General features: G+C 42.1%; 4 protein-coding genes and 1 long non-coding RNA gene across 12 annotated transcripts; 1 reads left to right on the forward strand and 4 right to left on the reverse strand.

Moving 5' to 3' along the window:
- Window positions 1-4,666: 4,666 nt before the first annotated feature.
- On the reverse strand, window positions 4,667-8,420 carry ccn1 (cellular communication network factor 1). Its single transcript, XM_020098255.2, has 5 exons — window positions 7,136-8,420; window positions 6,788-7,013; window positions 6,110-6,460; window positions 5,786-5,988; window positions 4,667-5,678 (listed from the first exon to the last, which is right to left on the reverse strand). Exons 1-5 carry the CDS (start codon window positions 7,181-7,183, stop codon window positions 5,376-5,378), a joined length of 1,131 nt encoding a protein of 376 aa, XP_019953814.1. The 5' UTR covers window positions 7,184-8,420; the 3' UTR covers window positions 4,667-5,375.
- On the forward strand, window positions 8,412-78,810 carry ddah1 (dimethylarginine dimethylaminohydrolase 1). 4 transcript variants are annotated; one of them, XM_020098521.2, is made up of 6 exons: window positions 8,412-8,552; window positions 60,572-60,671; window positions 61,719-61,792; window positions 66,522-66,641; window positions 72,499-72,642; window positions 76,028-78,810. In XM_020098521.2, the coding sequence occupies exons 2-6, from the start codon at window positions 60,581-60,583 to the stop codon at window positions 76,142-76,144; spliced, it is 546 nt and encodes a 181-aa protein (XP_019954080.1). In that variant the 5' UTR covers window positions 8,412-8,552; window positions 60,572-60,580; the 3' UTR covers window positions 76,145-78,810. The 4 variants fall into 4 exon arrangements, with proteins under 4 accessions (XP_019954080.1, XP_019954079.2, XP_019954081.1 ...); XM_020098520.2 differs by lacking the exon at window positions 8,412-8,552 and adding an exon at window positions 14,440-14,967; XM_020098522.2 differs by lacking the exon at window positions 8,412-8,552 and adding an exon at window positions 53,365-53,471.
- Window positions 46,778-55,514, reverse strand: LOC138407163 (uncharacterized). 2 transcript variants are annotated; one of them, XR_011240577.1, is made up of 3 exons: window positions 55,377-55,483; window positions 52,261-53,060; window positions 46,778-48,620 (listed from the first exon to the last, which is right to left on the reverse strand). It is a non-coding gene; the product is annotated as an uncharacterized lncRNA (long non-coding RNA). The 2 variants fall into 2 exon arrangements; XR_011240576.1 differs by lacking the exon at window positions 46,778-48,620 and adding an exon at window positions 50,911-51,047 and having other exon boundaries at window positions 52,261-52,364; window positions 55,377-55,514.
- A 314-nt stretch (window positions 78,811-79,124) lies between the features above and the next one.
- Window positions 79,125-84,541, reverse strand: mpl (MPL proto-oncogene, thrombopoietin receptor). The gene is made up of 12 exons (XM_020098519.2): window positions 84,237-84,541; window positions 83,845-83,965; window positions 83,538-83,704; window positions 83,249-83,397; window positions 82,712-82,868; window positions 82,475-82,589; window positions 82,074-82,225; window positions 81,751-81,893; window positions 81,089-81,248; window positions 80,598-80,676; window positions 80,319-80,406; window positions 79,125-80,105 (listed from the first exon to the last, which is right to left on the reverse strand). Exons 1-12 carry the CDS (start codon window positions 84,349-84,351, stop codon window positions 79,647-79,649), a joined length of 1,905 nt encoding a protein of 634 aa, XP_019954078.2. The 5' UTR covers window positions 84,352-84,541; the 3' UTR covers window positions 79,125-79,646.
- A 1,011-nt stretch (window positions 84,542-85,552) lies between these two features.
- Window positions 85,553-105,684, reverse strand: tie1 (tyrosine kinase with immunoglobulin-like and EGF-like domains 1). Of its 4 annotated transcripts, none has more exons than XM_020098267.2 (24): window positions 105,329-105,684; window positions 103,969-104,259; window positions 103,754-103,864; window positions 103,501-103,656; window positions 102,332-102,463; window positions 100,727-100,867; window positions 100,460-100,588; window positions 99,566-99,711; window positions 98,107-98,251; window positions 97,827-97,985; window positions 97,208-97,348; window positions 96,297-96,599; window positions 95,053-95,343; window positions 93,971-94,164; window positions 93,741-93,887; window positions 93,597-93,660; window positions 93,348-93,458; window positions 90,586-90,776; window positions 89,314-89,427; window positions 88,778-88,848; window positions 87,778-87,818; window positions 87,495-87,591; window positions 87,311-87,410; window positions 85,553-87,023 (listed from the first exon to the last, which is right to left on the reverse strand). In XM_020098267.2, the coding sequence occupies exons 1-24, from the start codon at window positions 105,372-105,374 to the stop codon at window positions 86,952-86,954; spliced, it is 3,393 nt and encodes a 1,130-aa protein (XP_019953826.2). In that variant the 5' UTR covers window positions 105,375-105,684; the 3' UTR covers window positions 85,553-86,951. The 4 variants fall into 4 exon arrangements, with proteins under 4 accessions (XP_019953826.2, XP_019953825.2, XP_019953827.1 ...); XM_020098266.2 differs by having other exon boundaries at window positions 88,778-88,881; XM_020098268.2 differs by lacking the exon at window positions 96,297-96,599.
- Between the last annotated feature and the right edge of the window lie 8,975 nt (window positions 105,685-114,659).

Consider the following 114,659-nt stretch of genomic DNA (forward strand, 5'->3'; position numbering starts at 1 on the left):
AAAGAACCAAAAGGTCCCAGTGACAAGTGACCATCAATCTAAACCCCCACGTCCCAGCTGCACATCTTGAATTGCAACTGGTTTAGACTGTATTCAGGCACATGCTGAATGACTTTAAGTAATGCTATTTCATCATGATGGAGAACCTTGTGTCTCCCACACTAAACTGGTCAGAGATGATGGGGCACGCTATATGTAACTCAGTGATCTATATCTTTTTTGGAAGGGACTAACTGTGCCGAATCAGCCTTGGCCTGTACCATGTCAGTGTAGGGGTCTGGTGTGATGCCAGTTGAACGGCAGGAGAAAGACGTACTTGGAGGGTTTTCATGACTTTATTATGTTGGGGGGTTTAGACGGAGAGAAAATGAAAGGGAAAAGATATTTAGCTATGGTTCCTAGTTGGATTCAAATGCAGAAACTTTGTGATTCATGGTCAATGCCTTACAACAAAGTCCTTGATCTTTGCAGTTTCCTTTGCTGGGGATAATCATTCACCCGTGGCTGTGAACTACAGCATCTGTCTGTCAAAGAAGAGAAGGTGCCGTATACTGCCTTCTTTTTACAGTGGTAGTCCTGAAAAGGGCCCTGTGCAGTTCTGCAGATGGAAGTTGTTGAACTGTCCACGACAAGCATATTTTATGTTTGGCTGCTGTTGAAGTACACCAGGACATCTGCTCAGGTCCTTGGGTGGTTTGCAGCAGAGTATGACACCTGCCGATGTCCGATTGTTAGATACCTATCCATGTTTGTTCTCAAATTTATTGTCATGACCTCTGGTTAGCAGTTGAAACAATTCGATTGCAGATACAAGTAGTAAAATTTTATTCTGTGAAGGGGTTTCTGGGCTCACTGTTTGAGATGGACGTCCAAGTGAAGCTTAGAGTGAAATAAAACTGTTTGCTGACATATGACACTTGCTGAAACAACACGTACAGCAGTGAGAGAAGCATTAAAATTGTCCTGGCATTTTTCATTCTCATTGAACATCCTTAATGTCATCAGTTTGGGCCTAACCATCGTTTTTGTCTGTCGCTTTTTATATTGGCTGCTAAATATAAGGCATGTTTAAGTACTTCTTTCCTTACAGTTATGTCTGTTTCTTTGAGTGTTTACTTAATTGCAGTTCGTGACATGGGAGACCAGCAGGCACATTTATAGCGCACAAACCCAGGAGTCACAGTTGCCACTCATTAGCCACATTTTCATGTCACAACCATAGTCAGCTCCAGGGATCAAAAGATGCAGGAGACATCAGAAGTTGTGTTACAGGGGAAAGTGGTGGCAGTATAATGACTAAGGCCTTACGCGCCCTTATCCCTTCTCCAACGTGGAAACCAGGCTGCAATTACCCAGCACGATGGAGACAAGAGTCGGAAAAATACATCATTCTTCTCACTTAATGATCCATATCAGCACATGTCTGGTCCTGAGGTCCACTGCTGCTTATATGGTCAAAGCACATTTATAAATTCCAAACAAGAAAAGTTATATTTAACTTGTCTGGTAAAGATTTAAATTATCTGGAAAAAAAATCAAATCTGTCTCTCCTGCAATCATGCATCTCACAGGTTTTATGGTCAGTTGTGAGTTTTAAGAGTCGAGGCCTGTAGCACAATTGCTTTAGGAAACTGGTGTGTGCTAGAGTTAACCCTTTTTTAGATTCTGCTGCAGTATTTTGTTTGTATTAAGTTTTTTTTCAGTTAACCTGCAGATTTTCCGTATTGGACTTATTCTCTGTATGTATCCCTTGATATATTTAATCTACTGTTTATATAAATATATAACATATATATTTTAGCGTCTTAGGAGGCCATCAGAGAGGAGCTGTAGTGTTCAATCAGTTTAGCATTTTAAAGGGAAGCGAGGGCAACAATACAGCTTCTGATTACGTGACCTCCTTGGCCCTGCCTATGTGAACCAACAACAATAGCCTCAAATGCCAACATTAGCTCAGCTGTTGATGGTATGTGCCCCCTTGGAAATTATTCAGTTCAACATTGTCTCCATTGGGCCGAGATTCAAGACACCCAAAGTGCTGCCTCTCCCATCAATGCTCAGCTTGTTTGCGCAAATAATCACAGCGGTAGCCAGTGGCCCTCTGGAGACACAGTGAACAATCCCTACAGCCTGGGTGGGAATCTACTCTGATTTCCCCCTAAGCCTGCTCATCAGTTATTCTTATGTAATTGCAGATGGGGATGTGATGGATGGGTGTGTCAGAAGACTTGAATCACTGTTTGTGTGTCTGTGTGTGTGTGTGTGTGTGTCATGTTTATTGCAGCATGAGGGTCCCACACCCTTTCAGTATTTGGCAAATGTATGTCCTTTACATCACTGGGCTGCAGTGAGAAACTTAACTTGGTTAAAACACTATTTGAAAGACTTCCATTTGTTGACTGTTGTACATGTGATTGCATACAGTCTTTAAAATGTTTAGGTTTTAACAGGTGAGTCTGTGTTGATTCAAATCATACACAATGCTTTTTCTTCTTGTGTCCAGCAGATGGTGCTTTTTAAAACAAATGGGAGCCTCTGTATTTTCACTTGGTGGCCATTCTCAAACCCTCCCTGCTACTTGCCCCGTGGCTCCTTACAACAGTGAATATTAACCTGAGGTTATGGACGGTGGGGGGGGGGGGGGTTATTAAATAGCTGACATCAGTGCTCAGCAGCTTCCAGTATGTCGTAATGGCCACTCTCGATCCCGTTAGCTTCTGGTTGCAAAGCATTACGTAGTGCTTGATGAAGCTTTAATGCTAATGTCTTTGTCATATAAACATATTTCGGGTTCAGGGAATGAGGTAGTCGCCGAGTGATTAAATTGCAGGGGCGCCTGTGTGTGAGAGTCTTGTTTGCCCGAGTGTCTGAGAGCAGTATATTTTACAGGTTGGCGCTGTGTTGGCAGGGGCACCACGGTTTATTTCTCACAATAAACATAATCTTTGGGTTCTCGGAGAGCGTCAAGGCTGAGGGATTGTGAACCTCGCTACTGTGCTTGTCTGTGCATTATGAAGGAATGCCACGGATGACCGAAAGGACTGCTCACATAACATAGAAACGCCATTACATAATCAGCCACACTGTGTTAACAAGACAAATGACGATTGCATGGCACTTTCCAAACTACAAAGGACAGATGGAAGTTTTCTGCTTTCAGAAGCAGCAGAAAGGAAAGAGCAAAAACAGAACTCCCTCAAAGTGTTTTGACTGTATATCCAGGCTCCAAGGGGCAGCCACACATCTTTGTGATTAGGTAAACCTCAGGAGCCTTTCATGTGAGCAATCTGAAAAACCTCAGTGGGCACATCCTGTGTGGTATGCCGTTCAGTCAAAGGCAACATGCTCAACCTCTTATTAAATGCACTTGATTAAGACTTATTTTCAGCAACTATGCATGAAAGTTGTGCAGTAGTGGCATGTGGATCGAGACACAAAGCTTTTATAGTTGTTTGAGTGGAGATAAAAAAGCCTTTTGTGGATAAAGTGAAGTACGTAGGAGTGTTTGTGTATATTTGGAATCTCTTCTTTGCTAAAGTGAACATGTTGCTCTGAAATATTTTCCAACATCTGCCGCCCATCAGGATGTCTGCTTTCTGAGCCACTGCTACATTCCTGAGCCGCTCCCTCTACCTGGATCAAAAAAGAAACCCTTCCCTGTCGTTGCCCCTGAGCTCTGCTCTCCCTGCCCCTGTTCAAACTGTACTGTAGGTATTTATTCCAGGTGCAAGCATTTGACTTCAGACCCTGGGTCTTCAAAAATTAAAATAACTTTTTTTTTTCTGACTGGGACTGATTGTGTTGTTGTTCATTTCATACTGCTTGGGTTGGTGTCCCGACACATGCAGGCGTACGTAAACATAAATAATAAGAACACCAGAGGAGGAGGGAGGTGGTGTTTATGTGACAGTAGTGACACACTTTTCAGGAGCTGGAAAACTGAATTTGAAGTTTCTATGACCAGAAAAGCAACTATGTCACCACTGTTTCCTGTCCTTCCCCCTTTCTCCCTCATAATAATATTCCTCAGTGCCTGTTAAAGTGAAAACTGGAAGTGAAACGTAAGCCCTCCTCTCTCCACAGGCTTGTTTACAACTCTTTAGCTGACCCCCACAGTTTAAGAGCCAGCAGAGGCCAATGCAGCTAACGCACATTTAAAGGCCGCTGCTAATGAATCAGGTCAATTTGGTTGTGCTATTCCACCGTGTGAAAAAAGCTTAGCCAGGAATGTATGCTTTGTATACACCCTATTATATACAATAATAATCATTGTCCTTGTTGCATGGTGTCTAATCCAAGCCCATTCAGGGCAGCACTTAAGATTCTTGGCATACTCCCATACTCATTGCTACTCGTGGACTTAATCCCCCCCCCCCCTCTCAGAATCAGTCAAGTGTATGTCTTAGCCAGATCAAATGAAAGTAAGCTAGCCTGCTGCAGAATGGCATTCCTCAGCACAGAAAGTCAGGAGAGAGAGAGAGCCTCTGAGGTTATATAAGAACAGACTGACCCTGCTCAGAGTCGGTCTGAGAATCTGTTGAGTCTACACAATGATATAACAGGAGGATTGTCTCTGGAAGCAGTGACTTTAAACGTCCTCCCCCGCCTCTGTGCATGGGAGGATCATTTGTTTGTAGTTTGAACAGACTGAACTCAGGCTCCGATATATTTCATAAATAAATCAGTTTTATTTATAGCATATAAAATTAAATCACTTTACAATTTATTCCAGTATGACACATAATATCCAAATAAAGTAGCTACATTTTTGATAAATAATATTAATAACAATAATAAAAACATTCATTCATCCTTTGACATGTTTTGCTTTGTCTTTTTCATGAAGGGAGTTCAATAGCTGCCACAAAACATGAACAATAATGCCCACGTTAGGAAGGAATGAAACCGCACACTTGTCAAACAAGTCGAGAGGTGACATTTCGGTGTCTTGCTCTTAAGATACAGGATGGTATGCTAATTGAAGTTGTGCATGTGCATATCCATAAATACACACACAAGTCTACAGTCTGGGTCATGTCTGATGTAAAGGATCAAAATATACACAGTGAATTGATATCAGCAACTAACTTAAATGTACAAATATTAATTACATCTTGCTCCATAACGAAGCTACTTCAGATGCTCCATTAATATGAAGCAGTTCTTATTAAGAATGCTGATGGACAGCAAACAGTGCACTTCATTAAGTCCTCATGATGTAAGCCCACAATTCCTTGGGAATCTAGTTACAACAAGAAGCTGGTAGTTGATTGGTGGTCTATTTACACCCCTGCATTCATCTGGACCGCCATCGGCCGCCAGTGATGCTGATGATCTCTTTCTCTTGTTGAGGAGTTTTTCGCCTTCTTCACCAATCAGTCTCTGAACTTGTGGATGTCATTGGAGAGGCGGTAGAATGGGTATGAGGCCTCGTTGGCATGGGGACAGTTGTAGGTGCACTTGCAAGACTCAATCATCATGATGTTCTTGTTGAAGGTCTCGCCGTCCTCGCAGCGGAACTTGACCCGGATGGTATCGGTCTTGTGAGGGCTGCAGCAGCGCCCATCCACACAGGCTCCGCAGTACTTGGGCCTGTACTTCTTCAGGCTGGAGCAGCCAGCGTAGGTAAACTTCACCGGCTGACTGGACTTCTTGGTTCTGCTACACTTCTTTCCTTTCTGCAGAGGAATAAACAATAGGGAGATTAGTTTTGAGCTCAGAGCAAGTGGTGATGTGTTTATCATGCATGCTTCCAGCTCATTCAGTCACGGTGGCTCAAGCTTACCTTAAGACTGGAGTAAGGTGACTGGGTGCATGGCCGCACTTCACAGATTCTTGTCTCTTTGACCAGCTTGCATTCATTGTTGTTGTTGGTGACTCTGGTGGAGATGCCAGTTCCACAGCTCTTGGAGCACTGGGACCAGGGTGTGGTTTGGACGATGCACTTCTGGTTGTCGAACATGTGGACTTCAGGCGGAGATCTGAATGCTGTGATTAGAAGAAATTTAAAAAAAAAGAGTCTCATTAGCAACATAAAAATCTTACATATTTCAAGATCTTTCATTAATGTTTCCAGAGAGAAATTCCAGAACAAAAGTCTGCTTCTTACCAGGTTCATTCTTCAAAATGGGTCTTCCCTTGACATTTGCGATGAGCTCATTCCTGTTGGTGAGGTCTCTTTCCAATTCATCAGTCATTGTGTCTTTTCCAAAGATCTTCTCCAGGATGTCTGTGTCCTTGCCATCATCGCACACCCACTCCTCGCAGCATTGGCCTGGAACCTTGACCAGTCTGGGGTTGGCACAGCCCAGGTTGGGCAGGGAGAGCTCCTGAGGGCACAGCGGGACACATCCCACCGCCCCATCGATGCATGTGCACTGGTGTTTACAGTTGGGCTGGAAACTCTCTCCGTTCTGGTAGATCCTGCTATTGTACTCGCAAGGTCTGCCCTCTGACTTGGCTGCAGCGGGGAGAAAAAACAGGAGGAAAGGAATGTTATTCTTTCCTGCTCTGCTTAGAGACGTCTGCTGAAGACATCACATGGCTGCCAGATAAAGATCAGTTAAACTGTGAAATTCTTCAGGCTGCCTGAGGAGTCTCTTTTCCTCCACAGTTGGCTGTCTGTGCTTTGAGGTTTAGACTGTTTCCTCCTAGCTACATTCCACAGTGTTGAAATCACACAGGTTACTATACCCCTACAATAAGCACCCTTCTTTTATTCCTTTTAAGACTAACTTAAGACTAACCAGAGGCATGCACATCTGGAGCTGAATGAACTTATACACACCTCGGCAGATGCCACGGGTGGTAGCAGCAGCGAAGCTGGCCCCAAAGTTACACTCCAGCCCTTTAGTGTGGTCACAAGGCTCGGTCAGGCTGCAGTCCTCGTTCAGCTGCCTTGCGCAAACTTTGCAGCAGCCGCAGCCGTCCAGGACGACGCTCACGCCGGGTGCGCACTTGGGCATCTCCAGCGGACACTCGCACACGGAGGGGCAAGAGGAGGAGGAGAGGACCTGCACAACAAAAACGCCTCATTAAAGACTGAAACTCCTGAAAACTATTGATATTCAAACATTTGCTTCTTCTCGTGCCCATATGAAAAACCACACCAGCTTGAAATAGAGAAATCACTCACCAGGTTCAGGCTTCCAAAAAAGGCAACGACAACACTGAGCATCAGCATCTTGGATAAATGTTCTTTTTTGCGCGTTCCAGATGAATCCCAAAGAAAGTGGATAAAGTCTGTCTTCGGAGGAGTCCTTAGGTATTCCCTCACTCGGTCGTCTGTCTCTGGGTAGTCTCTGGTGTTAGAGGCTCCTTTAGGAGTAGGATGAAGCTCTTGGTAAAGCGGTTGCAGTCTGCTGAGGTCCGGCCACCTCCTGACTTTTATACCGTAGTGGGAGCTGACGTCGTCTCTGGGCTGCCTGCTGAACTGTTCCCAAACTATGCGTGGAATGTTTCTCGGCGCATTTTCCGTCCAAGACCTAAGCTCCACCCTGTCTAAACCTTTCTCCTTCTCTCTTTTTTCCTTCCTCCTCTCTCCCTCTTTCTCGGATGGATTTTTTCCCCCCTGGATCCAATCTGAACACACTTTTCCGTCTCACATTTTTCCCTTTCTTGTTTATACCCCCCTCTCATTTTCCTCCTCTGCGCGCTTCTCACATTTATCAACTCGGGTTCAGTGGTTCTCTGTGGAGTCTGTGCGCTTTTTTTTAAATGAAGAAAGTGATAGATAGATGAATATAGATGTGGATGATATTCATTTCCGTTTTAAAACATATATATACACATATATATATCTCATATTCTCATTATCCAGACTGGTGCTGGTTGCTGTGCCACTTCTCCTTTTGCTGATTAAAAGCAATTTGTTAAAAACACTTTCACTGGCTTGCTGTAAAGTGGCCACGTTTTAAATAGCTGGAGCCCTTTTTTCTCTGTGAGTCTTTAAGGTGTGGGCAGAAATACGTTTTACAGTCTATTCCTGGCTCTCCGGTGCCTTTATCCAGAGGAGCTAAGCGCTTCCAGATGCGCACCAGACGTAACAATATTGCCATATTTGGTCTGGTAGTAGCCCACATTATTAACATATTTCCCTGCCTTTTGGCCAGGCAGAGAACCACAAAGCATTCCTGACAGCTTAAAGCCTTGTTAAATATGCTCTTCATGCAGGGGGAAAATTCCTTTGCATCCATTCCTTCGGGCAATTTGACTTTTCACGCCATCTGTCCCATCACCTTTCTGGGGGAGGGTTGGGGTCCAAGTTTCCACCGGAGATGTTGAGACAAATACCTGGTGTCTGCTCACAATAAGTCCCCCTTTTCACCGAAGGTTTCAAATTGATGAAAACACTCACCATGAAGGAAATTGTGGCACCATGAACCCGCAGCTCTCGCCCCGGTCTCGCCTGACGCATCTCCTAAAACAGGACGTTTTAGTATTTGTGTTTATAAGGATCGGACATTTCTCTCCCTCTCTCTCCCCCCTTGTAGCCTCGTGTGTAGACCCAACATCACGGTACAGTGAGACAGCAGCACCCATCAGCCTCTCCGGTGAGTTTTTTACACTTCTCCTCTCTCTTGACTTTGTGAATCCGTTTTTCTTTTTGACTTGCAAAACATCCTGACGCACCACTCGATGGAAGCGATGGATGAGAATCACAGCAGCTCACAGCGACTTTTCTCTGCAGAAGTAAATAACTGTGCATTGTGTGCTTTTGTTTTTTTGTTTTTTTTTATTCTCCGGGTCGCTTCACACCCGAAGTGAAACTTTTCTCTGTCCATGATAAACTTCAGTTTCTGTTGGTTTCTGTGATGCTCTGTCTGGGGTTGTGTTTATACACATATTTTAAATGCTTCCACTTCAAGACACTAGATGGTGATGTGTGAAGATACCTCTGTGCATTGTGTTTTTATTTAAAGAATAACCAATAATCAGATTCCAATAGTCCAGCCAAGAATATCTCATTTACAATATGATGTTGATCCGTACTGCCTGTGGCTTGTGTGTGTGCATGTGTGACCAGGAGGTGTGTGTGTGTGTGTGTGTGTGGATATGTGTGTGTGTGTAGGGGGTGTGTCTGTGTGAGCACGTGTTGTGTGTTTCTTGGCTGTACCATGCAAATGTGTGTGTCAATATTTATACGCCTGCATTTGAAATTTTAAGATCTTATAATAGCACCACATTGATTTTATCGCCAAATATTGAAGTCGGCCTGTGAAAACAGTTGGAAAAAATCTTCCGAGGCCCAGAAGGCAACTTAAGAAATCAATCCTGATAAAGTCATCATTTTTCAGAGAAAGGGTATGTTTGAAAAATGTTTCACAGAGTTTTCAACCCTGGTGCTGCAAGAAATGTTGGGCCCCAAAGAGTGGAACGTTAATTATATAATGTAATATTGTAATTATATTACACTGACGATGACCTTTGAAAAGAACAGTGTCCTCTGACTCTGGGCCCTCAAATTGTTTCCCCTGATGAGCATTATTCGAGTGTGATGTGTGAAAGCCGTTTCTGATATTTCCAAGATGCCTCAGTGCTGTTTACATTGCTGTTTTTGTGGATCTCAGATTGTGTAATAACGCAAAACCAAATTCGCCTTTTGCTGGTGAATGCTAACGTTAGCTAGCTAGACTTAACTGGGTGGAAATAAAGTTGATTGAATGGGTCACGTGGGCCCTTTTTGCTCAAATTGATGCCTCACTCAAAAAGACCTGATGGTTCAGGTTCAGCATTTGTGACCTGAAGGTTATGAACTCAATGAGATGGTTTAACAACAACATGCTATTGGTTTCATTACAGGGAGTGTAGGATCTAGTATTTTTGAAATATTTCTAAGGAGCTAACATCGAGGACGTCTCGACCATTTATAACGTTTCTCATCAGATATAAAAAGTGCTGATTTAAATTGCTGCAGGAACCCTTTAATGTGTCTGGACTGCTTTTTTACTCTTATGTCATGTTTTGTTTGACTGTCCGCTGCTGTGTGTTGACTTTAAGTCTCACAAGTATGTGTGTGCATATTGTATGTGAGTCCATGTGGACACGGCTGTCATGGCGAGAGGAAACAGTGTTGTTATTGTGCGTCAATGGAGAGTAACATTCATTCCATGATTACCCACTCCGTTCAGGAAATGTTCCAAAAGCTGGACATGCAGCTCCGTGTTGTAATTGTCCTGGCATAATAGTTTCCATCAATTCTGTCTGGGCAACCCCCCACCCCACCCCACCACACACACACACACACACACACACACACACACACACACACACACATACACACACATATAGAATTCACACTTCTTTACCTCCCAAAATGAAGGATGGGTTGTCTTTCCTTTACACAAAGTATAATTTGGATTATCCTCACTTCTCTATATCATGGCTATCTGAACAAATTTATATCCTCCGGCTTATGTGATTTCACTGTTGATTTAATTATGAGATAGCGTATGTCATCTTGTGGCTCTGTAATGGAAACCAATTGTCAGATCCCGGCAGGAGCTCTCACAGCCAATGAGACAGCGGCCGTCAGATGTGGTCTGCAGGAAGTCTATTGCGAGCAGCCCTCCACCTCCACATTTATGTCTAAGTGACAGATGGAACAGAACAGCGCAGCCCGGCGTGTTTAGACAACAGATTCCATTGTAGTATATTCAAGATAAATGTCATAACCGGTATGCGGTGTGTATGAGCAGCACTTCCTTTGTTCCGTCAGCTCATGGAGCAGCAGGAAGTCTGCTGCATTATGGAGCGGCGGTGAAGAAATGGGTCTGAAACGGCACAAAGAGGCAGAACTCTGGATCGTTGTGGTCGGTTTTGTTTACTCTGAAAGCAATACAAGCAGAGTCTTTGACCCCACGGGTTAGAGCATTCTGTGTTATATTGATATAACTAAATGACAAGTCACCCAATACTCTGTACATTGACTTCCCATTCAACTCTCTTTCTTACATACAGAGTTCTCCATGGTGTGGCGCCTTTGTACATCGCTGATATACTTGTACCTTATGTCATCGGCAGGTCATCTAGGTTTTCTGATTGGGGCTAGCTGTCCCTCGCACTCAACTGAAAATGAAAGGCGATCGTACGCTTGAACTCGTGGTTGCGGTGCTATATGAAATGCTCCTTCTGTGGTCGTTGTAGACGCCTTTAAAAAAGCAGCTGGGAAGTCATTTATTCAAACTGGCCTTTGTCTAGACTTGCACTGTTGTGTTTTCCAAATGTGCTTTTAACTATTGTACTTTTATAAAGCACTTTGCCTTTGGTCTGTGAATTGTGCTATAGGAAATACTTACTTGCTCCAGTAACGTTTCATGTTGTCCTTTACTGTGAGATCTCTTAGCGTTTCCTCCGTACCTCAGGAAACTCAGAGACCTGGAACATAATTCTCACGAGAGCATATCGGTAAAAGGTTTGAAGGTGATGCTTTGATCTGCTGCAAGATCACGAATCAGGAAGGTGCACCAATTGCATTAATGAGGACATTTAGAGACTAGACGCAGGTCACCATCTTCTTTGCAAAACACTGTCTGTTGTGATGAGGAATTTAATGTCAAAGTCACACATTTGTTAAAAGACCATCTCCAGCAACAATATGACTTTTAATTCTTCCTTGTGGACTGGTTTTTAAGATGCTGGTCTGATTGAGGACGACGAAAAGCACAAATACACTTTGCCGACTGATCAAAACCTGAAAATCGAGGCTGTGAAAGTCACAATGAAAACCGGCTGAAGTTCTGTGTGAAAAATCAACTGGTACAGGACGACTGTAAAATAATTCTGTTGGCTGGTTGAGGACAGATTGTGTAACACTTTAATGTCTCTGTCCAGAAACATTTGAAACATGCGACAAAGTCACATCAGTGAAATAAGGTTAGTAACGTTCACATATACAGGACCATCCTCCAATAACGTGAGGGATCAACCGGCCCTGTCAAAAAAAGACAGAAGAGGAGCCTCTGCTCTGTCAAATGTTGAAATGAGCAGGAAGACGTGTCTGTGGAAACATGTCATGTGGAAAGTTGTCTGCCATGATCTCGTCTAAATCAATTAGAGGAAAGACGAGTTCAGGGAAAGAGATTCTCTCTTTAATACTCTATCATCAAACTCTGAGCTTCACTGCATTCCAAGAGTGACTGCGTGATGAAGTGTTGAACTTCTTTTGTATCCGATTTCCCTCAACCTGCCTCGTCTAGTTTTACATCACCTCAGGGATGAGGCCAGCAGTAATCTCTATTTTACGCATTGTCAACAAAGCCACCAACATGTCACAGTCTGTCTCTTAATACCTCATGATTTCCCAGCCTGGAAACAGACTTCATTTACCTGTTCACGTCTTGAAGGCAACATATTTTGCCGTTTCTTTTCCTTTAGTGTGTTGGAACAGTTTTGTGTGTATGTAGGAAAGTTCTGCAAAGTTAAAAAGCCCAGAGGCAGCGGTGAAGGGAGCTCCTCCCTGAAGCCATGTCTGTAGCCAGGTCGTTACTTCCACACCATCTTGACGTCATGATACCTTTGCATCATGCACGCCCAGCTGCTAGTATGACGCTCTCCCATAATGAGCCGAGTAGAGTGAGAGCAGAGGCTGAATGTTGCTACAAGCACTGGAAGAGGTTGACCAATCAGCAGACTTAGCTTTATCTGGAACGAAGGCTTATTTCATTTTTGAGATTTCCCAAAAAACGGTGAGACTGTATTTTTATCAATCACAACTGAAACAAGTGTAAACTAGATTTTTCACATTTACATTACTGTGTGTTTCCGGCAGCAGGACGTTATATGTTGGATTTGATTGCGCAGAGGTCCTTCAGGACGGCGTTGAGTTCACTTGAACAGCTGAACCACTTGATTTTCACAATGGTCCGTGATGACTGCATCATTTCTTCTGAAGGAAACTCGTCCTGACGATGGCTGTTAAATACTGAGACTCTTGAAAACGTTTTGTGTCTGAACTAATTATGGCTTCTATCAAAATGCCATCTAGAGTTTTTTTTATCATTTCATCTCGTGCCATTTCACCTTCTGTGAAAATCAGATTCATACGTTGGCCAGACTGCCAAGAGTTAAATCTGCTCCGTGCACCTGTGTAATCATAAATGGCTGTGTCACTTTAGACATCTACACTCCCATCATGAGTCCAGTCATACCAGGCAAATTAAGCGGTGGTGCTTTCGGTGCAGCAGCTGGAGCGTCGTGTCTGCTTTCACTCATTTTCTTTTATAGCTGCACAGTGTACCAGCCAGGTGTGCCTAAAGTATGAGGGCTTTTCTTCATCCAAAGTAACCCAAATTCCTCAGCATGCAGAGAAAAGAGAGGGTCTTTTCTTGGGCCGTGTCCATCCGTGATGAGGAATGATGGAAAAAAAAAAAAAGAAGACGAGATCTGGGTGGGGGCAGGTGTTAGTGTCGAGAGGAGGGTGGTGGTTGTTGATCCTGGCTGGAGTGGAAAAAGGAATGTGGGGCTCCTGGAATGTTTAGAGCAGTCGGGGATAATTGAGTGAATCTGGAACAAGAAAAGACAAACCGAGGTCCTGCGGTGGAAGAATGTGCTTCTGGGACGTCTGAAGAAACATTCCATCCATTCAGACGGCTTCACCGGGCCCAGAACCTTCCTTAGATGGCACCACAGGGAATATAACCCCACCACCTCACCACTCCCTTACTCACATACACTTACACTGCTCGTCCTCTCACACTCCTCTTGCTTTACATTTCACACACTGCAGGACATAGAGACCCTCCTCTGCACTGTTCATATGTTGTGGACATTATTTGAAGTCGGCCAAGAGTCTTCAAATTGTTTATTAAGGAGGATGTCGCACCTCGTACAGCTCTGTGATCCAAACTGATTTGTGAATACGGGCCACACAACTTTGATTGATTGATTTGTTTTCGTAGTCTTATAGAGTTAATTACTTCATGCCACAAAGTTTCCAGTAAAACACACGAGCCTTTCTGCAGAAACAGAAATCACCAAAGTAGAAATCAGGCTGCAACCCAGAATTTATTTTTGATTAATCTAAGAAAGATGAGAGAAAATTTTGGATCACAAGTTTAAAAAAATTCTTCAAATCTTTAGTTTTCAACCCAAAAACCTAAATGTATTCAGTTAATCTCAGGTAAGACAAAGAAAAACAAGAAAATCCTCAAAATAAAGACGCAAGATCTCGAGAAAAGACTTTGAAACCATAAATCTGTAATTACAACATAGAATAAATCATTGACTAAACATGTTGCAGTCTGCAGAATATTGAATATTGAATATTGTGTTGGCGTTTTTAAAAGCATTTGACTCGAGGGGGGATTGATCGACACACACACACACACACACACACACACACACACACACACACACACACACACACACACACACACACACACACACACACAAGCAAGGCTACACGTGATGATCGGTGCGCGTCACCGGAGCACTGTCGCTCGCCTGGAGACTGGAGCAGCTCTGACTGACACTGTGAGCAGCTGCTGGTGTAAATAAAGATTAACCAGAAAAAAACTAATAATCAAACCAGGCAGCATCGGGTTAAACTGGTTCTAGTTTCTTTAATTCATTCGCTGACTTCTCTGTGAGGCTGCTTCTTTTTTTTCTTCTCTTTTTTACGCACATTTTCCAAGTAACGGGAAACCAAAAAAACCAAAAAAAACAGAAAGGAACATGGCTGGTTTAATGGCAGGTTTCGGTCATTACACCCACGCCATCGTCCGGGGGATCCCCGCGTCCCTGGCCGGAGAGGCGCTCCGGAGCAGCCAGTCGGAGGTGGACATCGCCGGGGCGCGGAGGGAGCATGACGCGTACGTGGAGGTGCTGAGGACCAGGCTGCAGCTGGAGGTGGTCGAGCTGCCCGCCGACGAGTCGCTCCCGGACTGCGTGTTCGTGGAGGACGCGGCGGTGGTGTGCGGTGACACGGCGCTCGTCACCCGACCCGGGGCCGAGAGCAGGAGGAGAGAGGTAGGGGAGCGTGTTCCACAGCATGACTCATCACCACCATGATTAATAAAAAGATTTAAAAAAACTAAAGTTTGATGTGAGAGGGGAAAGTGCAGAGGATTCATCTCCAGGGATGGATGCTGTGGTAACGAATACTCTGCACAAGATGGATTACACACACACACACACACACACACCATGCACCCCCCTCTTATGTCTCTTCGTGGTTTTCTTTAATTAACACTGACTGCAGTTTTGTTTGAGCCTCTCGTCAGACTCACTCCTCTGCAGAGCACGTGTCAAACTTGAGTTTCAGGAGGGTCAACATCTGTGGAAGCTGCACGAGCGGAGACATATCACATCACATTTTCAACCATATGGTGTTGAGCAGGGACGTGACCAGACAGTTTGGGGGGCAAAAAAAATGTTAACCAAAAGTTAAATATAGCACCACATCTCTGACTCACTTAATTGATTTTAATCATCTTACACTCACTCAGTTGTTAAATACTCAACAGTAGTAGAAAAGTTATAAGATGAGGAGCCTACAATCACAGTTATGCAGGTTACAGAACAATGCTCTTTCGTGTACTGCTCAATTTTGAGATATTATTCTATTTTGCTTCCACGTCGTCGTCTTTTAGTCTAATGGAAAGAAAACATTTAAAAAAATCACATTTAGATGATGTTTGTTTTGCCCTCTGTCTGCTTGGTAGCCAGAAACAAGTTAAACATATCACATTTTGCCTTTAGGCTAATTAGCTGTAAACTCGAGGTACTGGTAGGTTACGCAAACAAAGAAAAACTGCTGGAGCAGAAGTTGGGAGGTGCTGCCGGTCTGACGTGTGACGACTGTGTGCTCACTAGAGATGTGCACCATCACTAGCCTCACGATTCCATTACGATTCAGTAACAGTCAACGATTTGAAAAAACTCAATCCAACACAAAGTAAACAGAATTGGCAGGATGGTCCTCAAAGCATCCCAACAGGTCTCACTTATCAAGTCAAACTGATAAGAACAAGACCTCAGGAGGACGAACAGAGAAAACTATAAATCAGTAGTTTATGAAGTGAGAGGCTTTACGACTACCAAGAAGAAAGAATTAAAGGTACAGTGTGTAGAATTTATCTAGTGTTGAGACTGCATGTTGCAGCTGAACACCCCTCACCTCACCCTCCCCTTCCAAACATGAAAGATAACCTGTGGTATTCAGTTATTCACCCAGATCTTACACACTGGACCTTTAAAACAGTCCAAAGTGCACTCGGTTGGCGGTGTGTGTGTGTGTGTGTGTGTGTGTGTGTGTGTGTGTGTGTGTGTGTGTGTGTGTGTGTGTGTGTGTGTGTGTGTGTGTGTGTGTGTGTGTGTGTGTGTGTGTGTGTGTGTGTGAATGACAATGAGGGAAACGCAAGGACAGCTCCTGTGAAAGCCCCTGTCATTTCACATCAGAGTCACTTGACTTGGCTCAGTGGTGCTAATGGTCCCCAGCCTCACCGGAGGCCCCGGGTATTGATTGAAAAGCTCGCCTCTGCTACCTTCAGCCGCCACATTTTATTTATGCTGAACAGGGTGCATTTTACATTTGCGCGCCGCATCAGTACACCACCAACCCCCCCCACCCACCCCCTCACATTTTAGATTGTGAAATCTTTCACATTTCATGCAGCGATAGCAGCGGTTTGGTTTCTTTCCCGTCCTCGGCTCACGGGGAGATGTCAGCTGCGATGAATGAAAAACTGGCAGACTGAGCGACATAAATAACATGTTCGCAAAACAGGCCTGTAAAAATCCCAGATGGATTCCAGCGACCGAGCGTCGATTGGCTGCGGGAGAATTAAAAGTGATTCAGCTGAATTTGATACTTTTGTTCATAATGAGAGGTAATTATCCGTGAAAATGACTTATTGTTATAATTGTGTGACTTGAAGTGCTGAAGCCTGGATGAATAAAATGATGTTTCTCATTGAAAATGAAGGATTGAAACGATGGTTATAGATTAGATGAGAGAAAAGGACAGTCATCGGTTGTGCTAAAAATGAAGCCATAAATATTCTGGATACGGGTGCGGCCATCTTGCACTGGTGATGTCATTTGGAGCCACTCAGTCTCAGCATCAAGAATTAAAACTAGAATTAAAACGAATCATGACCGTTTGGACGTTCAGCAGTGTGATAAGAACTACTTACCATGACAGAAACCATCTTTGGGGGAAACGGTTATTTAACTTGACTTTTTAGTCCATGCCCCATCTACTAACATGGAGGAGGTTAGGTTTATGACCTATATGGCAGCCAGGCCCCAGGGGACACACGGGAGGCTTTAGCTTCATGTTTGCTCATCTCCATATACAGTTTAAGTGAATTTGCACCAAGAGAAGATTTTCTGCAGGTTTGTCAGTGGGAGGAGGGGCTGCGAATGCACATCATGCAAAATAAAACAGTTCAGGACCAGTTCAAGCAAATGTCTTCCTCCTATAAACGTCTGACGCTGTTGCAGCGTTTGGACGCTCAGACATGTCACTTGTGACCTGACTGGTTTACTCTACCGAACCAATTCCTCTCTCCCTCTTACATAATGGCCCTGTTTCCATAAGTAGCGTGACATTAGCATTTGTATCTGTTTATGTTTGTATAATAAACAAAATTATTTAGCTATTATCACTAGAATACTTTCCTGTTGATGCGGCACGTTACATTCAAACGTTGTCAGCGTCTCCCAAGTTTCAAATCATTATAGATTTTAAAGCTTATAACATTTATCAGTGCAAATCAGAAAAGTCTTCCTCAAGCTCGTTGTCCACAGCAGCTGCTATTGCAACATACATGGTGCAGCTATCAGAAATGCAGGAGCATGTCTTCTAACAGTCAGATCGGTTGCTTGAACATCCCTCGGGTGTAATATATTACACTGCATGTCAGAAATAATTACAATGCTGGCAATTACTGTAAGTTTGATCATAGTGTGTACACTCGTGTGTGAGCGATGCCTTATTGTTCACCTCCAAACAGATGTTGCTGTAATTATCAGGTGCATCTTTTCTTTTGACCTGAGAAATTACAGAAAATGGGAAACAGCAGTTTGAGGCCTTTTATCAGAACTCGTTAGAATGAATCATCGTGCTCACGGAGCTGGAAGTGAACTGCAACTGTGTGGTCAGTCGCTTCCTGTAGGCTTCACGAATGCTTTTCCAGTCTGCTTTTTGCTCGTTCAGTTACAATTATAACATCAGCTTGAAGACTCAGAGCAGAATCTTTGCTTCAGACGAGCCGGTGTTGAAATTATAAACATCACTTATCTGCTGTACTGATTTTCATTACCTTTACCCTCCTGACATTTCAGCAGCCGTACATGTAGCGGAGGCGACGCCGCTGCATCCTAATGCTGTGATGATAGTTCAGGGTGGGTACAGGTCATTAAAAAGTTTTAAATTGTGTTCAGACTGGATGGGTTTTATTCTTTGGCCAAAGGTCACCATTAAAATGTCTCTGCTCTGGCAGACCTCACGATAATCTTTATTTCTGGTATATCTGGCTACACCTCCACAACCAGGGCCTGAATAAGCAGAAGACAACGGATGGATGGACTTTCTATAGTCTGGCTTGAGAATGACGAAGAATCCTGATTAAAACCATTGCCTGGAAGTTCTAATGAAGCAAACTGTGCTGTGTAGAAAGTCTTCTGGACCTGGATCAGTGGGATCTTAGTGTAGGATTCTTTACTCTGAACAAGAACATTTTCAGTCTCGGTCATTCTGTTTTCTGAGCTGGAAGATTAAGAGTGAATATGAGGAATATGAGGCCTTCCTCTCCGCATGGTTGATCAAGCCCATATCTAGTCTCTCTGCCTTGATTCACATATTTTAAACCGTCTCAGTCTTCCATCCCTTCTGCCAATTTACTGCCAAGACGTGCGAGGCAAGCTCCAGTCGGCTTCATCTGTAGGACAGAAGAAAGGACCTGTTACTGTTTGTGATTAACATTGGTGGTTATTTAACTTCTGCGTCAGCATATTTTATCATTTACCAGAAGAGATGTGGGTATGTGCTGCCTGAACAAATTAGACTTTGTTCTTTAGATAACTGGAGAAACTCTTTGAGTCTCTGATCAGTGCAGCCTGGAAACTGATGTGGGAATTCTCAGGTGCACTTATCTGACTTGGAATCCCTTGTTGTCGATCAGCTCTGCTTTGAGCTCCCTTTACTTCTGCGCCTCCAATCGTCTTATAAAGTCACTGCAGGGAAGAATAACGAGGTTGGTTCACACCATTTGGTCCTCCCCCTGCTTTTCAAAGGTCGAGTCCATCGCTTTTTGTAATTTATTTTATGCATTATAAAGGCTGATATTGTTCAACTCCATGAGACAACGATATGGGATGGAATAAGTTATTAAACTTTACTGAAGGTTGCAGGAATCTCATCCATTAGGCTGCGGCTTAAAAGCTTTATTATCAGAGGAAATGCTAAATGGACGACGGTATTGTGCACTGAAGACAGGAGCCTTGTCTGAAATCACTCCAAAGAGCCAAAGTTAATTCCTCCATAATACTGAACATTAGTGTGATAGGCTGAAACTGTTCCCCAAGTTGGATGCAGACATGCAGACTGTCGGAGGAGCATTATTTCTTACCTCTCATAAACCTATTTAATCCGAATGAAAAGTGTTCTATGGCTGCAACTGGTAATCATTTTCTTTTTATTTATTTCCCCAGTTAATCTGTTAATGTTGAATGTTATGAATGTTAAGAGTTAAAATGGTAATCACACTCTTTGAGATATGTTATTATTATTCTTATGATATTATTTATTAAATGTGACAAAGAGTGATAAATGAAAACAACAGATTGTTAACTCTGAAAAGCTGGAACTGAGGTATATTTGGCATTTTTGCTTAATCAGTGATTAACCAATTGTCAAAACAGTTTCACATTAATTTTTTATCACTCAACCAAATGATTAATAAACTAATCATTGCAGATCTATTCATATATATTCTAAACTGTGTCAAGATGAGATACCAATTTTTTTATGTCATTTCTCAAGACAAACAGGATTGTACTTTTTACCGCTGAGAGCCGTGAATACATTTTTTTAATTTAACATATGGTAGTTTTGAATTCAACTTGATTCTCTATACACTACATCTTCAATGTCATATGTGTGGTTAGTGTGTTCTCTTGCCATTGATTGAAAGTGTAGATATTGTGATTAAGGAAAAGAAGAGTAGACAATCTGCTTCCTGTTTACACAGGCACGCACATGCCCAGTGTAAGTGAATGGTTCTATGATGTGCGTTTACAGCTTTGTTAGCATCGATGAATATTATTTCCGATATGGAGCTAAAATGCTCGTCTGGACAGGGATCCTTTTGTTTTAAAAGGAAACTACATGTATATTTGTGCAGACATAACCGAAGTCCCGCTGAGATTTGCTCTGCATGCAATGAATGAATTGAAAATGTATCTCACACATTGGTTGCAGACTTGTCTAAATAAGTTATCTGTAAATCCAGCAGCTTGTTAAAGTTTGAATAAATATTGTCCTCGTGTTACTGTTTGGCAGAAGGGAGGAAAGTGAGTGTACTGCAGGTCTTTTGTGCGTGAGTTCATGGTCTCGTCATTGCACTCTCTAGAAGCAGGTTTTGAACTGCTGGCACTTCTTGTGCCAATCAAAACTCACATGTTTTTGCTTGCTTACATACTTTATTGATCGTTTTTCAGCACCAGCTCAGGTAAAGGAGTTCATGTGTCTTTACAGCTTCATGTATGGGAGGGTGAGAGAATATTGCAAAACTTAGACATGGGAGAGTTTTTTTTCTGCCTGACATCAACTATGGCAAAGATCTATCTCACAGTCAGAGGTCAGATATGTGTCGGAAATAAACAACACGAGTTGTTGACTGTCTATTAAGTATAAAGGATGAATAATTAATGTATTATGGGTAAATGAAAACATGACGTACAGAGGAAATACTATAGTAAAAGGAAATTTTGTTTTTGGATAAATGAGGTGACAGTATTTTTTTCTAAATAACGCTGATTCGGTTTTTCATAGCTTTTGGTTATTTGTGTACGAATAGGCTACCTTTATATTTGAAGGTCACTTTATCACATGGTAGACAGTCATCATGCTTTATTCTTACTCAGGTTACAAGCTCACGATAGTGACCTCTTGGTTTCCTCTCCTCTGCTGCTCTCTCACATTCAGGCAGATGAAGCGTCAGTTTCACTTTACCAAATCTGTTGTATCCAGCAAACATGCATATAAACATGAGCCGCTAAAGACTTTAGAATCTGCTCTATGCGCTTGCTTTGACACGGGGGTCGGAACAGGAAAATCCGATTTGTAGCCAAAACTAGTTCCAAGATTGCACTCCGCCATCTAATCTGCATAAACACAACCTCCGCTGCACCACTTCACTCACTTCAGCACAGTCAGGTTGGCTGGAGCCTTGAAATGACCAAACAAGCACAAAATTGGACTTGTAAGTGAGGGAAATAGCAACGTAAGTGCAGCCACCCTTGCATGTTAATAGAGCCTAGTGGCAGATGACTTCTGGAGGAACTGTCTCTGGAGGAACTGTCTCTAGAGAAACTGTCTCTGGAGGAACTGTCTCTAGAGAAACTGTCTCTGGAGGAACTGTCTCTGGACGAACTGTCTCTAGAGAAACTGTCTCTGGACGAACTGTCTCTAGAAGAACTGTCTAGAGGAACTGTCTCTGGACGAATTGTCTCTAGAGGAACTGTCTCTGGAGGAACTGTCTCTGGAGAAACTGTCTCTGGATGAACTGTCTCTAGAGGAACTGTCTCTAGAAGAACTGTCTCTTGCTAACTTACTAACAACACGATGTTGCCAATGATTACGACATAAGTTGAGTTCCTCAGCCTGAGTGTAGGCGTAGCTGTAAAGATTCTTATGATTCCATTTTCTTTACACAAAGATAATAATAATAATTATAAACAAGACGAATCATGACATAATTAAACAATGTTTTAAGGATTATTGGGACAACAGAATAGACAGTTAGGTAAAATGACCTTTGTTATTAATGATGTAGTTTAACAGATCACTTGTTACACTATTGTAATTATGACATTTGACAAAGGCTTTTAATTGATCCAACAGTTGTTATAATTGTAAAGAGTAGAATCCTCTTCCCCTACAACATCTTCCTGAGCCTGTTTCACCCCTGATGAGTTTGCACTCGTGCTGTGATGACTCAAGTTTTGCCTCAAACTGTTTGGGAAGTGCCAGTCAATACTTACTGTACCGTCTAATGCTAGACTGCAGCAAGTACTTACTGTAAGTTAAGCTCACCGAGTCTGGAAAATAGCCGTCATTAAAAAGTGCTAAAATGTAAAATAACAATTGTAAAAGGCTCAGGTGTCAATTTACGTCTGGAGACAGGATGGAACATTCTGCTCCAGAGACACAATATTTAGGTCATGTTTTTATAGACGTAATATTTAGGTTCAGTTCTCGCAGTTTATGTGTCCGTGCTAGCCCCTTTCCGGTCAGGCCTCACGTAGCTGCCCCCAAACTAACACCAGACAGCACGGAAGCCTTGTTTTGACTAGACGGTCTGCAGAAGCAGATTCCTTGCTGCCGTCCACGCTCTTATATGACTTCCTTAATGGAACCGACCTGGTTTCCCTCAGGGAGGCTTGACATCCGCGTGTGAACGGGGGAGGCGGATGAGACACCTGGAACCCGCCAGCAGTATGTGGACTGGGGTCAACGTGCTTTCCCCAACTGTCTGTCACATTCCTGCCACATTTAACCTGCCCTTCCCCTCACTGTTTGTCTGTCTGACTCCTCGTCTCGTCATCTGCTGCCTCTCCCGTCCTCTGTCTCTTATAAATATTTTCACAGATGATAGTGTCACAGCACCAAAGTCTTATTCACTCAGTTTAAGCTGGTTGCGTTACTATGAACCAACCGCTCAATGATGTAGAAGTAGAAAAGTGAAAATACCTTTTTGACCGAGCAATACAGTTTAACCCAGTTTCAATACGAGAAAAATAAATCTTTCCAGTAATACGATAATGTTGGTCGTAAATTTCAGTTTCTTTTATTGGCATGAAAATATGCTCACATTGAAAACACATTGAAATCTGTGAGTGGGATGAAAATGAAGTCTGCCTTCCACTAAGCACTTTGCAGTTAGCTGGATGTCTGGACTCTCTAATAATTTGAATTATTTGAATGTTTAACTTAACCAGACAGACAATAAAATGGATTCAAGTCTAAATGCTGTAAATGTAAATCATGCACCACACAATGAAGCTAACAAAAATAGCTGCTAAATATTTATGCTCAGTAGCTGCTGGATGTAAGTTGTGTAGCTAACGGAGCCAACTGTCAAAAGCAACGTTAGCTGTAACATATTATTATCAAGACTAAAAGAGATAATACCTTAAACTCAATGAAGCGTCAGTGCTTATTGCTCCAACATTAAATGCTATAAGCTTTTGTAAGATTTCAAATTACATTTCACAAAGATGACACAACTTAGCCTTCTACAAATTGCAAAACTTTAGTACCTTACGCTAGATGACAGAATAACAAGATAGGTTGGCAGAATCCCACATTTCCCGCTCTGAATGAATATTTCAAATGCATTTTCATACATTTATGAGTAAAATATTAACATATCTCTGCTATGGTTGCAAAACAAAGCAGTTAAATGGACATAATTCTATATTTCTCGCTGACCTAAATGTCTCTTTGCATAGTTTACATAGTGACTAGATGCTTCTATAGTTGTTTCATTGATATTTTAAGGTTTCTTTAGGAAGACCTTTAAGAATAGCTGCTGTGGTTCTTGGTAGGTTAGTTTGTTTGTTTCTTGCTTTAGCATCATCGCTGTATGTTCTGTATGGGTTGGCTAACACGTGCCGGGACTTTGCCTCTCGTGCGTGTTGTGTAAAGAACAGACCAGACAGCTTTCTCCCCACCCTGCTGTCACCTTGGATCCCTGCCCCCTTTCGGCCCCGGGTTCACCCACCACTACCCCCTCCAGGCCTGCACAGCGCGGCAGCCTGCGAGACAGCCGCGGGAGACTTGTGAACAGGAACTCCTCTCAGCCTCTCAGAATGACCCGGTCACGCTCAGCCGTCACCGTGGGTGTGTGAATGTCTGGTTTGGTATGTGAGACTGAGCAGTGGAAGACAGGAAGTGGGCCAGGCATTGGCGGCGTTGACAAAAGTCGTGCTCAGGTCAGGGAGGGTGCCGAGACAAAACCCCATTTTTCACTTGGTGCTTCTGGGGCTCAAAGTTCCTTTCATTTCATATAAATGTCAGCTTCTATCTTTTGTCTGAGTCGTCAAAGGGTGAATACACAGTAAAGTAACCTGAAAGGAGAGCTGTGGATTTTCTGAAGAATTTCTTCTGAATAGGTTGTCCTGCCTCAGAATTTGTCACGTGACAAGCTTGATAATGTTTAACCAGGGATTTGGGAAATTATTTCTCTTCTTACTGAGTCTTACTGTTTTACAGCTTTGTTATGATTATCTTGTCTGAAGGGCTCCCTCGTTAAGCTTTGATTCTAAGGAAGAGTTAATGTGTAAACCCATACCCCCCCGAACACTTGTACTTCAAGACTTCCCATCAAAGATACTGTTGTTTTGGGATTTCAAAACCTCCATTAAAGCCCTGAGAAGACCTCTGAAATACTAAGTCCTTGTTAATTTGTATTAGGTCGCATGCTTTGTGGATTATGGTGTTATTTATTTTGTTTTAACAGATGTTGGTTTAGGGCCGATTATGCAACAGACAGCACTAATGCTGAGAAGTCAGGGCATGCAGCAAGAGTGCATTTATTACTTATTACTCGTGGCCTTTGGTTGACCAAATAAATACTTCACTGGTCATATCACGATGCCACATTTTTCTTTGGTCTGTAAACAACAGAAATGAGTCGTGACTAATTCAGATGCTACTTTTTGTTCCCCCTCTTAAAAACACACCGACTCCCTGAGAGATACAAACCGTCAACATTGATTTGATTGGTTCTGGAGATGGGGCTCATAGTCCTCGCTGACAATGGGCGAGAGGCAGGGTCCACCTTTGACAGGTTGCCCATCGATTCACACTCCTCATTCACACTCAAGGGCAATTTATAATCTGTAACTGACCTAAACTTCATGTCTTAACTCATGATACATACAAACTCTACGCAGCCTAGCACCAATGATTATTTGAAATTCATTCTACACTTTCACTGTAATTTACACACCATGGTGTATTTTAACTGATGTTTGAGAAAACCTTTGGATGTATGCTAGTGTCAGGAACAAACATCCACCACATTCTGGCACTTTAAAGGCAATAGACTGATTGATAATGGGAAATGATCATTCGTTGCTGCAGTTAGGAATCTGTCTTCATGTTTTATATCAGATCCTGAAGTTCAGACATGATGTTAAAAGACCAGGATCATTTGTATCCACTGGGAATGTAATGGAAAATGTTGAATATGAAAACACTTTTGAAATGTGTGTCCTGACTACAGGTGCGATTCTGTCACAACACTCCTCGACTCCTTCTTGTATTTATAACCAGGCGGATGATGTGATTGTGTTTTTCCCCATTTGGCAGTTCAAACGGACAAAAAAACAATCAGACTACTTAGTTTAAATGGTCGTCTTTCCAGTGAGCTCATGGTAACTGAACTAATGTAACTCTACACACCACCAGGCAGTGAGTTAACAATCATGTAGTGCAGGCAGGTTTCAGTGCTCAGTGTTGAAAGAACACGGTGGAAACTGTCTGCGTGAAGCTGAGCAGAGTGCTCCCGGTGATCTGGACTTACATCAAGAGTGAAGTAAGCGATGAAATATTGAACAAGACCATTTATATCATAATTGTAAGAACAAGGGAACCAAGCAACAATTATACTCAGGTTGAATGTGAGAGAAACGTCTCATAGACACTGAGCAAATTACAAACTATTCACGCCTCTGCCTCCCATTACTTGAAGGGGCAGGGTTATGTATTTACATGTCAAGGTGAAGCCAGTGTGAACCAGACTGCTACGATGCCAGCATCAGTTTGAACACGCACTTTAGAATAAAGTCTGCACTATAATTCTTCTTTTAGTCATTTGCGGTAAAAATGCAGAGTCTCCACAAGGCAAAAACATCTGCTCGTCTCCCACAACACACAGCCAGTATCATTTCAGAAATGATCTTTCTGACTGGAACATGAAGTGATTTGTTTCTGCAGCACGCCCCAGTTTTTTTTATTCCATTCTCTCCAGTTGTCTGCTTGTTTCTCGTCTGCAGAGTCTTTCCACAACAAGCCTGTATTTGTGCTGCAGATTCACAGACAATTAACGTGGACCTGTAGAGGAATGTGTCTCTCTGTATATGTTGACATATTCACTAATCACAAACTGATGATACCTCATCATCAATGTGAATACCTTGACTTTGATGCTCACCCCAAGTGTCCTCTCTTAATTTCTGGCCTATCAGTCACAGCGTGGAACAAATATCCTCTGTATGAACCTCTCTCTTGGAAAGGCCTTCTCATTGGTCTGGGATGAAAGCGATATGTCTGAGATGCTGTTTTCTCTCCAGAACCGCCCTCTCTGAGTTTGAATGTTTTCTTTGCTCCATCAGTCTCTGACTAACACCATTTGCAGAGTAGTGTTCAATCAAGCCCGTGCACGAGGAGCGCTCAGATAGAACAGCGAGTGAATAAAATCAAAATCAAAGACCGAAGTATGAACTTGATTTCAGCTGCTCAACAACATGTGTCGTAGAGTTGCATGTTTTTCGTTGTTTTTCTACAGCAGCACGTGTGTGTTGTTTTTCCTTTGAGGAGACATTAGACCAATGAATTTCTGAACTATTTGAACTTATAAGATATCGATTCAGTGATTCAGCAAGAAACATTTTCTGCACACTGAATTCTCTCTGCACAGAAGATATCAATATTCTGCTACTGAATGAATGTTAAATTATATTTCAACTGCTCTGTTAATCTGCCCCCTCAACAGTAACTCCCTTTCAAATTGGATTAATATTAGCATGAGTATGTGTGTAGAATTAAAAGCTCTTTATAAGTAATACATTCAATTTAAGAATATTTAAACTCAGGCTAATTGAACTGTGTAGTTACCTTAAACTCAGTGAAGCATCAGTGCTTATTGCTTTGTTGTTAAACTTTTTCAGATATTTCAAAGCTCCTTACAGTCCAAAAATTATAAATACAACTTTTTCACACATGTTGTAAAACGTCCAAAAGCTGATGAGATGCGTGAAACAACAAAAGAGACGTTTTTTAACGGCTGGTTGATATCTGCTTGAATTCACCATGTGTGTATAACAGTTATGCACGTCCTCATTCACACGGAAATGCTTACGCTGTGTGTGCATAACCATTCATTTATTCTCATACGCAGGAGATGAGATTCCGGTGTCTAGTTTCCAGGATGAGTCAGGAGACAGTATTTGTCGAGCGGGTGTCACAATGTTCTTCGAGTGTCAGGAGGAGGCAGGAGGCAAAGGGGTGGCTGCTCGTCTTTTGCATCTTTGGCACCAATGTGTAATTTGTGCATGTGCACTCTACAGTAGTGTGTCTCTGTTACATCTGTTCTGTGCTGCTGACACCAAGCAACCTTCTAGATGGTGGGTTTAACTAAATCACAACACTTAGCGGCACGTTGAGCAGTATTGACCCACGAGGGAAGATGTAATTTGAAGGTGTATCTCATATTTTTGCTCCAGCGGTAATACAAGGGATCTGAATAGATTTTTGTTTGTTTTGCTTAGAGTCGATGTTCTGTAACTACGGAAAATCTGTCAACATTTTTTTATTTGAATTACTGGCAACAGAAGAAGAGCGAGCAATTTTACACTTTGGGAAACTGAATTCCCCTCCAGGTTTTTAAAGAAGAGGTTTTGTATTCATGCAGGAGCTCTCTTTTCTCAGCATACAATATCAGTATTTACCCTCCAGCAGTGGCAGACAGTCTGCATGTGGCAGTAATGGTGATTCATGGTGATTCATATGCACGTCTGCATGGACTTTCACTCCACAGCCACTTTGAACGTGTCTGCAACTGCTGCCAACACCTGTGATGTCATGCTGTATTTATCTAATTTAAAAAGGGAGAGAAGTGCTCAGACACGAAGAGGCCGTCTCGGCTAAATAATTATTAGTCATTAACTGCATATTTTCACATTTTGGTCGAGATAATATATCACAAAATGATCAAGAACAGTTTCTCACCTTTATAGTTGGAATCTTCTGTACATTTTATGCGGTGATTTAAAATGCAGCAGTGAAAAATACAGTGTGTGTGCATGTTCACATGTGTGTGATGGGTAAGAGTTTGCATGTGCGTGTGGACGTGTGAGAGGTCTGCAGGGGCAGGGCAGGTTTCGGGGCCGGGCACAGAGGTGTGTGTTGCCTCGGCTGTCTGCTCTCAGTCGTCACAGTGTGGTGCGATGTCCGCTGTCAGTCTGTTCTCACGCCAAGGATCACACACTTCTCCCCAGTCACGCACATGCAGAGACTTCGTGAATGTGTGTCATGACGGAAATGCTCGGTCATTTAATCCAGTGGTTTCATAAAATGTGTGATTTATGCCACATTCAATAGATGCAGCCACTGATATTTTATATTTTGCTGCTTTTCTTTGGTTTTCATTAAGACGAATTGAACATGTTTGAGTTTTGGACGGATGATTGGACAACTTGACAGATGAAGATGACACCTCGGGCTGTGGGTCATTGTGATGCTCATATTTAGCATCTTTTTAAAACATTTTATAGATTAAATAATTTATCTAAAAATAATTCACACATTAATAGAACATTAATAAACCTATAGTTGCATCTGTACTCTGCATTTGCAGTATCGATATTGGGGTTTGATGGCTTTTACGTTATTAGAGAGTAAAAAAACACACACATATATAAATCAGCTGATCTCACCATGCAGCACTCAGGGTTGTTTACAGGAAAATGTCGAAGGTTGGGAATTCAGCCGGTGACTCTTCAACTCTCTTTTTCTGTGTTAATTGAATTCTGGAACGCAAACTGTATGATCCATATCAATTTAGTCTCAAGTATTGATCCCTTCAGCTGCAGACACATTTTCTTGTCCACCATGTATTACAGTTAAAAACCTGCAGTGCTGCCAAATCTAGGAAGTAAAGCAGAGCTGGATGGAGATAAGAGTATCGTATCTATCTAATGATTCCAGAAATCATCCGTCTGTCTGTCTGTGGCTTGGATATCTCAAGAATCATTATGCTAACGGCCCAATCAAGGAAGTGCGGTGTCAAATTTGCTGCAATTTTTGAAAATACAATAAGTTCAATATCACTAAAGTTTGAAACAGGCAACCGGTGCTCTGCAGCAGCGGTGACATTGTCGATCACGAAAAGCATTTACGAGAACGTCTTGTCCAGTTCAGGTTCTGCATACTGAGTCAAGAATCAACAAACTATGAATAAGCAGGTGAACAGCAATTTATGCAGCAGCGGTGTTGGTGGTGCAGCTTCAGGGTTCCTCAGCAGGTCTGTATCTGCAACAGCTCAATTACTGCAGGTCATGTCAACATGTCGCTCGGAGAGTCAAGCTTCATCTCCATGTATTTTTTTTTAGGCGTCACTGTAGAGAGAAAGAGAAACACCACATGTTTCACAGCAGGTGGATGTTGTATAAAGTGTGTGTGTGTGTGTGTGTGTGTGTGTGTGTGTGTGTGTGTGTGTGTGTGTTTGTGTGTGTGTGTGTGTGTGTATAGGCATACGTGGGTGTGGGCGGTGTTCAAGTTCAGGACTGTGAAAATTGTTTCGTTCTGGCCACTGGTGTGTGTGGTTACATAAGACCCCCTCTCTATTGTGCGGCTGTGTTTATTTAGTTTTAGAGCAAATGCTTCGGTAAAGAGGTGAATCTCGTTGCGAGACTCAGGAGGATACACAGGCCTCAAAGGTGGAGCAGATGAAGTATTTTGTTGGCACCGCTGTTGGAAAACAGACATCAACAGTGTTGGGAAACACTCTGGACTGCGCGGGGAGGTGCAACATCTTTTTTTTTTTTCATTCATGTAGAGAATAGTTCACATGCTGCAGTAGGATATATAACCACTGTGTATTCTACTGTATATCGTCTTTGATGGAACTTTTTAAAGCTGTTGTGTTTATACAGACTCCCTCTGCAACCTGTGAATACACCGACACCCTCCCACAGCACTTGGATCATGTGATGATAGACGTTGTAGTGCAGCGAATGTGACGGCAGGCTCAGGGTTGGGTATTTTTATTGCAGCTGGCCCACTTCCATCCAAAATGCATTGACTGTACTGTAAATATAACTTCAATAAAAAATAATACGATCAGAGCAGAAGTCTTAAGGAAACCCAGGTTACTTCACCAAGCCTCTGTGGACGCATTCTTCTGTATGAACGTATTCCAAAAGTCCCCATCCGTCCCCCTTTACTGGACAAAAATCATCTTACGTTGCCAAACATCAACTGCAACTGTCACCAGCAAGCATGTTTTGGCTCCAATCACTTAGCAACAAAATGTAGTTAAAGGAAGTAAAACAAAAAAAAAAAGAATCACTGCAGGGTTCAGATGCGTTCCACTTCCCTCAGCTCTTTTTTAAATGCGCGTCCGTGGCCCACGTCCACCCTTGGCAGCCCTGAGAGGTCACGTTTGGAACATTGGGGAAATCAGTTCTGACAGAATGACAAGCTCCTCCGCTTCTTAGCGCTTACCATAAACTCATCTAATTGCCCAGGGGCTCCAAACCCACAATAAGAGCTCATCCGCTGGGGCCCAGAGCAATGGGAGGCTCCAGGAGGCTTCCGGTAAATTGAAAGGTGTAGAATAGGCTCACACATGTTCACATGGATGGTGAGCTTGTAAGTTTATCTTTCACAAACTTTCAACTACTGATGTACACAGATACACCCACATTCTTATTGGCTCGTTCTTCGCTGTGTCTTTGCCTTGGCAGATGTTTCATAGCTGAAAGCAAAATAGAGCACGTGTCTCAATCTGAGTTCAAGCGTGGTTATGTATGCATGCCATTGTATCTGTGTCATAAGATGGGTTAATAATAAAAGCTCAGCGGGGGGGCAGCCTCTCACTCGCTGCCCACGTTCACTGGAAGCAGTCTTGGCAGGTGATCACAGGTCAGGGGCTGCAGGGTCAGGAGGCTCGACAGAGGATGTGCTGGATCAGCTGGTCAGTGGACTGGATCAGCACATTAGCACTACAGGAAGCCTGATTTCCAGTATCAGCTTTAAAGGTCACCACAGTTACATCAACAACAGTAAATGAAAAGGCTCCAGCTCCAGTTTTCAAATCTTATTTGAAGTGATGTGGTGAACATCATGTGGCTGCCACTGTTGATTATCTTCTTATTTATTGATTTCTCTCTTGGATATTTAATGTTACAAGTTTTAATTTGCTCATAATTATATATGTTTGGGTAATTACCGGGCCACAGTTGTGTTATTAACAGTCTAAAAAATTAAGATATTAAATATATAGTAATAGAAAATCAAGAGAAGCTGAGATTTGAGGTGATCAATAATGAAAACAATCAAATATTAATTAAAGATTTCCGGAACCAAAAAGCTTGTTTATGTGACCATCAGTCCAAAATCCAAATATACTCAATTTGATGTATATTTCAGTGATATAAAACAGAGAGAGATACCAACACTTAATGTTTAAACTTTTTTTTTTCTTTTTTCTGTTGATTGATGAATTAATCATCAAAAGTCTTGTTGATTCGTTCTGTCAGTCAACTGTTGAAAAACCAGAAAAACTGAAAAACCAGGCTTGATCATGTAGCGTCATGCTGAATCATTATATAGACAAAGTATGACTAATGTGGCTGACAAAGATATGGAGTCATTTCACACATAAAAAGCCTTTGCATGACTTGGGGGGGGATTTGTTTATGAGTTGAAAGGAGGTGATGATGACGCCGGTAGTCTGAAGCCCGATGAAGAGTCTAAATTGGGCTTGATGTGATCTTTCGCAGGACTCATAGTTCCCTGGCTGAGTCGCACCAGTGATGTTTTGGAGATGTTTCAGTGTCTAGCAGATGCCAGGCTCATTACAGCAGAGCTATTAGAAAGAATCCTCCATCTTGTCCTTTGTCATAATGTGTCCATTTCCCTTTTAACACACTCTGCTGTAAAGAGCTGAAGCACATGGGAACCATTGAGTCGAATAAATGTGAAATGACACTGTTGTCACTATGTGGAAATTAAATTGTCCTCGAGTTTGCTCAACAGCTACAAGCGAATTACATAATACTGGTGAGGTGCATGGCAATAACAGCTCATAAACCAAAATGTCAAACTTGGTTAAAGAGAAGTCGTTTTCTCGCTGCAGGCATCTGCTGCAGTTGGTGCAGAGAAAGAAGTTTTAACCGCTACAAAATCAATTTGGTTAAGGTGGAAACGCTGAGAAATCTGCTCACATGTGCGTGTCCCAGGCGACCCGTCACACTATGGGGCGCAACGTGTCTTCAGGGAGAAGAACGTGTGACCGAGGCGAGCGTGCAGGTCATGTTTTGGGTCTCGTTTGCCAGAGATAATGTGGTCAGACCAAAGGAAGAGGTTTACTCAGCTGTAGCAGCTGCAAAAAATAGAACAATAACTCAATAGTGTGCAGCCAAATCTATTCCAGCGCTCAGTCTTTCGGCCTGTCTCAGATGACAGTACATGCACTCGGAACACCACAAATTACATCCAGTGCAGGACATATACAGATTATATCACGGGTTTGCACGGTGTGGGCCGTGCCTCCGCTGAGGGGGAGGAAGAGTTGAAGGGGAGGAGCAGAGGGAGAGAGCTGAGGATAAAGGGACAGGTACAGGCTGGAGTTGTAGCTGCTGTATTTTTATATAGTGCTTTTTCCACTCAAAGAACTTTACAGTACATTCATACAGTACCATAGGCAGCACTTTCCCTATCACACCATTCACACATTATCGGCTCGCTAGTAATGGTTCTGGACACCTGGGAATGCAGACTGGACAAACCGGGATCAAACCACCGACCTTCTGGTTAGTGGATGACCCTCTCTACCACATGCAGGTTACGTTGGTGTAATAGAACAATTTTTAACAGTTGCAAAAAGCTGTTACAGTTTTCTGGTGATTTGCTAAACTTCCTTGAGCAGATCTGACACTCGACTACCTTCACATCATTTCAGACACATCTTGTAACTTAAACTTATCCCACGTCCACATGTCCCCGTCACATTGTCAGTAACATGAAATGCAAAACCATTAATTGTCAATCAGGGAATGACTAATGAATAATTAACAATAATGCATGTTGGGTAATGTTGGATTACCATCTTTTATTTCATGGGTTATTTAGATTTTTTTAGTAATCAGGTTTGCATCCATGGATTCATGGAAAACAAGAACAGCTAATATCTCATTTGGATAATTTTCAATGGTACCATTGCCAAATTAAACAAACACCGGCCCAAACAATATGCAAGTTGCTCAAGTTGAGGCCTGTGCCTGATGAAACAACTCCACGGCAACACTAAACTTGTGGCTTCCTGTTTACATCCACCAAAACACCCAGATGAGGTGAAATATGGTTCACAAAGTTACTGCATGATCATCCTGCAAAAGTGAATCATCAGATCCATTCAGATACAGATAATTACCTTGTATTGAAAAGCTGAACATATAGACAAAGACTTCATCTGTTTTAAATCGCAGCTGCAGGGCGGTTAGGGGTTCAGTCTCCACCCTGAAAAAACCCTTAGTGTAGACTACACACACACGCACACACACACACACAACTCTGACATAATCAGTCTGGAGGGAAGTATTGAGAACGTGCCGAACTGGAGGATTCCTTCTCTTCACGTGTCTTCAACCACCCGCTCATGCACCCAAACACTCACACAGTCACACACAGAGAAGCTTAACATATAAATACACAAATGCATCCAGAGCCAGACAGACACACAAACACCACTGAATAAGAAAACAGACTGAAAAACACATTCCCTGGATTAGCACTACTCTCAAAATACAAAGCAGTACACACGGACATCCCTTCCAGACACACACACACACTCGCAGGTGGGTGTGTCCCAGCATGCAACAGCAAACCAAACTCATTGTCTGCGTCCTGTTGGCTGAGAGTCGCACTCGTCGTCCAGCCATAACAGACGCGGACAGTTCCTCTCCATCACTGCTCTGCTCTGGGATGTTATCGATTGGCGTGTCAGGTCAGCCGTTGTCGCCGCTCCACACTGCGACTGCCCTGTCAACCCGAATAACAATTTAGCTGATCGCTGCCTTCCTATATGTTCCTGTCAGAGATTTCCATGGATCTATATCCAGAGTTATCAGGTTCACTGATCCTCTGCTGCTTATGTCATCTGCCTCATTAGCTTTGTCTACGTAACAGCAGCAGCTGCACTGTTAGATCGTGTCGTGTAAATGTGGTGAGCAGGAAACCACTGAACACAACTGATGACAACTAATGAGAGATATGGTCATTTCTAGAAACACATAGTGAGACATTAGCTAGTTGCTATTCGGACTCAAAGATTAACTGATACGATTTCTGTGGTTAAAGGTCAAAGGTCGTGGTGAGCATATAACCACAGGGCAGTAGCTGTAGTACTTTCTGAGTGTTGTTCAATACTGTAAAACTTACAGTTCAAAATCTGGTTTAAAAGCTAAAGAAGGTTTTTCTTATTCCTGATAGTTTCTCAGGTTTGTTTCAATAGAACAATCTATAACTTTTAACACTATTTACGTCGACTTCTGAGAGTGAAACATCCACTGCTGCTCCAGGCTTCCTTCCTTCCTTGAGGCCTCTGTGTAGTTTATTATAAGTCAGGTTTCTTTTCATCACAACATGATTAAAAACCCTGATGTGACTTTGCTCCGTCATTGAGTATTCACTTTGCAATTCCCCAATGAAAAGCTCTGGTGCCACTGCAGGCGAGCACTGAATGAAAACTCATTCTGACATTTTCTGTAATTGAGGTGGTGGCACTCGAGGACTGTAAACAATCCACTTATTCACTGAGATGTTAATAGATGTGGTGTGGAACTGCCGAGAGTTAAAGTGATAATGTGTTTTTTTTAATGTCGGAGAATGAATCTTTGGTCTGATCTTAACTGAATGATGAGGATGAGGCGTCAGGTTGTCAACAGCTGCTTAGTTTATTGTTAGTTTATATAAGTATCCATGTGGCCTTTCAGATTAAAAGTTCTGATCAACTAAGGGACACACACACACACACACACACACACACACAAAACACACACTTAAGTTATTTGCATGCCGTCATCCACTCACATTAGCCTTTCCCCTGAGTATCAGTCTGTCACCTCTGACCTCTACAGCAACCAGACTCCCCACATCATCCTCACCCCCTCAGTCCCTGTTTGCTTCAACTCACACACTATGTTTTTTGGCCTACTGTCCAACAGGAAGATGACATCAGCCCCAAATCTTCTTGAAAACACTTCCTGGCTCACAATGCAGACCAAATATCCCTGTCCTTACTTAGTCTCCTCTGCTGCTGCCGCCGTTAAAGCAGCGATAAACATAAGCAGTCAGTGCTGAGTAGACGAGAGCTCACCTCAGCTCATCTGCTGTGAGTGTGTTTATTACTAAATCAATGATGAAGAATTATGAACACCATTCTGGTGGAATACAACTCAGCTTTGATCCTTTTCATTTCTCAATCTGCTGCTGTGGTTTTATCCAAAGCAATTTACAACTGCAGACTAAACATTCACTAAAGCCTCAGTACAGGAGGAGACCTGGAGGTGCGAAGTGCCGAACCTGTTCATGGACACAAAGTGCAGGAGATCAAGAAAGGAATGGTACCGAAAGTGTAATGTACACATTTAGCGTGTGTTGGGAGAGGAGGTGGTTTTGGCAGAGATGAGTTTTCAAGAGATTGTTGACGATAGAGACCGTCATTCTTGCTCTGATAGCATTTTGTGGTTCGCTCCATCATCGGCGAACCTCAAGGGAGAGCGGTCATTGCCTTGTGTTCAGAGAGGCGTTGTCAGGTAAGGTTCGTCGGAGGAACGCAGTGGCCGAGAAGAATCAAAAGCATGTATGATTGCATTCAGGTACATAGGTGCAGGTTGAGAAGTCGCTGTGTTGGCAAGCATTGCTGACTTTAACTTTATTTGGGCGGCTATAAGCAGCTGAATCAAAATGATTCCTGTCCATCTTGTTCAGTCTTGTGGAGGACAAATCTAAGTGGGACAGGGGACCATCAAAATATCTGCAATCTTTTCACCATCCCTTATTCTCTATACTGGCTCTCTCTGCGTGCCTGTTATATCAGCAACTGCGTACCACATGCGTATTCTAGCGTCACGCCATCGCTGGCAGACGTTTCTTCTATGCACTCGCTATTAGATTGCCGCTGGTCTCTTGTCTGCAGCACCAATTAATCCCGTTCAAAACTCCAGACTGATCCCTCTGCTTCTCTCTGCAATCCTTACATTGGCACCATCCGAACGCCAAACAAAGGATGAATTTTCCCCCCAGTCTGACCATTATGTCACTGTTTTGGCAAAGGCACAAGGATGCCTGCTCACGCCTGTCCATGTGAGCAACAGAATGCTTACTGCAGTTCACTGAATTGTCACCAGCGTCGTGAATAATGTTACAGGTTTAAGCTGTTTAGATCATCTTGATAAACTGTTTACATGTTTACAGATGATCTGACTGTATGCCGGCATTTTCCCAGTTAATAGCGATAACTTTACAGTACAGTAAAGTACAGTCACAAGTTAGTGCTAAAGTTTTAATAAACTAGAATTGTCCTGTAAAGTCACAGGAGCAAGATTTAAAAATCCAAGGTGTGTGAAATGTGGGGGCCACCATGAGGTTCCAACCCGTTTATCCTCTTTGTAGGAAAACAGCTCAACTTTTCCTCTTTTGTCGCAAACACCGACTCACTAACACACAAAGCCGGGGGATTATAGACTAAACTAACTGATCAGACAGCAAGTCAACAAACCAGAAAGAGGGTTAAGGGTCCAGACGAGGAAATAAGCTCTCAGTGTCGTGGTTGCAGCCCCCTCCGCTCCATTTCCCTCCGTCTCTCCCTCTGTGGCACTATAGCGTAGCCCCGATCACCTCACCTGCTTTCCCCATCATCTCCTTGTAGCCATCCTACTCTGTACGGAGTGAGTGCTGCGCTGTTCTACGGCCCACTGACTTCAAACATGAGCCACTCCAGGAATGATAATGACAGAAACATGCCTGGAAAAATAGGATTGTCCTCCAAAAATACACTCTGCTCTTTGTGTTGATGGCCCGTTTCTGTGTGTGAGTAATTGGCATAAGTCGTGCACACGCGGTGATTGATGGATGTTCTTTTTCGACCTGTTTACCAGCGTGTGGATGAGAGTGGATGGGTATGAGGTGGTGATAAATGGCTGGACAGGCAATAACAGGAATTGTTCTATCCCAAGAAGTACACCTGTCCTGTGCCAGACCTGAGGAATTAGACACTCACACACACACACACATATAAACACACACATGCACACACACTCATATAAACACACACATGCACACACACACTCAACTACACAGCAGCCGCCCGTGAGACATTCCCACTGTGCTCCATTTCACATTCCAATCCTCTGACAGCATGTCTGCTTTTATATGATCATTTTTAGGGTTGACAAAAAAAAATAATTGACACCTTCACTTTGAGAGACTTGTTTTTGGTTGACAGGGTCAGGAGAAAAAACCTGATTATTTTTCAGATGGGTAATAGTCTTTATTGTTCCATAACCCTCCCAACAAATCAGTCAGTGGCTCCATCACTGCAATTATATTGATCCCTTGATTGTTGATTTTGTTTTAAATATTATATCTTGTTAGCTGGGACATTTTGTGGCATTTCATTAGCTCATACACGGAGAGATCACGTCCAGGCCGATGGGAAAGTTGGAGACAGAACAGTGATCATAAACTACAATTAAATGCACGATTTCACATTATGGACTCAAGCTCGATTGCTTTTGACTCTTTTAGTGCATAGTGCAAGTTAGGATTACATTACATAATGACAGTGGGTGAAACTACAGGCTAGAACAAAGTGACCATCGTAAATCTTCAGCAGTTTGATAAAGATGTATTTTAATGCAAAGACACGTTAATAATGACAAGTTAATTCACCATATGCTGCAGCGTCTGTCTTTTAAATATAATTTATAAGCCTGAGCAAAACTTTCCATGCACACGTGCACCTATCTGAATTTTCAGCAGTTAGGTTTCCTGAGTGTTTGCATAAAAACATTTAAGATTGTAATAACCCCAAAAAAAAACTGCGACATTTCTCTCCTATCATCACATGATAGCATAGTAAACCTGCACAGTACCTGCACTGCTCACATCGACTGTTTTGGGAGATTATACTGTGGAATCGCTCAATAGTCCCCTTAAATTCAAGCAATCCTCACCAAATTGCACACAATTATAGAAATGAATCCCTGACACAGTAGTTTCACAGCTAACACACCAACAAGCATAAGAACCAACCAATAAACAAATGGACAGGGGTGAAGTGTTTACCTCACTTTTTGAAATCTTGCCCACGTTTAATATGGAAATCCAACATTATAACATATGTATGACAGAAAATACATTAACTTGTTCCCACATGGGAGTTATTCGCTTTCTTATATATGTATTATGTATGCACAAGATAAAAAATCATATGGAATAATTCTGTGCTTCAAACATGTATGAGATTCCCCCGTCCAGACTTGGTAATGCGTCACAGCGTGCCGGACACATTACGTATAAACACGCAAACAGATGGAAAGTCACACGTCCGGCTCACAGGAATCCTGGTGTCATGGCGGCGCAGCATCAAGGTCTCCTCAGGCATGTCAGAGCCCTCGACCGTCACCTGCTTGCTCCTAGTCAGCATGACTGATAGACGCTTAAATGGAGAGGCCGGCCATGTAAGGCTGTGGTGCCAGTACGGATCATGACTCAGTGTTGTATCTATGGCCTCATCGTTCAGTGTCATACATTTGGAATGGATTGGAAAGGCACCTGTTGGTTCTTTGATCATTTAGGTCAATGGTCACCAACCTTTTGGGCCCTTTGATCCTGTAAAACAAAACTATGTTCACTTGCTCTCATCTCATGTTGTGTATGTTAAAATCTATCACTGCTTCTCAAATTGATTTGTTGAATACTCAACAGAGAGGGTTAAATCATCCAGTAATTTAAAAACAAATATTAAAAAAAATCACCTCATGGCTCCTGTAGTAGTTGAGTTGGATGTTTGTATCATGGTCTTAGTGATGACTAAGCTAATGAAGAAACCCCAAAGCTCCAGAACGGGAATTAAATTGACTCGATTTTTTTTTTCTGAGCAAAAAAGTACAGAGACTATTTCTACAAAACTTGATGGAAGGATAGGACGTGGGCCAAGAAACAAACAATCCAAAATGTGCACATTTGGGAAAGAAAATTGCAGATCCAGGAATTTATTTTTAATTTATTTGTCAGAAAGGACTTTTTCACTGATTTCCCAGGGAATAATTCCTGGATCCTCATGAAACAAATCTGGCATATTTATTGGAGTGATATCTACATAGTGATTTCTATAAATAACTTTGATTTGGTGCAGCTTGATTGAATTTACGGCAACTGTTGAGCCTTGGGGGAGTCGTGCCCTTCTAGTAATATGAATATTTTGATATTTTAGGAAATGCATTTATTTGATTTCTTACTGACAGGATCTAAATACAGAAAGAAGCTGGAACCAATTTGAATACTTGCACATCAGCTCTGACCCTAAATGGCCCTTTGCTAAGTCAGACGTCAAGCAGCGAGGATTAACCCTGACTCCAGAAAGAACAAACCATTTATGGAGCCTGGCACAACGAAGTTAAGAGGAGGAAGAGGATGAAGTGACTTGTTCAGCTGCTATTCAATGAGGGAGTAAATGTATCGAAGTAAAACATCAGGAATGTAAAGTATGTCTGGTGTTTTCACTGAACAATAGAGGCAATTCTTGGTGTTTCGTCATCCAGGACCGTATTTGATCTGTCTCTTAGTCATCTGCTGTGCCTTTGTCCTTGGGAAATGTTTGGTGCTTTTTACAATGTTGTTTATTGAATCTGAAACATTATGGAAGTGGAATCACTTAATGAAACTGCTGCGTTCTTCCGACTCAATTGCGATTGCCATTCAAGGACGATGACTAATGGAACACAAGAAGCCTTGAATTGATTGTTCAGACACAGAGTAGCGTTTCGCATTTATCCACTTCCATTGTCTCAGACTTGTTCTTTTTTTTGTATGTTTCCTGCTGCCTCAAGGAAGAATTTAGTTTAGTTCAAGAAAATACAAGCACAAGGCACTGAGCATTTACAATGGAGCAATTTGGTGTCGAGCCAAACCTTCTCCGTAAGAAGGAAGAGATTCATGCGGAGCCAAATTCCCTCGTCATTCTTCCCATAGTTTGTCAGAAGAATCCACATCTTCCTTCGCCAAACTCCCAGTTCAACTCTCCCACCATCTGCGTAATCCTCTCAGATTGGGTCCATGACATCATCCGGTGATAACAACACAAGAGCTTTTTGCGGGGAAACTTTTAAATAGACCGGGTTGGAAATCATAACAAAGTTTAAGGGATTTGGAAAGGTTTCGCAATGATGTACAAATCGATTCTTCCTGTCAGATCTTTTTCCTTTATGATGCATGAGAACATTTGGTCCTGGTTTCCAATGCTTATAGCAAAGGGATAGAACTGGTCATACTGGGGCTATTAACACAGAGCAGAAGTTCATCTTGGGTCTTTTATGAATGAAAACACCCCCCAAGTCAAACCCAGAGAGCCTTAGTCATCTCGGACTCTTTTCCACACAATCTGTTTCTCCTTCACTTGCGGTCCATCAGTTTCTGAACTTTAATTTGTTTTATATTTTAGCTTTGCCTACCGATGATTAAATTAGTTTACATCATGCGGTTTGTTTTTCTACTCTATTATGCAACTGTTTAGCAGATCTCTTGATTCACCTAGTGAAAGGACACTGATGAATGTGGAACGAGAAGAACTGAACCAGTAGGGTCAGGATGAGTCACACAGTCAATGTAACTCTAGTGAGAAGTCCTGAGTGGCACAGTGATGCAGTGGTTAGCACTGTCGCCTCACAGCAACAAGGTTCCTGGTTTGCATGTTCTCCTGGCGTGTGCGGGTACTCCAGCTTCCTCCCACAGTCCAAAGACAGGTGGGTTTTGGTTCAGTTAGAGTGGAGACTCTAAATGGACCATTGGTGTGAATGTGAATGGTTGTTTTCTCTTCAATACACGGTCGACCTGTCCTCCAGGGTGAATACCATTTCTCATCAGCTCCCCCCACGACGCTGGAAGGATATATGAGTGTAGATAATGGATGCAGGGTATTTTTACTTCTACTTCACATGTAGCACTTTGCAAGTAATTGGAGCAAAAAAGCTGGAGCCAAAGTCCAAATTGTTTTTTTTAATAAAGAAATAAAACAAGGGTAATGCGTCCGTCCTTCAACTGACACTGTCCCTACTGTGTGTCACTGTTCCGCTTTAATGAAGCTGTTAATGTGTCGGTGACAGCTGCTGCTCTGTTCTCTGCCACTGCTCTCTTTGTCACTCCAGTCATTTGAAATGAATGACTGCGGGTCACTTTGTCTCTTGATGTCATCGCTGGTGTGAGCACTCAGAAACTGTGTCAAGTCTTTCACACCGTTCAGGCAAATCCTGTTTTCGTCCGATGACTGCATGCCCTGAGCAGGGGGCCAAACATAGCCAGGACCCTAAAGCGAACAGCTTTTGTTCGGCACTCCTGAAGGTATTTGTCATCATGTACGGCCCTGATCCGTGACTCCAAAGTGAGGGATGACTCTTATTGTTGGCATGAGTTCAGCTCTCCTGTGCGTGTGCCTGAGCAGCTGTTGATTTGACAGTCAAGGGTTGACTCGGCCTGCACATGCATGCATGCCTGATTATTTGCATGCATGGCTGAGTGAGCGTGTGCTGTCTCTGTGAACTGCTGCATGTGTCCTCTTGACCTCAAGGTTGAACTCTGTGGCCCTGTCCCTGTAAGGCAGAATGTTGGGCATGCTTTGCCCCTGCATGCTCGCCATAATGAGCGCATCTTAGGTAGCTTGTTCATATGTCACGTTTATTCAGGGGTCCAGGCAACTTGATCAGTATTCAATTTCAGACACGCAGCTGTTTGTCTTAAGGACTTCCATGATTACATCTGATATGCTGTAGATTCTCTTGAGTCACCTTCCTCTAGCAAATATGAGATCTGACTTATCTGACAGCTCTCACCTGACAGAAAGATCTTAGCTGTTTTAACAGCCAAGAAATAGAGACATGAAGCAGAAAGGACGTTTAGATTTCAGCGTTCTTCTGTCAAGTCAACATACATAAGCATCAGCAGCAAGTCACTCAAGAATATATTTATATCGAGATGATTCCCTGTTCATCTCAGGTAGAATCCTGAATTCCTTCTAATTTGTTCAAAGTTGATCTACGTGACATCAGTGCAGAGTTTTATGTTCTGCAAATAAAGCTGTTGCTTGTATAAGAAAGTAAAGTCATACGACAGGGAATTGTAGGGGCTATATATATATATATATATATATATACTGTTTGTATATGTCAAACATGCAATGAAATATAATTCAGGTTAGATATTTTACAGTTTCCATGAACTTTATTAGAAATAACTAGAAATATCAGTGTATGCCAGCAAATATAAACACAGATTCTTTAATTGATTCTTTAATTGAAAACAAATCCTAGTCAAAATCTTTGCAGTTGCTTTGACTTCATAAAACAACTTTAAAACTGTTTCCTCTGCCTCAGACCATTCATACTGCACAGCATGGCTCTAAAGGCATTCTCTCAGTGGAGAGGCAATTGTCATTCTCCTAAAGCACGGCCTCTCAAGCGATTGTCTTCTTATCCTTCTTCCCTGAGATAAAGGAAATCTGCTGGATTTGTAGAAGCCTTTTTTAAATGATTTCTTTGGGGCATTTTGTCTTTTATTAGATAGGTCACAGTGGAAACACAGAAGGGAAATCATGAGGATAAGAGAGAGGGAGGTAGGACATGCAGTGATGGTCTCTGACTGGAATAGAACCGGGGCTGTGACACTCACAGTGTATTATATGTGTCTTAACCTCGACACTAGCAGACATTTCATTTTGCAGAGACCATTTCATTTCTAATCGCAGGGATGTGGCAGTCGAGGTAATTACATCTGTATTGAGAATATTTAATGTAATTACGATGATGAAGGACTTTTAATTAGTGCGGTTGATATGTTAAACATTCATTAGTAACAAATGCCAGCACAGTGAAAAAGAAGCTAATCAGCAGGGGCAGGCTTTTTTAAAGTCCACCTGCACAGAGACCGAAGCAGCGGCAGAAAATAACAATGATCAGAGAGGGACATTTCCTGTGATGTGTGGAATGCTAAACAGTTCTCCTCCAGTGGTGATGGAGCAGACTGCAGTACATATTAACATTAATGCTGCAGGATCTTCATGAGCTGCAGAGGAAGGGAGGCTTTGGATTGGAGGTTAGTAGAATTCCAACAATGTTCCACTTTAGACATACCACACCACCAGGAGGTTTTCTGTGTTTGTGTTTGTGCATGTGTGTGTTACTGGCATGGACCTGGGGAATGGAACGATGTTAGATCAAGTGGTAAGCGTGGAATGTCCTCCTCCCCTCCTCCTCTTCTTTAAGCCACTGATGCAGGCTGAGATTTCATCTCCAGATGATATCAAAAACTCAGCAGCTGTGTGAAATCCCCCATGAAACTTTACCTAGTTCCTGCAAAACGCCTACGCACAGACAGACACGTATACACACATACAAACAACCTAAGGCCTGGAGTAATCAAACCCTTATAAGGTAAAATGGCAGGTTGGTTTCCATTCAATCTGTTTTGCAACGAGCGTTCCCGGGCGAACTTCGGCATTTGTGGCTGGGAAAAGCATCAAGAATGCAGAAAGGACATCCCTCAATGTTTGTTTTCTCTTCGCTGTATGCATCCTGTGGTTCTGACTGACTGGCTGCTGGCATTGCGTAAAAGCCAGACTGTGTGCTTATGTATTTCTTTTCCACCTCAGTTTTGGTAAATGATTCAGCAGAGCTTGACCAAATGAATGTTTTCAGAGCCTGGTTATGAGTATAAACAGCTTTCCTTTCTTTATTCCTTTTTTTCTGACCTGACGTGCTGATTGTTCCAAATTTGTGGTTTGTGTACGCTGCACGTTTTAGGCGACGTGACATTTTATGTTCCATTTTTCTAAGCATTTGCAGATTTTTGGTTGTTTATTTGATAAAGTATTGATTTACTTTCAGATGCGTTGCCTACTATATGCAGGTGCATGTGTTTCCCTGTGTGTGTGTGTGTGTGTGCCGTGCATACCATAGCCTCCCAGCTATGTAGTTAATCATGTCCCCCTACAGTCATTCAATAAACCCCATGAGAAATGGTGACTCACGCCACAGCTATCCCACAATGCCCCCTTCTCCTCTTCTTTATCAGCAGCTTGTAATTATGTGCTCCAGTGAGAGGCATGCAACTCACTCACTCATATGCACATACACTCATACAAACACAAAGACACACACAGAGGGACACACACTCAGCTTGATTAGCAAACCTGGATCGCCTTGCTCTGTATGCCAAGAACATTCCATAAGGCATAGAGCCATATAATTGCTTTCTACACAACTGCTGCCGCCACCTCATCCTCTTCGTCGTCTTCGTCCTCTTCATCCTCTTCCATCTCTTCATCCTCTGCATCCTCTGCATCCACCTCCATCCATATCTCCACTGGGCGAGTCACGGCCACCCTGGAGAGGTCGTCAGTCCATCACAGGGATTTACCGAATGCAGCACCTCATATTTTCCACAGAATGTCATGAAGACCAAACTGAAACATTAATGTAATGGGATACTAAGGCTGCTTGTTTACTAACAAGTGCATCTTTACTAATCTGTTAAATTTAACTTATGTTGCCTTAACTCCCTCCTGGTGGTCAAAAGTCTCTTTACACTGTTTTTATTTGATTTGTATCCTAATCATTTCAGAATCTCCTCACACATGCAGCACTGTGAGATGTGCTCAGATGGGTAGTTTATTTTGTACAGTTTAAAGTATTCAATTATTAAACAGTAGGTTTCTGTTCTCTAAAGAAAACGATTTGTTATATTGCATTACAAGCATCATTTGCAGAAGTTAGTAATCCTTGTCCTCGTGTGGACTGAGTTCTGGTTGTGTGGTCTTTACTGTGAGGTGTTTCTACCCAGGGGGGCGTGGGAAAATTGAGGAGGAGTCACATGAGATATGACAAGATACTGTTTTGGTGCCGTCTGCTGAAACCGGACATTAGCTAATGTAGTTTGGTCCACTGAATTTGACCCAATTAACAACATGGTCTGCAGCTGGAGCTACTCAAATCCCTTAGTGCTCAATTTGTATAAAGATGGACTCAACCGCCCTGAGCATCGAAACCATGGCTTCATACACTGCTGAATCATTTCCTGTACGTCATTCCCTTTTCAACGATATTACATTGTTCTGCCTCAGATGCCGTCTCTGCTTCCTGCAGCCTCCTCCTCTCATTCCATTCATCGACAGCATCCTCCCAGGGTTCTGTTAATTCTCTGAAGTAGACGACACGCAGGATGTTGGAATTAGTACGAGGTCTGGTCTAAAGGTGGTTGTCACAATTTGTGATGGGACTCTAAGCAGCCAGCCTACATCCACCTGCATTTCCCAGTCTCCGGCTTGCTGCCCATTCTTAGACAGTTGGGTCGTGAAGTACAAATTTAATGCCAATTTGTGTTTCATGCAAATTCTGTCTTCCTTTCAGAGAGTGTGTGTGTGTGTGTGTGTGTGTGTGTGTGTGTGTGTCTCACTCTCTTATTTGAAACCAACAGCGACAGAATAATCTGCACATCGATTTGAAAAAGACTCCTTCATAAGAAAAGCTGTTGTTTTCTCTCACAAGTGCAGCCACAGTCAAGTTTGCACATAGTCATGCATTCTTGGTTAGCTTAAGTTTCCATGTTGAAGCAAAGGCTCGGCCGGGGGCTATTTTCCTACCAGCTTCGCTCACCCAATGAGGTCACACCATCCAGAATCCCGAGAATGTGAAGAATGGCGAGGTTCAAGAGCTCAACAGCACTATACGTTATCAGATGGAAGGTGGCTGATGGAGAAGGGGGTGGGGTTGAAATAAGATCATAACAGTGAAATGAAGCAAGGGTGAGGGAACAACACACTTCTTCACCTCTGTAGCTTCTTCTCTAATCTGTGAACCACCATATAGCAGATGCCAGGGCGTCACTTCAACACTGCTTCATTTACACTTTTAAATCAAATCTTGACACCTTCACATAATCACTTTGTCCTGACACTAATAGCAGGACTGAAAACTGCACTCAAAGTTTGTCAGACTCTTCGTAAGTCTACGTTGTGTCCCGGGTTAACCCCCAAATCAGAAATATATTAGATTGAATCGCTGTTTATATGAGATCAGAAGCTGTCTGAAACTGTTCCCTGAGTAAAGTAGTTTGTCTCAAATCCAAGGTTGAAATGGGTCATTTAGGCAAGTTGGTCTAATTCTATACAATAACATCTTTGTGAGGTGAGTGTTGGAAGTTACAGTCTCGGCTCATGGGTTCTCATTTTTCAATGTTTGGGCTGCAGCAAAAATATCCAAGGACCCAAGGTGATATATAAATCTATAATAAATGAAAATATTCATAAGAAAGAATCAAACATGATAAAACCTCTTATTTGTTTATTTGTCTGTTACCACAAAACTTGATGGAATGATTCGATATAATAATTCATGGATCTTGATGAAAAAGCAGACGGATGTTTAAGTGTCTGCAATTTGGTGCTGATCCAAATAACAATATACACAATTTAAATATGGTTTCATAAGGGACAATGCCCTCTCTGGGTGTTATTCTCGTTTTACGTATTAAGGTAAATGCAATTTACATCTGAAGAATGTAAGATAAAAATATATGAAATAATCCCATCCTTGTCCATCACAGCTGCATCCCTCCTCAGATCTGACAGGTACACAGGTGAGGCTTCAAATTCCACAAGAGACTTTGTGGAAATATTATTATTAGAAATCCTAACTTTCTTTCCTCTTACATTATATAAACTATTCCGTGACCCTCTGGGGGAAAGTCTTAACTTCCAGCTCTGAATCATCTGCTGAATCATAGAACGATCAGCATGCGACACAAAACACGGAAATATGAGTCCAAGGAATGTCTGCACCTCCAAAGGCAAGTGGCTGTTGGAGCCTGGCACCACGAATGGAGGGTCCTGGAAGAATTTGGATTGTCACTGTTTTTGTTGTCTTTACAAAATCCTCACACTGGAGGGGTTTATTATCTCCAATGTACTCTAATCATTACAATGTGCCCAGTTATTTCCTGAAAGACAATATGTCCGTTGTCCAGACAAGCAGGAGGAGGGGTGGTGGGTGGGGGGGGGTTAGCAGTGTGTATGTTTTTTCGGTTCAGGCGAAGATGCTTGCTATCCCCCTCAAGTGTCTGGAGAGTGTGTCATTTCCATTACAGGCTGTCTCGTTTCACGGCAGCAGCAGCAGCAGCGATGATGATGTTTTTGCATGGAGGCCCGGGGGTAAGAGGCGAGCTGTACAGTGCGAAGCATGGGGGGGGAGTGGTTATGGCCCTCATAGACACACACACACACACACACACACACATGGGTTACATGTGGTGCTTCAAAGACATAGCTGGACGGGCCTGGCTGCTGGCGGGCCGCTATCACTGACAGGAACTCAGAAGCAGACTGCCAGTGACCTGGTCCAGACTAGTCAGTGAGATGAGCGTGGTGGCCAAGTCGAGGAATTACAGGATTACTAGTCAGCTCAATGGCATGCTAACTGGCAAGCTAACAGGCCAATGTGCTAACAGCACTGCCAGTCATTAAGTTACTGGAGATCGCACTGGGATGATAAGAACAAATTATTTGGCTTTTCTGTTGTCTGCATGTTCTCCGTGTGTCTGGGTGGGTTTTTTCTTTGGGCACTCTGGCTTCCTCCCACGGTCTGAAAACATGCAGCTTAGCTTAATTGGTGACTCTAAAGGCGTTTTCTGTCATGAACAATTGGGTCTGGATCATTTCCGGACTTCTTTTCTGGGTAGAGCATGCAGGAAGCCATAACATATAAATCTGCTGTGGAATCACATATTTTTGTTGACAGCACATCAACACCAGCATTGGCCCTTATCTTCAAAAGCTCTAGAATCTCATGGTCTCATCAAGTTTACATCTTCTTGGGAATCGTCTACATGTGTGGCACGTCTTTTTAATTCTGAGACATTTGTATAAGCTCGAGGTGAATTCTGTGGTCATTTTCCTGCTGACAGGAAAAACATCTGAGAATGTCCTGAGCAAAAGTCTGTTTTCTGACATACAGCCCTTCTGGTTAATTCAGGACGCCATCCAGAGTCAAGTGTCTGAGGGGGTGAAGTCAGAACGTGGGTGTGGATTGTTGTTTGTGTCTGAATTTCGTCTCTGTGATGGACTGGTGACCTGTCACGGGTGTGCCATGGGATTTGCTCCAGCCTCCATGTGGCCCTGAAAGGATAAGCGGTACAGATAACGTATGGATGGAAGTACACAACGGCTTCTAACCATTAAGATCCCAATTTTATCAGCGTCTGTCCTCCTCAAACAGCCATGATGACATCAGTGGTCAGCTTTAATAAGCTGGACCACTGGAGACCGTCACACAGCCAACAGCATTAAAGTATAATGATGCAGTTAAGGCAAGTTTTCACTGATGCAATATTGGGTGTAGAATATCAACTGTAATAAAACAGTAATAAAACTGTCTGGACCGTAAATATGCAATGTAACTGTAATCCTCTCCCTAAAATCAGCGTCACTGTGATACACTGACACAGTGGAGTCACTTACTTCTTTATTGCTTGAGTGTAGGATTTCCAAATGGTTTGGCTGTAATGGCACATCCAAAATAAATATTCATTGTTCAGTTGTCTCTGCTGTTTCTCACTGTCAGGAGGCCTAGTTCAGAAAATGCATCTGCACAACCGTTAAATCTCACTTTGTATCGGCGACACAGACTTTTATTATCTTTCCTTGTATCTCAAAGTCCAAAACTTGTCACATTGTCAAAGAAATAAAAAAAGGTGAGCACATCAACTGAAGACACAACTCTCAGCAGGGGACAACAGCGTGGTGGTAATTTGTCGGATACGTTTCATTATCCGTTAGAGCTGATGTGTCAAAGATACGATGCATTTTTGTCACTATCCAATTCCTGCATCTACTGTAAACACAATCCCAGTGCAGCTTCTGATTGGTTATCGTTCACTCCTTAGTAAATATCCCATGCATACCTTTGTGTATCTCATCATGAAACACAAGGTAACTCTGACATGAAGCCTATGTACAGATCAGATTCTACTGTGATGGATTTAAACCATTCATTTAAGGCCACAGGCTGAGGTGTGTGAGTGCATCATTCACTGTCTCCCTGAAGATATTAAATAGACGCCTCAGAACACAAGCGACTTGTTTTGTTGCGAGTGCGGCGCCTTCAGCCGACACTACAGTGATCTATGGTGTCTTAAATCTAGCCAAAGCTGCTTTTTACTGCCCTGGGCCGGCACTTAGCGATGTGCTTAACCGCTCCTAAATTATCTCAGGACGTGGCTATTGACTCGGACAAAGAGTGAATCAGAGGAGACTCAACCATGTTTTGTTTTGACAACAATAAAGAGAGACCCTGAACAATAAAGATACAAGCAACATTAAAATCTCCCTGTTTCTAAGTTAAAGAAAAAAAACGATGCAGTTACTGTATTTTTTTATTTTCTCAGACGTGTTTGCTTCTCTGTGAACGAGACCTGCTCAGTTCTTCTAACACATCATCCATCCAAAGTTAGCTACTTCACGATTAAATCCCTTCATGGTTAACTCCAGGTGGTTTCCGTCTGCTAAACTTTAAAGGGAGGTCTCTGGGATTCAGCCCTGCTGGTTAACATCAGCACCTGACCTCTTGTTTCATGCTGAAGAGGAGAAAGAAAAAAAAATCTTTCTGGGAAAGCCCTTCATTAACATTTATGGGAAACCTTTTGGCCCATCTTGCTCTTTTTTCCGCATTACAAGATTAAAACACATACTCCTTTTCCTCATTTTTCCATACCAGCCCCTCCCATACATCCAGCTTCACTAGGCTGTTTTGGGAAATCCCTCATAATGGGCAGTTAGTCTGTACTTTGCCTGGCAGAGTCAACTTCTTTCCCCTTTGGGATCACATCCATTACATTCTTTGGAAAGCGTGGGTGTATCCATGTGGTATGATGGTGTTTTCTTTCTGCAGAACGCTCTGTGTTTCCAGGTTCTTTTTAGAGTTTTGGACCAAGCAAAGAGGAGCAACCACTGGAACATCTCAACAATGAGAAGAATGCAGATATGAAAAGACAACAGATTTTCTTTCAGTCCAAACAGCATGCGTGGCTTCATAAGGGGTCAAGTACTGTGGTTATATAACTTCACCGAATTCTTGTTTTTAGCAAATTTTCAGAATGTATGAACAAGAACTGTTGGTGTTGGAGGCATTTTTGAGGGAGCAGCTCTTGTCAGTCTCACTCCTCATATTCAGCGAGGTCAAAATTCTCTGACTCTCACTCCCCTCTACTCCCTCCTCACTTGTGTGGCTTCCCTGACCTCTTAGTCAGGGGTTCCTCTTTCTCCCAGCGAGCAGGCACCATCCACCGAGAGGCCTCCCTGCTCTGGAGGGAATAAAGAGCGAGAGAGAGAGGGGGAAGCCTTCAACAAAAATTGAATCTGAAGATGACTCACCCAAACTCTCCGCCTCTTTCCTCGACCCCTCTTGCTGCTCTGTTCTCTCTCCTCCACACCAAACATATCTGTCTCCTCCCTTGGAAAAGGCAGTGGTAGGTCAGGCTCCGGTCCACATAACTTCATACAAACCATCGCAGACTGTTTGGTTGGACATTCCATTCCGTAGAACACCTAGGGCCTCACAAATGTTGAAATAACTTAAATATGTGGGAGCTCTGGGTATTTTTACTTTGGCTTTCCATGGGGCCTCAACCAGTGGAACAAAAACAAACAAAATGGGGATTCCAGCTCAAATCATCTCAATTGAATCATCTTTGGTACACATGGCAGATTTGGATGATGTAAGGGCCAAAGAGCACCAGAGTGCTCGGAAAATATAATCCCATATAGGTTATGGGAACTGACTTATGGTTACAGTTGTCAGGCATTCCACTTTCCATTCAACTTTTAGCCCTCCACCATATGTACTTCCACAAGATGTGGAACATATTGCCATAATACTGTGGTTCATCCTGTCTCTGAATGTCATTAAGCTGATTTGATTGTTCAAAAACAGCTTCTCACACTTTCAGGCTGCCAACGCCTTCACTTAAGGATTGCGGTACTTTATTTGCATGTATTAACTTCTTCAATTGTTCTTCCTACCAAATCACTGCACTGAATCCTTTTTAATTGGGGCCATAAGACTGATATTAACTTGACTACTTTTGTGGTATAAACATTACAGCTTGTTCTCAGATCTGGCTGAATTGTCTCTTTCATTAAAACATACTTACAACATTGACATCTGTTTTTCCATAGACGGTGCCTCACTTTCTTACAATTATCTAGAACGCTTTGTACCGTTTTCATTGGCAGTAGAAAGTCCAAGTTCCAATGAACCACTGACATTGTCTGCGGCTTATCAACATCTGAAAAAGGTCTTCTTCGATTTCTCGCTTCAACCACCTGGAATTCAATCTTTAATCACACCAGTTGTATGTGTACCGCCAAGTCACTTTTAATTTGCGTGATCAGACCCTTTATGTGTCGATTATCTATATAGTTTTACATTTTTTAACATATTTTTCTAGACATCCATCCCTTATTTTGATAAAAAGTGAAACAATTCCTGTAATTGATTGACTGCTTTATCTTATGATAAAGATGTTTAATTAAATTGTATTGAAACTAGTTGATGCTTGTTATGGGAAACACACTCAAACATCCAAACCCTGGATTTACATGGTTTAGTTATGAAGTAATTTGTAGTAAATGGGCTATAACACGTCCTTTAAACACTATGGACTCTACAGTTTTAAAATATATGACCCTCTTCACACACACACAGGCTTTATACCTATACTGTAACACATGGTGTGATTGACACACACAATCTGCTCACCTTGAACTTCTCGCCGCCCTCTGCCGAAGATGTGGGTGGTCTTGTTTCTGTCGGCCCAGGTAGGCCAAAGGTGACGGCGAGTAGAGTTTCCCACTTGGGTTTCCCTTGAGAAAAAAGGAAGGGAGGAAGAGAGGAGGACAGGATGTACAGCTTCTTTTTGTCTGTACATTCTCAACACAGACAACACGGACTGTCCTGTGCTCACTATAGAGCTGAAATATGACTTTTCACTGGTTTGGCTATTAGTGTTTTATGGCTTTGGATAATAACAGGTAAATGCTTTAGTATAAATCTCAGTTTATCAGCGAAGAGCTGGAAGAGTGGAACCACTTCTTTTGCTTACGCTCAGCCTCAAATCTTTGGAATATTTTACTTTGTCCACTTGGTGTGATGAAACACTGGAAGTTTTGGTTACAGACGCAGTTTATCGGCATTACATGCCAGTGGTACAGAGTGACCTGGGGGGCATGCTTGTTTTGAGCACAAGAAGCATTCCTGATGTCATAACCAGCCAGCATTGCAGCAATGCTTGAAGAGGAAGTCAGATTGTTTGTCAAAAGAAATTCAATCATGAATCACCAAATTCCCCATACTAAATAAATGATTGAGTATGATTTGTTTTCATCCACATATTTTTCTCTGGAAAATCTGTCAACAAATGCCAATGTTAAACAAAGTTTAAAAAAATCTTGGATCTGTCCCTTTGGCTGGATCAGTGCCAACATTGATGGTTTCTTTCTTGCCCCACGTCCCACTCCGCCAAGTTTCCTATAAATCCATGAAGTAGTTTTTGCGTCATCCTGCTGACAAACAAACAAACAGACAAATTAACCAACAAACCAATGGAATAGGGTGAAACATAATTTCCTCTGCAGAGGTAATAAATCTTCCGCTTTGTGGTAACAATGTCTTAGGTGGTGCGGTGATGTTTGATGAGATATTTTCTATCAAATCAGTGTAGTCAGGCAAGGCTGGACTGTAATTCTCTGGGGGAGGCATGTTTATTAGCTTTTCCCCCTTGTTTGGGTACGGGGTCCAGTCTGTGGGGGTCAAACCCAATAAACACGGAGGAGTCAGTGGAGATGTATTTACTGAAGCCCCCTGTGTTTTTCCCCATGGTGGAGGCTCACCTCAGCAACCTCCGTCCCTCTGCTTTCCAGCAGTTCCTAGCCCGCAGCCCTCCTGTATTTGTGGAGCCATCACAGTGAGAGGTAGGCAGCAGACACATTCTTTACAGCCCTGCTGATTGGAGCGAGGACTTTATTTGCTCTGGGACAGACTTTGGACTTGTCAAACAGACTCATATTTCTGTTTATTTTCGTAGCACTCGGCTCCGCATGGGTGTCTTTCTATGTGAGTCTGCACTGTGGCCAGCAAGGTGTTACAGTACAAGATGTAACTTAACCGACCCCTTCTCTATTGAGGACATCTCTAAATATTTCCTTTAATTAGTTCAGACTGGTCACACACTGCACAATCTTTCAGCCACAGTCTTCATCCCATTCTGCATCCTGATTGGCTGTAATTGTCGCAGATTATTCTAGTTAACATGTCGGTGAGCCTCTTAAAGCGCATTTTTGAAGACGATCGATGATACTGATTTTACGCTGAGTTGTATCCGATCAGTGGCTTTTATCAGCAAGTTCCAAAATACGTGAGCAGATGAAAAATCGCAAGACAGCACAAATCTTTGTGGATGTGTAAGAAGTTTTATGATTATCTCTCGAGTTTGAAATTAATTTGGAAAAGTCGAACTTGGGACACATTGGGACAAATGCAGGGTACACGCTAGACAGGGCTGACATATAGAAACAACTATTCACACTCACATTCACACCTACAGGCATATTCTATTTTTTATATCTACGCTTCAGTCCAGGACACAAATTGACACCTATGTTCTATAATAGATTCATGATCATATATCGTTTTAGTTGAATTTAGTTCAGATTTAGTTTTACTCTCTTCCAATCTGTTTTCTATCTAAACTTTAATAAAAGGAGCAGATTATAAAGAGCCACTCGAGTATTGATTGAAAACTAATCATGGAGAAGTCTTTATTCTTGTTTCTTGAATCTCGACACACAACCATCCATCCACGCTTTAATGTGTGATTACATTTACAACAGCCTCTCTGAGCTCTCAGAAATGTAATTATGTCCCTCACACCCAATGCTTTTACAAAGATACACCATTTAACAATCCGAGCCACGATGTCGTGCACTTTTAACTTTACTCCTCTCTCTCTTTTTTCAATTGATTTGTTTAATCCTGGCACGGCTGTAGTCTCCCGCCCTTCAGCCGGCTGTAAATGTGTCTAAGCAGGACTATAGTGTGGCATTTTCCTCCTCAGGGCCCTGATATCCTGGGAGCCCTGACTGAAAGTCATCTGACATTGCAGCCAATTTGGCTAAAACAGCTCTTTTACTGGAACCTCCTGCCAGATTCTTGTGGTCGATGTGGTGCGAGGGTCTCCAGATCCGCTACTGTTAACTGTGCAAGCCTTCACGTTGACCTACTTCTCAACATTTATGTAATCTTTAAGCCGATGGGGGAGTGCGAGGGAAAGGGGGGCGATGTCATGGCTTGGTTAACCACAGGTATGTTCCAACATACACCGAAGATTTGTTTAGATAATGCGAGGACAGGCCACCGAGAGTTTGTTTTCTCTTGGCTTCTGCTAAATGAGTTGTTGTCATTTCATACTTCGGTTACACACTGTGACAGTGCAAACCTTCGCAGTTAGGAATGTGCCGTTTGGCCACCGTGACAGCATCAGACTCTGCCCTATTTTCCATGTATGAAACCACCTGTGTGATCTGTGTGTCCTTTGTGATTCCTGAAAAAAAAAACATTAAGTGATTTCAAATATTACCCTTTTTTGAGTGTTAGAGGTGTATAACTGTAATAACAGCCCTGTCAGAACCTCTTTACAGCTTGTGTTGCTTTTCTCCCCCATGGCTGCCATTTATTCGAGCCTACAGGCGCTCCCTCTAAACAAGCACTCTGTGAAATGTCTGCCCCTGGCAAACTTTTGACAAATCTATCATAGAACCATTTAATTGCACTCACTCATCTCAGCAAACCAAAGGAATCATCTGACGCCAGAGACTTACCTGAAAGGTTCTGATAGCCTTATCAAGCTACTTGCTGCATATGAGATCCGTGCATTTATTTTTCCATTCGGTCGATTGCCTTGAAACGCAGTCATTACTCCTATTCTGTACTCCATTGGTCTTTGAACTCAGCTTTGCTATCTGTTGCAATCATCATCTGTGTCCCCGATGTCCAGCCAAAGCTTTAGCTGTGACGCACAAGACTCGCTGTTTAAACTTGTGCCCATGTATCAACAACATTTGATATCCTTTTTGAGTCATTTCAGGTTAAGACATTATAAATATCTGTAAAGCTACACCAGTAAACATCTTTATAATATAAATGTGGCAGAATACTTTTTATAATATGTAGTGGGTTGCTTGTGGTGAGGATTGAGGATTTGCCTGCTGAAAAAGACAGATATTTCCCTAAGGACATGGTGGAGATCAAAATAGAGTTAAAATTAGCGAAGATTATTTTTGGTGGCCACAAATATGACTCCAGATCAATGCTGTTATTGCTTTTCATTATACTAATTGCTGGATACGTAAATAGGCAACTGCTTGCTAACACATTTGGTTTATCACCTCTGTGATGGCGATGGCATGGTATGTCAATGCAGTGTTCGCAGCTCCTAATTGTCCGGCATTGTGTTAATACACAAACTGCAGCTGATAACTGTCATTTAAAGAGGTTGACCTCCTTGCGTGTGAAGCTCAGAGGAATGCTGCATCTCCATTATGTTGGAGCGTGGGACTGTGTTGCCTGGGGTAGGGAGGCTAGGATGACCTTCAGGAATGCTATTGTTGTGTTCTCTATTCCCTCTCCAAATGCACGGTGCCCTATCAGACTGATGGTCCTTTTTAGCAGAATGCGATATCCACGGGTACCAGGGGCGAGACAAGGGAGAAGGGGGTCCATAAAAAGACCCAAATAAAAGGCTGTTCTCTCTGCTCCGTCTCCCCTATCCTGTGCTGGAACGGCAGGAATGTGGCAGGCAGACCGACTGGCCCTCAGAGCCTTCTGCCCCTAATGAATTTTAAAAGGCCTTTTTCATTCAAAGCAGGGGGTGCTGGCTAATAGCATGTCGCCTGGCTGAGTACTCGGGGCGGGAAAGGAGGAGAGAGGGGGAGACGAAGAGAGGAGCACGGGGGGATGGAGGGAGTAAAGAAGGAAGTGTTGGCAAAGCGAGTTGGCACCTAGGCAGGATGGGGTATTGGATGTCCCTCACAGTGAGAGATAATAGGGCGCTGTGCATGGGAAGCTACTGCAGGAGCGTTGTTGACCCTGGCACAAGGGTCGAGAGAAAATACAGGGAATGTAAGAGACAAAGACAGAAAGAGAGCGAAGGAGGAGAGGAAGAAAAAAAGACCAATGTGCAGAGTCAGAAACAACGAACTGACGTTAATTGGTAGAAAAATTGGTAGAAAGTTCATCGTGTCAAATTGTAAATGTCAGGTTATTTAACAGGCACTTGTTAATTTCCATTTCTACAATTTACACGAATATTTTTTTGCCTAGAGTTATGAATGTGTGAATGTTTAACCTTAAACTGATACGACTGGGAAGGTGGGAACTGTCAGCCTTGTTAACTGTGCACAAATGATAGTATCAGCCAAAAGAGGTCCTAATAAAAGCTACAGGATGAGAGGCGGTGTACACCCTGTATATTCCGCCAGTGTAACCAAATAACCATTGCACACATTTCACAACTATGGTCAATTAGAGTCTCCAGTCAACCAAACCTGAATACCCAAAGAAAATCCAAGCAGACATGTGAGAACAAGCAAACTCTGCACGGAAAGACTGAAAACCAAGAACCTTCCTGCTGTGAGGCAACAGAACTAACCACTGCTACCAACATCACAATCAATGATAACTGAGAGCCACAGTAGAAAATTGGCTTCAGCTTAATATTGTATTGATCTGTATTGATTGTTACTTCATGCCACCTTTTATGACAAAGGTAATGAAGCACTCATAACTTCTGCAAACCAGAAAGTTCAATAACTATTGAAAAAGATTGAATCAGGAAATATTGCAACTTGAACTACTAGAGGAAGATTCAGACTTTCAGCTTTCAACCTTATTCTCTGTAGATAACAGTATATCTACGGGGAGCATGCTAATTCTTTTCCTATATGCAACAGCCAGCAGAGCTTTGTTAATCCTTCTCACTGCCCTTGATGCTGCCATAACCTTTAGCAAAACTCAGAACAAACAAGAAGTAATTAAATTATATTACAAAGAGACAGTTATATTCATTGGCTGCTTTGTCTTGGTAGAAAACCTGCCTGTTAAATTAAAGGCTCTTCCTTTTTCTGTTGTGAGAAACATTACTGTGACTCTACACGGCCAACAGAAAGGTTTGATGTAATGTTGCAGTGTGCAACATGTATGATTTATGCAGCTATGACATCTTAGTACCTCCATTCTTCTGTGACATCCCCACGCTAGACAGAATTTATGAAGAAATGTGTGATCAATCCATTCAGCTGGAGCCATGTGGGAAGAAATTTGTTGAGTTTTGAAATATTTGGAAATAGCAGCTTTAGATATCAATAATCGCAGAGAGGGATGTCAGCACGAAAAACCTCATTGGACCTCGCGGTGGATGTGTAGGAGCAGGAACAGCAGGAAAAAGGCGCATCCTGCCAACTATGCACAAGTATATAGGTTATCTGCTTCAATGAATCACGGTTTCTGTTACGACCTGCTGATGGCAGCGTCCAAACGGGCTGTAAACAATATGAAGAATGTAGAAATGTGTAGGTGTGGCAGTGTCAGGGAGGGGTTTCGGTCTCACGTGAAGCCGTTCGTTGCCAACAAGAATCGTTCAAACCGTTTTTTACTATTCTTTTCTTGCAGGATTTCAGCAGCATCTTGTGGTTTATAGATAAATGACAGTATGTCTGTACTTTAACTCTGTGTAGGCAGGGCTTGCCTGACCATTCACAAACTGTATACACAAGACCATTACCTCACCGCACTCAATCTTCTCCTCTGTGTACACTAAACGTGGTGACCCAGTTTAAATTTATTATTCTTTTCAAATGTAGATTTTTCTTCTTCTTTGTTTTTAGTTCTTTTTCTATTCAACCATCTTTGATATTTTTTGCCACGTCTTATTTTCCATGTGGACTGAACCTCTCATCCAAACACTCAAGCTTTGCTTTTCACGTCTCTGAAAGAATAGAATAATTGATGGTTTGTAAAACAAATGAAGCGGCAGCAGAGCAGACACTGTTCTGATGTCTGTCTATAAAGGCCATTATGTTCCACATGATCTTTGTGTGTGTGTGTGTGTGTGTGTGTGTGTGTGTGTGTGTGTGTGTGTGTGTGTGTGTGTGTGGGTGGGGGGGTGGGTCTAAACACCCTTTGGGTCACATCACCTTCAGTGATGTCAGAGGAAATGCCAGAGAGCTGAGGTAAAGGGCTGCCTCACGCAGGCCAGCAGATTCCTGGGCGAACGACCACAGTGATAGTGGAATCAGCCGAACGCTACAGAAAGTAAAAATGGACAAATGAGTCACTGATAATGACAGCGTAGTATTATACAGTGACTAATGAAGAAAGGTATAATCAGAGAATCAGTTCTCAAGCTTTGGGGCTATGAGGATGCTGCTATGCAGCTGTGTTGCGCAGGACGGGATTTCCATGGAGCAGAGTCTGATTTGGCTAATTTGACCGAAGTTTCCTTATGTATGATGATGCAGTAATAAGAATATTGGGACCAGCTAAGATTCCGCAGCATTGACACGCAAAGACAACACAGCACATGACTTCAGGCAAACATTAAAAGCACAAGTTCTCATCAATCATCCGGATTGTTTACTTCCTCGGAACGAGACTCAAACTTTCATTTGCCACTCAACATTATCTACAAACGCAACAAAATGAAAAGCAGAGAGGGCCTCGGCGATGCCTTGGCTTGCCTTTTCTTTGCACTAACAAAAAAATAACAGGGATTAACTGTTACCTTTGATACGCTGCACACTGCAGCTGTCAGAGCTTTTAAGAAACCACTAATGAATTTGTGAACCCAGAAACTTGGAAGGACGCCGTGTTCCTCCGGGTTATCTGAAGCAGAAAGATGAGCAAAATGCCTGCAGTGAATATGAAACATGGAGGAGAAAAGTTTGATTCTTTTGTGGGATTCCACTGTCTTACTTCTGGAACGTGAATAGATTGGAAAGATGCCATTTTGGTTGGGAGCCGTTGGGTCTCGAGGCTATTTAAAGTAAAAGACGTTCCTGCAAAAACCTGTAAAATCAAATAAAGACTACCTGGTAGCAATGCATTGAACAATACCACTGTGTATGCATTTGTGCTACGTGTGTGTTGCTGTGACATTGTCGCAGTCATGTGGGCATACAGGCCTCTATTGTGTGATCTGGGAAGTGCATGGCAGTCTACCTGTGTGACCTCATGGTTGGACCTTGAGTAGAAGCAGGAGCATTGTGTTCGCCAAAAAGCACAGTGAGCAGACTGAGGTCATAGTGAGATAGGGCTTGTGGAAACACTGATGCTCTCGCTAACATGACTGCTCTTGGAAACTACTCTCGCAGGAACCCCAAAAACAGGGCGGTTCCAATCTGTCTGGGCGGTCGGAGGGGAGAGCGGACTGGTCAGAGGTCACACAGAAAACCAAAAACAAAGAACTGCTCTCTCTCTTTCAGTTTTTGAGTTCAGCAAGAGAGTGAGTGCAAGTGAAATGAGGCCTTCTCCTAATTTTCCATCCAGTGAATGCATTACATAATATATGCAAATGTTCTCCGGATGGCAGCCATCTTTTCTTCCTTCCAGGCACACATATGAAAGACAGATGACCCGGAACATGAGGACGGGAAGAGGCTCCGTACATATTTTTCCTCATCTGCGTCCTTGTAAATGTTTTTACATACTTCCTCCAAAAAGACACAATTTCATAGCTCATTGAGATGATGTCATTGCAACCTGTTGCAGAGAAAGGGTTTTGTTTTACTCTGCTAAATACTGTGCATTGAAGAAAGCTGCAGGGAGAGTCCTCAGACTGATTTTCCTCTTGTTTACAGATGTCTGATTAGAGCTGGATCATATCATAATATTCCTGAAGAGAGGAAACACTGATAGATCGGAGCGAATGATGGTTCAACTTAACTCCATCATGGAGATTCAGTCATTTGTTAAATATCAGCAGATGCTTTAAGGGAATTTCTGTTTGTGATTCTTCCAGAAGGAGGCAATGAGTGGAGCTCTCAAGGATCTGAATCTGAACATCGTGGAAATGACTGATGAAAATGCCACATTGGACGGAGGAGATGTTCTTTTTACAGGTGAATTACTCCGCCTCCTCCATCGCAGGTTGATTACACAATCCCCCCAAACGTCATAATTCATCCTTGCATATTTATTTTTTCATACAGGGCCATCATCTGTAAGGTTTTGGACAAATTAAATCTTAAAAAGATGTTAAAACCCATTTAGTGCATCCAGTAGCAACATTCATGATCTTTTCCTGGCCGTTGCTTCTCTGTACAGCAACAAACATAATAAAGCAGCAATATTATGTTGTGTAGATGTAAATAACAGTCATTTCGCTTCTTAAATGTTATTTTTGAGGTATATTTTTGTGATTGCAAACGTGAAACCTTGGAGAGCAGTGAGATATCAGAGCCTGCAGCTTCTACAGTCATAGAAGGTTTAATAAGTGAGCAGAGAAGATCCTCCACGCAAACTCGCCCTCTGCAACCTCGATGAACCTGTGCCTCAGCTCAAAAATTCCCCCGAAAAATAATCTGCAGCAAAAATGTTGCGCGCTGTACTGAACGGTCTAATCACATCAGCAGGACCTCAGGCTCTCGCCGTGGACGCTTATTACTCTGCCATCAGGTCATAAAAGTGATGCAGGTCGTGAACCAGGAGCATGGTGGTCTGTATTATATCTTCTGTACATTGTGTTACTGTTGTGTTGTGAGTTAAAATATGGGACAATGTCTTCTACGCTGCACAGGCTGAGAGGAAAATGCATAGTACACTTAATTGGGTTTCTAGACACTGGCTGTGTGCTCTCGCTCCTTCCAGCTGAAATCGGTTTCACATGGCACGGCTAGAAACATTTCCTGTTGGCTCGGCCCGGGCTAAGGCTCATTCCCTTAAAGGCTCAGCGGCTACATTAGGAGCCCGGTCCTGAGCTCAGTGTGCTGCAGCCTGGGCAGGGGATCGGAGCTCCGTCTGATTGTGTCTCAACACACTGACCACAGTAAAAAAGCATAAAGAGATGCTGCTGCTGCACATTGCTCTGGTTCATCAGATTTGATCACCTTCCTGTATATCTGATAGGTATTTTCCCTAACTTCATTTTCATCTGATTCTTTCTGCAGGTCGAGAGTTCTTTGTGGGCCTTTCCAAACGGACCAATCAGAGAGGAGCCGAGATCCTAGCTGATGCGTTTAAGGTGATTAGAGGCGGTGCGTTGATTTGAAAAACAGCGAAAATACATCCATCGATTATCTATGCTTCTTTTCCTTTGAGGGCAGCAAGGAGTTGGGATTTGCAAATTGCAGTGCTGACATACAAAAACAACCATTCACACCTATGAACAATTTAGAGTCTCCAATTAACCTAATCCCTGTCTGCATGTCTCTGGGCTGTGGGAGGAAGCCAGAGCCGGAGGACCAGGAAAATAAAACCTGTGGAGCAAGAACATGCAAACCAAAACGAGATTCAACGAAAACACAGAAATGCATTTGATTGCCTTGGATCTGTTTCTCTGTACAGTTTTCATTTTCCAAATACACAATGACCACTCTGTCGTCTTTAGTCTCTGAAATTGTCCCTGAGCGTAAATCTGCTACGAGCGATCAGACATGACGGAACTGAGAGGAAGAGATAAATAGGTTTTCAATCCCTAAAAGCTTTGCAGCAGGAAGATAAAAGCATCATTACCATCATAATGCATCTCTTCCTTCTGTTACATCTCACTTTCTCTCTAATTCTATTTCTCCCTCCTGCCTTCTCTGCCTCACTCCCCCCCCCCCCTGCTCGTCTCTGTCCATCGCATCTATTCTTCATCCAGCCTCCATTTCTTCCTCGTCATGTTCACTGTGCTCTGCTGGAGGCAGATGTGTGACTGCCAGTCAAGCACAGTTTTGGGGTTTTGTTGGACTTTTCTCATTATGGATTATTTTGGTTATTTGACTTTTAGTTTTCAGATTTGTGTTCGTTCTGTGTTTCATTCTGTGTTTCCTGTTTTATTTTGGAGTTCTGATCTCCCTCGTGTTTCTGTTCTCTGTACTTCCTGCCTGTGTGTGTGCCTTGATGTGTTTCACCTGTTTGTCCTCTGCCAGCTGTCTCTCGTTTGTCATCAGTTCAGTTTGTATTTAAGTCAAGTCCTCAGTTCTGTCCCTGTCCTGTCGTCTGTTACAGTCTCTGCCAGCTTTGTTCTCAGGTTGTTGGTTTTTTCCTGCCTTGTCCTCTTTTCTTGGACAGTTTTGCTGTTTGTTTCCTGCTGGGCCTGCTCCCTGTTCTGTGGGTCCACCTGCTCTCTACACAAACCCTGACATTAAGCTGTGTATATATTTGGCTGTATTTGTGTTTTCTTTTTGTTGACAGTAATCCATGATTAAGATTAAGGTCAAACTGTAAAATACAAAGCCTCAGTTACATTTCTTTGTTGTTAGGGTTTGACAAAATCATCTCAGGAGCAACAAACAGCCTTTGAACCTAAAATAATTTGACATTTATCTCTTTATGATATTTGGCCATATCGCCCACAATGCTCAGCACAATTTTAGCTGGGAGCTGTTTTTCTAAAGCGTTCCTCTCTCATTGAAAAACAAGTTATGTTTTAGCCTTTTCTTAAACTGTGTTTGTCACAGATTTTTAAAGGTGAATGTCTCCAGTAGGAACAAATCGTCTCGGGGCAGAAAACCACAGACTTGGAGCAGAGAGACAGAGAAACACATCGTTGGTTTTTGTCTGATTTGTTGACAGTTTAGAAAAATATTGATCACAAGCCTCATCCTTCAAGGAAAGTGCAACAGTATGTGTGTGAGTCTGATCAATATCTCTTTTCAGCCCCGGTTAGTGTCACTGATTTTGTATTGGAAACTATTCCATCATGTTTTTTTCCTTTTCCCACTGCTCTCTGACTAAGAGATCTGCGGCCTGACCACGATAACCACAACTGAGCTCAACCTTCTCCATAAATGACACAGAGGGAAATATTCCGAAAAAAATATCCCCGACATCGCTGAGACAACAGATTTGTTTCAGGGAGGATTTAAACGTCCAGTCAGTAAACAGAGTCACAGTTTGGGTCAGTCAGATTCTCTCAGTTTCATTGTGCAAACTTCTTCTGGATTTGACCGGAGGGACCATGACCACAGTTCAGAGGTGGGTCATGGCTCCAAGAGTTCAACTCATTACAATAACCTGAACGGCCTCATTTTACTGCCTCCATCTTCCCATCTGCGTCTGATTGATCCCTCTGTGTTTTCTGTTATCTTTGAGAAGACGGGACTTAATGATGCGTTTCTGGCAAATGAAACAAGGAAAAATCACTTGAGCGTCCATTATTGTTTTTTCCGTTTTATATCTGATGGCTTCCCTCTGTCACTGTTGTTTTTTCCTCTCATTATCAAATTAACGATCACGTTCTTGCCAGTTTTGTTTAGCGCTCCGCAACTGCGTGCAGATGTTACAGCTCCTTTTCTGCACGGTCCCTCGCACAGGTCACAGTAATTGTTGCTGTTGACGGAATCGTTTTGCTTCGGGGGAAGTAACCTCAAGGTGAAACCACTTCTTTGCTGTTTAAGCTAAGAGTTGTTGACGCCTAATTCGCACCAATAACTTACATGGCTTCTACAGATGTGTGCTTTACATCTGGGCTCCACAATCAGGTCTTTTCAGGTCACGACGTGGCAGAATATCAGCCTGCGAGCGCAGAGGGAAAGCGACTCTGTCTCTCCCTTAGTTCCCCCTCGGGATTTGATCTTGATAAAGAGAAAAAAGCAAAACAACTCAAATGTCTAATTTTACACCAGAATTTCCTGTTCAGGGATAAGAGATGAAGAAAGTTTAGATTGCATAATTCCCACTTGTCCTTCTGTATCTTCTAAATAAGTTCCAAGGAATAAGTTCAGGAAAACATCAAGGTTGGGGGAGAGTTATTTGCATGACGAGCTGTGTTTTTCTGTCACAATAACTATTCCAGTGAACTGCAGAACTTTAATGGAGCTAATGACGGCGGACACAAACGTTGACCTGAGAGGTTTTTTAACCGCGGAGTGTACGTGAACGGAAAATGACACGAGAGAGTTTGACGATGGAAAATGTACACAACACTTCACAGAGTTTTATGAACCTTAGAGGAATAAGAAGAAAAAATTCCCATTGAAAACATACTTTGTGATTAACAAAACACATGGATGTCAGATGAAGTTATTTTCTTAGGCACAAACCAGAAACAGTTATATAAATGTATTCACATAGGTTCAGGAAGGAAAGTTCTCGGAAAATAAGTATCAGCTCTTCTGTATCACTTCAAGGTTTCTGAGCGTCGGATGGACCCACGGGATTCTCTATGACTGAATGTATTTCACAAACTTTATCAGGAATTGAATTGATCAGTTTGAAAGTGGGAAATTCTTTTAGTCTAGGGAATTAAAATCCACATGAAGGAAGTGGTGAGATACTGTTTCTGCAATGTATGATCTAATTCTTCCGTCCATGACCCACATCCTCTCACAACGTTTTGTGGTAATCTGCTTAGTTGCTTTTTTGCGTAATTGTTCTTACAAACAAACCAGCAAAGTCTGGATTCAACTGTTGAATTCTGCTTTTAGATATGAATCATTTATTTTCTCCCAATGAGGGTGGAGGTCCCACACACACACACACACACACACACACACTGCATCCTTCACCAGAGATTTCTATTTTTGTGTTTTGGTTCTTGCTTTTCTCACTGGTTTGGTGTGTGTGTGTGTGTGGGGGGGGGGGTCGTCTGATTCCACGCACCAATCAGAGCTCAGTTACGTTTCAAGCAAAAATGTGATGACGGGCTGTTGTGTTGTTTGCTTATGTTGCCATAACTCTCATCAAACCACTCCCACACACTCCCTGGTGCAGCAGTAGTTTAAAATCTTTAACTTTGATTTTTGCTTGTTAAGTTGTGATTACAACATATTTTCTTGAACGTTAAAACTTTATTTTTATATTAGAAAGATGCTGAGAGCAGTAAAAGTCAGTATCATTCCCACGTCTGAAAACTGTTATCAATGGCAGTTGTTTAAAATTCTGTTAATCCTCTGTTTATATAAAGCTTCTGATGACAACATGTGGTCTGTGACTTCCTGCAGCCGGGGAAATCCTCTCCAATCACACTCCTACGAGTCGCTCTGTAATCTCCCCTATGAGCCCTCGGCTCAGTGACATCATCCTCCACTCGCTCCTGCTGTTTCCCACTCCGAGCTGCCCACCACTCTATTTTAAAGGCCACTTGAGACCCTACTGCACAACTCTGCTCTTTATTTATCACCTCCAGGAGGTTGTACTGGTTTGTTAGCAGGTTTACGCAAAAAAACACTGAACCCGTGTGGATCCAGAAGTTTGAGAAATTTTAATTGATTTCTCAGCAAAAATGATTTACCACGTTTAGATGGACTGATATCTAGGAGTGTGTGCAATTTGTTTCAGATCCAGGTAAAATCTGGATTTAGTGAATGTGGTTTCAGAAGGAGACTGAAATGCACACGAATAATGAATTAGGTTGAAGGGAGCAGAGTTGTCACTCCTGTTTAACCCAATGACACGTGGTAAATGGACTGTATTTATATATATATATATATATTTATATATATATATAGACCTTTCTGGTTAATGGACCACCGTCTGGACATCCTGACCCACAGTCACCCATATGACATGAAATCCTTTTTAATAAAGGAAGTACTACATTTTATGAATATTATCTTATGGGCATGAACTCACACAGAAATTAGTTTGTAATATTTTGTTCCCCAACCTTTTGGTATCAGTGGTGAGGAAATACATTGTACAGCAGTAGAGATCATTATAGATATGCACACCACCACAACAACTGTTTTTATTTCTGTCTTATCGACATGAAGTTCATCACTTCCAGTTGTTTTCTTCACCGAACTGAATTTGTGTTATTGCAGGACTACGCTGTGTCGACGGTGCCGGTGCAGCAGGGGCTGCACCTGAAAAGCTTCTGCAGCATGGGGGGACCCGGCCTTATTGTCATCGGCTCCAGTGAACCAGCACAGAAAGCTCTCAAAGTACGCTGCCTCTGTATATGTGTTTGTTGTGTGTACAGTAAAAACACCATCCCATTGCTATGCTTTTCCACCGGCTGTAGTCATGGAAACCACTCAATCACTGTAACGGCTTTGTTTTGATAACTATGACGCACATTGATGCAGCGGATTCATATTCATGCCTCTGTGTTGATGACAGCTGTGGCTGGAGGCATGTTTGGGATTTCATGAAATTTGGCAGAAACGCTCGCTTGGAATCAAGGATGAACTTATTATCCTCTGGAGGTCAAAGGTCAAAGGTCAATTCGACCTCCCAAAGCAACTCAAGAATCCATGTGCTCATCGTGACAACGTTTCCTCCAAATGTCTTTTAGGCTATAAAGGTCAAAGGTCAGCATCAAGGGGACATTATAATATTCCCTGTAATACCTTATATTCAGTTCCTTCTGAACATATGTTGTTCGAGCCTGGATTGTGAGACAAGGATCCAAACTCCAACTTGACTGGTTGGCGGAGACGTACAACCGCAAGGTCGGTAATGCTACTTTTTTCCTTTGGTTGACTCTTGGCGCAATCCAGTTGGTATGAACACCTCGTTCTTCAAAGTATTCAGCAAGAATAACACCACAAGACAGGACATTACACATGTTGATTCAGAACAGACTCCCTCACTTACAGCTCCATGGCTGCTTCCCACTGTAAGCACATCGAAACCACCTGTCACCTTAATCCTTCCTCATTAATTCATATTCCCGGCTAATCTGCGGGGATTGGCCCTGGCGCTCTCACTCCAGCTCCGATTACAAGGGTATCGGCCTTCCATTTAGCAGCTTGAGCTCATTACTGCGTGGAAGCTTCTGAATTGATCAGGCGTCATTGCAACAATGGAAACCCAATGGATGCTTCGGGACACGAGGAAGAAGAGACAGTTTAAACCCCCAACACAGACAGAGCTCGTCCCCGTGATGGAATCATCCCGAGAACATCGGGATGTGAGACTGTATGTGAATTGTTACAATAATGACACGCAGCACATTTAATTACATAAGTATATGGACTCACATGCACAAACACCCAGGTCCTCCCTGGCAGGGCTTCTCTCTCGCCTCCTTGTGTGATATCTCCCCCTACTGGTCCACAGTTGTTTCATAAATACCTAGTGTATCTCAGGGGCATTTTTAAAACCAGATAACCAGACAGCACGTGCCAATGAAGCCCTCGAGAGAAGCACAAAGAAAGACTTGTTGATTTGTGTTCATGTTAGCGTTGCTGTAGTGCACAAAATAACTCAAACATTTATGGATAAACATGCGCCTATTAATTTTGTATTCCAGCACTGACTCATTAAGATTCCTGCCTGTTCGGCCGCCCCAGTAATAAGCTGCCCGTCAGAGGACTGGCCGTTGGCGAGACTTAATGACGGACTGCCCGTTTCTAATTGCGTCTTACGTCACCACTCTCCTGCAGCATTTAGCTCCCGTTTTAAAGGACTTTTAACAACCTTGGATTTGTAATTTAGGTAATGTTCTCTGTTTTGGGAGGAGTGAAAACGTATGAGTGCTGTTTTAATGCATCCACTGTGCCACTGCGTGTTTGGATGCGCATGTAGCTCTTGTGGCAATGTCTGTTTACCCTTGGACAATGACACGTACAAATTAAAGTTGGAGCCAGATTAATTAAGTTTATCTTTCGGGAAGTAAATTTTGTTGTGCTCTCATTAAGCCTGTTAGTTTTATCTATTTGTAAGTTTTATCTGTGTTTACTTATTTGTGAACCAGGTGCAGTCTGCTGTCTATGTTTAGCTCCCCCCAGGACGAGAATACACGCTGACCTAATGGATGTCGTCACTCATCTGCTGTCAGTGCCAAGCATCTCTCATAAAGTCATCATCCTGAAATATGGCCCGTGTCAGGGGAGGCAGTGCCCACTCCCTGCTCTCTCACACTATTCCCTGGCTGCATTACAGAGCGATGACCGGCAGCCTTCGCGTGCCTGTCGCCCCTTTGACTCAGCCCTGCGTGAGTCATGAGGTCATTTCTCTCTGCCGGACACAATGTGATCTTCACCTCGAGGATGTTTTCACACTCTTTTGACATGTTGAGAATTCGACACGGTGAAGGTCATATATAATTATTTAAGGACCAACGACTGATTGAAGTTTTAACATTTGGAAAAGTGCCACGTGTGACTTTTGAGCATCAGGTTTTTCTTGCACACAATGAGACGGCAGTCGTTCATTAAGGTCTTGAGCTGCCATGTTGGAGGGCGGCAGCTGATTCCACGATTTAGGTTAAATATTTACGTCTCTAAATGTCAACCTTGTTTGTTCCTGAGACGGCGATTCACTCCAATCGGTTACCATAGTTTACTGTTTTAGCATTTCATATTCAAAATTATCAACACGATTAATCATTTTATACTAAGAGAAAGTGTTATCATGCATGTGACAGTTGTCAAAATACACAAACATATTGAAAATGCTTAAAAGTTTTAGTCAAGTAAAGATTTCTGGAGCTATTTCACCACCACACGTTGTGTATTTTCATCATTTGAAATGCTAACTGTAGTACGCTAACATGTCCCTAATGACAATTCTAACATACTGATATTTAGCATGCTAACATTTGTTTATTCACCCTAAACACAAACTATAGCTAAAGATTGTGAGATTGTCATTATTCTCACATGTGAGACCTTCACTGAGCGGGACAAAAAAGGACACGACTGTCCTACTAATGGTATCAAGTCAAATATCATAGAACAGTGTCTCTGAACCTGTGTCCCTGAATTATGTTCTCAGTATTATCGGACGTGTCCTGTGTCCTCCCCTCCTCTTCCTTCCCTCCAGGCCAGTTTCCATTGGAGACGTCTGGTTGCATCAACAGTTCATATAGACCAATAATATTTGCAGAGCAAATGTGTGTCAAGGAACTTTAACACACATTTACGATACATCAACAGGAAGCAATTTCACTCCCATTTCCCCACCAGTTATGGAAACAGGTTTGAGAAAGATGTGTCTCGCTGTTGTTCAGCAGTAAAAACAAGGAGTATTATAAAATCTTTTAAAGGCATCCTGGGAAGTATTTCTACAATGAGCATTATAAATATTCTTAGCGAGAGCCAAAATCTAGGTTGTGCGTATGATGTCCAGTAAACTGTCAGTGTTTTTGTTAAATGGTTGACTGTCACTGCCCAGGCTGGATTTTATTATTTCCCGTTAATATTAAGTGTAAGAAGCTCTGACCAAGCATATTTTGTTGCCCAGTTACCACTCTGTGTATTAACTGGACCTCAGCCACTGTCCAGGAGCGTGTTGCTGCTAATTTGCTGTAGCTTTACACTTGGTCATGGGCCAGGATGACGATGGAGAGGCAGGAGCTCTCCTTTAATTCATCGGCACAAATCACAGGCAGACACAATGATGCTAGTGAAAGAAACATGCAGTGACGGAGATAATCGAACCTTGAGTTTTTAGTTCTTGTGACCTAAGATCAGAATAAATTAATCCATCTTTCATTTTTTAAATGGACATAAAGTAATTTGGCTTGATGTTAATCAGTTGTTCAGAAAACCATCTGTCAATGTATCACCTTGGTCAATGAGGTAATGGTTTCACCACTGACTGTTTGCCCACAAGCTTATTTTTTGGTTGGTTGGTTTGTTGAAGCGTTGCTGAGTGAATAATTCATGGATCTTGATAAAACGCAACTCACCTTTTAATCGAATTTAAGGCGACTGGGCCTCTGTGCTCTACTTGGTCCCATTCTAGTTCATCTTTTAGTTTTGTTTCATCAGAAATGCACATGGATCACAATGGAAATCTTCCTGAAGGATATTTTTCCTCACATGCTGAATAGTTTTTTCTTTCTTTAACTAAGAAAGCTGGATGTTTCAGAGTCTGGGAGAAGAGCAGGAACAACTGTGATCTTTGGTGGAGTCAGCATTTGCTTTTTCGCCTCTACCACTAATCCCCCCCCTCGTGTGAGAGAGACTGTGTTGGCCGTCACGCACATGGACAGTGTTTTTATTTAGGGCTGGCCGCTGCAGTTACGTAACGCATCAAAAAGTGACCTGGGAATGTGTCTGGCCTGGTCACACACACTCACACACACACACACACACACACACACACACACACACACACACATTTTTATAGACTTGCTTTCATGTGATGTGTTTCTATCGTTTTCTTTTCACCTTTTATTTTACTTGTTCATTTATTGTTATTGTCATATTACGTCTTTTATGTGTTCAAGTTTTTTTGTGACACAGCTCTATATTTATTCCTTTAATTTGAACACCACCTTGTTTCCTAACACCTAAACGTGGTTGTCTGGCCTCCTTGTCACATCCTGCTGATTGTTATTTCTCTTATATTTACTTTTCTTGCTTTGCTGTCAAAGCACTTTGTGAACTCTTTTTAAAATGTGCTATATAAACAAACTTTACTATTATTCCACTCTTCATCTCTACACTCAGTTATAAAAATGTTGCGTTATCATTTATAAATCAAAATGTATTTATTGCTTTTATATATGAAAATATCCGTGACTAACAATGGAGCATTACCATTTTCCTTTTGTAGTCTTTGTTTTTAACATTGTCGTTGTTGCTGAAGTTCCATCACTGTGTTTCTTTCGCTCTGCACTTCCCAGACGTCACTCCTCGGTTTAACAATGAGTCCAGTCCTGTGACAGATTTTTCCTTTGGGTTTTTTTATTTAATGATGGGATTTACTGCTCACACTAACCACACAATTGTTCTGATATTTATTCCAACCAAGTGCTGCTGCCGCTGCCAGAAACATAAAAACGTGTCACTTCCTATGTTGCTGAATAGATTTTAATAGAAAAAGCAAGTACTTACAACAGCACATTTGCTGTTGGGTTGAATCATTTGCTAATAAACAGTAATTTGCGATGTACAAATACCTCTTTTTATTACAAGGTACAAGGCGTGTGAGTATATTGAATTCATGAGAATCACACTATGCAACATAATCCCATATTTGTGCCTTTTCCATCCCAGTAAACGCCCTGGTCTTCCCTTTTCCAGCAAACGTGTTCAATGGGAAGTGAAATGAAAACATCTTCAGCCACAAACCACAAATTGTCCTCCCACGTGTGCATCATCACGTTTGCTCACTGCTTCTTTGAGACGTCTGTACATGTGCATCAAGCTGACGTCACAGTTTGGTTGCAGCGTGATGCTAAAATTGACATTTGCTGCATGTGCAAGAAAAATCCGATCTCATCTAAACAACAATAAGAACTTAGGTTTTTCATGATTTCAACTTTTTGTCTGCTAATCATTAGCGACCTGTGCTGCACATGATCAAAGAAAGAAGAGCACAAGAAAAGACTGAAGATTCATATCTGGTGAAAATCTCACTCCTCAAAATATCTTTTCTGAATGTTTGGACTTTTTTTTTTTTTTGTCGCTCTCATCCTCCCCTCCCCTCCTCGTCTCTGAGGTATCCGTCCGCAGATGTTCAGCTCATAAACATTAAGAGGCACCTGCCTCTCCTCTGGTCATAACATCCTGACCCCCCCAACTTCCACTTGGCAACACGGGCGCCTTCTCAGACTCTCTCCCCACCTCCCGTCCCACCTTCCACCCCTTTAGATTACATAAATATCATGACATCTGCTGAGAAAGAATGTCTGTCTGCTCCTGTGTTCTCCATTAAGGCCCCCCAGGCCCCGAGAGCGGTTTGGCCGACAGAAAGATGTGGTGCTGCCTTTGGTTCTGTGGCTTCACTTCTGCCTCTAAGTGTCTGAATAACTGTTTTTTTGTCTGTCTCTGTGAAACCCCTCCGGACTCTCGCTGGCTCAGTTTCTTTACCTCATTGTCTACTTTCCATCTTCATGTGCAGATCATGCAGCAGATGAGTGACCATCGCTACGACAAACTGACAGTGCCTGATGACCTCGCTGCCAACTGCATCTACATGAACCTGCCCGATAAGGGACATGTGCTGCTGCACTGCACAGCGGAGGAGTTTCCAGAGAGCACGAAGGTAACGTCCAGCTCATGTCACAGCCTCAGATGGGGATTTTATCTCACACGCACACGGTCACATGATCATTTACAATCCTGAGGTTTCACCTTTGGGAGGAAGAAGTGCAGTCTGAGTTTAGTGGCTTTGGATTTAAGGAGCACGACTCTTTGTTGCTCTTCATCCTGTCCAGACCTCAAAGAAAAACAACTGGCTGAAACTCTACAACAGCTACGTGGTTGTTTTACGCAGACCGCTGCAGGTTAACCACCGCCAAGGCTGTGGCTTTTTAAACAAAGCAACCTGCACTTTGATGCGGACACGGCTCTGGCTGCAGACCAAGCTTCAGACACCCTGAACTGTCAGGAAAAACAATTATCAAAGTTGATGATTGAAATAACTCTTAAAACTGCTATAATCAAAGTCTGTTTATCTGCAATGGGCCAAACATCGACTTGTTTCCCTGCGTGCTCTCTTAAAAACCACCCGCATGAAGTCTTTTATGCTGGTTCAGTGCACCTGGCTGAACTAACCTCACAACAACACCATCACTGCATGAACACTTGCCGTTAACCATCATGTGTTTCTCTCAGACATGGAGGGATGTGCCTTTCACTCAACAGCATCTCAACTTGAATGATATGTTATTGTCTCACTGGGGTTTTGGAAAGGCTGAGCAGTAGCCGTGTTATTCAGATGCTTGGGGATCATTTCACATCACAACAAGTCATAAAGATTCCCACAGGATCAAACCCAACACCCTGCAATCTGCAGACAGTACCCAGACCTCAAAATGTACTCTGTGGTTAAAGCCCCAACCTCCGCCTGCTATTTTTAGAAGGAAGAATTCACTAAATTATGCGTCTTTGGACAAACATTCACAGAGGGGGCTCCATTTTTTTCCAGGAAGATTAACTGAAGGAATTTAACATGAGCTTGATTAATATATTTGTGTATCTCATGCTTCCTGATTGATGACACCTCTTAAATTTGGAGCAACGTGCAAGAACTGCGTGTTTGTTCTGTGACCTAGTTTCCTTTATAATGTTCAAACCCACCAGAAATTGGCCTTGAACGCAGTTTCGGTTCCAACCCTGTGTTTAAGAAATTGTAGCTTTAAGAAAGTGGAAAAGAATTAATAGCACGAGACATAGCATACGTTCTAAAATAGCAGGGATAGGTTTTGTCGTGCAGCGAGTCTCGGTACATTTTTCCCAAGGGAACTCACTGCTTCTTCCTCCGATGAGACGTAGATATTTCTTGGCATTTGGCACAATCACAGAAACAATCTGCAAGACTTTGTGCAGCTTTCCAACTCTAAACATCGTCTGCCCTAATCGCCGGTCTATTTTTAGGCGGCTCGTGAAGTTACATAAGAGTTCCACTTTGACAAAGGCGGGGGGGTCATGAGAGAGGGTCAGAGGGGGTGGAGACGGGGTGGGGGGGTGCACCTTTAATGGTTGGCAGCGGCAGCCGCTCTGGAGGGTTTCTGGTTTGGAGATATAGAAAACAAGCAGACAAAAGGCCCAGTGAAATATAGCAGCCTTTACTGTGTGGGACCCCCCCCCCCACACACTCCTCTGACTCGACGTATAAATCTCGACCGCAGTAATGAGAACTCTGCTGGAAATGATTAAACAAAGAGACACTTTGGAGGCGGAGGTGCTATAAACGGCAGGGGATTTACTCATGTTGTTTTACGGGGAGTTATGCAAAGGTACAACCTCCCCTGAGTTGACCCTCTGAACATGGAACCTAAACAGAAGGTGTTTGGACGCTGATGTTACCTGAAGTTGACATGTTGTAACTCAACACATGGACAGACTGAACTGACCGAAGTTGTTAACATGGAAATAAGTTAAAACTACAACGGCAGAACCGTTCGGTTTTATCCGTAGTATTATACAAGGAGAAAGGATGTGGTCCGATTAGCTAAATGATTTATTTGTCATAAAACGTGGATCCACCCCTGAAATCAGAGCCGCACCATAATTTAACAGGCTCAGGCCCTGAGAAGAGCCAGGTTTGTCAAATAGGTTTGGACATTTTAATGAAATAGTGCTCACAGATAAACCAACTAGAATTTATAGACACACACCAACACCCCACAGTCTCCTTATGAAACCACATTTAAATCACAGATTTTGGTATTTGAATTCACACACTTGATATCAGTTCCCTGAATATGACCAATCCATTAATTATTTTCTGGGATTTCAACAAAAAAAAACTGTTGAATAAAAATAGAACTGGATCCACACTGTGATTGTGAGCATGTCGATATGTTGACACTGGTTTGAGCTCAGACTCTGAGGCTCTCGGTTTTTATTTCTAACATCATCAGTAGATAAGAACCAGAGACGAGGCTGCCAATTAAAACAAAAAGCAATCATGCAAACAACTGTATAAAATATCAAAACTCTATTAAATCTGAATTAACATCATGATTTGAAGTGGTTTAATAGTGCAACATGAGAGGATGATGGTGCCGTGCCATTTGTTCAAATCATTTAAGCAGGGCTCTGACCTGAACTCCTGCCCATTACACAATGTGCCCTGGTTAGAAAAGAATCCAGAGTTATAAGGCACATGGTTGCGGTGTCTTTTAACATGTCATCTGGATCACCAGAGCCTTCATCAGCCATATTGCATCATGAGATAAGAATTTGTTTAGTTGATCCCTCTGGCTGAGCCGCAGGGCCTCGCTCAGCAGGGTCGAAATGAGAGTTTAAAGAGAAAAATATCCTGGTTTGGACGTCTGGTAGGAAAACATTGGTTTCCTCCTGGAAAATGTCCACAGGGTGACACACTACTTTACAAGGGTCTTTTGAGCATGTCGTAACAGTTCTCACTCCCATCTTTTTTATATGTATATTTAGCTGAGAGCAGAAAAACCTTCCTGAATGCTGTTTCTCCTATTTCACATTGACGCTCTGCAGGGCTTTTATATCACGAGTGGACAAATGAAGAAATATCGTTCTGCCTTCCAGCTTCTCTACTGTCTACAGAGCTGCCGGTTGGTCAATACCTGTAACACTGGCTCATACATCTGTTTCCTAAGGGCAGAGTCAGGAGACAGAACAGGAACAGCTGCTGAAAACATCCAGTTTTTATGTGATTTTCTGATAATATCTGCCTGAGTTCTTTTGTATTTTAGCTGACATCATTTGGAAATCTGCTCTGTAGTTTTTGCGTAATTCAACTGACAAACAGAAAGACAGGGCGAAAACATAAACTTCTTGGAGGAGCTAACAACCTAAAAGACAGAACTGCACGGAGGCTCTTTAGGACGTTTCAGCTTCCATCTCAAAAACTTTCTCTGCCTCCGTGTACTAGAGTCACTTCGACCTGGATGACTGCGAATCTAAAAAGTCAGCATGTTTTTATTCTCCACTTGTCCATGCAGGTGTTTGAGAAGCTGAAGGACTACACACTCATCCCAGTGTCCAACATGGAGAAGGTCAAAGTGGACGGAGCCCTCACGTGCTGCTCTCTGCTCATCAACAAGAAAGGCAACAACTGAGCCTGCTCAGGGTCGGGGGGGGGGGGTCTCTTTCAGTGGATGGTAACCAAGCAGAGCCAGAGTCCCATCACCAAGGAACCCCGAGGTTCAGCTGTCTTTGTGCTTAGAGTAAGGGATGAGCATGTTTGTTCATGCTGAGGGACAAAGAACATGTAAAAATTACACAACGTTAAAAGTCTTAAAAGGTTTGAATTGTTCCGTTGGTACAAATCACAAATAGCTACATTTAGATATTTTACTATTTACTTGAATATATTCTAACATTACCTAACATTTCCTACACACGTTAGGTCCATTTTACTTACTATCTGTTTAGAGCACTTAGTTCTTTAGTCGACTGTTCAAATAAGATGCTAATTAACTAGAATCTCTCCCAGCAAGTCCTGAATGGACCAAGAAAACCAGATGGATGAGTGCGAAATAAAACAAACAGATTAATCTCACCAGATTCAGATAAATAACTAAAAGACAACGACACTGACAAATGATTCCAGGAAGAGTCATGGAGAAATGAAAAATAAAGGCTTTTACATCAAGACTATGTTTTACTAGATTGAGCTCAATGAAAGTTCCAGAGGCTATAAAGTCAAGTCAAGTCAACTTTATTATCAATAATGCCATATGTGCAGGACATACAGAGAATTGAAATTGTGTTTCCCTCTTATCCCCGGTGCAAACAGCATTAAACATGAAATATAAAATATAAAAAATATAAGTAATTAAAATAAAAATCTTAATGGTACCCAGTCGCACCCCTGACGATAGAGTTTATCAAATTGTGTCGGACGTGGTGAAGATAGAGCAGGGATGCACGTGACTGTGCACGTTTATTAAGCATAGCAGGAAACACGATGTGGTACCGAACCTGCCTTTCTTCACAGTTGTGGGCAGTAAGAAGTGGGAACCAATTCCTCAAAATGTGGAAACCAATGTAATATAACTCTTTATTCTGTTTACCATTTTAACTGTGATGGAATTCTTACGTGTGACTGGTTATATAACATGGATGGCGGTTTAATTTGTAGTATGGTTTCACCACTGTACTTTATTTCAAATGTGCTATTAAGTATTTAAAAAATGTGGAGCCACTTTTCAGGATGTTCAGAATTCTCGTCCTCGTGATGGAAGTTCTTGAAAATGCGACTGGATTTGTGTTGATCAGTGATTTCTTTGTGATTAGTTATGATTCTGTGATAGTAAACTGCTGCGGAGACCTGACGTGCTCTTAGTTTTTACGGCTGTCGTCATTTGCCACTGATTGTAAAGAACTGAAGACAGTTAATTGATCCCTAACAACTGCCACCAGCTGGAGGAGCAAACCTTATTCTACGATTCTACAAGAACCATCTGGGCCCGTTTAGTTGCAGTGAATTTGCATCCCTGCTGCCGAGCGTCTCTTATTTGTGGGGATGCAAACTTGCTCATCTGTGCCAACCTTGCAGAGGACAGGAAACAGCTGCCTCTGTGTGTTTTCCTCATTACAAGACGACCTAAGCTTTCACTTAGTCCAACGAAACACCTCTGCTCCTTCAATGTGAAAACAATCCATGAGTTCACTCCTGTGGAAAGATTCTGAAAACACTGTCGTTATCTCACATTGTTGGTTTTGTTGATTTTGCTTCCATTTTCCCCCCGTCTGGAAGATTTGACTCCAAAACATGATCCACTAAATCTAATATCACAAAATGCGACAGCAGTGAGAGTTGGCACTCAGCACGCAGAGCGGACTGACTGTTTGGTGCGTTTCCATGTGTGTGCACGATGGAAGCTGCCAGCAACAGTTTGACTGATGAGCTCTGTTTCTGTGGCCTTAGCTCTGCTGTTGCCGAAATCCGTGTTTGAGGCCTGCGGATATGACGGCATAGCGCACGTATACTGTAAATACACTCTGTGCTGTAGCGTGAGGCCCATCACATCTGAAACTGTGTTGTTTCTCATTGTGATTGTATGTGAAAGTTGAGGAAATGACATCAGGAGGTGATTCAACCTCGCTCCGTCGACATTTGCGTATGGGCAAGTGGGCAGTGATGAAACATGGAAAGAATTCCTGCAGGGAGGAGAGAGGCTCAGACGCCAGTAAACACTGACTCTCTTAAACTTTCTCTCTTTCTCTTGATTGTCTCACTCTCAACATTTCTCCTCCACAGTTATTGCCTCATATACGATTCTGGCCTGATTCGTGGACATGATATCACACAGTCTGGCCCCAACAGTGCGGACGTGATGGGCTGGCGTTAAAGTGCGACTCTTGTATATTTGTACAGAAGGCTGCTGACTGGTTGCAGGGCGATAACATAGCTGCAGAGCCAGACGGGAGCAGTCACACTGCCTGATTACCACATGGCAGCTTTTCTTTTTTTTAGTGGAGTAAAATCTAAAAATCTAAAACTGCCATCACCTCTCACTCCTCCGATCCTAAAGCCAAATAACATCCTGTACGTTAGTTTGGCTCTTGGCTAGCGTTGCTGTATGTGAGTTACTGCTCCTGACTTTGCTGAGGGCTCGTATTTATCCCCCCACTCATCCCTGTTGTCATGACGGTGTGATCGGCCATGTTCCGACTCAGGTCTCTTGGTTCTCATTCAAGTTGTGAGTAATGATTGTTTGTGTCATGTTAAATTGAGCCTTTCATCTACTACGTGTAATAAATTAACATCTACCACTCACCCGTGTTTTGCCATCTTTCTTTAATATCCCCAGATGTGGAAGTTTAACATTAATTTCATGGTTATTAATGTCATTGTAATTCATGACCGTGTATTTACAGGTTTAACTCTCAGGGGGGAAGTTGGTTCATCATGAGGTTTGTGTTGAACCTGGGTCAGAATCAAACTATTCTCTCATCTTCAGTGAAGAACAATAACAAAATAGAAACGTCTCATCTCATTCTGTTGATATCTGCTGCCACCTAGTGTCTAAATATCATATCCTGCTCCATCGCAGTGCGACTCAGATGGTTTCAAATGTACTAAAATGCAACTTAAAGAAAATTAGCCATTCGATATTTATTGCAACAAAATACAAACCCTTGAGTTTTAATGTAAGAAATAATGAAAAGGAACAAAGTTGTTTGGGAGGAGATGACGTAGTAGTGATGTCTCTTTAAATGTTTTAAGTGCAATAAAAAAAAAATACATTGAAGATACATTGAATATAAAGTAAAGATATGAAACCATTATCCAGGTTACTCTAAACATATTAGAGAGGTGCCTTTAAATTATTACTTTCAAAGTGAGTTTCCGTTCGTGACCATTTTATATATCGCCAGTCACAATGTGCAGGAAATCTTATATACAATTACAAACAAAAGTCCAATATATCACTGTTTGTGTATCAATATCTGGAGCAGCATTTTAACCAAAAGGTTGAAGTCTTATAAAAATGTGATATTCTTTTGTTTTTAAGTTACACTGATGCAGTGAACAGTGAGTTCTCCTGAAAGTGTAAAATAAACCTCAGATCTGCCCCAGTGAAAACAAAGCACGCTTGTTTTACTGCACATTCAGCTGCAGGGTAAGTTAGTGTAGATGTTACCTGGTTCCCTTGCAGGAGAGACCCTGCAGTCAAATCTGTCTGCAGCCTCAGCCAGAGGCTTGTAAGAAAGGTTGAGGAAGTCATTAGCTAAGCATTGTGGGACATGGAGCGAGTCGCTAGTGCTGGAACATCCACTCGTTTGGAGAAGCTCAACCTCCGGCCCCGGGCCTTGTTTCTCTCCAACCGTCTCACACGTGTACATGTTTTTCTTTGGACAAAGAATGACACGCTCTTTGTTCAGAGTCACATAGTCTGGAAGCACTTCAGCTCCAGTGTTTCCGTCTACCTGTCCTCCGCTGGAGGGAGCTTCCTCTGGTGGCAGCAGATGGTTGGATTCTTCTGATGGTTTCTTCACGTCCTCAGATATGATCTCCAGCACAGATTCAGTGGTTTCTTCAGACCACTGCTTTGATGTAAGAGGAGGATCCTGTGGAGGGAGCGGAGCACACGAATAATGCAGCAGGAACTGGAGTATGAGGCTGACCTTTAATTTGGTTTAATTTATAATCTTTGTACTTTGTTATCGGAATCTATATTTCTGCGAATTGAGTCTGTATCTACATTTTATCCATTGACTCAATTATTGGCTAAGTTCTGTTTTTACACTAGAAAGAGTAAAGGTTTGCCTCTTGGTATTTACCCAACTCTGCTTGTCGATCCCTGTCAAAAAGTTGAGCAAGACTTTGTCCAGGTTTGGCAGCGGAGGCCAAAAATACTCCTTCAGCTTACTGTGAAAATACAGAATGACAGATATGAAAAGTGTGTTTAAACAAAGCAATAGTAATAGTGATTTTACGTCATTTTTACTTTGTGGGATATGAAATCATAAAACTACAAAATTGTACAGTGCAACTTGAGATCTAATCTTAAAAAGTAATGGGTATAAAAGAGCTGATGATGAGCTGGAATAAGATCATACCTGAGATATGTAGAAATAATACAGATCACAGTTATCAGCATCACGACGGGGATACACAGCCACAGCCACAGCCACAAACCTGAAGAGATTTTTTTTTACTGCATTAAGGTTTATTTACATTATTATTTTAATGTATCAAGGCACAACAAAGCGTTGTACACGCAAGTACAAGTGTTATTACGTGATTTAAGTTCTTATAAAATAAAAATTGGTTAAAACTTTGGTGGTTTTAATAAAAATAATAAAAAACTTAATTTGTATGGTGCCTTTTTATACAAACAAGCAGCTCAAAGTGCTTAACATACAATTTAGATGAAAATAACAATATGTTAATTTGTAATTCATATAAGAAAACAGATTTTAAGTAACATAAGAACATGTTAAAATTACATTTAAAAGAAAAAGAAGAGATTATATCAAATAAAAAAAGGAGCAGGGATAATAAAAGTTATGTGTTTCGCACTGAAGCATCAGCATCAGTGGGAGTTTACCTGCGTCAATGGGGGTTTGAAAAGTGAGCTCATGTGACCAGTCACTCCACAGGCCTGAGTACACAGATCCATCTGGTTTAGCTCTGACCTTCACATGGTACCGAGTCCCTGCTGAAACATCCAGGCACGTTCCAGGCTCTGGTCCCTCTACGGAAACTCTCTGTGGACCAAAAGGTATATTTAATCAAAGTATTAACAACAATAAAACTTAGAGATGATTTACTTCTTTACATTCGGTCAAAATCATCAGTCAGTCCCCGGAACTGTAGTCATGCTCACAAACAAACATTGGGATTGTTTTCTTTTCAGATCTTTCTTACACATCTCAATGTTTTCACAAATTAAATTTTCTTGCAGAAAATCATCTTTTTTGCTTCCAGTGTATGTAAAATAGAAAACAATAATTATTACTCTGGCGCCATCTAGAGGTTTTATAGGGAACGACATTTTGGCAGCAGTCCTGGTTACGGTGGCTGAGAGAGCTCAATGCACTTCAGATTAAGAAAACACATGCAAACCCCTTCCATCACCACTGAAAAACAAAACTTATGCCACCAGAACATTTCTTAACATGTTACAATGACATCCGATTGTACACATCAGCAACTAAAACCCCTTTTCATCTCAACAATGATGTGCAGCCACTGAAGATAACGTCTCACCGTCCACGGTCCACCCGGTCTGGTCCGGTAGGCCACTTCATACTGCAGGTGAGCTGACAGACGGAGAAGAGGAGCTTTCCATTTCAAACACAGTTTCTTTTTTTCCACTGCTCCTCCCAGATGACCTGGTGCAGATGTTTTCACTGAAAAGCAAAGAACAAACCCTAAGCTACATTTCAATAATAATAAAAAAAACCTGACACCACAGTTTTTCTGAGGCCTGATGGAAAAGAGCCGAGAGAAAGTATCTTTGACTCTGATACATGTGAGCGCGACAAACACTGATACGTTAAAAACAGATGAAGGAATTAAAACTCACTCACCGGTGTTGTTCATAGCGATGTCCTGACTGTAGAAGGTTCGTCCGAGTGGAGCTGCGGCGCTGCTGATTCTGATCCGGATGTTTCTGGTGTCGTCTCCATGGAAACGACACAGCTCAGTGAACTCATCAGTCGGACACTCGCTCCATCCTTCGCTGAAAGGGTCGTAATTGTATTTTGAATCACAGCCAAGTGAACACGGACTTAAAAGAACCAAACATATTGTGGTCATGTCATTTTTTCCCCACTTCTTGTTAAATGTAAATGAGACTTTTGACAGGAAGATCACATTAATACCGCATGTCTACTCTCTGAAGGACGGAACTTCCTATAAAACAGGTTATATAGTGAAATTATTTGAGGTTCAAGTAAACATTGATGAAAGTGTGAATGTTAGTTTCTACCTGTTTCCGATCCTGTAGAAAAGTTTGAGGTTGTTTTCTAAACCGTATCTGCTGCTGTCCCACTGACAGGTGACGTTTCGTAAGTCGGAGGTGAAACACATCAGTGAAACATCATCTGAAAGGTAAAGAGGTTTTCCCACTGAGGTAAAGCACGCTTGAAATAATTGGATAAGATATTGTTCTATGGATAAACATCATTCTCGTGCTGTCATCCACTCTTTTCTTGTTGAAACACACCAGCTCTTTGGGGAACGATGCCTCTCACAGGTTGTGACCAGCAGCTCCAGTGTCCCCATCTGATATCAGAGGCACATTTAATAGAGACCTGGACCTCCGTCTGTTCCCCTGGTACCAGATAGTCCAGTATGAATTTGTTGTGTTCATCCTGCTTCACCTGGAATCATCACAAACACCATCGATTTGAAGTTCATTCACATAACTCAGAACAGACGCCGCAAAAAAATCTAGTTACACCGAGTTAAGAGCAATAAACATGTTTGTTTGAGAAGAAATTAACAAATCAATGATGTGTTTGATTAATTACTAATCGATCTCATGACCTAACACCTAAAAACTGATACATTTATGATAAAACTGTTTAGGCAGTGACAAACATAACTGATCACGTTAATTAAAATCAAGTGTGAAAACAATTGTCAAGCTTTAAACTTTCCTTTAACCTTCAAACAGCTTATTTGCTCTTGGCACACATGAGAAAAGATTTACGACCATTAGACAGATAATCTTGTGGCTGCATTGGAGAAGTGTCTTCACCTTTTCTGTCTTCTCTCTGTTGATGGAGTATCGAATCCTGTGCATCACACGTGAACAGTACGTCGGGACCTCTGATCTCCACGTTACCAGCAGCTGCCCTGCTTCTTCAATATGGTGTAAAGACACGTTCAGCGGAGGATCCAGGAGAACTAGAGACAAAAAATGAATGGTGACTGGATTTAAGGATAAAGTTAAGATCAGGGATTCGAGGATTTACACTCATATTAATGTACAAATGACCCTAAATAAATAAATAGCAGTAAGAATTGAAAAAGAGAAAATGTCTCACAGTGGTCCTCCACAGAGACGGTCCTGTTGAAGAGGCTCGAGCTGCTGTTGTGCTCCACGACAATGTGTGTTTCCACAAACAATAAAACATCTGCAGACGGAAATGAGCAGATGTGGAGGACAGTGTCGTTTTCTGGTTTCTGGACACACCTGATCTCTGTCCACACGCTTTTGATCAGAAGAAGCGACACGTTCACACAAAAACACATAATGCCAAAAGTGTAGAATAGTGTATGAAGTACTTTTCTTAAATTGTACAGTTACAGCTACTTCTACAAAACACAAATACTTCAAGATGTGTAACATACCTGTTCACCTTGTAGAGTAAATCGTACGTCCTGTTGTCTGCGGTCTCAAAGAAGCAGATGAAATCCTTTCCTGTCCGGGTGAAACATTTAGGATCCTGCTCGTCCTTCAAGAGCAAAATATCTGCTCCAGAAACGAGACACATCAGATTTCAAGTTCACTGGATCAACTTCTCATCACAATATGTGCAAAAAACAAAATGAAGAAGCTTTCTGTAAACATGCACCAAAGATTCAGACAAACTCATATAAAAAATATTGTATTGAATTGTATTGCTTCCACATACTTTATTGTCTGAATATGTTCTGTGTTAATATTAATTGAAAACATCGCCCCGCTGTCTTTAACGCTTTGAAATGTGGTAAATAAATGAACTGGTCAAAACAAACCTTACCTTCCATCGACAGAAGACTGGCAGCTGCATCCGTACAATACGTTCCAGGCACTAAGTTCACTTGAATCCACAAACTGATAATAAGGAGCATCTCCCACCTGCAGGAAAGATTCATGGCGGCCCGAGGTATCACCAGCAACTATAACATTTCACATTTACTCAGCAGATGTCTGTGTATGAGCTTTGTGTGTCCTCTGCTGTGCGTGGTGTGGACTTGGCATCAGTGGGCAGGATTAAGAAAATGCTGAGGGGCCAACGTCACAAACTGTGCTTGAGCAGGAAATGAGCTTTAAGTTCAGAGGAAGTAAAAAAGCAACACAAAAGAAACTTTGGGAGGAATGATCCAAGTTTTACATTTTCAGATTCTCAGATTCTCAATTCCTCTGTGATGAATCAACTATAGAGGTTATAACAAACTTTGCTTTCACTAACTCAAGCTAGCTGGGGTTGGATTTGTTCTTTCTGCAAAGTTTTATTTAAGTACAACACAAGTTATTGTTTGTTTTTGTGAGTTTTAAACTCACTAATTTGTGTTAATCTTAAAAATTCACGATGCAAATAGACTGACTTTAAAAAATCTCAATTCGTCAAACTATCACATTTATCCGCACATGATGTCTATTCCTCATTTGTGATGTTTAATTACAGAACAGTTTATCTTTTTTTACAATTATTGTATGACGTTTTGGATTCTGGCCAAAAGGGTGTTCCTAATTTTAAAGCAATATCCTCAAGACGTTCATCAGAGTGGGACAGGCAGACATTTTACATTAGTCTCATGTATCAATCAACAAACACATTTATCTGGACTCAAGGAGAAACCACAAACTACATCTTTCAAACTGAGCATAAAGACGACACCTATCGAACGTAGTTGAAAACTGAACATAAGAACCTCCAGGATTTATCTTTCTTTGTATTCAACTGCATTTGATTCCGCCTCCAGTAGGACTTCAGTCATGAAGGGAGAAGTAATAAAACTTTATGGGGCTTTTGTTTCCGTATTCTTAATTTGTGTGTTTGCTTTTGTCTGCGTGTTGAAGTCATCAGGAAGCTGAACTACTGAGACTGAGTTTGACAGACAGCTCGAAGACTGCGGTCGGTTCATGGAGGAAACTCGGTGACAGATCAGCTCAGTGCAGCCGGGGACGGTTCCCGAACTCTCCAAATACACTTTGACCTCCAGTTGCCCAGCGTGTGGTTTTCCACCAAGCTCACAGGCCGACAGCAAAACACGAGTCCTTGCCAGAGTCACTGTCATCGGTGTAAAAACAATCATAGAAAATGTAGCTCATGAAATGCAAATGAAACCGAACTACTTGTGGCGATGAGTCCAGTCACCACACAAGAGCTTTATTCAAGGAACCAGTTAATGAAAACATTCTGTACATTCATATGTGCTGGATATATATACCAGAGTCTACTTTAGGGTGCATGGTGTTAAAGTTAAACTATAATGGTGGTAGAACTTCATTAGTAGAACTTTCCAAACAACGACTCTTTGGGTGAAGCTTTCGGTGCAACACAATCACCTATGGTTGAATTTATATCAGTCTTCAACTCTGTATATACGTATAATACAAACAGTAGTAGTTACATTCACTTGGCAGTGATAGGCAAACATGAGGCTGTTTTTAAGTGCTACGTTAAATGTCTTTTGTCCTTCGTCCAGTCTAAGAACTTGAGTTTTCACTGTGATTTTGTTTTATCTTCATGAAAGTACTTGTTTCTCCACTCAGAGCAGAGGTGGGGGACATCCGGCCTTATGCAAAATAGTTTGATCCACTATGCGAGGCAGTTCATGAAAAAAAAAACACATTCTAGAAAGGACGAATGCACTGAGATAGAGTCAATGGTCTTTGGCAGATTGTGTGAGCCCAACAAGCAGCTCTCACACGACTGTATTCTGACAGAGACGATGTTATGCAGGAAAGTTTGTTGCTGAGCGAGCGCAGCCAAGAAGCTGAACCCTCAGTCGATTAGTCTCAAAAAATTCAGAATCGCTGAAGGACACGGCAAGAAACTTCCAGTTTATCTCCACGACTTGCGATGAAACATTAGACGAAACAAATAGACATGGATTTTTGGATTAAACAAGCTGCAGGTAGCATCATCATCACTACCATCGGACATCAGACGCCTTCCCAAAGAGAAGCAGTTCCAGCCGTCACATTAGAGGTGATATAAGTGTTTCAAAATAAAGTACAGGCCTCAAAGGATTTTACAAAAATTTTAATGTCCCTTGATAGAAAAAAAAAGTTTCCCCACCGCTCATTTAAAGCGCTGGAGAGAAAATAAAGCGTCGACACCCCACAGACCCTGTGGTGTTTTCAGCAAGTCACGGAGCTCCTTTATTTGCCACTTTTCCACACTCAGAGAAAAGGGTCCAGCATTGTCACCTCTGTCACAGTAAGATGTACAATGCTGTCTTTTTTCTGAGAACGGTTTGCAATGGCAGTGCCAATATTTCCCAAAAGGTTCGCATCCCTCCATCCAAAGCCCAGCGGTACTCCACTTCTCCTAATGCCTCGGATTTCTCCACATTCCTCACAGTGTCCTTTCACAGTCCTCCATCTATAGCTGGGTGGTTTTGAAAGAGCGCCTGGTCCTCCTGTCTCGGCGTTGAGCACCGGGGAGGTGGCAGTAGCGTGGCGACCATCCTCGGGACTTCTTCTTGGAGCTGCGTGGCATGCTAGGGCCTGGGGGGGCTGGTAGTCAGGCCTCCTCGGCTGTGGCGTCTATCCCTGCGTAGGTGAAGTTCTCAAAGAGAGCCATGTTCACATAAGCCTGGAAGATGGAGGGGAAGCGTTTCATCCTAGATTCTTTAAATGACTGAAACGTGAGGACATCACAGGGATACTATGGTTCTATCTGTGACCTATTAAACATCATAGAACAACATTTTAACAGCAAATTAGAAAATAAACGTTCCCTTTAGCCTCCTCGTCATAATTTAAGAGAAAAGAACAATAAAACTGGGCTAGTTGCAATGGGCCGACCATCTTGGAATAAAGTTAGGCAACAACAGGACGCTTTCTCATTCTTCCATGTCTGCTGTGTGAATTCAGCATTACCTTCCTGGCCTCCTGCATCCTGTTGAGCTGCACGGAGATTTGGGAGAAGGGGGGTCTCTCGTAAGGCCGATCCCTCCAGCACTGCCTCATCAGCTCGTAGCTGCACAGACACACGAGGATGAATGTGGTGAAAAGGAGCGAAGATGGATAGAAAAAGCTCATCAGCAGCTGAGTGAACACTTACACCTCATCGTCACAGTTCTTGGGTTTCTCCATCCTGTATCCTTGTGGCAGCTTTTCATAAAGCTCGGCACATGTCATCCCACAGTAAGGTGTGCCACCTGGGACACAAACACACACACAAGATGATTTCTCACTTTTAGAATAAAGTATTGATGAGGAAATACAACTGAACAAGTAAATAACATGAAACCACAACCACTTTTACATATTTTCCAAGTCTTTTCCTATTTCTAGTATGGAGGTAAATGGTCTGTTGCCAAAGCGACTGGGTCCGCTTCACTTACCTAAGCTTACAATTTCCCAGAGGAGAACACCGAAGGACCACCTAGGAGAGAGAGTTGAAAAACACAAGACAGGAATGTCAGTAAACTATTAAGAGCACAGAGAGGAACATTTGTATGATATAAGAATTCCATTGTTTGATAATAACAATTGACAGAATGTCTCCTGGAACTGGGACTTTTATGATAATATTAAAAGTTAAAACAAATCCACATCTTCAGTAAACAATTAAATATCTTGAATGTGGTTTCTAGGGAAGAAATTGAGCTGAAAATTCTGCTTTTGCATGAAGAATATCTTAATTTGAAAGCTTAGAAAATTGAATTAGTATTGACGCTTTATTTTCAATACTAACTGACGCAGATCTTTCTCAACATTGAACCTGATTGAACCTCGAGTGTCTCAACAAGAATATCTTCCCTTTATCTTTCCGGTGTTATGATCTAATTCATTAACCACTTCAACATGTCAGAATACCGTGTGGAAGAGTAGAGAAGTGCAGTTTGTGCTTTCTGATGTTCTCTTTGTTTATCTCTCATCACACTCTCTTCTTATAACATCTTTATAAATCTCTCTGACTCCACAGGCAGCCTCCACACTCCTTCCGTTAGCTGTCGTCTGCTGTGTATAAATAGGCTCCAGTTGACAGACCAACGTCTCAGTTCGTCTGCTAAGTTGAACCCGAGGCTTCCTGGTTGTGCTTATCAGTTACACAGCACACGATTATCACTCGGCCACTGACAGAGGGATGATTTGTTGTTTTCTGTGGCCGGCTGTGTGGAGCACATAATCAAAACTTCACAGGAAGGTGACATTATATATTTTTTTAAAACTTCCTTTAAAGGTAAAGAGGAAATAAGAGGGAAGAATCATGAATATTAAGATATTGATTAAAAGGAGCTGATTATCGGGATCCAGTGGATAATATTGGTCTGTGGCGAAAACCCAGCTTACTGCAACAAGTGCAGCAGTGAAACATTATTTTGAAACTCTGAAACTCACACGTCGCTCTTGGTCGTGTAGACGCTGTAGTTCAGGGACTCGATGGCCATCCAGCGCACAGGCAGCCTCCCCTGAAAGACAAACACCACCTCCATCATTTCCTCCTGTTGTATGATGACACACAGCAGCAAAAATAAACGATCAAAATAATATTTAAAATGAAGATGTTTTTATATTTTGTCTATATTGTGTCTCACATATAAGTGGAAGACAATTTTCCACTCACATACATGTTTTGACATTTCACAGAGATTCACAAGTGTGAACAATTTATTTAGCGACGGCTGAAATCCATCAAATTTATTGGGTTTGATTTGAAGAAAAATAATTATCGATAGAGTAAAGATATTATATCATGATGTCATAAAAACATGATCTCTTTTTATCTCTGCAGCTCATTAGTCTCTGTTACATCAGAACAACTTTCTCTTCAACATGTAAGATATTTTACAACCGTCTCTGTCTCCTAAAACAACTTGTGCCCTCTGCTGGATGAAACCAAAACACATTTCTAAAAATGTCCAGAAAGCTCTCACCATTGTTTTCTTGACGTAAACTTCTTCACCGCGGGACAGACCGAAGTCGGCTATCTTCGCCACGAGGTTGTCCCCTACGAGAACGTTCCTGGCGGCCAGATCCCTGTGGATGAACTGATGCAGGGGGGGGGGGAGGAGAGAGGTTATTAGCAGTATTAACAGCATGACGGCATGATGCATGAATCTTTAACACAGAAACTTCATGATAACACATGTTGAAGTGGAAATTTCAGGTTTGTAGCCCCCAATATTTTACAATGACAGTGATCATTTCCTTGTCTATTTTTGTAGAAATCAAAAGAAGTAATTGATTATGTCAGATGTTGATCTGGATGATTTATTAGCTCAAGTAGGAAACATATTAACACATTTCTAATATCATAATATTCTGCGTTATTGTGACACAAACACATACATCATGCAAAAGTATAGCTCAATTACTGCATTGTGGTTTGAATTACTACACTTTTAACACTCTCCGCTCTATTACATGTACAAGAAACTGTATATAAATAACATATGAAGTAGTCAGGGCAGCTCCTTTTATCTTAAACTAAAGCTTTAAGTATAAAATAATTTGTCATTAAGTGATTATGCTTCTGCCCCATTACAATTAAATATTGAGAAGTTACTGAATTTACTTTAATTAGATTATCAACTTCAACTACACAACAAAATACACACACACACAGGATCTCTCTCTCTCTCTCTCGTGTGTGTGATGTGTTGCAGGTGTGTTTGGCTCATTGACTGAGTGGATGATTGACTGTGAGTGTGTAGGTTTGTTTCCAGGGAGCTGATTGGTTCCAGCCGTCACGCTCACAGGTTAAGAAGACGGCTCCACCCAGCTCCTCAAGAGTTGTACCTTGTAAAAATGCGTTAAGCTCTGTTACTGGATGTACCAGCTTGGTTTGGGAGGGGTGGGAGGCATTTTTGATCCCTTGTTTTCTCCTGTTACCAGATTAGGAGTTAGGAAACTTGTGTTTTTGCTTCTTTATTTTGAGTAGTCGATGTTTTTTGCTGTTGGCCCACAATGAAGCAGGAAACGAGTTTGAATAAACCTTTAAACAGGCTGCAATAATTTGTTGCTGGTGACTCATTCATCATGTTGCGACTGGGTTTCCACCTGGGCCGGATCGTAACACACTCATTAGCATAATACATTCCCGAGCCCCTCACCCGAACCTGAACCATCCCAACTAAATGCCCAATCCAATCGAAACAAAGTGAGGACCAGACAAAATGTCCGCACCCACACGCTTCTTCTCGTACCTGTTTGTCACTCAGGTAGTGCATCCCCGTGGCCACGTCCACAGCGAACTGCAGCAGCTGTTGGGAGGTGAGCGTGGAGGCCGTGCCATGCTCTTTGGCGAACGCCGGGTCGGTCTCCAGCACTCGACTCTTCCGCAGAAAGTCGAGCAGGTTCCCATAGGGAGCGTATTCGATGGCTATGTAGAGGTAACCTGGAGAAAACAGAGGGATGGTCAGTGTATCACTCGGATCCTTCCTGCATAGTTTCAACCCTTTATTATCCAGTGTTTGATGTGATGAAATCCCTGTGAGGTCTCATTAGAGATCACGGCTCCTGCTAATTAACATTTTATCGTCTGATCTGCGTAACAATGAGAACGTCCTCCAGGCCTTGGTTGTCCTGCCCGCGTTGGCCCGTGAAGACGCACAGCTTCTCCTCGTAGGAAGCTCGGCCTCTGACAGCTTTGTCTTCACACAGATCGTTCATGAAATCCTCACAGAGCTCAAGCAGATGGCTGAAGCTTTATTACCCAGAGTTCCTATACAGGTCACGAGGCAGTTGTGCTTGTCGGAAAGCTCGAACCGGGGCGAGGCCCAACACAATCAGTGAGGAGCGAATGTGGAAGGAAAGAAAAGCGTGGAAATGGAGAGACTGGTCAAAACCTAAAAACAATTATGTTCCTTTACAGGAGGTCGTGTTAATCAGGACATGCTGTGTTTCCTGCAGGAACCATTTTCCAAAATAACATTTCTGCCAAAAATGAGACAGTAACCGACGTTTCACATTATTTTATATTTGGTGTTATGATTTTATGTGTTTTCTCCTTTTAGACTGTTTTTGCAGGAAGGGAAAAGACGTACGCTGCTGCCTATGTTATTTTCACACCTTATCCTTTCACGCTGATATCTGAAGAGTGAATTTGTTCCAGATTTCTGGAAGATGAAAAGTTGTATGACAAGCAAACAACATTATAAATCTCCTGTTCACATCTAAAAACCTGAAACCAGGAAAAAATGAAGCAGAAAACTCATTGACATTGAATGTGATCACTTTAAACCAGTGACATTTGAACATAAAGTCTAAATGTATGTTAAAGAAATATAAAATTATCTCCTGATTGTTTTACTTCTATATTTTCCAACCTTAAACTTTCATTTTCTTGCCTTACTCCATCTATACTTTACTCCTTTACCTTTTATCCTTACATTGAAGCCAATGTTTTCATAGAAGCAAAATGCCATAAGCATAGAAATTAATAAGCAATCCTTTTACATACTGCAGAAATCAGTACATTTCAAAGTCTTATGAAGTAGATAGGGTCTGAATAACAGCATCTGATGCAATTTAATGCAACACAGAAAAGACTATGTTGGGAGATTATGTATTAAGTAGATAAAAACCTGTATGTTTACTCAAAATATATTTTAAATAATAATGTGACTTTCAAGGTCTGAGACCAAAAACTGCCTGTGTTGATCCCAGGAGCCTCTGGGGGGTTGTTTTATCACACAAGTGGAATGTTTCGCTGCACAAAACACAAACAAACTGTTTTAGGTCCAGATGATATTTGGGCTAATCTTTATTAACAGCTTTCTACAAACGAATGATCTCCATGCAAACTGTTCAGCTGCAGGAAACCAAAACCTGCTCAGGCGTGATCAAACTAGAAACAGAAACCAGAAAGCTTCTGACCCCAAACTCTGTTCCCTCATCTACAGATTCTGTAAATTCACTTGTAGAATCTGTTGATAGAGATTCTAGGTTCTGGAGTTGAGGTTGAGTTGTTTGTTTGTTTTCAAATCACTGATTGAAAGAAGCTGAGCTGAGTTAAACGTCATACGTAAACGCAGCAGAGTGACGGTCTGCAGAATCAAGTGCTTTTTGAATGTGAGACGCACTGAATTAGTCAGATGTTTGTATTTTTTCGAGGCTAATTGGTTTAGTGATGTCCTCACACTGGACGCCTCCTCTGTCATGTGGCATCAATCTTTGATCAAACTCAAGCAACAGGAGGAGGCGGACACTCCGCAGTAAGAGCTGAGGCCGTGGAAACCTCATACAAATACATGAGTGCACGCCACAGCGGTTTGGTTATGAGGCAAACGGACAAATCAAACAAATGTGATAGTGTGAAACATTTCTGGCCGACGGGGATTATTTAAGTTGGACACGTTCTGGGGGGGGGGTCTCTCTCACATTAGTGGTGTTTAACTGTTTTTCTAACTTGCTGAAGCCTGTTGTTCTAAATTTCTGCCACTGTTCATAACATTTCTGATGGAAAATGTGGTAATTATTAGGCCCGGGTGCCAGACTGCAGGGTTACTTATATTTGGTCTGATTTGATCTGTACTGCCATTTTCAAACAAACACTGAAACACAAAGTGCTTCAAAGAAAAGCAGTAAAAATAATATCCCTACCCCTTCACCCGTGCAGGAAGAGGAACTGAGGAAACGCTTTCGTAAATCTCATGAATTTGAAAAGAGGAAATTCCAAAAGCAGGTAAACAAAGAAAGATGAAATGATAAAGATTGAATAAAAAAAGAGGTGAGAAAAGGATAAAGGATGAATCAGAAAGGTTAAATAATGAAATTAATGAGAAAAAGATAGAGATAGAATAATAATGATAATACATGGGAGTGGATAAAGACATAAAAGTTTTTAAAGAGAAAGCAATTCTGAGAAAGTAGACAATAAAATACAACAATACAAACATATAGAATGGAGCCAAACCCAAATATTGGGTATGTATATATTAAATTCCACTAGGTGTCGCTCACTCACCTCTGTTCTCACAGGCTCCGATCAGGTTGATGATGTTGGGATGCTGGCCTAGTTTACACAGCACCTCCAGCTCCCCTGCGAAGTCTCTGTGGTCATTCTCCGAGGCAAACTCTGCAGGAAGATCAGTCACACAGCAGCTTCAGAGAACGCCCTGGGATTATATCTGCCATCCGTCTGTGTCTCAGGGTGTTTGTGTGTGATTGACAGTAAACAAATCTGCATATGTTAATGAACGAGTCCCACGATTACCTTTCAGCATCTTGATGGCAGCGCTCATCTTGCTTCCGTCCTTCTTGATCATGGCTTTGATCACCTGGTTTTAAAGGCTGATGTTAGCTCGAAGTAAATGGAAACATTTCAACTTTTCAGAAAGCACACAAAGAGTTTAGACACCTGTCCGAAGTTGCCCTCTCCGATGACGTCTTCGAACTTGATGTCCTCCCATTCCAGGATTGGATAGGTGAGGGGCTCTGGGGTGGGCTTGGGCCTCCGCGTCAGGGTCAGAGTTCCTGAGTTGAACTGCAGAATCGTCTCCTCACCCTGGAGGCATCAACAGTTTTAACATCAAACGGAAAACAACTCTGATGAAACTCATCGTCAGCCTATCACTGGTGTCTCCTCACCGATCCGGACTGGTAGGTGAACGTGCGGCGACGGTTGAGCAGCGTCTTGCGGATGAAGAACAGAGCCAGCAGTGCCAACAGGATGGTCACGCAGGTGACGGTGACCGAGCCCACCACCGCCACCATCAGCTGGTAGTTGTCCCCCGCAGCCCTCCCAGTCACACCCTGGGTTGTCGGAGTTAAACTCTGAAGGCCTTTTTTTTTTATCAGAGGGGAAGGAGAGAATAACTGATGATTTTCAGCAGAGGAGATAAACAGGCAGTTCAATGGGATTTATTATTATCATGAGTAAATGTCTGTTTCTGTGTGGGTGGTCCTGTTCTGCGCCAGGGAGGGAAAATCCCACTGTTGGCTTCAAGTACAGAAGATTTTCAAGAGGAGCTTTTTAGGGAAATTAAATGTACATCCAAGAAAAAACATAAAAAGCCATCAATTAGTCCGGGTATGCTGGGAAATTGAATTATTCCTTTTGAAAAGCAATCCAACGATTTTGCATCTCACAGATCTGTCTGCTGTCTCACTGTGCCAAAGTGAAGACTTTCAACACGGGGACCTCACATGAATTTGAATGGCCTATGTGGAGTACTTCTGAATTCATTTCTCAAGAGCATGTATGGAACGACTAATGTCCATCCATCCATGCATCATCTATACATCTCATCTTTTTTAAGTTTGCAGGGGAGCTGGAGCCAATCCCTGGACACGTCACATATCAACATGAGCCATGTTTCCACCGCAGGACCTTCCCCTTCATCTGGGAAACTTGAGCATTTTAATTTTATTCTATTATAGACCTCTGAGCAATTTAGATTCTTCAATGACTCAACTCCAATCCTCATGTTTTTGGATTGTGGGAGGAAGCAGGAGAACCCAAAGAAAACCCACACAGACACAGGGAGAACGTGCAAACGGCACACAGACAGACCCAGACTGAACCCCGGATTCGAGCCACGAACCAGTGCACCGTGCCATCCCACTAATGTTGATCCCTTTTGCTAAATGAATGTGAATGCAACGCTTTCAACATGTCAGTAAATCTCCTGTGAGATAAAGGTGGCTGCAGCCTGTAAACTTCTACTCACCGTCCCCTTGTGTCGTCGCCTGAACAAACTTGCTCCACTCTCCGGGCACTTTGGAGAAAGCCCTCACTCTGAACTGGTAAACCGTGCTGCCGTTCAGCGCCGTCACGTCCTTGGTGGTCTTGTTCCCATCGTCCGTGTCCACCCAGGGGTGAGGGCTCCCCTGGCCGAGGGGCTGGTACTCGATGATGTATTTGATGATGCCTCCGTTGGGATCCTCGGGGGGCTGCCACCTCACCTGAATGGCTGACACAGACAGAGGCAGGGCCTGGACGCTGCGTGGGGATGACGGGCCTGAGACAGAGGAAGATCTTTGTGAGGCAGAGATTCTGTAAAATAAATGAAGGGCTCCAATCGAAGGCTTTTAGGCTCTGGAAAAGCTTTGGAATCAAAGACTAGGGTTTAAAACTATTCATTACCATTCTGTTAGATGGATCTGTTTCTAACTGACTGATCCCCAATGACTGCAAACTAACTTTTCCTCAATTCACACAAAGTTTGTGGGCAGAGAGTGAGTCACTAAGAACCAATCATGGAGTTTTTAAAGTGAGGAAGTGAAACTTAAATAGCACTTTTAGCCTGAAACATATAATATTAAGTACTTTTGCCACAAATCACAACTGATTTTTTATAAAGATTGATGGGTATATATCGATATTTGTCTTTCACAGACAAATGAGTTAATGTCATGAAAATGTTTATTTTATTTTACAGAATAAGAAATTCAGAAAAAAATGTGCAGTTATGTTTATACAAAAACTACTGGACAGATTATCCTGAGACTTTGGCGAAGTATGTGGCATCTGTCAGAAAATAATTTATAAAGTTTGGTGCAGATCTGGATCAGGGGAAGGATCCAGGATTTTTCTTTTATTTCACTTTTTTAACATTGTGACATTTTAGTTGTTTTCTCAGAGAATAAATCATTGATCTTGATGGAAAATGTTTAGAGGTGCAGATCCAATAAAAAATGGTGAATTTATATGTGCTTCCATGAGTTTTCTGTATTTGGCTGTGTTTACTTTTAACTTAAAATGATTTACAATAAGGTTTAAGGTTAAACCGTGAAAAATCAAGGGTCAATTTCATGTCTCTGTCATAGGGGTTTGATAACAACATCTTAGGGATCATTGACAATCTTTTTTTATCAGTACATTGGCTGATTAATATTTACTGGAATTTTTTTTACGCCCTACTCCCAACTCCATTGCAGCTGGTTCCTAACCACCAGCAGAGGTTTTAGTTACCCTGGCTGCTGATGCGGAAGCGATAGGGTTCGGACGTTGGCCCCTGGCTGCCACAGTTGATGAGGCACACCATCGCGGTGTAGTCTTGCTGGTACTCCAGGTTGTGGAACTTGGTGGAGAGCACATTGAGCAGGGTGGTCTCCTCCCGTAGCTTCTCACTGAGGGGCGGCGGCCCGAAGAGCCGCACTAAAAAGCCAGTGGCCACGCCGGCATTAACGCCACCGTTGCCCGGCAGTCGCCAACGCACCGTGACATTGCGGCCTTCCACCGAATTGATGTCAATCTCAGGTTGAACTGTGGGCTCTGCGGTGACAGAGAACACACAATGAGCCTCACAGCTCCTTGTTCATTTCTCCTCAATAAGTCACTTCCCACGTGCTTGTGAAATAGAACAATGTTCCCTTTCAACAAATAGAATTTGTTCCATATTACACATGGACCTGACCACATGTTACCAAAGAGTCAATCTATCACTCTCCAAAATAGACATTTTTCAGTTTTAGTTTTCTCACACCCTCCGACATTCTCTCTCCCTCTGCACCACAAACATTGAGGAATTAAATATGTGGCCTCAGGCGTTTAAATACAGGTTGTTTATGATTCTTAGACTCGATCCCACAGTGTCTTCATTTTATTTTAAGTGGCCACATACAATTTACCACCAGCAGTTTTTTATATTTGCCCCAGATTTGAGTCATCAGGACAGATTTTGGCTCCTTGAGGCCTGGGAAACGTACTGCTCAGCAAAAATGATCAAAACCAGACACAATCAGACATAACTACAGTTGTTAAGTTCTGTGGTTAAGACCATGGACATGTGTTCCGTTACAAAGAGGCCAGACAAATATGTTTATGTGCAATATTTGTGTGTTTTGTCTGAATTTGATGTGTCAGTTATTTGAGGGTCTTACCGGGACAGTCAGTCTCCATGATGGCCTCTGGCCCTGGTTCCCCCTCTCCTCCCTCTCCTGGACGACTCAGCTTGACATGGACACGGTAGCGTGTGGAAGGCTCCAGGTTCATCAGGGTGATTGGTGTATTTTCACTGTAGACTGAACAACAACTAGCCGGTTACACAAAATATTACCTATGGTTTACAGTGATCGCTTTGCATTTTACATTTTGCCTAAAACAAGAAGTACACTAGATAAATAAAATATAGATAAATATAGATAAATATATGCATAATGCACAGGTTACACATTTATTTTAGAATATTGTAGATTGAGTTGTTTTACATCTAATTTCCGCAAACATCAACAGTTTAAACCTGTAGTGCCTTGCAGGAGGAACATGGTTGTTTCTTATCTGTATGATTGATTGTTTTTGTTCTGTCTCTGCCAACTTTTCCATTTACAATCATTTTCACTTTGAACTTGAGCAATGATTTCTTGCACTGTTGATGTTAACACACTGTAACCTTGGCTGATCTTACAGAGTGTTGAAATTATGACTGGTTACCGCAGTGTTTGGTTTTGCTGCTGCCGAGCAACGATCAGACTAATTGGCCGTATCTTTGCCCATGCTCACCTATAATGGAGGACCAAGAATCTCCGTTGTCCATGGGCTTGTACAGGAGCTTGGTGGAGATAATGGGTCCGTCTCCTCTGTGAGAGTCCACTGGCATCACCAGCAGCTGCTTACTCCTCTTTTCCAGGAGTTTGGGGGCAGCAATGGGCACAGGGGGCTCTGAGTGGACAGGAAAAGATTTCAATCTCAAATTTGAGATCTCTTTTGACCGACTCTTGGTAATCACAGTAATAATAATATTTTTTCCTGCGTGTGTTATTTTAAATCTTCTCAGGCAGACCTTTAATGGTGACGCTGAACTTGTGGGAGTCCTGGCCTCCATTGGTGGACACCCTGCACTCCCACATTCCTCCTTGTTGAGCGCTCAGGCGAGGGATCTCAAACAGGGCTATACTCTTATTTGAGTCCATTATGGTGCGAGAAGCCTGGGAGTCAAATACATATCACACAATGGAAAAGTAAACCCAGGATAAAAACATTTCCATTTCCAACACCTACGTTTTGACCGTTAAACTTGGATTTATGTGAAGAACTTCCTCACTCGGATAAATGTTTTTGTTCCTGTAGGAAATGTTCTTTATCAGATAGTTTCTATAAACGTAACATGTCACTTGAAGGCAACACGCGGTAACTGCTGCACTGTGCTGTGATACAGGCTTATCTGGTCAAACCATTGTTGTTGCTGACTTCCTCACAGATTAACGCAACCTTCTGATCATCACATCGGACTTAAAGGTGCAGCACGACTTAGCTTAGTTCTGTGGTTGATGACAATATCGGTAGAAATCCACAAGTTATTCATTTTATGCAATAACTGGGTAATGAATGGTATAATTTGTTTGCTTTTACATTTCCTGTCTGTGTTCGGGCGTGGTTCTAGCATCTGGAGATGATTAGCTTAGCTTGGCATAACAACTGGAAACAGGAGAAACAGCTCGCTTGCTTCAAAGTTATATGATACACCTTTCTGTACAACTGGAGCTGACATTGATAGAGTTCGTATTCACTCTGAGGTTGAGGTTATTCAGCCGTTGTTCTCCAAGGTTACGACACTCGAGGGGGAATCCAAGTATACTTCAACCAGGGCCTTGTATTTAAAAATGTGAGTGTGTAAATGAATGAAACAAAACTTTAATGCTGTGTAAGTTTGCCACACCAGCCCAGAAAAAACAATTTGAGCTCTTTTAGAGCACTTCTGGTCAACATTTCATGGACTGTCAACGTTGCCCAATAACATATAATTGTAGCCACTGTCGCCGTATCGCGGCTGCTGGTAGAGAGGATCCAGTGGACTGATTACAAATGTACCATTTCTGTTTACACACTCAAATTTATATATGTGGGGTCCAAGTTGAAAAATAACAGAATTCCCCTTTAACTGTCCATAAAACCACAATTTGTTATCTTTATGTTTCTATTTGAGATTAAACATCAACGAGATGATGAATTTTTGGCTAAATTAAACTAAACATCTCCAGCTTCCTGCTCCAGCTTCATAGTTAATGCACAATTGACGTCCATTGAACCTTAACCAAGAAAATTACATTTCCCAAAGTGAACAATTCATTTGGCATTTTAAAGTTTGTCTCAATCACCCTCTTGCTGTTCGGCCTTGTTGTAGTTTATCTCTTCCTGAAAACCTCAAAATTACCCTAAGTATGTGTTCATTTTTGATTCAGGTCCCCTGTAAGTTACAGTATCTTGGCAGGAGTTTTGTGAGTGACTGCTGGTCCTCCCACCTTGAGCACAGAGCTGTCCAACTTCCGCAGCTCGATGCCGTTGTGGCTGGGCAGCGGGTTTCCTGTGGCTGAACAATGGATCTTGGGGCTGGAGTTGAGATTCCACTCCAAGTTAGTTTCCAGGTCCAAGATCTGGGGAGCCCGGTCTGAACAAGGAGACAGATGCATGGAACAGACGGTGAGAAAAGACGAGGTGGAGAGCGACAGAGAAAAATGATGTGGCAGCACAGAGAATTATGACAGAGGAGTGAGAGCACTGAAACAGATTCATTGATGTGCAGCAGTGTGTGTGGTTTTTCACAGACAAACGAATCTGTCATCGTCCATAAGCTAATAAATCTCTCGTTTCTCAAATTTTAAAATAAAACACAAGATTCATGTTCAGCTTCAACATGACATAACTGTTTTAGGTGAAGGCACAAAAGCAGACTAGCTGGATTTATCTGGGCTTCACTGGGGTTTTATCAGAGACCCTGATGAAACCAGCCCATCTGGTGGAATGTTGGATTATTTAAAATGTAACTTAAACCTGTTTCTAAACATGCATTGAGAACACAGTGCCGGGACCCCTTCTGGGTTGAGCCATGTTTAACCCATGAATGTAGATTTTTTTAAAATACATATTAAAACTAGAATTAATGTTTTTCACCAACATTAAATTTAGTTTACAGCTCAAAACACATATCGAATTGTGCAGTATCACTTGGGTGTACAGTTGTGTTTTTGAACTTTTATGTTTTTTATTGTGAGGATGAAGAAGGTGGAGCTATGTGATGAGGAGGAGGATGGAAATGTGCTGTGTTGTGATAAAGAAACAGGAATCTAATGGATATTCCTTATGCCTCATAGGAAGCAGAGAAAAGGAAGGATTCATATTTTTGGGACAATACCTACCAGACCTCTCACAGTTCTGTCCTCTCCACCCTCTGGGACACTGACATCCACTGAACCGATTGCAAACTCCTCCGTTCTGGCATTCACAGCTCAGCTTGCAGTCTGGTCCATACATGTCATTATGACAGGCTGCGAAAAGAGAAAGCAGAAAACTGTTCTGCATATGATGACACAAGAAAGAAGGTTGGACTTATGTAATTATGTTGACATGCATAGAACTTTAATAAAAGGAAAAACAGCGACAAATTCCTCTGATGTTACGCTTACACTTCTCACAGCGGGCGCCAAACCAGCCGCTGGCACAAGAGCAGCCGTAAGGGTCTGGTAGGCAGAACCGAAGCCCCTTGCAGTTCAGCTTGGAGCCACACGACTCCTGGCAGTTTCGACCAAACATTCCTTCTCTGCAGGCTGCAAACCATCAGAGAAAGATAAATTCACAAATGTGTTTATATGAATTCCTCGTGTTTTGCTGTATCATGACTCAGACCATGATCTGTAGAATGTGGCCAAAGCTGAGGGATCACAGTTAGAATTTTCAAAGAATCTTATATTTGTATATTAAAGGAGACACTTTTTCACCTTTTCCCTCCCCTCTTGTGATTTATATGTTTTTTTTAATGGATGTACAAAGGCAGCTCCTCTACGCCAGAAGATTCTGCTCCTTAAGCTCCTTTCCGATAGTGATGTCACAATGCCCCATAATGCTGCTCTGGCACGCCCCCTGACACAGCCAGTTAGGCTGAGAAGGGACATTTCCTGCACGCACTGGAAGTGGTTGACCAATCACAACAGAGCTGGGCCAGCTGGCCAATCAGAACCGACTGAGCTTTATCAGGAGGGACTCCTTAAAGAGACAGCAGCTACAAGTGTTTCAGACAGAAGCTGAAAAGAGGAGCTGCAGCAATGGACAGTTTTAGGAAGGTGACGTCTCATGAACTAGAATGTTCTGTTGGACTCCGCTGAGCAATTGGTCAGAATCAATCCAAGTTCAAAATGTCACCAAAGCAAAACTCGGCTACATTTACCTACTTTGTCTTTAAGGAGAGTGTTGGGCCTTGGCCAAGGTGTGCGCTCTACTGAGTGCCCCTCTGGTAAAGTTGCTAACTGGTTTAATCTTTTTAAACAGGCATGTATTACCACTATCTTGCAGAAGATAAAACTTCTACTTTGTAGGGATAACTCAGTGCTTCATAAATGCTATGTTGAGCCAAACTGTTTCAGTGTTGATCCAGTTTATTTTAGTGTGCACCGACACTATGCCCTTCTTTTGCGATATCACAGTCCTGAGACGTCTCCTCTTTCAAAATGTTTCTCATCAGCACATAAAATTGCTTATCTTGAACAGCAGGCGAACCCCGTGCTCAGCAGAAGGAATCTGAGCAGGAATGCTGCATGAATTTGAATGAGGACCACTTGGCTCATCAAACCTAAAACGTGTCACAATGAATCGTCCACAGTGCTGAATCTTATTTGCACCTGTGTAACAGCGGCGAAGCCAATATCACGTCTGTAACAGCAGTTTTTCACATGGCCGCTTCTTCCAGTTCAGGAAAATCTCACAAGATATGTCATTTCTTTCTACTGAAAACTTGTGGTGGATTAGAGTGTCACTCACACTTTGGTCCAAACTGAATATTTTTGTGCAGGTATTTCTTTTGCTGAGAAAAGAAATCCTGCAGAGTTTTCCTCTAATGCTAAGATAAACATTTGTGACTGAAAGACTGTTTATTCGTACTGAGTTGTGCATTGAACTTTCTGATTATTCTGACATCTTGAGAGTAATGATCGATGTTGGACACAAATCTTCTCTCTCTCAACCTCTTTTACCGTCTTTCACACGTGTGGATATTGTTCATCGAGTACAGTACAAACCTGTCTCGCAGCGTGTTCCCATGAATCCTGGGGGGCAGATGCAGTCTCCGTCCACTTCATGACACTGTCCCCCACTGAGACACTCCGGACATTCCTTATCACATTTTGGACCCCACTTCTTACTGGGGCAGTCTGCAGGGAAACAGAAGTTTTTCTTCTTAGAGTAAAACAAACAAAATGATCTGCACTTTATATCTTTGTTGGACCTGTGCGTAGTTTGTCTGAAATTGCCTGTGTTCTTGAAATCAAGCTTTGAGCCCCAGATCTGTTTTTTTTTTGACTGCATGCAGACATTCAGGGTGATTACTTCAATGCATACCATGCAATTTCATATCGTACTCTATTTTGGATACTTTCCCAAGCACATGTGGACTGTTTATGTCATAGGATCCATTAAACAATGGAGGGCGAAGCAAAAGACATGTAAGCAGATTGAAATGCACAGAAGAAAACCACTGCATCTGGTGAACAGAGAACACAGGGAAGAAGTTAAGAAAGAAGTGTGGATGAGAGTTATGATTTAAAGATGTCAGTATCGCATGTCTGGAGTCTTCTTTATAAGCAACAGCAGCTGAGTAGCTTAGTTAAACATAGAGACTAAATTCAGGGGGAATAAAACTAATAATCCACAGGCTGTTGTGTTTGGGGCTATTCCTAACTGGTCACGGTATCAAGTCTTAGTTTGCACTGATTTGATTCTTTATTCAGTCATTTATTCATTATGATGAATTATTGCTCTGTTGTCATCCCTCTTTCTCTTTAACACACCTGTTTAAATGGTTTTGCTTTAACTGTCGCCTCACAGCAAGTATGGGTTCTTGTTCTTTCTGTGTAGAGTTTAAATGCTCTCCCTGTGTCAGATTGTGGATTTTCCCCCTTTCCTCCCACAGTCCAAGACATGCAGATTTTGGATTAGGTTGATTGGAGACTCTCAATTGGCCGTAGGTGTGAATTTGAGCATGAAGGGTTGAATGATTGGCTGCAGCTCCCCCCGCGACCCTCAAAGGATAAGCAGGATGGCTGGATGGATGGATGAAGGGATTTTGCTTTGTGTTTGGTTCATATGCGTATCCAAAACTTGTGAAACCAATGATTTAAATCTGCACTTCAAAAACTGTCAAAAAAACTGGCCCTATGTGTGTGTGTGTGTGTGTCAGCCTCACACAAACCTCTGACAATGAGCCTCATCCAGGCACCGTGCAGCGGACTGTCCCCCACGTAGCTGGCGCTGTAGATGCCTTGATTGGCAAACGCTGCGTTCTCCACCGTCAGTACAGCCGTGTGGTTGATCACGTCGTTCCAGTGAGTCATGTAGTAGTAGTTTCCTGCACATGAAGAGCAGAGTTTCCAATGTGTCAAAAGTGTGTGATCAGTATTTGTTCACAGTCTCTTTCTTCCTGGAGTCATGTAACTGGATCTTACCGTTGTACTTCCACGTGACATCTCTCTTTTGGGAGCTGAGCAGCTCCATGCTGAGGTTTGCTGTCTCTCCTTTGTTGGCCGTCAGCGTGAGGTGGGTTGGAATGAAATTAGCTGTAAAGCCAAAAGAAAAGAAAAGGTGTTAATGAAGGAATGAGATGGACGATATGAAAAGGGGGAAATAGAAAATTAAAAACAGAATGGACGTCTGAACACACCTCCAAAGTTGTTGATCATCGTGACCGTCTCCATCGGGTGATCAGCCTGAGTAGATTCACAGTAGAAGATACCGATATGATCCAGTTCACGGAACTCTCTGGCCATGACCTCCATGTTCCTCGGCTTGTGCACTTTAAAATTTGGCATTTTGGGAAACTTGAGAATCTCGTTGTCTCTCTTGATGCTCAGCTCAGGCTGGGCAGGGCTGTTCTCTCCATTGAAGCAAGAGATGGTGAAGTGGTTGACGTTGGTGAACTCAGTGGAGATCATGGTCAAGTCGATCACAGCATCTGTAAAACATGTTATTAGGCTCTTATTGTCTTAAAACCTTTATATACATACATTTTCTTGTGTGGTAATGAAACTGCACTAGTCTCCATGTTTCAGGAGAACTGTGACTTCTTAGCTCTTGATTTTTGATTTAATCACTTTATACTGACAGTTGTGGGTGTTTCTATTCTGCCTTACTCTTGTAAATGGGATTTAAAACTCAGTAGGATAAAACATAATTTAACAGCACCACATAAGAGCAATACAGTTAGAAAGTATAAAACCTCAGTGAAATGTGTTCAAATCAAAAAACAATCACTGTAACTTTAATTGAGGTGATCATTCCAGTGTATTGTTTGAGTCTGTTTTGTGTGTACCTAATAAATTGGAACAATACTGTATAATGTTTAAATGCCTTGAAATCACGGTCACATTTGTTCCAGTAACTTCATGTGTTATCGTTCTGCTCACGCTTCAGACATTAACGACCAACTCCACTGTTTTTCAAACTGAATTTTCCAACATTACACTCGGTGAGCAGCAGTGGTTTAACTCACATGTCCAGTCTGACTGTGCAAGAAGTTTCAATTCTGGATTAAGTGACACCTCAATTCAGGCTCAAACATTTAACACACACTTGTGCTGTAGGATAACTCAACACGTAAAGTGAAGTAAATCTAGGATCTTAGAATGTGTCCATCAAAAAGTGTCTCTTTCATCCACAGCATCTTCTGATATTAACTTCAGTTGAGAAACAAAAAGTAAAAGCTTCCTGGAATTCAGTTATTTGAGTAAAAAAGTCAGTTTATCCAACATTCCCTCTGCCTGGTATTTAACCCCAGATCCAAAGAACAATGGCAGGAAACATGGATGAGCTCCTTTTCCCCTGAGGGTTCAGAGATTTCTCCAGACTCTGAGGGTCTTAACAAACATATTTAACAAAACATAAATGATTAAAAAAGAATACAACAACAAATCAGTATTGAGAAACGTCTTTTTCTTGGTATATATATAATATCTATCACATTTATTCATGACACAAAGTTTTTTTCAATCTATCCAAGCTTTTAAAATGAAGTCCCCACTCACCTGACACATTTAAGAAGCACAAAACAAACACGTAGAAAATCCTCATGATATCCACAACCCTCACTGGGGAAAAAAGTTGCTTAGTAAATCCACTGCGAGTTCGGGTTTTAATTTCAGGGAGAGCTCTGCATCCAAAGCGGTGACGCTGCGTCACGACGAGCGGTGCGCCTTTTTACGCATAACTTCATCCACAGATCCAGCTCAGGTGTGAAAATCTCTCACACAGGTGAAGACCACAGCGGCTCCGTGTAGATTTGAATTAGAGATGGAATCACAGACCGTCACACCACAGGCACAGAGTGGGACTGGCAGTAAAAAAAGCTTTCTGTGTGTGTGTGGGAAAGGAAGGAAGAGCGTCACCAGACAGCGGAGGACTGCTGGCGCTCCAGACCTCCCTGATACGATTAATGTATTTATGAGTTTACACTTTGTCCCTTTGAGTTCTTAAACAAAACTACTTATCTGATTGTCTCTACATACAATCGATTGTATGATATGTCACGAGTTTATTCTGCAGAGGACATGATCGTTTTATTTTAATTAATTTTTACCCCAAGATATTTTGGACAATAATATGTATTATTTTGTTGTAATAAGTCAGGACATTCAGACATTTTACAATAAGTGATACACTTATTTCTTTTTATAGTTTTAGGTTTTTTTTTATAGTTTAAAGGTACAGTGCTTAGAATTGTATGATATCTAGTGTTGAAGTTGCATGTTGCAGCTGAACAGCCCTCACCTCACCCTCTCCTTCCAAACATGAAAACTTGTCATAAAAATTCAAAAGGTGTTTAGTTTGTTCAGTCTGGACTAATTTAAAAAACAACAACAAACTCTCCGTAGAGAGGGTCCCCTCCATGTAAATATTAAGTATTTAAATATAAACGGTCTTTTCTGGGGTAAAGAAAACTACAGTTCATACAATTTAGATGAAATGAACTAGTGAAAACATCATGAGGATTATTCTACATTAAGTTTCTGCCAATAGTTCCCTTTCACCTAAATCTTACACACTGGACTTTTAAACAATGGAGGATTCCTTTATGTCCCTCAATCCTGGGACATAAAGGGGCCACAATTTACCCAGAGGGACCAATTATATAAGACTCTATCATCAATGCACAATTCCTGACTCAGTAGCATGAACATTTCAGTTCCTTCCTTGTGTCTCAACCAGTCTCAACTCATGGGCTGCATTCTTGGGAGGCTGCATTTGAAGACCGATTGCCTCGATGCATCTTTCCAACCCCAAGACTAGAATGCTCCAACGGGTGGGTCCTTCCCAGCCCAACGTTTCCCATAATTCATTGCCCTTCACTGTAATAGCAGAAAGAAGTATAATTTAAATATTTTCTGTGTCTCTGAAGGGATATTTTAGTTCTTTGCTCTAAGAAATATGCATATTTCTTATCTAGCAAACCATAAACCACTAGGGTTCATGCATTTTCAAATACATACTCACTGATACACTTAAAAATTTACACATTCATACATACATACACTGTAACTCTTAAAAATGCATTTAATCAAATCTTCACTGCTGCATGATGACGAGTGAACAGGACTCCACCCTGATAGCGGCCAGGATTTAACCTCTGCACCACTTATCGTGAGGCTGACGCTGCATTTTACTGCTCCTCTTCATTTTCTTCATGCAGATACAACAGAAAACCAAAAAGCAACAGCAGCTGGTGTCATGTTTTGCCAAATGCAACAGCTTTGTTCTCTCACTTCAATGACTCGTTTCAAACGCTGCAGTTTTTATGGTCAGCCCGTGCACCCCCCCGCCCCCTTCCCTCGCTGTTACAATCAGTCAGCCTCAGGAAATGATGAACAATATGCTTGTTGTGTCTGTTCTGCCATTTCTGCCCCCGTCCTTTAAAAAAAGAGTTGCACTGTCTCACTTTGAAACGTCCAGTTGGAACCACTGCACGCGCCCGTTTCTCATTTTCTCTAGAAAGACTGTCGCACTGATTTGATGTTTTCTTTACATTTCCTCACAGCGTTGGACAATCAACTTGAAGTTGACTCAACTTCTTATTGTTTGAGATTTCCTGTTTTTGATCTCGGGAGCTCATGTGGTTTTCTTTAGAGTGAAAGGAATATTCTTTTGTTGGCTGGATTTGAAAAAAAAAACCCCAACAAAGAATAGAATCATATGTCGTTACCACTTCTTGATACACTTAGGTCCAATCTGAATAAGTAAACAATGTCATATCCTTACTGGTAAAACAGTGAATGAATTAACAGATGGAAATCTGACTGGCACTCACCAAATCTTGCAATTAGGTAAAAAAGGAAAAAAGGGAACATGAATCAAATCAAAATAGAAATGGGTTCACCCAGTCTGGAAATGTTTGGTCTACAAATCAAAGAGTTTCCATTTTGACTCTTGGCACACAAAGGGTCCTGGCGCCCAAAGTTGGCTCAGATCTGCATGGTCCCTTTGACCTGTTAGTGTGGCCTGGAGCCAGAACAGTGTCTTCTAAAAGACCCTTATGTCCTCTGCAGGAACAATGCCAACTGATGAACTGTCACATGAACGGACTGCTGGCAGCACAGTTAAAGCTGCGGCAGCAGGAGAATCCAAATTGTGCAATAAATTATACTTTGCATAGTTTTATTCTGGAGCATTATTTCCTGATGGTTACTTCAGGTTCTGTAGAGTTTTGCAGATTGTATTTTCACTTTAGGGAAGCAAATGAGGTGGAGAGCAAAGGCAGATGTGCACAGTGTTGTGCGCTGCTGACAGCTTGGTGGAGCCTCTCTAGGAAGCCAAAAGGGAAAAAGTGCAAAGGCTGGATCAACACTGTTGCTTCAGCTTCTGGCTGCATTAAGACTGTTAGCAGCCAGATACCAGGAATGAGAGGTGTCGTATGATTAACTGTGTGTGTAGCATCATGTCTGCAGGAACATGTGTGCATATATGTGACTGTGCATGAGAGAAGTAACATGCATGTGTGTTGTAGGCTACGCATGTACATAAAACACAGCATGTGTAGGTGTATGTGTGTATTTGTGAAGGAAGTTATTCTGGCGGGGTGAGCACACGGGGCGGAGGACACTCTGTGCTCCTCAGACATTTACCATTGTATCACAAACTCTTTGTTGTGCTACAATAATTATGATGAAGTGTGTTTGCTGTTAGAGGAACAGCCGCTCGCTTTATGACATTATCAGACAAAGATATGTTTTAGTGCGTCCACGGGCCAAGTTGGCCAAAATCACTTCCCCAGATTACAGTGCAACAATGGGCTGAACGAGAAAGAAAGAAAGAAAGAAAGACAGAAAGAAAGAAAGAAAGAAAGAAAGAAAGACAGAAAGAAAGAAAGAAAGAAAGAAAGAAAGAAAGAATGAATGAAGACTCATTTTATTCACATTCAGACCATATAAAAGAAAAGTGCACAGTAGGACAGAATAACATTCCTTCCAGCTCAGAAATCCAATTTAAGTGGTTCCCCAAGTATAAAAGATATGTTAAGTTAAACAAGAGTAAAAACTAGTAAAATAATGATTAGAAAATTATGGTCCACACGTCACAGTTTGAACAAGATCAATTGAAATTACACATCAAATAAGTAAATGAACAGATTAATATAACAGACATGTCAATTGTGAGGAAGATTGAAGAAACAAAGAAGGTTTACCTCTTTACATTAGATTACTTTGTGATTACTGTCACTGTTACTGTCATGGAAATATTTATTCTATTTAATGTAAAGCCTATTTTATTAGTACCTTCATGATTCCAGTGGATTGTGTCATGCAACCAGCTCTCTGTGTAAACACTTATTCATCAGATTTTCCATTCATCTTCATGATCTCATTAGAAAATGTAATTCCTGTTCTGCAAAATTTCATTCTCTATCTGCTGTAACACTTTGCTTTGGCTCTTAAACTTATTACAGAAAAAGTCATTGTGCTCAGCTGAAAAATTGCAGCGGGGAACTGCCGCCTAAAACTGCTGTTCAGCGCGTCTGAACGTGAGGCAGGAGGTCTCTGAGACTTTGTGAGAAAGTTTGTATTAAATTCCCATTTCCCCTCATTGTGTGGCGAGCTGGCCTGGCTCCACACGCACCGATCCCGCTGGGCCCTGGGAGCCCGAGTGAGGGTGTCACTCACACCTCGCAGACCCACACAGCATGACCCCCCCCCCCCAACTGCAGTTACAATCCCCTGACCTCCATCATGTCGACCTGGAGAGACTAGAGTCATGTGTAAAGTTTTGCCTGGATGCATGATTGCATGCGTGAGCAAGATAAAAGGGTTTTCAGCAACAGAGTAAGTGAGATGTTGAATGACAACAAAGACAGATTTTGAGATAGAGCGTGTGTGTGTGAGCGTTAGCGGTCGAATTTAAAGACCTCCCTCTTATAAAGTCGGATTTCCCCAAAGATAAATAGCTATAAAACCCTGAAAACACTCCAGCACCACTTCTCTACGTGTTTACACTCTCATTCCCCCCCCCGTCTGTCAGCGGTTACTCTCAACACTACACGATGACAATCTGACAAGTGCACAGACTATTTTCTCAGCTACATGTCTCACTCGCATCAGTGATGTAAGGCAGACGGCCAGTCGTGTTCGAGCACAGCTGAGTAGCGTTTGGCCTTAAGGTTTTTAAAAATAATAAACTCACAGAGCTTCCTAATCTATGAATATTCACATTCCAACATGTCCTCGCCAAGTCACCCAAATCTCAGTCACTGCATATTACACTGTACTGGAGAACCTGTATATAAAGATGGCCGACACTTCTACACTTTCTCCCACTTTCGGAAATGAAGCCAAAATATCTTGTACTGTTGGAGCCAGAGTCCGCGCAGTGTTGACCAATCGTGAGTCATTCTGAGCTGTCAATCATGACGTGTCCCCTCCTTTTTTAATAACATCAAATAACTAGTTAAACTTATCAGAAAAATGAGCTCCTGTATGTTCATGATAAGAAGATAAGAATATCTAAAGTGGCAGAAACCATCTTCTAACGTGTATTTTGAGTTTTTAGTTTGGTCCATGTCACACCTGCTTACATGGAGGAGGTGAGGTTTGTGACCTATACTGCAGCCAACCACCAGGTGGCAATTAAAACACTTTGGCTTCACTTAACTGTCATGTCGTCCATCTTCGTATACAGCCTAGAAGCCTTTAGCTCTAAACGTCAGTCTATGAGACCATGAATCGGTTACAAGTGGAAACCATGATCCAAAGTCAAATCATTTTGTCTCAAAGATCTGTTTAGTATTTCTTTTATTTTATTTTCACACAGATGTCTATTCAAATTTTTCCATGAAGTGATTTATTATGATTAACAGTGGAGACTGACTCATGATTGGGTCGGTGGGAACTACATTTTTAGTTGGAGAAAGTGGAGGCGCATTGTCCGTCTTTATAAACAGTCTTAGCCCTAAAATAGGATGGTAAACATGGTAACGCTTATTAAATCTTTGCTAATGCTAAGTAAAACCAGTGATGATGAACTATCAAGATTTATGAAGATACAGTCTAGGACTGCAGTCCTGGAATTATGTTTTTAAGAAGACACTACAAATACAGGAGTTAAGGACTGAACATCCTCCTTGACTAAAGGATATGAAGACAGGAATGTGCTCAGACCTTAAGACCTTTGTCGCATGTCGCTTCCTTTCCTCTCCCCCATTTCCTGTCACTTTCCACTGTGTCGCTTTCTCACAAGAAGAACTGTCGTTCAAGTAACCTTGAGGGGGAAAGGCCTCGAACGGGTAGATTGACACATGAAATGATGGGAAATGATTTTACAGGGGTAGAGAATATGCAGAGTCATCACGATCACAGAGTGAACAGGATGTGCAGGAGCTGTGCAAATTAGTTTTTCTATGAAAGATGATCAATCTCTCCAGATGATATAAATATGAATGCATGCTTGCAGACATGTAAGCACCCATTTACCCTCAGCCCTTACGCGGAAGAGTTTTAGGAAGGTGATGGAGTTTTAGCTCAGTTTCAAGTTCCCTAATGGAAGGAGCACTTCCCTTCCATCGCTCCCTCCCATTTCCTCAGGCCCCAGCAGCAATCTCATATCTCACATCCCCACGACAACACGGGTTGAGTCAAGAATTAAAGAATTACATTAAAAAAACATTTAAACTACAATATTGTGACAGAGACACAAGTTATTGTTTCTAGCTTTTGGAAAAACACTCGGCTTTTGGAGCTTTTTATTTGGATCATGTGTACGTTGTGAAGGTTTAAGTTGATTCGACTTGTTTTTTTAAATAGTTTAATTAGCAGAAATATGTTTTTTAATTTTAATTTCAAGTTACTTCATCTCAAAATGTCTCTATTTTGTTTTCAGACCGTTTCGAAACTTAGAAGATAGAGGGTATCACTGGCTCTCAGGCATCAATAGAAATATACATATGTTTTAATTTGTGATTACACTTCCCCCAACTTTATGAATAAGGAATATTAAATAAACAAATCTGGGCTGGCGACCTCTGCAGGGTGTTTTCTGCCGCCCCAATGTCAGCTCGGATTAGCTTGATTCCTAATTTTGATTTCATCAATTTTAATTGCCTTAACAATGCAATCTGCAAAAGGCAGTTGGCAGCATTTCTTTCCCACAATGCAACTGTTCATTAACTTTATGTGTGTAACTCCTCCTGTTTAATAAAAATTTTGCGTGACAGAAGAAGTGGAGCGTGAGTCAGAGCCTTTGGTAGAACTGCTTTCTCGCACCAATCTGTGGTGTCCGAGTTACAGTTCAGTTCATGTGGAAAGTATCCACCTGATGGCTCCTGGGTCAGTTTGTCATCTACCTCAGAGGAGGGACCACCAAGGCCTCGACTGTTGTAATAACATGAACGTGTTGTTAAGTGTAGAAAATAGACACGTTTCTTCTCTAACAGAGGAAACCAGGGATCACTGAGCAGTCAACACTTTATCCCACACTGGGGTGAGTAATGAGGAACACGACTAAGGTTTACTTACCTGTCGGGACAAAAATATGGCTGCAGCTCGATGGAGTAACTCTGTCACATTTATGTGTTTCCTCCACAGTTTGTTACCTGACTAATTTAAAACCTCAGGTTTTGACCTTTGGCCTTAAAACAAACAGAAACAGTTGCTGCTCTTTGGGGCTAATGAAACTGAAATGTGTGAGTAGTGTGTTCTGCTGTTTGAAGTTGTGAACTATATACTTCAAATGTGAATGGGTTTCATATCTGGTTTCAGAGATTGGGTCTGGATTTTGCCATATGAAGAAGCAGCAGGAGGTTGTCCGTGTCAGACACTCTCACAACAGCAGGAAAATGAAAAGTTGAATTACCAACACATCATTCATTCAACAGCAGCTGCATATTTGTGAATTTCATACATACTGATCTGTGTTCGTTTCTGGCCTCATCACAGATTTGTCTATGCACGGACACGTAGACCGCGTGTGTTCAGCACCTTGTTCGTAACCTTTATCTTCCGGTATATTCAGTTAATCACGTCCAGACTGGAAAGAAAATATGGGCCAGAGCTGAGGCAGAGTAACCCCCCCCACCAAGCCCAGTCTCCTCCCTCATCTGCCTCCTGAGGTGAGGCCGGGCCACAGTGGAGAGTCGGTGAGCTGGGTCCCTCACCAGATGCGGAGCGCGGTGACCCCTCCGGTCCGACACCAAATCAAACCTCTGAGTCGTCAGGATGTTGATGGATGTTGATGTTAAGGCCCCTGCTGATCTCACACACAGGTGGACGTACAGTAAGCACAGACACACACCTCATTAACGGTGTTGTGGAAAACCCGATCAGACTGAGGAAGTCCTAATCATAACAGCATGTAGTCGACCTCTGGTGTAGGTTTGGAGTGAAAACAACACTGTAGGTTTCCCCTCGGGACAGGACCGTGTGGGACAACGTGATTTCAGAGAGTCAGCAGGTACAGCAAGATAAGAAAATGAGAGTGGGTCATATTCTGAAGAAGTTGAGGAATGGTTTTGCAATTATTGTCTTGATTGTCATATAAACCTGTCTCGGCTTTTTCGATCTTTCTTGTTTGGTCAAAGTTAATTTTATTTTGCCTGAATAAAAAACTTGAACTATAAATATGATGAATTCCACATTCTTTGGAAAAGTAACCAAACTATCAAATGAATCACAGGAAATATTGGCACAACGAAAATAGCTTCATGCTGGACCCTATTTTTGTAATCCATTTTGTTTTGTCAACCATAACCAGGAGCTAAAGATGGACGAGCTGTTTTTATCATCACTATTTTTTTGCATGTTGGGGCTTAACTCCTCTTCACAGAACTAGAATATCTGTCCCATCGGAACATGAGTATCAAGGAAACTGTGGAAAGGGAGCGGTCCTGAATCCAGCCAACACGTCTCTGGGATATTAGAGGCGTTTTTAAGGAAGTTGAATAACACCCTTGGAGTTCTGTGCTGAAAGACATAAAAATGCAGAGCAGAGTTTTTGTGCAGATGTGGCTCGTGATATGAATGCAGATAAATCCCAGACGCATGATTCACTGCATCACCTGAGGACATGATGTGACACGATTAGTTAAAATGATTCAAATAGTTCACAGGGGGACATTTTAGAGGTCCATTACTTTACAGCTCTTGATTGTTTAATTTAAAGTTTAAAGAATCGATGGCAAAAAAACATTTCAGAGCATTTCTAAAATTTGATTCTAACATTTCTCTCTGGACCTCTTGCAAGAATAGGACATGTTGGGTATGTCAGTCTTTTCTCTTCTGAGTGATCTAAAGATTTGAGCTCAGACTCCAGACATCTTCCCTTTGCTTAACCTTTAGTTTACGATCCACATGCACAGCCATGATAACAGCTGGTTTTCAGTCTAAGTGTAACTCATAAGACAACACAATTGATAAAACGGGAAGCAGAATTCCAGAAGAGGCCAAAATAAAAACACTGAAATATAAGAGTCCTTGACAATTGTCAAATATAAACATCAGATTTCAGGTAAACATTCTAGAGAAACCAAATCCTGCAGTGCTGCACGGTGTGCCATGCTGTGGGCAGTGACTGTTGTGACATTAAAAAGTTAAGAAAGTCCTCTTGTTTTAAGGCGGCGTTTCTGAAAACCTGCTGAGTGCATTTCTCAGTGGATTGAGTATTTTGATGTATGAGAAAGCAGAGTCAATAAAACACAGAGAAAGAGAGAGATGGATGAGCTGTTGTTGCTCGTCCGCAGCGTCCAGCGAACTTGAGCCAGATTCAGGAAGAGGCACTGCTGCTGGAGGCTGATATGTGTGTGAAGGAAGTGGAGGGAGCACAGGGGCAGGAATCACCCTGCAGGCAGGAAAAGGCCTGTGGAGGTGATGGTGGGGGTGGAGG

Source organism: Paralichthys olivaceus, chromosome 3 (assembly GCF_024713975.1).
Source record: "Paralichthys olivaceus isolate ysfri-2021 chromosome 3, ASM2471397v2, whole genome shotgun sequence".
NCBI classification, from domain to species: domain Eukaryota; kingdom Metazoa; phylum Chordata; class Actinopteri; order Pleuronectiformes; family Paralichthyidae; genus Paralichthys; species Paralichthys olivaceus.

Excerpts from the sequence above, each read along its gene's own strand:
- ccn1 (XM_020098255.2), bottom strand. The coding sequence starts at position 7,183 with ATGCTGATGCTCAGTGTTGTCGTTGCCTTTTTTGGAAGCCTGAACCTG. Across the intron at positions 7,014-7,135 it reads TTTTTGGAAGCCTGAACCTG|GTCCTCTCCTCCTCCTCTTG; the intron begins GTGAGTGATTTC and ends TTTGTTGTGCAG. Across the intron at positions 5,989-6,109 it reads CATTTTGAAGAATGAACCTG|CATTCAGATCTCCGCCTGAA; the intron begins GTAAGAAGCAGA and ends TTCTAATCACAG.
- ddah1 (XM_020098520.2), top strand. The coding sequence starts at position 14,674 with ATGGCTGGTTTAATGGCAGGTTTCGGTCATTACACCCACGCCATCGTC. Across the intron at positions 60,672-61,718 it reads AGGAGATGTTCTTTTTACAG|GTCGAGAGTTCTTTGTGGGC; the intron begins GTGAATTACTCC and ends TTCTTTCTGCAG. Across the intron at positions 72,643-76,027 it reads AGTTTCCAGAGAGCACGAAG|GTGTTTGAGAAGCTGAAGGA; the intron begins GTAACGTCCAGC and ends TTGTCCATGCAG.
- mpl (XM_020098519.2), bottom strand. The coding sequence starts at position 84,351 with ATGAATCTTTCCTGCAGGTGGGAGATGCTCCTTATTATCAGTTTGTGG. Across the intron at positions 83,705-83,844 it reads TTACTCTACAAGGTGAACAG|CGTGTGGACAGAGATCAGGT; the intron begins GTATGTTACACA and ends TCTGATCAAAAG. Across the intron at positions 83,398-83,537 it reads CGTCTCTGTGGAGGACCACT|TTCTCCTGGATCCTCCGCTG; the intron begins GTGAGACATTTT and ends TTTTGTCTCTAG.
- tie1 (XM_020098266.2), bottom strand. The coding sequence starts at position 105,374 with ATGAGGATTTTCTACGTGTTTGTTTTGTGCTTCTTAAATGTGTCAG. Across the intron at positions 99,712-100,459 it reads ACAGAACTGTGAGAGGTCTG|ACCGGGCTCCCCAGATCTTG; the intron begins GTAGGTATTGTC and ends CTCCTTGTTCAG. Across the intron at positions 93,888-93,970 it reads TCACCTACCAGTCCGGATCG|GGTGAGGAGACGATTCTGCA; the intron begins GTGAGGAGACAC and ends TGATGCCTCCAG.